Source organism: Heterodontus francisci, chromosome 1 (assembly GCF_036365525.1).
Source record: "Heterodontus francisci isolate sHetFra1 chromosome 1, sHetFra1.hap1, whole genome shotgun sequence".
NCBI lineage: Eukaryota > Metazoa > Chordata > Chondrichthyes > Heterodontiformes > Heterodontidae > Heterodontus > Heterodontus francisci.
The window spans coordinates 244965006-245109184 of NC_090371.1; the positions used below are offsets into that span (position 1 = coordinate 244965006).

General features: G+C 43.8%; 2 protein-coding genes across 2 annotated transcripts; one reads left to right on the forward strand and one right to left on the reverse strand.

Moving 5' to 3' along the window:
• Positions 1 to 22510: 22510 nt before the first annotated feature.
• Positions 22511 to 75294, reverse strand: cetn4 (centrin 4). Its single transcript, XM_068042588.1, has 5 exons — positions 75135 to 75294; positions 45290 to 45445; positions 42422 to 42550; positions 42173 to 42310; positions 22511 to 23519 (listed from the first exon to the last, which is right to left on the reverse strand). Exons 1-5 carry the CDS (start codon positions 75135 to 75137, stop codon positions 23430 to 23432), a joined length of 516 nt encoding a protein of 171 aa, XP_067898689.1. The 5' UTR covers positions 75138 to 75294; the 3' UTR covers positions 22511 to 23429.
• Positions 75295 to 75491: 197 nt separating this feature from the next.
• Positions 75492 to 102773, forward strand: bbs12 (Bardet-Biedl syndrome 12). The gene is made up of 2 exons (XM_068042574.1): positions 75492 to 75738; positions 99082 to 102773. Exons 1-2 carry the CDS (start codon positions 75712 to 75714, stop codon positions 101206 to 101208), a joined length of 2154 nt encoding a protein of 717 aa, XP_067898675.1. The 5' UTR covers positions 75492 to 75711; the 3' UTR covers positions 101209 to 102773.
• Positions 102774 to 144179: the final 41406 nt, after the last annotated feature.

Consider the following 144179-nt stretch of genomic DNA (forward strand, 5'->3'; position numbering starts at 1 on the left):
CCTGGTTCAATGAAGCGTGCAGGAGAGCATGCCAGGAGCAGCACCAGGCATACATCAAAATGAGGTGTCAACCTGGTGAAGCTACAACCCAGGACTACTTGCATGCCAAACTGCATAAGCAGCATGCGATAGACAGAGCTAAACAATCCCATAACCAATGGATCAGATCTAAGCTCTGCAGTCCTGCCACATCCAGCCGTGAATGGTGGTGGACAATTAAACAACTAACTGGAGGAGATGGCTCCACAAATATCCCCATCCGCAATGGTGGGGAAGCTGCTGGGCGGCACATCAGTGCGAAAGATAAGGCTGAAGCATTTGCAACAATCTTCAGCCAGAAATGCCGAGTTGATGATCTATCTTGGCCTCCTCCTGAAGTCCCCAGCATCACAGATGCCAGATTTCAGCCAATTCGATTCACTCCGCGTGATATCAAGAAATGGCTGAAGGCACTGGATACTGCAAAGGCTATGGGCCCTGACAATATTCCAGCAATAGTACTGAAGACCTGTGCTCCAGAACTTGCCGCGCCCCTAGCCAAGCTGTTCCTGTACAGCTGCAACACTGGCATCTATCCGGCAATGTGGAAATTTGCCCAGCTATGTCCTGTCCACAAAAAGCAGGACAAGTCCAACTCGGCCAATTACCGCCCCATCAGCCTACTCTCAATCATCAGTAAAGTGATGGAAGGTGTCATCAATAGTGCCATCAGCAGCACTTGCTTCACAATAACCTGCTCAGTGATGCTCAGTTTGGTTTCCGCCAGGGCCACTCAGCTCCTGACCTCATTACAGCCTTGGTTCAAAAATGGACAAAAGAGCTGAACTCAAGAGGTGAGGTGAGAGTGACTGCCCTTGATATCAAGGCAGCATTTGACCTAGTATGGCATCAAGAAGCCCTAGCAAAACTGGTCAATGGGAATCAGGGGGAAAACTCTCCGCTGGTCAGTCATACCTAGTGCAAAGGAAAATGGGTGTGGTTGTTGGAGGTCAATCATCCAGGACATCACTGCAGAGTTCCTCAGAGTTGTGTCCTAGGCCCAACCATCTTCAGCTGCTTCATCAATGCTTCAATCATAAGGTCAGAAGTGGGGATGTTTGCTGATGATTGCACAATGTTCAGCACCATTCATGACTCCTCAGATACTGAAGCAGTCCGAGTAAAAATGCAGCAAGACCTGGACAATATCCAGACTTGGGCTGATAAGTGGCAAGTAACATTCGCGCCACACAAGTGCCAGGCAATGAACATCTCCAACAAGAGAGAACCTAACCATCTCCCCTTGACATTCAATGGCATTACCATCACTGAATCCCCCACTATCAACATCCTAGGGGCTACCATTGACCAGAAACTGAACTGGACCAGCCATATAAATACCGTGGCTACAAGAGCAGGTCAGAAGCTAGGAATCCTTAGGCGAGTAACTCACCTCCTGACTCCCCAAAGCCTGTCCACCATCTACAAGACACAAGTCAGGAGTGTGATGGAATACTCTCCACTTGCCTGGATGGGTGCAGCTCCAACAACACTCAAGATGCTCGACACCATCAAGGCCAAAGCAGCCCTCTTGATTGGCACTCCATCCACAAACATTCACTCCCTTTACCACTGACGCACAGTGGCAGCAGTGTTTACCATCTACAAGGTGCACTGCAGCAACTCACCAAGGCTCCTTAGACAGCACCTTCCAAACACACGACCTCTACCAACTAGAAGGACAAGGGCAGCAAATACATGGGAACACCACCACCTGCAAGCTCCCCTCCAAGTCACACTTGGAGCGATATCGCCGTTCCTTCACTGTCGCTGGGTCAAAATCCTGGAACTCCCTTCCTAACAGCACTGTGAGTGTACTTACCTCACATGGACTGCAGCGGTTCAAAAAGGCAGCTCACCACCACCTTCTGAAGGGCAATTAGGGATGGACAATAAATGCTGTCCTAGTCAGTGATGCCCACATCCCATGAATGAATTAAAAAAAAAATAAGATATTGCTGTTAAGTGACTGCAATGACAGTAAGCTTAGGCTATAAGTGTGAATTACGTAAATGAAAGACATTTTAGGATAATGCATTTTTCTTTAAAACTGTATTGCTGTCAATGCCACAGAGGAATTAATAGATGGTCAGTCTCAATCATACTGCTGTTCCTTTGTGGTTCAGAATAGAGGAGATTAATCTTAAAAAGATAGAGGTTTGACTTGCATTAGAAAAGGAAAAAAAAATGACACTAGTAACTATATGCAATCTTTTAAAAAGTATTTTCAGACCACAGAGGATGATGTAAGAAGCAACTACTCTAAATACTGATAAGTCTGGACCACCCTATTCTCTCTAATGAAGAAAACAGCAGGTGGCTAAAGATGCAGAGGAAGAAGCAAGGATACAAATAGCAATTCGAAGTAATTGCTTCTTTCATCATTAAACTTTTTCTGTGGTCCGAAAAAAGTTTTAACAAGTTTAATACAGATACTAACCCCATCTGAATTTGCCTTTCCAAGATGCAAATCAAACCTCTCCAGCTTAGAAAGATTACTCAGAAACAGAAAAACTGCACTAGATGCAGTGTAATTCATAGAGGAATGTAGCTATTTACAGACTTAAATTGTGGAGGAAGGTTGTTCAGTCTCTCTCCCATCAGTAATGAAAATAAAAATAAATTCAATCTAAGGGCAGTTATTTCGGTTCTCAGCTTGCAAAGAAAACTGGAGAAAATAAGAGCACAAGTCATTAGAGGTGTTCCACCACAGTCTAACATGGTTTTAAAAGGTCTTTTGAGTTGATGCGAGGGAGCACATCATCTGGCCAACCTCTCACGCAGTGAAGGTTTAAAGTGGAGGATGTGGTGCCAATCAAGCGGGCTGCTTTGTCCTGGATAGTGTTGAGCTTCTTGAGTGTTGTGAAACTGCAATCATCCAGGCAGGTGGAGAGTATTCCATCACACTCCTGACTTGTGTCTTGCAGATGGTGGAAAGGCTTTGCGGAGTCAGGATGTGAGTCATTCACTGCAGAATACCAAGCCTCTGACTTGCTCTTGCAACCACAGTTTTAATGTGGCTGCTCCAGTTTAGTTTCTGGTCAATGGTGACTTTCAGGATGTTGACCGTGGGGAATGCGATGATGGTAATGTCAATGATGGCCAGGAGTGTTTAGTCTATCTCTTGTTGGAGATATTACATGGCACCTGTGTGGTCTGAATGTTACATGCCACTTAGCCCACACCCCTTTTGTTGAGTTGACTTCTTACACTTTGGAGGTTTCTTCAACACCTTGGAGGTTTATTCTATCATGTCAGGCAGAGTGCTGCTTATGCTTAGATTGGACCTCAGATGAGGAGTGACATGACCAGCAGCCTGCTGGTCACACATATGTAGCTGCATAACACAGAGGGCAACAGCAGAAAGGGAACCAGCTAAGAGGTGCAGCTCCCAGGAAGCTGGGATTGTGAAACAGAGTGTTAGAGCAGTGTCTCAGGAGGCACTGGTTTGTGGATATCTGCACCCTCTTGAAAGAAGAACTGCTCCCTGTTAGGCCTGGTGACCACACATTGCCAGTAGCTGCCAAAGTCATCACCGTCCTCAACATTTTTGCTTCCGGATCCTACCAGGGCTCCGCCACAAACATGTCCAGGATCTTCCAGATGGCAGTCTACATGTGCGTAAGACAAGTGATTGACAGCTTCCTTGCCAGGGCCAGCAATTATCTTAACTCTGCCTGAGATGATGCTGATCAGAATGAGCGGGCACTCAGGTTTGTGACTTTGCCTGGCCTCCCACTGGTGCAGTGGAGTGTTTGTTAATCACAAGGGCTTCCACTCCATTAATGTGCAGCTGCTGTGCAACCACAAAAATATTTTTATGCAGATATGTGCAAGATTCCCAGGCAGCTGTCATGATGCTTTCTTCCTGAAGCAGTCCAAGCTCCCTTTGGAAACTTATCAAGACAACATTTTAGGGAGACCCATGTGCATATCCTTGTGCAATTACAAAGCCTTACTCTTCCTTTTCCTGCTACTCCTACATGGTTCCCCTGTATAGAAGTAGAAGCTAGCTACTCAGATTCCTGCTTTCACTGCTGAGATGCTCTCGGTCGACATCCTCTGAGTTTTGGAGCTCGTGAGAGCCCTGTCAAAGACTCCTCCACCTGTGCAGGAGCAGAACTGGCCACCGGGATATGGGACAGCATGTGAGCTATAGACTAAGACAGCTGTAACAGGTGTGAAGTGGAAGAACTTTGAGTAGAATTCCCACCTCCATGCCCCCTTTTGCCATCCTTCCAACCATGGCCCTGCTGTACTTCACTGCTACCACTGAGTTGGAGAACTCTTTGGTGCCGATTAGTGCAGCTCTGTCATCCACCTATTTATAGTTACCGACATGTTAGCTTCCAGATTGGTCAAGGATTCATTTGATTAGAGAATCTGGTGTTCCACGGTGCTGGCCATTCTATCTATGGAACAGCACATCATCTCATTGGACTGAGACACCAAACAGCTCATAGTTGAGGCTGACTCCTCATTCTCTCTCCACAATCATGCTGAGTCTGCTTTGAAAGCCTGTCATTGCATCACACTTTGTCTGCTGCTGCTCAATAGTTCTTTTTATTGACAGCCCCTAGGGTAAAGCATGTGTGTCCAGCTGAGCAGAACACAGACAGGACTGCACACTCTGAGCCAGACTCTCCACTGCTGTCTCTGTCACACCAACTGCACTTGATCATTGTGAAATGTGAGTCACCAGCTGAAAACTCAACTATTTGCCTTACTGGTCCCACCAAAGTGCAAGAAACTGAGCTAGTGCATGGTCTTGCATGAGTCCTGTGACTGTGCACCCGCAAAAGGACTCAGCTCCTCTGAGAATTTGTCATTGGCCACCTTCACCTGTGAAGGCCCTGTTGGAGATTAAAATTGTGAATTAGTCCAGCTAAGAATATGTTGCAAGTTATCATTATGAAGATGATTATATTCCACTCGCTGTTGAAACCAAGTCAACATGACTGAGTGCTGTATAACATGTGGATGGTTTCTATTTAATTGTGTTACCAGACAGTTTGGAGTTCCTCGTCTTTGACAGCCAAGGACTCCGAATCTCCGGTTATTTCTTTTGCCTCCTCCTCTTCAGTTGTCAATCGGGAAATCTGTGGAAAGTCACCTCTGGTTCTCTCCTACTCTCTGATGTCTGTACTCCCTTCGCCCACAAGGAGGATAAGAACAGACCTATGAGTGAGTGTAATGGCCTGTGTTCAGCTGACGGATGGAGTCTATTTGATGAGGGTGACTCGGAAGGAGAGGCATGAAATTGCATAAGGATGAGGGTGAGAGTGATAGATAGATGGGCATGTGACGAAGTTCACAGAAAAAGGATGGATGCACTTGCAAGGTAAGTGGATGTGAGTAATAATGCAATGAAGTAGGTTTGAGAAGGGGGGTGTTGGTGGTGATGCACACAGGAGGATGTGGGTGAATGTGCCACTGTCCTTATCTTTCCTGACCTGCTTAAGTCAATAAACCACTTCCCACACTGGATCCAGGAGCGTGGCACTACACTCCTGCTGTAGAGCACCTCTATCACCTCCAGCCATGCCTTAATGGTTTCACATGCAGGCTTTTTCCTCTCGTTGCTGGGGAAGAGTATCTCTTCCCTACTCGTCACAGCCTCCAGCAGCACATCAAGGGAGACATCAGTAAATCAGGGCTTTGAGCATCCAGAGACTTCCTCTTTTCTTCCTGCCAACTACATCTTGCAGCTTTGAATTGTCCCTTTTAATACTAGAGTTGAGAGATCACATTATGCAGGTCCACATCACACCCAATGCCACTGATTAGATGGGAAACTGGAAATGAAATAACAATGTGGTAGTTTCATCAAAAAGCCACTGACATTCTAAAATTACTTCCAGGTTCCCTGCATGATATGGAATCCCGTCACCACCCCCGTCCCAAATGGCCCCCGACCCCACCAACCCTGTGTGCATCTTCCAATTAATAGCAGAGATATTTTTTCCTTCCTTGTGTTTTTGATCATAGAATCATAGAAAGTTTACAGCACAGAAAGAGGCCACTTGGCGCATCGTGTCTGCACCAGCCAAAAAACGAACACCCAGTCTAATCCCACCTTCCAGCATTTGGGCCGATAGAATCATAGAAAGTTTGTGATGCATACACAAAACTACATTTCAATTCTTCCATGGTCTCCTATGGCCACACAGTAACAGCTCACGATCTATTTCCTGAGCTCCTGAACTGCTAGAATTGTGGAAATACCACAATGGATGCAAAATCATGGATTGGGAGTGTGCAAGTCTTTGATATGCATTTCTGGCATATGTCGGAATAACTCTGTAGAATTTCTATTCCATAATGCTCCCTAACTGGACAACTTTCGAGTTTTTGTCCTCCCTGCTTTAATTTTGTATTCAGGTTAGGAAAAGTGATGGTCATGATGAACTGTGGTGAAGATCACTAAATGAAATTTAGGTAGTGCAAAACCACAATTTTAACACTAGCCATCTAATAAATTTATATTGTGGGGTTGTATATACCTTAAATTTTAAAGTCTGCAATTGTCAGTCATTCCTAACTGGGAAAAGGACAGCTCATATACCATAAAGGCCTGAAAGTTTCCAGAATGGTGCATCATACTGGACTTTTAACCTCACCCTTCCGATCACACTATGGGCTGAATTTTCCAGCCGGACCTTGCATGGGTCGCAAACCTGATGTCCGAGTCCCGCTCGCCTGCATTATTCCCAGAAATAGGCAATTAACAGGCCACCTCTGTGAACCCTATTCAATTAGGGTTGGCGGATGGGCTACACAGGTGTGAGTCAAATCGGAGAGCCTGAGGCTGTGGGCGGTCAGAAGCCCCACCAGGAGAGGTTGAAGCTGCCAAAGTAGGGGACCGCAACGGTGCGTCTGAAGACTTGTAAATTGTTTTTAGATGTGGTCACAGTTGCCTAGGCATCGTTGTGGAGGGGGAGCCACTCTACAGGATGGCTTGCAGCCATGGCTGTGCCCACTGATCCCCACGTTTCTGGGAGGCTGTGGATTTAAGAGGCATCAATGGTTCCTGGCCTGAGGCTGGGAGGCTGCCTCCAGAGAGCTTATGGGGTCTGCACAGGGCAGGGGGCCATTCCGACATTGAAAAGAGCCCTACTTCATCAGAAAATGGCCCCTAATTGGGCCCTTAAATGGCATAATTGGCTGCCCACCTCATTGGCGTGGGTTGTCAACTTCCCCACCCATCCCTGGGAAGTTCCTCTGGAGGCGGGAATGCATTGGGAAGTTGTCTCGATGCAGCCCCTCACCCCATCCACCATTTTCCCAGCCTCAAAACCACCTCCAACCCCATCTCCACAGGGCCGGGAAAATTCAGCCCTATATTTATGCCACTAAATGCTTGATATGTGAATCAAAAAAATGGTTCAATGGTAAAATGGTACAACGTTGCATCTGGGAATTTGTGAAAATTGTACCAAATGCTCTAGTTCCTTAACAAATTAAAGAAAGGATAGAGATCAAAACAGTGCAAACAACTGAGAAGGAAATAGGGTAAATTAGAATCGAACTAAAGTCAGAAAGAGAAATAGAGGGAAAGGGAGTGGATGAAGAGAGTGAGAAAAAGAGAGACAGACAGAAAGATCAAGTCAAAAAAATTAAAAACAAGCTCAAGCATTGTAATCCATGTGGGTTTGAGAATTGTTTTATTGGCCCATGATAAGTTGTAAGTGAGTGGCCAGGTAGGTGTGAAAAATGTACAAACACTCTTGAGCCATGCAATGTTGAATCTGCATGATCAGAAAAAGCAAAACTGCACTTATAGGGCCATAGGAATAATTATACACTAATTGTACTATCAATTTTCAACAGATCCACAAGAGTTTAGGAAAATTCCAGTTGTGGTGAACATTGAGAACTAACAGTCCAGAGGACAAGGGTGATGTCGGGAGTGGGGGGAGGGGGAGGGGGGTGTTCAGATGAAGGGACATTTAGAGAAAAGCTGAGGCAATAGAGCATTGTAGCAATTTGGGTAAAGACAAGCAGAGTGGGACAGGAAGGGACAGAGAGTTTAACGGTAAAAGTGCAGCAGCGAATAAGGTCCATAAAAAGTAGTAAAAAAAAAATTAAAGGCTCGTTATCTGAATGTGTGAACCAATCTTAATTAGATGAACTAGCGACACAAAAAGCGATAAATGGTTGAGTTTAATTGCGATTATAGATTCATAATTACAAGGTGACAAAGGTTGGGAAATAAATACTCCAGGGTACACAACATTTCGAAAAGATAGGCAGGAGGAAAAGGAGAAGTAGTCCTAATAGTAAAGGATAACATAAGTACAGTAGTGAGAAAGGATCTTGGCTCAGAAAATCAGGAAGTAGAATCAGTATGGACGGATGTTAGGAATAACAAAGGTCAGAAAACGCTGAGGGGAGTAGTTTATAGGCCCCCTAACAGTAGTTAAACCATTGGACAGAGCAGTAAGCAAGAAATAATTTGAGCTTCTAACAAAGGCAATGTAATAATTGTGTGGGGCTTTAATATACACTAGGCTATTCATATATACTGGACAAATCAAATTGGCAAAAGTATACTGGAAGATTAGTTTTAGAATGATTTTGCAACAATTTGCTGGTATAACTTGGGGTATAGCTATTTTAGATCTAGTATTGAGTAATGAAACAGGTTTAATTAGCAATCACATAGTAAAATATCCTCTGGGAAGAAGTAATCATAATACAATTGAATTCCATATTAAGTTTGAGAGCGACATACTCCTGTCCCAGACAAGAATCTTAAACTTAAACAAAGCCAATTATATGTGTATGAGATGAGAGTAAACTGAGGTTGATTGGGTAAATGGACTAAAAGGTATGGCGGTAAACAAAGTGGGCAACATTTAAAGAAATGGTTTGAAATGTTCAACAAAAATACATTCCATTAAAAAACAAAAACTCAGTGAGAAACGTCCATCTGTGGATTACTAGGGAAGTTAAGGAGAGTACTGAATTAAAAAGTGAGGCTTTTTTTAATGCTTTCATGGGATTTGGGTGTCGCTGGCAAGGCCAACATTTGTTGACCATCCCTAATTGCCCTTGAAAAGCTGAGTGGCTTGCTAGGCCATTTCAGAGGGCAGTTAAGAGACTGAAACACATGTAGGCCTGACTAGGTAAGGATGGCAGATTTCCTTCCCATAAGGACATCAGTGAACCAGATGGGGTTTTACAACATTTGATGATAGTGTCATGGTACCATTACTGATATGAGTTTTTAATTCCAGATTTTTTATTAATTAATTGAATTTAAATTCCACCAGCTGCCATCATAAGATGTGAACCCATGTCCCCATGGCATTAGTCTAGACTGCTAGCTCAGTGATATTACCACTACACCACCACCTCCCCAAATGCTACAAAGCAAGCCTGAGGATGAGACAGTTTTGGAAACCAGCAAAGGGCAACCAAAAAGTTAATAAAAAAGGGAAAATATACAATATGAGAGTAAAGTAGCCAGGAATACAAAAAGAGATTGTAAGAGTTTTTAACAGTATATAAAAAGGAGAGTCGCCAAAATAAACATCAGTCCCTTAGAGGCAGAGACAGAGAAATTATCATGGTGAATAAGGAAATGGCAGAGACATTGAACAAATATTTTGTGTCTGTCTTCATAATAGAAGACAGACCAGAAACAGGGGGTAACCAAGGGGCTAATAAGAGCAAGGAACGTAAGATAATTAATATCAGCAGAGAAAAAACAATTGAAGAAACTATAGGAACTAAAAGCCGACAAATCTTAGGACCTGACGACCTACACCTAGGGTTCTAAAAGAGACAGCTGCAGAGAAGTGGGCACACTGGTTATGATTTTCCAAAAACTTTTACATTTAGAACCGTACTAGCAGATTGGACGTCAGTAAGTATAACACTGCTATTCAAGTGAGGAGGGATAGAGAGAACAGGGATCTACAGGCCAATTATATTGACATTAGTCATAGGGAAAATGCGGGAATATATATATTTTATTATTCATTCATGGGATGTGGGCATCGCAGGCTAGGCCAGCATTTATTGCCCATCACTAATTGCCCTTGAGAAGGTGGTGATAAGCTGCTTTCTTGAACTGCTGCAGTCCATGTGAGGTAGGTACACCCACAGTGCTGTTAGGCAGTTCCAGGACTTTGACCCAGCGACAGTGAAGGAACGGCGATATCGTTCCAAGTCAGGCTAGCGTGTGACTTGGAGGGGAACTTGCAGGTGGTGGCGTTCCCATGCATTTGCTGCCCTTGTCCTTCTAGTTGGTAGATGTCGTGGGTTTGGAAGGTGCTGTCTAAGGAGCCTTGGTGCGTTGCTGCAGTGCATCTTGTCCATGGTACACACTGCTGCCACTGTACGTTGGTGGTGGAGGAAGTGAATGTTTGTGGATAGGGTGCCAATCAAGCGGGCTGCTTTGTCCTGGATGGTGTCGAGCTTCTTGAGTGTTGTTGGAGCTGCACCCATCCAGGCAAGTGGAGAGTATTCCATCACACTCCTGACTTGTGCCATATAGATGGTGGACAGGCTTTGGGGAGTCAGTTGAGTTACTCGCCTCAGGATTCCTAGCCTCTGACCTACTCTTGTAGCCACGGTATTTACATGGTTACTCCAGTTCAGTTTCTGGTCAATGATAGCCCCTAGGATGTTGATAGTGGGGTATTCAGCGATGGTAATGCCATTGAATGTCAAGGGGAGATGGTTAGATCCTCTCTTGTTGGAGATGGTGAATGCCTGGCACTTGTGTGGCGCCCATGTTACCTGTCACTTATCAGCCCAAGCCTGGATATTGTCCAAGTCTTGCTGCATTTCTACACGGACTGCTTCAGTATCTGAGGAATCATGAATGATGCTGAAAATTGTTCATTCATCAGCAAACGTTCCCACTTCTGACTTTATGATTGAAGAAAGGTTATTGATGAAGCAGCTGAAGATAGTTGGATTTGGTCATTGCCTGGCACTTGGGTGGCACGAATGTTACTAAGGTATGTCATGGCAGGAGAGCCGCAAGAAACTCCAGGATGGAATGTTGCCTCCCTGGTTCTAGGGTCAAGGATGTCTCTGAGTGGCTGCAGGGCATTCCGAGGAGGGAGAGCGAGCAGCCAGTTGTCGTGGTACATATCGGTACCAACGACATAGGTAAACAAAGGGATGAGGTCCTACAAGCTGAATATAGGGAGTTAGGACAAAAAGTAAAAAGTAGAACCTCAAACATAGTAACCTCAGGATCACTACCAGTGCCACGTGCTAGCGAGAGCAGAAATAGCAGGATATATCAGATCAATACATGGCTGGAGAAATGGTGTAGGGGGGAAGGATTCAGATTCCTGGGACATTGGGATTGGTTCTGGGGAAGGTGGGACCAGTACAAGCTGGACGAGTTGCATCTGGGCAGGACCAATTTCCTCGGGGGGGTGTTTGCTCGTGCTATCGGGTGGGGGAGGGGGTGGTTAAACTAGAATGGCAGGGGGATGGGAATCTGAGCAGCGAGACAGAGGAGAGGGAAACAAGGATAGAAGTGGAAGACAGAAAGTAAAAAGCAAAAGTGGAAGGCAGAGAAAACAAGGGCAAGAAACAAATGGGACCACAGTGCAAAATAAAGCTAAGATGACTAACAATGTTAAAAAGACAAGCATTGTGTCTTAATGCGTGGAGCATTTGCAATAAGGTAGTTGAATTAACAGCGCAAATAAACTGTTATGATATAGTAGCGATTACGGAGACATGGCTGCAAGGTGACCAAGGATGGGAACTGAACGTGCAGGGGTATTCAATATTTAGGAAGGACAGGCAAAAAGAGAAAGGAGGGGTAGCGTTGTTAGTATGGGAGAAAGTCAATGCAATAGTGAGGAAGGATATTGGCTCAGAAAATCATGATGTGGAATCTGTATGGGTGGAGCTAAGAAACACCAAGGGGCAAAAAACTATAGGCCCCCAAAAAGTAGTGGAGATGTAAGGATGGCATTAAATAGGAAATTAGAGACGCACGCAATAAGGGTACCACTGTATTTATGGGTGACTTTAGTCTACATATAGATTGGTCAAACCAAACTAGCAATAATACTGTGGAGGAGGATTTCCTGGAGTGTGTAGGTGATGGTTTTTTAGACAAATACATTGAGGAACCAACTAGAGAATAGGCTATCCTAGACTGGGTATTGTGCAATGAGAAAGGATTAATTAACAATCTTGTTGTGTGGGGTCCCTTGGGGAGGAGCGACCATACATGATAGAGTTCTTCATTAAGATGGAGAGTGAAGTAGTTAAATCCGAAACTAGAGTCCTGAATCTAAATAAAGGAAACTACGACGGTATGAGGCATGAGTTGGCTATAGTAGATTGGGGAACTTTACAAAAAGGGTTGACGGTGGATAGGCAATGGATAATATTTAAAGAACGTGTGCATGAATTACAACAATTATTAATTCCTGTCTGGCACAAAAATAAAACCAGAAAGGTGGCTCAACTGTGGCCTACAAAAGAAATTAGGGATAGTATTAGATCCAAAGAGGAGGCATATAAAATTGCCAGAAAAAGCAGCAAGTCTGAGGATCGGGAGCAGTTTAGAATTTAGCAAATGAGGACAAAGAGGTTGATTAAGCGGGGGAAAATAGTGAATGAGAGTAAACTTGTGGGGAACATAAAAACTGACTGTAAAAGCTTCTATAAATATGTGAAGAAAAAAAGATTAGTGAAGACAAATGTAGGTCCCTTACAGTCAGAAACGGGGGAAATTATAATTGGGAACAAAGAAATGGCAGAACAATTAAACACATACTTTGGTTCTGTCTTCACAAAGGAGGACACAAATAACCTCCCAGAAAGGTTAGGGAACCAAGGGTCTAATGAGAGGGAGGAACTGAAGGAAATCAGCATTAGTAAAAAAAAGAGTGCTAAGGAAATTAATGGGACTAAAGACTGACAAATCCCCAGGGCCTGATAATCTACATCCCAGATTACTAAAGGAAGTGGCCCTGGAAATAGTGGATGCATTGGTGGTCATCTTCCAAAATTCTAGAGCCTCTGGAGCAGTTCCTACAGATTGGAGAGTGGCAAATGTAACCCCACTTTTTAAAAAAGGAGGGAGAGAAAAAGCAGAGAACTACAGACCAGTTAGCCTTACATCAGTAGTGGGGAAAATGATCGAGTCTATTATAAAGGATGTGATAGCAGAACACCTGGAAAGCATAAACGGGATTGGGCAAAGTCTGCATGAGTTTGCAAAAGGGAAATCATGCTTAAGAAATCTACTAGAGTTTTTTGAGGATGTAACTAGTAGAATAGATAAGGGAGAACCAGTGGATGTGGTGTATTTGTATTTTCAGAAAGCTTTTGATAAGGTCCCACATAAGAGGTTAGTGTGCAAAATTAAAGCACATGGGATTGGGGGTAATATACTGGCATGGATTGAGAATTGGTTGACAGACAGTAATCAGAGAGTAGGAATAAACGGGTCCTTTTCCAAGTGGCAGGCAGTGACTAGTGGGGTACTGCAGGGATCAGTGTTGGGCCCCAGCTATTCATAATATATATTAATGACTTGGGTGAGGGAACTAAATGTAACATTTCCAAGTTTGCAGATGACACAAAGCTGGGGGGCATGTGAGCTGTGAGGAGGATGCAAAGAGGCTCCAATGTGAATTGGACAAGTTGGGTGAGTGGGAAAATGCATGGTAGATGCAGTATAACGTGGATAAATGTGAAGTTATCCACTTTGGTTGTAAAAACAGAAAGGTAGATTATTATCTGAATGGTGATAGATTGGGAAAGGGGGAGGTGCAACGAGACCTAGGTGTCCTTGTACACCAGTCGCTGAAAGCAAGCATTCAGGTGCAACAAGCAATTAGGAAGGCAAAAGGTATGTTGGCCTTCATTGCAAGACAATTTGGGTACAGGAGCAAGGATTTCTTACTGCAGTTATACAGGGCCTTGGTGAGACCACATCTGGAGTATTGTGCGCAGTTTTGGTCTCCTTATCTGAGGAAGGATGTTCTTGCCGTGGAGGGAGTGCAAAGAAGATTTACTAGGCTGATTCCTGAGATGGCAGGATTGATGTATGAGGAGAGATTGGGTCGACTAGGCTTATATGCACTAGAGTTTAGAAGAACAAGAGGGGATCTCACAGAAACCTATAAAATTCTAACAGGACTAGACAGGTTAGATGCAGGGAGGATGTTCCCGATGGCTGGGGAGTCCAGAATCCCGGGTCACAGTCTCAGGATATGGGGTATGCCATTTAGAACCAAGATGAGGAGAAATTTCTTCACTGAGAGGGTGGCGAACCTGTGGAATTCTTGACCGCAGAAGGCAGTGGAGGCCAAATCATTAAATATATTCAAGAAAGAGATAGATATATTTCTTAAAGCCAAAGGGATCAAGGGATATGAGGAGAAAGCGGGAACAGGGTACTGAATTAGACAATCAGCTATGATCTTTTTTGAATGGCCTACTTCTGCTCCTATTTTCTGTTTCTATGCCACTTATCAGCCCAAGCCTGGATACTGTCCCGGTCTCGCTGCATTTCTACTCAGACTGCTTCAGTATCTGAGGAGTCGTGAATGGTGCTGAACATTGTGCAATCATCAGCGAACATCCCCACTTCTGACCTCATGATTGAAGGAAGGTTATTGATGAAACAGCTGAAGGTGGTTGGGTCTAGGACACTACCCTGAAGAACTCCTGCAGCGATGTCCTGCAGCTCAGATGATTGACCTCCAACTTCCTTTGCACTAGGTATGATTCCAACCAGCAGAGAGTTTCCCCCGATTCCCATTGACTTCAGTTTTGCTGGGGCTCCTTGATGCCATACGTAGTCAAATGCTGCCTTGATGTCAAAGGCAGTCACTCTCACCTCACCTCTTTAGTTCAGCTCTTTTGTCCATGTTTGAACCAAGGCTGTAATGAGGTCAGGCGCTGATTGGTCCTGGCGGAACCCAAACCGAGCGTCAGAGCAGGTTATTGCTAAACAAGTGCCACTTTATGGTACTGTTGGTGACACCTTCCATCGCTTTACTGATGATTGAGAGTAGACTAATGGGGGAGTAATTGGCCGGGTTGGACTTGTCCTTCTTTTTGTGTACAGGACATACCTGGGCAATTTTCCACAAAGGTGGATAGATGCCAGTGTTATAGCTGTACTAGAACAGCTTGCGACAAGTTCTGGAGCACAGGTCTTCAGTACTATTGCTGGAATATTGTCAAGGCCCATTGCTTTTGCAGTATCCAGTGCCTTCAGTCATTTCTTGATATCACGCGGAGTGAATTGAATTAGCTAAAGTCTGGCATCTGTGATGCTGGGGGCTTCGGGTAGCGGCCGAGATGGATCATCAACTCGGCACTTCTGGCTGAATATTGTTGCAAATGCTTCAGCCTTATCTCTCGCAATGATGTACTGGGCTCCTCCTTCTTTGAGGATGGGGATATTTGTGGAGCCACCTCCTCCAGTTAGTTGTTTAATTGTCCACCACCATTCACGGCTGGATGTGGCAGGGCTGCAGAGCTTAGATCTGATCCGTTGGTTATGGGATCGCTTAGCTCTGTCCATCGCATGCTGCTTACGCAGTTTGGCATGCAAGTAGTCCTGTGTTGCAGCTTCACCAGGTTGTCACCTCATTTTGCTGTATGCCTGGTGCTGCTCCTGGCATGCTCTCCTGCACTCTTCATTGAACCAGGATTGGTCTCCTGGCTTGATGGTAATGGTAGAGTGGGGGATATGCCGGGCCATGAGGTTACAGATTGTGGTTGAGTACAATTCTGCTGCTGCTGATGGCCCACAGCACCTCGTTGATACCCAGTTTTGCATTAAGGTAGTCTTAACAATGCACTTTAAAAAAAATCATAGTATGATCAAACAGAGTCAACATGGTATTATGAAAAGAAAAGCATGTTGGACAAATTTATTAGAGTTTTTTGAGGAAGTAATTATTAGGATAGATAAAGGGGAGCTGGTAGATGTGGTATATTTGGATTTCCAAAAGGCATTTGATAAGGTGCCACACGATAAGTTAATACGCAAGGGCTTACGAAGTTAGGGAATATATTAACATGGATGGAGAGGAGAACTGGTAGATAGACAGTAGGGATAAACAGGACAATTTCAAGTTGGCAGGCTGTAGCTAGTGGAATGCCGCAAGTATCAGTGCTGGGGCCTCAGCTACTTGCAATCTATTTCTATGACAGATGAAGAGACTGAGAGCAATATATCAAGTTTGCTGACAGGACAAAACTAGGTGGGGATGTAAGCTGTGAAGAGGACACAAAGAGGCTACAGAGAGATACAGACAGGTTAACTGAGTGGGCAACAAGATGGCAGATGGAGTATAATGCAGGAAGTATGAGGTTATTCACTTTGGTAGTGAGAATAGAAAAGCAGAATTTTTTAAAAAGGCATGAAACTTCTAATTATTGATGTTCAGAAAGACTTGGGCGTACTTTTTTAAAAATTCGTTCGTGAGATGTGGACGTCGCTGACTAGGCCAGCATTTATTGCCTATCCCTAATTGCCCTTGAGAAGGTACTTGTACAAGGAACACAAAGTTTGCACGCTTTCAGGAAGGCAAATGATATGTTAGCCTTTATTTCAAGGGGATTTGAGTACAAGAATAAGGAAGTCTTGCTACAATTGCTTTGGTGAGACCACAGCTGGAGTACTGTGTGCAGTTTTGGTCTCCTAATCTAAGGAATATACTTGTATTGGAGGCAGGACACTAGATTGGAAGATTCACTTGCATGGTTCGGAGGATGAGCAGGTCTGCAGTGTAGAAGATTGAGAGGTGATCTCATTGAAACATACAAGATTCTGAAGAGACTTGACAAGGTAGACACTGAGAAGTTGTTTCCCCTGGCTAGGGAATCTAGAACACGGGGCACAGTTGCAGGATATGGGGCCGATTATTTAGGAGAGGTGGAAAAATTTCTTCACTCAGAGGGTTGTGAATCTTTGGAATTGACTACCCCAGTGGTTGTTGATGCTCCATCGTTGAATATATTTAAGGCTGAGATAGACAGAGGGCTGAAATTTATGGTCTCACTGCAATGGCAGCTCACCAGCGCGGGCCGCACCTCGTGGAGCCATCACGATATTAAGCACTGCAAAACTTACCTGCCCCCACCTTCCCACCAGTGTTCCACCTTGGTTCCCCGGATGGGGATCCAAAGGCGCGGGAGTGCCAGCCACCAGCACGAAGAACGCACCAGGAGAGATGGCGGGTGCGTAACAATAATTAATTCATCTATTTTAATTAATTTAAATGGGGTGCCCGTCGCCGAGCGGTGGGGGGCTGCCACGAGGCCTCGCTGCCACTGGCAATATCAGGCCGGGCCTTCCCAGTGTCAAGGTGCGTGGCGGGCCTCTCTCAGAGGCATTTTATGGCCTCCCCCACCATGACCCTCAACTTCGTGGGGGGTGGTCTATAAAATTCAGCCCAGACTTTTGTTCTCTCAGAGAATCAAGGAATATGGGAAGTGGGCAGGAAAATGGAGTTGGTGCATGATTGTATTGAGGGGCCATATGACTACTCCTATTCCCATTTCTTATGTTATGTTCAAAGCCACCTTTTTCCTCCCAAGCATGCTACACTTGGGCGGCACAGTGGCGCAGTGGTTAGCACCGCAGCCTCACAGCTCCAGGGACCCGGGTTCGATTCCAGGTACTGCCTGTGTGGAGTTTGCAAGTTCTCCCTGTGTCTGCGTGGGTTTTCTCCGGGTGCTCCGGTTTCCTCCCACAAGCCAAAAGACTTGCAGATTGATAGGTAAATTGGCCATTATAAATTGTCACTAGTGTAGGTAGGTGGTAGGGAAATGTAGGGACAGGTGGGGATGTTTGGTAGGAATATGGGATTAGTGTAGGATTAGTATAAATGGGTGGTTGATGTTCGGCACAGACTCGGTGGGCCGAAGGGCCTGTTTCAGTGCTGTATCTCTAATCTAAAAAACTTACCACGTCAGGTCTCAAATGACTCTTATGTTGTATGTTATTTTCTGAAGAAATTGATCGAAATTGTACTTTGAGCACCAGAACAGCTTTGAATCCTAAAAATCACTGCCTTCTGACACTAAGAATAATATGGATGGCAAGACTGGCACCAAAATAATACCTGGATTGATAAAATGTTTCACTAAACCTTTAGGAACAATATGCAGAAGTGATATTCCAGCGTCATTGTTCCCTTTCTCAAACTCCACGGTTCAATGATGTATCAGGATCATCAATTACAATATCAACAGGGCCCTTACGACATGAAGATTAATTCGCATTGATGGCATAATTAATGACATGCAATTTGTGTCAATGGGGAGACTCATGTTGAGGTTGCAACAACAATTTGTGGAGAATCAGAACTGGTGGCATATCTCTTCTTCGCAACAAATTACTGGAGTTTAAAAAAAACTAATCATAGCGAAAGCCATGAGCTCACCATTTTATTCCCAACAACTTCCAGGCCAATAGATTTTGAAAAGGCTTTAGGTCTTCCTAACAGTCTATTATAAAAATGCTACAAAAATATATTAAAACATATAAAAAGAAAGCAATGGCTAGACAAGTTCAAGCCATGCTTGAGGTGGACATTAACCAGAACTCGCTTGTCGAGTTTATATAATTCATAATTTATATATAATTTTCACAGGTTGTCAGGCGACAACTTACTTTTCCCACATTTTAAAAGGTACAGGCACTACCCTATCATTGTTTAAAACTCACCTTCAGCATAGACTGGTGCTCAGAGCCACACTGTAGAAAGTCCTATTTTAGCAGTGGGTTTCTCAACCTAAAAGCAATTCTGTCCAGGTATCCTAGAACTGGGGCAATCAGCTGGGCAAATTTTATTTTCTGTGATGCAACTTACTTTGCGAAAACTCCGTATCTACAGTTCTTAATAAGACAAAGCATTTCAACTCAAAAAAAACCTGACCACAAAAAATCCCCCAACCATCCACCCACACAAAACTCACTAAGAAGCTGTGAACAGACCGACGGCAGATACTTTTTGTTTTGTGTCATAGATGCAATAAAATGCTTAAATTGTATCAGTCTGCAAATGTCACCATTCTCCCCTTCTCTGTATTTAAAAAAAAATAAATGATTCGTTTGGGTTCAGATCATGGTTAAAAATTGTTACACCAATTTTGCATTGCCATTTTAAAATCCTGAAAATGATTTAAAGAGTTATATTAATCACTTTTTAAGGCCTTCCCTTTAGATGACTTCTATGAGCTATTAACACGAAAGATTACAAAATGTAAAGGTTTTATATCTGCAATAAGAAAACTTCAGAATTTAAGTAACCAGCTTCCTTCTGTCGGCGAACAGTCCAATAGAAACTGTAGCCAGAGTTTTCGGGCCCTGCTGAGGTCGGGAACATTGACGGATGGAGCTCAAAAATACAACCGGGCAGCGCGCTGGTTTCCCGGCACCATTCTCGGCCATTTTGGGGGAAGCAGGTTCGGGGCCTGACAAGGCCACCTGCTCCCATGAGGCAGGCAGGCAATTAGGCTTGTTAAGATCATTCTTAAAAGTAGGTAATGGAGGTCAACTGGGATTTTCCAGTTGGCCTCCAGTTTCCCAATGCGACAGGGGCAGTGCAATTGCCTGGAGGCAGGCACCCAGCAGCAGGACAGGTTGCCAGCACTCCAGGCATGCCCACAGGGCCTCCCTGCCTGCCTGGGTGGGGTTGCAGCCAAACGCCACCCTGTAAAGTGATTTCCCCTGTCACCGCAGCCCCCCCACCCCACCCCACCCGACAGTGGTGGCCTGCCTGCTTCTATTTTTTTTTAATTACATTTTTGAAGAGATCCCGCTCGCCACCCTTAATTGGACAGGGAACCTGTCTCGATGCCAGTAAAGGGGGAAACCCCGATCAAAATCCCAAAGAGTGACTGTTGCCCCCATCAGCAGCAGGTTCGGGACCCGGAAACAGTTGCAGCTCCTGTTTCCCACCCACGAAGCGAAATTTCAGCCCTACGATTTGAAAACCCAAGATACAGAATTTTTTCCCCATCTTTACAAAGTAAAGGAAAGTTCCATTTATACCCTGTTCATGAAATTTGTCATCGCTTCATTAGTAATCCTGTTTTCCCGTTCCTCTGAAGGCACTGACTCGAGGTTGGGTAGATTCTCATGGGTTCCAACAACACCCCATACCTCATCCAAGCAAACAATTTTTTTAAATGTTCAAACTTAAACAAGTGTCAATGATGTACTTGAGCACTGGGGAAGGAGAAACAACACAATCAAGTTAGTCTTATCTTAACCTCATATGTACATACACCTGCACATTCCATCATTAGTCACTGGACCACAATCAGAAGTAGGAAACTTGGGCAATTTCTTTCTTCTTAGCCTAGGGTTGCTGAAGCAAGTTTTAATACCCCTGCCATTAGTTGAGAACAGCTAGCTCAGGGATTGAATTTGATCCATCCTGCTCAATACAACCACTATCTGGACTATCAAGAATGTATTTTTAATTTAAAGAAGGAAACAAAATGCTAGGGGTAGTGATAGAGGGCTACAAATCACAAGATAATTTCTGCAGAACTGGGTGGCACCATGAGTTAGGACATTTTCCTTTCAGCCTTGTGACCTCAGTTTGAATCCTATGTAAAATGAATTGAACGGAGGTCCTAGTGGACATGAGCCCCTTGCATGAAACTAGAGTAAGATATGTGGAACATTCTTTGTGCCAATCCTATTCAGGACCCTCCCTCACCTCTTTTTCCCAGACATTGATGACTGAATTGGTGTTGTTTCCTGCTCTCACCCTGAACTGGAAAATTTAAGCTTTCAATTACTATCCTTTCCTCATCTTCACATCTTCAACTTTTTCCTTCCCTCCCTTGACTTTTCTGTCTCCATTTTTGCAGATAGACAATGTACTAATATTCACTATAAGCCCACTGACTCAGACCTAGACTACACTTCCCCACATCTCCTTTCTTGTAAGGACTCTATTCCATTCTCCCAGTTTCTCTACCACGATAGTATTAATGATACACCCTTCCATACCAGCATTTCCGATATCGACCTTTTTTCTCAACCAAGGAATCCCCCCCAGTGTGGATGACAGGGCCCTCGACCATGTCCACTCCATTTCCTGCTGTCACCCCTGCCCAGAACAACAGGATTCCCCTAGTCCTCATCTTCCACCCCACCAGTCTCCACATTTAACAGATCATCCTCCGCCATTTCTGCCACCACCAATGTGAAGTCACCGCCAAACACATCTTCTGCTCCTCTTTCAGCATTCCGAAGGGACAGTTCCCTCCATGACACTCTGTTCCACTCCTCTATCACTCCTAACACCCCTTCCAGACAAGCTCAGGAGGTACAACACCTGCCCTTTTACCTCTTTCATTCTCACCATCCATATCCTTCCAGGTTCAACAGCAATTTACTTGTACTTTTCAATTTAGTATTCTGTATTCGCTGCGAACGATCCGGTCTCCGCTAAACTGGGGAGAGAGAACAGTGATTGCGTGATCACTCTGCAGGACATTTCCATTCAGTCCGCAAGCATGACCAAGCTTCCCGTTGCTTGTCATTTTAATTAAAAGCAAAATACTGCGGATGCTGAAAATCTGAAACAAAAACAAGAAATGCTGGAATCACTCAGCAGGTCTGGCAGCATCTGTGGAAAGAGAAGCAGAGTTAACGTTTTGAAACTCTGCTTCTCTTTCCACAGATACTGCCAGACCTGCTGAGTGATTCCAGCATTTCTTGTTTTTGTTGTCATTTTAATTCTTTGCTCTACTTCCCCTCTAACCTTCCTGTCCTTGATCCTTTACAATTTTCTAATGAAACTTAATGCAAGCTCAAAAACAGCACCTCATCTTTTGCTGAGGCACTGTACAGCCTTCCAGAATCAAGAGTTCAACAATTTCAGATCATAACCTCTGGGCTTTTTTTTTTAATAACAGCAGCCATTTATTGTGAATCTGCTTTCCCATTTACACCTTCACTAGACACATCTTTTGTTTCTTTACTTGCCCCATTACCATCCCTTTTGTCACTTAATCTCTCCTGCCTTCCATCATGTCACAGACCTTCCCCTTTGTTCTTTCTGCCCTCCCCTGTCTTGCTTAAAAACTGTTACATTTCTAAGCCCTCCCAGGGTCATCGACCAGAAACGTTAATTCTGTTTCTCTCTCCACAGACGCTGCCAGACCTGTTGAATATTTCCAGCAATTTCTGTTTTTATTCTCAGGTTGAAATCTAACCACATCAGCAAGAAGAGGTAAATTTATCTGATCCATGTTATATTTGAGCAAGGAATGATGGTATGGATACTGGATACCTGAAATGGGATGCTTTCCTATTTTCCAGCAACGAGCAACCAAAAACTTGAGCCTGTATACAAAAAAGTTGAATTTCATCTCATCTTCATAATGAGAAATACATAAAACATATTTAAATTCAAAATGATCAAAACCATACTGATGTATCTCACAAAACAAAACCAATAATATCCTTTGAAGTCTTTTCTGATAGATTGAACAAATCATTTTATTAATGTGTGCTACAGTTTCAAGTCACAATTTGACATTTGTGTTATTAAAACTGGGTGACTAATTTTCCCCAAAAATCAACACCAATAAAGGTATATTACTTTTCAGAATTCAAAAGGTAAAAATAAAAACTTTATGAAAAACATGTTTCCACACGTAAAACACTTACTCCAACTGACAGTTCCCCGTTGCCCAGTTATTCCACCTGACACCAAATAAAATATTGAATGTGCGGCTTGTAATCCATTTATAAAAGAAAAATTAGACTAACTGACAAATAGAGTACAAGAAAGATTTTTAAAAAGGCAAGCTGGAGCGATGTGAACGGCACCATTGGAAAGAAGGTCACTTCAAATAGTCACAAACATTTCAATTTAATATTTGACATTTAGAGCACCGCACAGTTTTATCAGAATGTAACACTTATTTTGTGTTTTTTTTAAAATACAGTTATCAGTTGACTGCGTACTGCAATAAATCTTAACTGTGTCACCATCTTTACAGGAATTATACTTCAGTGGCACTGCAAGGCACATGCTCGATAAAGAGAAACTGGAATGTAGTGATCGGGAATGTTGCTGTAAAGTCACTGCTGCTTCAGAATATGAGTGGCTGGAATACTACAGAAACTGAATTACACAACACTGCCGGGGGAAACAGGGAGTTCAAGGATGAGCAGAAATATAATTTATAGATCTCTTCCATGAAAATGAGTAAACTATTAATAGTAGTGAAGCAGAATATGCATCAATTGTTTGGATTTGGATTTTCTGAGTTTATTTTAAATAAGTGATACTGAATTCAGATATACCAAAACACAACATATTTTCTTCATTCTTTATTACTTAAATAAAAACAAGTCACAAATAGTACTACTTAGGGACTGTATAACAACATAGAAATTAATAGAGGCTTGTTTTTTTCATGATCCGCAAAAATTCTTGTTCATTTATCTCACCATCACCATCACGATCAGCTTCATCAATCATTTCCTGTTTATGAATGGAAAATAATCTTTAAACATTATTAGAAGTGGCATTTCTAGCTATATTATCATGAAACTGTAAACCCATAAGAAATATATTTTTTTTTAAATTCTCACTAGAACAGTATGCATACATATACTAACAAATCACCAGTGACTTTGCTTACAGTGAGTGTTTTATGCGAGGTAACACGATGGACAAAATCTTGCTGGAGTGAGGATCTTGTGGTGCATACCATTTAGACTTTTTCCTGCACCTTTCAGCTCAAAACTTTTTTGTGCTGTGACTGTTTGGAAGTGTAAGCTTATAAAGGCGTGGCAAGGGCAACAGGCCATCTGGGACCTGAGTGAATGGTGGGACAATCAGAGTTTCCCCCTAACCAATGAGATTTAAGGATTAAGAAAGAAACACAGGAATGAGGGAGAAGGAGGGTGAATTACAGTGGGTTAGAATCAAGTCAGATACAGAAAGAAAAATAAAGAGGGAAAGAAAGATTGGATTCAGGAAGAGAAGAAGAAAGAAACAAAGGTGAAGTAAGAAAAAGAATGTATACTTTTAAAATCTCTAACAACTGACTACATGCAGGATTTATATTGAACAGTTTAAATTGTTCCCTTTCTGGGTCAGAGAAGTTGATTGGGATTGCATTATCAATCATCACATTGTTAAAAAGGTACTTACACTGTTGAGTTTCATCCCTAACTTTCTGCAGCAAGTTTAATGGAAAATCATTGTACAAATCCAGCAAGGTCTTAAAAACAGGGACGCTAAGGACAAGATTCCATTTGAGTGAAGCAAATTGTGGAATGGTGTTAATCAACCAACAAACTCACTCAAAACCCATCACTTAGAGTTAAAATTGGGCCCACCACTATTAATAAGAGGGGTACAAGATGATGAGAGGCAATAGATAGAGTGGATAGCCAGAGACTTTTTCCCAGGGTGGAAAGGGCCATCACCAGGGGGCATAATTTTAAGGTGATTGGAGGAAGGTTTCGGGGAGATGTCAGAGGTAGGTGCTTTACAAGGAGAGTGGTGGGTGCGTGGAATGCGCTGCCAGCGGTGGTAGTAGAAGCAGTTACATTACGGACATTTAAGCAACTCTTGGATAGGTACATGGATGATAGTAGAATGAAGGGTAGGTAGTTAGTTTGATCTTAGAGTAGGTTAAAGGTTCGGCACAACATCGTGGGCCAAAGGGCCTTTACTGTGCTGTACTGTTCTATGTTCTAAATAAACTAGCAAATTCAGACGATGAAGAGATACACTGTGTGTTGCAAATCTCCAGAGATTGCCCTTAGCCTCCCTGTTTTTAAGACCTTGTTGGATTTGGACAATGATTTCCCATTAAACTTGCTGAAAGTTAGGGATGAACCATAATATAATAGTATGTGAATGATGCGCACCAGGCCCAATTTTAACTCACTCAAAACCACCCATTCACTTACACAGAGTTAAAATTGGGCCCGGTGCACATCATTCACATACTATTATTTTACCAGCAAGATTCAGGCCAATACATCAGGATTTCAATTTTGGGGATTATATTTTTATTACAATATAGTATGTGTAATTATAATAGTAAATTTGAGTACAAATTATGCCATAATGCCCATATTGTAAGTTAGTGCTCATTATTATGTTTACTTATGTACACCATTTTATGTCTCACTGAAAAAAATACCCAAGGCGTTCCAGGTTGTAGGTAGGTGGGTAGATGCGTATCAATACTTGGGAGGGGAGGGGGGGATACAGCAGTATGCTAACAGCAGCAGGGTGATTTCAGGTTTGGGAGCACTGGAATAGCAATGATGGGTGTTAAGAGTATTGAGAATGGGTTTAGCGGGAATGACAATACTAAGAAGGAAGTTCCAGGCAGTGAGAGGGAATCATGGAGACAGAGAGAAGTGGCAATAGTATGTTAGACGTCCGAGAGCAACGCAAGGTAGATGATAAAGTTTGGGAGCATACGGATACTAGTCTCTGGGAATATTGAGGAATGAGGGGTGGAAACCATTGGTATTGGGGTTGAGATTAGTGGAAATTGGAGAATGCAAGTGCAAACACACCAGTAAAGAGAATGAAAGGTTCAGAGATGATGGGCAAGAAAGTTTTGAATTCCAGGAGGACTGCGAGGCGAGCATTTTATGAATTGGGTTGGGGGCGTGTGTTGATGAAGGAGAATTAATGTTCTAAACCTTCACATATTTACTCCTCCCCCCAGAAAATTTAGAACAATGGTTCCCTAGCACTGATCTGGGAATCTTACCTGAGTCATTTGAAGTGCTTACTGAGGATTTAGAATCTTAGGAACATTTTAAAGAGCTTAAAACCAGTTGTCAGGTCACAGCCATCAACATGGTGACAGTTGTTCTGGGCATATGGCAGAGGTCACTTGCATTCAGAGGGAGGAGAGGGGTTGTAGATCCAGGGATGAAAGCAGTGAGACGTGAAAAGATCACTTCCTCACACAGCACCTCAGGAAATGGGAGTGGCATGCGTGTAATGGAGCCTGACTGATTTCTGCCCATTTAAATTAATAGACAGATAATTTGGTGGGCTACATTAAAGGTGTGCAATCCTCTTCCCTTAATTTTCCTCTATGCACCAATGCAGGTGATTCAGACGCAATCTGACTCTACCACCGCTTCATGATTTAACAGGATTTTTTTTTAGTTTCTTTGAGATTTTCTAACAGCTTTCCAAACAAGGTGTAGAATTAATTTTCCATGCAACCGACTGCTTAATTTTTAATTTAGAAAGGCAGCTAGAGATAGAAGAGAAAGACACTGGAGGGAAAGACAAAGAAACAGGGCTGAGAAATAGCGAACACAAACAGACTAAAACCTACAGTGATGCCACTGTTGTGGAATGGGGGAGGGTGGGCTCCCTATTTTTCATGTCACTGGACTGGAAGAGATGCCAGTCAAAGGGGTTGTTGCTTTCTCCCATGGCCCATTGGCCCCCTTTATAAAAAGTGTCTTGTATTAAAAAAAATTGTTCCACAACATAAACTTGTACAAATCCTTTATGTTAGTAATTCATATTGTACATGTTCTGATGTTCCATTGAAAAAAAACCCAAAAGTCCATTTAATATTACCACTATCCCTTCATTCTCCATAAGAAATGCATTTTTTCATCAGTAATCGGGACTATTCTTTAACTACTCTTTCCACATATTATGCATGCTGATAAAATACTTTTGCTCTTTATGTTTCCTACTAGTGTTTCAGCATACTCCTTCTTTCTAAACCATTTTGTTGTTTCCCCCCTATATCTGCTCTAATCGTTTAGATTTTCTCTTTTGCATTATTAGCCCTACATTTGCCACGTCTCTTTTTCAGTTTCATTTAAATTTCTAAATTCATACAAGCTTTTGTTCCATCTCCTTCTTGAGAGAATATATCTAGTTTATACCCTAATCATCTGTTTGAACACTTCCTAATCTCTGCCCATTGTATTATCTGCCAATTTTTCTTTCTAATTTACCTGGTCTAGTTCCCTTTTGTCTTGTTTAAAATGACTTTTATTCAGTTCACGACATTTACCTTCATCTGTTCCCTCTCCTTTTCAATGTGTGCAACAAACCTAATTACACTTCTTCTTCTTTTGGGCCTCCTTATCTCGAGAGACAATGGATACGCGCCTGGAGGTGGTCAGTGGTTTGTGAAGCAGCGCCTGGAGTGGCTATAAAGGCCAATTCTGGACTAACAGGCTCTTCCACAGGTGCTGCAGAGAAATTTGTTTGTTGGGGCTGTTGCACAGTTGGCTCTCCCCTTGCGCCTCTGTCTTTTTTCCTGCCAACTACTAAGTCTCTTCGACTCGCCACAATTTAGCCCTGTCTTTATGGCTGCCCGCCAGCTCTGGCGAATGCTGGCAACTGACTCCCACGACTTGTGATCAATGTCACACGATTTCATGTCGCGTTTGCAGACGTCTTTATAACGGAGACATGGACGGCCGGTGGGTCTGATACCAGTGGCGAGCTCGCTGTACAATGTGTCTTTGGGGATCCTGCCATCTTCCATGCGGCTCACATGGCCAAGCCATCTCAAGCGCCGCTGACTCAGTAGTGTGTATAAGCTGGGGATGTTGGCCGCTTCAAGGACTTCTGTGTTGGAGATATAGTCCTGCCACCTGATTACACTATGGTCACTGTTTCTTATATTTTCTCCTACTTCATTTTTTGATAGGGTGAGATGAAGTAAGGTGGGAAGAGGCTTGTGTGCCGTATAAACACTGGCATAGACTTCTTGTTGGACCAAATGGTCTGTTAACTGCAAAATCTGGTGTGATTATTTACTTGCCCCACTTCATATCCTAGAATTAGATCCAGCTCAGTCTCTTTTGTTGCTAGACTAAAACATACCGATCTATAAAGCAGCCCTGGAAACAAGAGTAAATCTTGTGACGCTTCACTCACAGCAATGAATACTGAAAAATTTCAGTCAGAAGCCCCACCATGGGCCTTGCAAAGTTTAACTGCAAGTAGAAATGTCTCTTTTTTTTTTTCCATTTGTATTACTTTGACCTCAGTCTATCTTTGGATACTTATTAAACCATTTCTGCATTTTTCTCTAATTTATCCATATATTTCTTGCTCCATTTTCTTCACCTGTTCAGTAGTATATAATAAACTACCAATAGAGCAACTGTTTCCATCTTTTTCCTTAACTTTAACCAAACAGATTCAGTCTTTTTCACCATTACCTATAATCTTTACATTCTGGTGCTGTAACGCAATCTTTGATTAATACTGCTTCCCTTCTATTTTTCCCTACTCTATTCCTCTTGAATATTTTGTAACTAGGAACATTCAGTTTTCAGTCCTACCCTATCCTAAGCCATGTCTCAATGTCATTACACCATAACACACACTGAAAGCAATTTGTGCCATTAGCTTAACAATCTAATTTTAAAAACTTTATTACATAGGACTTCCTGCCTCTGTCCATTTGTTAGTTAGTTAGAGATACAGCACTGAAACAGGTCCTTCGGCCCACCGAGTCTGTGCCGACCATCAACCACCCATTTATACTAATCCTACACGAATTCCATATTCCTACCACATCCCCACCTGTCCCTATATTTCCCTACCACCTACCTATACTAGGGGCAATTTATAATGTCCAATTTACCTATCAACCTGCAAGTCTTTTGGCATGTGGGAGGAAACCGGAGCACCCGGAGGAAACCCACGCAGACACAGGGAGAACTTGCAAACTCCACACAGGCAGTCCCCAGAATTGAACCCGGGTCGCTTGAGCTGTGAGGCTGCGGTGCTAACCACTGCGCCACTGTGCCGCCCACTGGCAAACATACTGTCATGAAAACCTCACATGCCCAAATGAGAAATATTAATTTCATCGACTGGAACTTTTGATCCAGAGACAGAGAAGGAAAGGCAATATATTCCCAAGTCAGAATCGCGTGTGGTTTGGATTGGAACTTGCAGATGATGGTGTTCCCATGTTTCTGCTGCTCTTGCCCTTCTAGGTAGAAGAGGTCACAGGTTTGAAAAGTGCTGTCGCAGGAGCTTTGGTGAGTGGCTGCAGTGCATCTTGTACATGGTATACACTGCTACCACTGCATGTCGGCGGTGGCGGAAGTGAATGTTTAAGGCAGTGATGGGGTGCTGATCAACTGGGCTGCTTTGTCCTGGATGGTGTCGAGATTCCCGAGTGTTGTTGGAGCCACATTCATCCAGGTAAGTGCAGAGTATTCCATCACACTCCTGACTTGTGACTTGTAGATGGTGGACAGGCATTAGGCAGTCAGGAGGTGGGTTATTTGCCCCAGAATTCCTAGCCTCTGACCTGCTCTTGTAGCCATGGTATTTATATGGCTGCTCCAGTTCAGTTTCTGGTCAGTAGTAGCCCCCAGAATGTTGATAGTGGGGGATTCAGCAATAGTAATGCCATTGAATGTCAAGGGGAGATGGTTAGATTCTCTCTGTTGGAGATAGTCATTGCCTGGCACTTGTGTGGCACGAATGTTACTTGCCACTGATCAGCCCCAGCCTGAATGTTGTCCAGGTCTCACTGCATATGGACGTGGGCTGCTTCAATATCTGAGTTGCTAATGGTATTAACGTCCTCACTTCTGACCCTGTGGTGGAGGGAACAGCATTGATGAAGCAAACGAATTAGGAGCAGGAGTAGGCCACTCAGCCCTTTGAGCCTGCTCCGCCATTCAATAAATTCATGGCTGAACTGATTACTCCACATTTCCACCTACCCCCGATAACCTTTCACCTCCTTGCTTATCAAGAATCTATCTACCTCTGCCTTAAAAATATTCAAAGACTTTGCATCCACCACCTTTTGAGGAAGAGAATTCCAAAGACTCACGACCCTCAGAGAAAAAATTTCTCCTCATCTCTGTCTTAAATGGGTGACCCTTATTTTTAAACAGTGTCCTCTAGTTCAAGATTCTTCCATAAGGGGAAAAATCCTTTCCACACCCACCCCGTCAAGACCACTCAGGATCTTATATGTTTCAATCAAGTCACCTCTTACTCTTCAAAATTCTAGCGGATACAAGCCTAGCCTGTCCAACCTTTCCTCGTAAGACAGCCTGCCCATTACAGGTATTAGCCTAGTAAACCTTCTCTGTATTGCCTCAAACACATTTACATCCTTCCTTAAATAAGGAGACCAGTACTGTACACAGTACTCCAGACGTGTTCCCACCAATGCCCTGTTCAGCTGAAGCATAACCTCCCTACTTTTGTATTCAATTCCCCTCGCGATAAACAATAACATTCTATTAGCTTTCCTAATTACTTGCTGTACCTGCATACTAACCTTTTGCGATTCATGCACGAGGACATCCAGATCCCTCTGCATCTCAGAGCTCTGCAATCTCTCACTATTTACATAATATGTTTTTTTTATTCTTCCTGCCGAAGTGGACAATTTCCCACTTTCCCACATTTATACTCCATTTGCCAGGTCTTTGCCCACTCACTTAACCTATCTATATCCCTTTGTAGCCCCCTTATGTCCTCTTCACAAGTTACTTTCCTACCTATCTTGATGTCATCAGCAAATTTAACAACCATACCTTCAGTCCCTTCATCTAAGTAATTTATATAAGTTGTAAAAAGTTGAGGCCCCAGAACAGATCCCTGTGGCACACCACCCACTACATCTTGCCAATCAGAAGATGGTTGGGCCCAGGACACTACCCTGAGGAATCATGCAGTAATGTCCTGGGGCTGAGATGACTGACCTCCAACAACCACAACCATTTTCCTTTGTGCTACGTATGACTCCAACCAGTGGAGAGCTCCCCACCCCCACCGATTCCCATTGACTTCAATTTGGTTAGAGTAGAGGTATACCCATGTACTGATGTAAAGGCCTGCCACCCGATGGGTCCCGACGACATGAGTCGGGTTTGGGTTGGGTCAGACTTCCAGGTCCGGAATTCGGGCTCGTGTCGGGTTTCCTTTGCACACGTCTTGGCTTGGGTTCCTTGATGCCACACTCGGTCAAATGCTGCCTTAATATCAAGGGCAATCACTCTTATCTCAAGACCGGAGTTCAGCTCTTTTGTTCATGCTTGGACCAAGGCTGTAATGAGGTCAGGAGCCGAGTGGCCTTGGTGGAATCCAAACTGAGCATCGGTGAGTAGGTTATTGCTGTTTCAGTGGCGCTTGATAGCACTGTCAACACCTTCCATCACTTTGCTGATGATTGAGAGTAGACCGATGGGGCGGTAATTGTCCAGGTTGGATTTGTCCTGCCTTTTGTGGACAGGACATACCTTGGCAATTTTCCATATTGTCGATAGATGCCAGTGTTGTAGCTGTACTGGAACAGCTTGGCTAGGGGAGTAATCCTGAGATTACTAGCCTTGAGGTCCTTTTCTTAATTTATCTCCTAACTCTTGAAACTCTTTTTTTGCAAAACCACAAATTTATTCCTTCCCGACTAGCTCCATTATGAACATGGCTTTCTTGCCATTTTCCCTTCCCACTCCAAAACAGTTTGCATTCCTTAACTGCAACTTAGAGATCAACACACAATATGGGACTCTTCACTGTGGTACAATAATTACTTGCCCATGCTCCACACTATGGAATCCTCTATTGCTAGTGTTTTTGTATTTCTTACCTGCCACCTCCCTCAGCAACCAATTGCTCTGCAGTGCCATGGCATTGTTCATGGTTGGTTTCCTTTGAGTTATTGACATGGCAATTATTCAGGATTGCTTACTTGCTTGTCAGTTCAACATTGCTTCCAGTTTCCACCCTGATGAGAAAGACTCACTTCTCTTCCTCAATAACTCACACTGATTACTTCCTGGATATGTATTACAGGAACCCTTCAGCCTCACATACAAGAAGTTCCCAGTAAACACAAACACCAGGCACAAATGCAGAGGCAGCTGGAGGTGTTTGCGCACAAATCTTTGAAGGTGCCAGGATAGGTTAACAAAGCAGTTAATAAAGCAGATGGGATTCTGGACTTTATAGACAGAGGAAAAGAGTACAAAAGCCAGCAATTAGGTGGATAGATTAGAGAAGCTAAAGTTGTTCTCCTTAGAGCAGAGAAGGCTAACAAGCTATTGTTAGAGGTGTTTAAAATCATTAATGGTCTAGATAGGGCAGATAAAGAGAAACAACTTCCAATGGCTGATAGGTCAACAACCAGAGGACACAGATTTAAGTTAATTGGTAAAAGAACTAGAAGCTATATGAAGAAAAACTTCATTTATGCAATGAGTGGTCAGGATTTGGAATGCACTGTCTGATAGGGTGGGGAACACAGATTCAATAGTAGCCTTCAAAAGGGAATTGGATAAATATTTTCTTCAAATAAATTTGCAGGGATTTGGGGACAAAGCAGGGAAGTGGGATTAACTGGATTGTTCTTCAAAAGAGCCAGCACAGACTTGATGGGCGAAATGGCCTCCTTATGTGCTGTACCAATGAATGATTTTATAAAGATAATAATTTTGAAAAAGTGAATACAAAATACAAAGATGAAGTGGAATCATGGTGCAGTATATTGCTGCACTGTGCATAAAATGATAGGATGTGGGTTACCAACCACAAGTCACCAAATAGTGAACTTTAGCTTACCAGTGGCTAACTAAAACAAATAATGGTTGGGAGTAAGCAAGCAGCAGATGAGTAGTGGGGTGGGGGGGCGTAAACCAAAGAAAGTAAATGTCGCCACCTAATAATAACTCATGCAATTGCAGCAGCTGCAGTGGTGCAGGAGGTGCTCACATGAACAGAAACTCACTGCTTATCTTCTACAATGTAGTCACAGCAGTATACATGAAGAGTGACTGAAAAAAAAAGCGTGAGAGGAGAAACAGCAAAAACGAGAGAGAAAAAGAGTGAGATAAGGAGGGTGTTCTAACCAGGTGAGAAAGAGGTCTAGGGGTCCCCTTCAGTCTTCACCTGGTCTTACTGTATCAGGGTTTAATTTTAAACACACAGTGTTTTTTTAGCACCCCCTTGGGGAATCCTTGTTCACTGCTTTCCAATTATAAGGCAAATAAATCAGCACAAACAGGCTTCCTTAGGTTTAAAGAAGAAAAGTTGAAATTTATTAAACTTAAACCCTAATTCGGTTAAAGCTTACGGATACACGAGGCGCCCATGCTAGCATGCATACGCGATACACACATGCAAATAGAGACAGAGAAGAGCAGAAGAAAAATAAAGTGGAAATGTTTGAGGCAATATCTGAAGACTTCTTACGATTCTTCGAGCTCACTGTAGAGTCCTTGATTGTAGGTAGATTCTGCTTTTCGTTGGGGCCCAGTATTCTTCTTAAACCTTGTTTTATGTAGGAGACTTTTCTCTCTTGGCGTTCATGTATCTTCAGTGTATTGAAAGGTTGTGAGAAAGAGATGGAAGCAGACAGGAGAGAGATCTTCTCAGTCCCAGAGCAAACAGACACTCTGCCTTCAAACTGTGTGGCCAGTTCAAAAGAAAACCCTGGAACAGCCAGGTAGACATGTGACCAGCTGGTCTAACCAGTCCTGGCCCTTGTAGACTGTATTCTCCTTAGCAGGCCCTGGAAAGCACTTCCTCACCTTTGATGTTTGTTAGTATGTAAATATTTTTTTCCAGCCATGGCTGATCTGTTTAATAAATCATTTCCTTGCTCCAACAGTTAAAAATCAATGTTCATGACAAAATTGATGTGCCTCATTCTTGGCAGATGGGGCCGAGCATGACAAGGGTAAGAAAGAGAAACAGAAGGAAAGAGCACATGGAAAAAAGGAAAGAGGGGTGACAAAAAAGGGAGAAAAGACACAGCAAGAGCAAGCAAACCACAACAATGGGAAGAAAGCAAACTGATAAAAAAGAAAAACTGTTAAAGAGAGCAAGAATGTAAGAAAGAGAGGCAAGACAAAGAAAGAGAAAGCAAAAGAATGAATGAGAGAGATACAGAAAGAGGGGAGGAAAGAAAAGTAACAGGCGAGAGATGGGGAAAGAGAAAAGGCAGAGAGAGAGAGAAAAGAGAGAGCGAGAGAGACAAAAATGAAAAAAAAAAGAAACTGAGCAAAGGAATAAAATTGTGGAAAGCATGCAAGGGAGAGAGACGAAGGCCTGCAGCATTCCCGACAGTGGAACCAGAAATTGGCGTAACTTCCGCTAGGATTCCTGTTTTCCACGCGATTGCATATGTTAATGAAATGTGCAACGACGGGCATGGGGACATTCAAGACTCGGTGGCAGGGTTAAGCCTATTATTGGTGAAACCCACCATCACTAGGCTAAACACCAAGATCGCCATGGATATACAACATTCTTTGCTTGCAGCCTCGAGGATCAGAAGCCTTCCTGTCTCACAAGTCTCTGCATAGGAGCCTTTGAACTCAATGCAAAATGTTTTTTCTTCCCTTAATTTTTTGTAGTGCAGCACCGACTTCATATCATCTACTTTACCTCTGTAGCCACACTGAAGAATATGTCAGCCAGCAGGCAGCATCCTGCCCCACGGATAACGGATGCCGCCCTGCAGGTTCTCCTGCAAGCCATCAGGGAAAAGCCAAAGGTTCTCTTCCCTGAAGATGGAGTCAGAAGACCCTCCCGCCTGACCAAAGCAGCCTAGATGGAGATCGCCGAGGAGGTCTTGAACTGTGGTGTGATGTGCAAAACCTGTGTACAGTGTCACAAATGCATCAACAACTTGCTCAGATCGGCGAGGGTAAGTGGTCTTAGAGGCACAGAGTAATAGAGTTATACAGCACAGAAACAGGCCCTTCGTTCCATTGTGTCTGTGCCGGCCATCCAGCACCCAACTACTCTATTCCCATATTCCTGCACTTGGCCCGTAGTCCTGTATGCTATGGAGTTTCAAGTGCTCATCTAAATACTTCTTAAATGTTGTGAGGGTTCCTGCCTCCACTACCTCTTCAGGCAGTGCGTTCCAGATTCCAACCACCCTCTGGTGAAAAAAAGTTTCCTCAAATCCCCCCTAAACCTCTGCCCCGACCCTAAATCTATGCCCCCTGGTTCTTGACCACTCCGCTGAGGGAAAAAGTTTCTTCCTATCTAACCTATCAATGCCCCTCATTATCTTGTACACCTTAATCACGTCCCCCCTCAGCCTTCTCTTCTCCGAGAAAACAACCATAGCCTTTTCAGTCCCTCTTCATAGCTGAAATGCTCCAGCCCAGGCAACATCCTGGTGAATCTCCTCTGCACCCTCTCCAGTGCAATCACATCCTTCCTATAGTGTGGTGCCCAGAACTGTACACAGTACTCCAGCTGTGGCCTAACTAGCATTTAATACAGCTCCATCATAACCTCCCTGCTCTTATATTCTATGCCTCAGCTAATAAAGGCAAGTATCCTATATGCCTTCCTAACCACCTTATCTACCTGTGCTGCTGCCTTCAGTGATTTATGGACAAGTACACCAAGGTCTCTCTGACCTTCTGTACTTCCTAGGGTCCTACCATCCATTATATATTCCCTTGCCTTGTTAGTCCTCCCAAAATGCATTACCTCACACTTCTCAGGATTAAATTCCATTTGCCACTGCTCCGCCCATCTTACCAGCCCATCTACATCGTCCTGTAATCTAAGGCTTTCCTCCTCACAATTTACAACACCACCAATTTTCATGTCATCTGCGAACTTACTTATCATACCTCCTATATTCACGTCTAAATCGTTAATGTATACTACAAACAGGAAGGGTCCCAGCATCGATCCCTGTGGTACACCACTGGTCACAGGCTTCCAATCGCAAAAACAGCCCTCGACAATTACCCTCTGCCTCCTGCCTTAAGCCAATTTTGGATCCAATTTGCCAAATTGCCCTGGATCCCATGGGCTCTTACCTTCTTAACCAATTTCCCATTTGGGAACTTATCAAAAGCCTTACGAAAATCCATGTATACTACATCTACTGCTATACCCTCATCGACACATCTAGTCACCTCCGCGAAAAATTCAGTTAATTAGACACGATCTCCCCCTAACAAAGCCATGCTGACTATCCCTGATTAATCTCTGCCTCTCCAAGTGGAGATTAATCCTGTCCCTCAGAATTTTTTCCAATATTTTCCCAACCACTGATGTTAGACTCAAAGGCCTGGAATAAAAGGGTTTATCCCTACTACCCTTCTTGAATAATGGTCCACATTCGCTGTCCTCCAGTCCTCTGGTACCTCTCCTGTGGCCAGATAGGATTTGAAAATTTGTGTCAAAGCCCCTACTATCTCCTCCCTTGTCTCACATAACAGCATGGGATACATCGCATCTGGGGCTGAGGATTTATTCACTTTTAAGCCCGCTAAAACAGCTAATATTTCCTCCCTTTCAATGCTAATATGTTCAAGTATATCACAATCCCCCTCCCTGATCTCTACACCTGCATCGTCCTTCTCCATAGTGAACACCAATGAAAAGTAATCATTTAAAACCTCACCTATGTCCTCCGGCTCCACACAAAGATTGCCATGTTGGTCCCTAATGGGCCCTACTTTTTCCCAGGTTATCCTCTTACCCTTAATATACTTATAAAACCTTGGGATTTTCCTTTATTTTGCCCGCCAGTGTTTTTTCATGTCCCCTCTTTGCTCTCCTAATTACTTTTTTTTTTTAAGAGTCACCCTACACTTTCTATACTCCTCTCGTGCCTCTGCTGTTTTCAGCACTTGGGATCTGCCGTAAGCCTCCTTTTTTCCCCCTGATCCAATCCTCTATATCCCTTGACATCCAGGGTTCCCTGGGCCTGTTAGTCCTACCCTTCACCTTAACGGGTATATGTTGGCTCTGAACTCTCACAATTTCCTCTTTGAATGACTCGCATTGATGTGATGTAGACTTTCCTACAAGTAGCTGCTCCCAGTCCACTTTGGCTAGATTCTGTTTTATCATATTGAAATCAGCCTTCCCCAAATTCAGTATCTTTATTTCTGGTCCATCTTTGTCCTTTTCCATAACTACCTTAAATCTTACAGTTATCGTCACTTTCCCCGAAATGCTCCCCCACTGACACTTCTACCACTTGACCGGCTTCATTCCCTAGGATTAGGTCCAGTATTGCCCCTTCTCTTGTAGCATTTTCTACATACTGGCTCAAAAAGCTCTCCTGTATGTATTTTAAGAATTCCGCCCCTTTTAAGCCTTTTGGACTAAGACTATCCCAGTTAATATTGGGGAAGTTGAAATTCCCTATTATTACCCTATTATTTTTCACCTCTCAGAGATTTGCCTACATATCTGCTCCTCTATCTCTTGCTGACTGTTTGGAGGCCTGTTGTACACACCCAGCCAAGTGATTGCCCCCTTTTTGTTTTTAAGTTCTACCCAAATGGCCTCATTTGAGGAACCTTCTAAGCTGTCATCCCTTGGCAAAGCTGCTTCATTGTTTGTCACCCTGGCTCCATTTCTTTAAGAAAGAAGGCAAACAAGGCAAGCACTGGATTGCATGAGCAGCCTTGGTGCCATGCACTAAATGATTTTCCGCAAATTTGACAAATGCCATTATTCATGTGCTAGGATGTGTATTGCGAAAGTGATGTTGATACATGTTTACAATGGTTGTGATTCTTAACAAAAGAATTTTCATTCCATTTGTACTGTCTTCTGCAGGACAAACGCACACAATCAGCGCAAGCGAGCCAAGACAGGAGGAGGTGTAGCAGACATTAGAGTGCTGACACCGGCTGAAGAGGAGGCTGCACAAATAGTGAACTGGAGAGAGGCAGCGCCATTATCCGATGGCAAGGCAGGATCCTCAAGGCTTAGGATGAAGTGTCATCTTCATTCTTGCAGACATGTATGCACACCCACTGGAAGTGTCCGAACTCACGCCTCTTCTTCACCTCCACCAGCGCAGATACATCCACATGCTCTGCAGGGGGTTTAAGATTAGCATCTGGGCCACAATCTGGTGATTACAACACAGACATGTCCCAGCAGCGGAGGGAGCATGTGTCAGCTGGGTCCCCCAATAATCGGAGGACAGCTGAAGACCAAGCCCCCGCTCAGCTTTATGCTCTGTACCACAGTGAAGAGTCCCGTTTTTGCTGCTACCTTAAGTCTGCTGGATGTGCAGGAAAGCCATGTGGAACATATGTCAGAGATTCCTGAGGTCATGCGTGTGCTATGGTGGAGTCCATGCAAACTACAACATCTACCATGTCCCAGGCATTTGAACATATGGCTTCCTCAGTTGAGATTTTGGCGAGCTCCATGGCAAGTCTGGTTGAGCACTCGAGCCATATGCGATCTGACCTGCATCCATCACTGTTGCCGTGGGCTCCATGCAGCAGAGTCTAAGCGAGAAGGGGGACGAGGAACCTGAACCTCCCTCCAGGTGTTCTTTCTCCTGAGGGAGATAGGCAGGTGCCATCATGCACCCAGATGGAGGAGGAGCACATGCCAGCTGCCCCGGGGCCATCCTCTCAGGACACTCCCACGGTAAGCGCCGTCTCGTCCTCCTTCCACCACCCCCAGACATTGACCCCATTACCTCCAACAGGCGAGCACATGGGGGATACTCAAGCACCACTGCTACAGACGCCACGTAGGATGGAGCCATCAAGGCCCCGTTCCTCCAGAGGATGCTCGGCACAGTCATCCACAGCAACGGGGCAGTGGACTGAGCAGATTGCCTCCACTTCAGCTGCTAATGTTAGGGTAGAACCTAGACATAGTGGCAGAAAGCAAAAAATGAAACAGTTTTGAGCATGAAGAAATATTGTAAATATTGTGCAACTGGTCAATAAATTTCAATTCATCTTTATTTACTTTAACATTTGAACCACTCTCGCAAATCTTTTGCTTGGTTTTAGATGAGAACAAAGATGTTCATTGGAAGCTTATGGCAGGAAGGCAATAGTACTTGCAAAGCATCTCAGAAAATATCCAGTGACCATTTCTCTTTGATATTTGAGCCTTCAGTCTTCAATGATGGCTGTTTTCCCATTGATAATTATTCACTTTTTCCACGACTGTCATGCCTTACTTTTTTGTTTCTGCGGTCATAACGTAATGCTGCTTGCAGTGGTGTGTAGTTGCATCCATCTTAGCCCATAGAAGATTTCAAATGGCAATCACATGAAAGTGCAGCAATGCTTCATTAAGATTGCAGCGATAACAAAGACCTCAGGCGTATGTGAATTTCTGTGGGGAATTGTTATGTTTCTCCTCCAAACGTTCCTTGATGATGCGGCTCATTGTTGGCTGAAACATGCGTAAATTAGGCTCTCCCTGATGTCCCTTGCATGTCTCTCCATGGCCATATTGATGACGGCATCGTTGTCCTCCTCCTCACCCTCTTTACAGACTTCCTCATCTGAGGAGCCTGCTGTTCCTCCACTGGCAGAAAGTTGCCACGTCTTAACAGCAAAGTTGTGCAAAACACAGCAGACAATGATTATTTGTGACACCTTTTGTGGTGCGTACTGAAGAGCCCCTCCAGACCAGTCAAGGAATCACATTTTCAACATGTCAATGGTGTGTTCAATGATGGCTCTGGTGGATGCGTGAACAGCATCGTACCTCTCTTCAGCGGCGCTTTGGAGATGCCACACTGGTGTCATCCACCATGTACAAAGGGGGTAACCCTCATCACCCAAGATCCAGCCATCCACTTTGGCTGGTTCCTCGAAAACTCCTGGCGGCTGGGAGTTCCTCAAAATGTAGAAGTCAGGATAGCTCCTTGGGAAATGTGCGCAAACATGCATATGTTTTTCCTACGGTCGCAAACCAGTTGTAGTTTAAAGAGTGGAAGCCTTTGCGATTCACCAAGAGAACAGGCTAGTCCCAACGAGCTCTAATGGTCGCATGAGTACATTCAATCACCCCTTGCACTCGAGGAAACCCAGCGACGGCACCGAAGACCACAGACCTTGCTGCCTGGGCTGTCCTCGTCTACAAGTAAGTAGATGAAATCATTGGCACGTCAAAAAAGGGCATTGGTCACCTCTTTGATGCATCTATGGGTCGCAGACTGCAAGATGCCACATGTATCGCCCGTGGATCCCTGGAAGGACACATTAACAAAAAAAAACCTGAGTGCAGCAGTCACCATGAGGGCAACTGGCATGGGATTCCCACCAAACCCAAGCGGTTGCAGGTCATGCTGCAGGATCCTACAAATTTCTGCAACCATTTCACATGACATCTTTAGACATCTCTGGCAATGCCTCTTTGACATTTGAAGGGAATACGTTCTTGTCCTGAGGAAGCGATGACGTACCAGTGCAGAGTAAGGCCATTCCTGTAAGTTATCATTCGGATCATCCTCATCTTCCTGTTCGGCTTGTTGCTTGCATTCAGGCATCATGAGTTGAGGGAAAAGAGCCCTCCTTAGCCTCTTCCTTTGCTCTTCTTCCCATAGTATTAGACAAATTGGGTGTATGAGACCCATGTTGCTGTGGCATTTCTAAACAATAAATAAGCAGAGCGTGATGATTCAGCCCTCTGTTGCCAGTGAGGTAAAACATCGAGGCAATGAGCCGTTCCCTTATATATGCCTTCAAATTGATGGCAGGTAGAAGACACACCCACTATTGTTTGTCTCCTCCACTCTCCTTGCACTCTTTGAGTAGCCACATGGTTTCCATTATCATTGGAGAAAATGGTGTGCATAGAATTCAGGGCAAGTCTCCCCACCTTCCAACCTCCTCCTGCAATCTTCCAGCCTGAACCAATCACTCTTGACCCACCCAATGTTACCTTTAACCTTCCCTCTGTAACCATTCAGCCTCCCCCCATTACCATGCACAGTATAATCATCAATGTATTCATGCCATCCCTACCCTCCCTTCCTACTCCCGTTACTCTCGACATGCTGACTCTTGATCCTCCTCAAATCGACCTGACTATTGTTGCCAAATCCCGTTCCCCTCCATATGAAGCTGTCGAATACCCACCCATTCGTCTTGATCTTCCCTCCTACAGAATCCATTGGCCCCCATTGACTGTGACTATTCCCTCTGCTAGCCAGTACCCTCAATTTGCCCCAGATTCCTGATGTTGACAGCACTCACTTTAGGCCATTGCCAAAAATCTTTAGACTGTTATTCTCAAATCCACCCACCACCCTGCAGCCGACAACATGCAGCTTCAGTTTCAACAGCAACCATTCCGGGATGCTCCACTCCACTCTCCCCTGTTCCTCTATGCACCCAATCAACCCCACCTTTTCCTTCCCTTCCTGAGTACCCACCCCTGCTCCTCCATGCACCCAATCAACCCCACCATTCCCTTGCCAAGTACCCTCCCTTGCTCCTCCGTGCACCCGATCAACCCCACCCTTCACTTCCCTTCCCAAGTATCCTGCCCTGCTCTGCTCCTCCATGTAGACCCCCGTCATGCCTTCGCCGCCAGCCCCTGAGAAGAATCACCCTTGCTGGTGCCGAGCCTAGAGACAAACATCCATTCCAATGGGGACCTGGAGCTCAACGTCCATTCCAATGCTGTGTTAGTTTTGCAAATGAGTTTAAGGGAGAACAGCACAGACCTGAGACTCAAGTGCACAAATCCGACGGCTGCATGCCACAGTGAAACAATCGTGAACTGGGTGACACGGGAGTAGCGCTCATCATTCACTTAATCTGGAAGGTAGGTCTGAATTGTAACTATGCATAGGGTAATGAGTAAATATGTTATTTAAATGAATGCAAAGCTGTAATCGCCCATTGTGTAGGTGGAAACCTGGAAAGGCGCAAGCACGCCCGCCCCCTTAATTTCTCTAAAATATCCTGCTGTCAAGAATCCGAAAAAACTACTCCTAATTAAATCAACTCGCACGCCACCAAATCCGCTCTTGCACATCCCATAAGATTCCACCCCAAGTTAGAGACTGCACAAGGAAGAAACAAACAAAAGCAGAAATTGAAAAAGAGAGAAGGAAAAAGAGAAAAGCAGAGGGAAGAGAGCTTCTAAAAAGGTGGAAGCAATCCAAGAGAAAATTCAGCAAAAGAGAAAAATGTCATACATATTTAGATTCGTGGTTGTGTATATCTTATTATTCACAAGTTAATAGGTCATATAAATGGTAACCATCAGTCAGCATGTCCTGTGCTGCAAATGGAAAAATCTGAAATTAAGTAATTTCAAAAAAACAAGAGTTGCTGGCCTTGATACTATCTTACGTACTGTGACCAAGGAGTTAACACAAGTACAACTTTCCTATCCAGAGAAAAAAAAATAATCACCTGCAATTCTTCATCAGTTAGATTTTCACCCAGTTCTTTAGCAACTCTTTTAAGGTTCTTGAATGATATCTTGCCTGTGCCATCATCATCAAACAACCGAAAGGCTTTCAAAATTTCTTCCTTGGAGTCTTTCTCACTCTGGGATAAACGAAGTGGTACACTGGTTTTATCAAATCCTTGATTAACTTTTCGTTAACACTAATATCTCAAAAACAATTCTTAGTTTTATGTACATATATGACGTCTCACCATTTTCTGAGTCATCATAGCTAGAAAGTCATTGAAATCAATGCTACCAGATCCTTCCTTGTCAATGTCTGAAATCATCTTTCTTATTTCTTCTTTTTTAGGTTCAAACCCCAATGCACGCATGGCAACCTAAAAGAAAGTGTTAACATGTCGTTCATTCAGCTTTATAATATGGATCAAATTGACCAGCCCTGCTGGCCCAAATTAGTGGACTTTTGATAAAGGTAGACAGAAGTATAATTCTAAAAGAAGGACAGTAGGAACATACGCATTTTATGCCTCCACTTTCAACATAGAGCCAATTTGGTTGATATCTAGTACAAAAACATCAGAGTAATCTTATACATCTGCACACTTTAGTTTTGGATGCTGAACAGGAGGGGCAGAAGGTAGCAAATGTCAATAAATAAAAGCAAAATACTGCAGATGCTGGAAATCTGAAATAAAAACAGAAAGTGCTGGAAATACTCAGCAGGCCAGACAGCATCTTGTGGAGAGAGAAGCAGAGTTAACATTTCGGGTCTGTGATTCAAAGTGTGATGAAAGATCACAGACTTTAAATGTTAACTCTCCTTCTCTCTCCACAAGATGCTGTCTGGCCTGCTGAATATTTCCAGCACATTCTGTAGTAAATGTCAATCTTGTCTGAGTAACCAGTGTTGAGTTTACCCAGTTTGGACACCTGCCTTTACTATCCAGACTATCAAAAGACAGAAAGAATGAACGTGCATTTATATAATGCCTTTCACAATCTTAGGATGTCCCAAAGCATTTTATACCCAATGATGTACTTTTGAAGTGTAGTAACCATTGTGATGTAGGGAAAGATGATCAATCTTCAGTCCGAGTGAACAGCAGTCAAAATACGTAGATGCAGAGAGAGATTTTTAAGCTTCCGCTATTGAGAAGATGCGCTGAGTACCTTACATTGCAAGTACCATCCTGCATACTACTGTCCTTTTCTTTAAAAAATGGTAATGTAAGTAATCACATTCCAAGTCTGTTTTGTGTTAAATTTAGCAAAGTGATTCCTGTCAACGTACCGGCCCGCTGTCGTCAAAGTGCGCCAGGCCAGGACTTAGTGGCGCAAGCGCAGGATGACATCATCACGCAGCACCAACGTCATCGCGTATCTGTGCCAGATCCATCTTCACGCATGAACGATAAAGCGTCATTGGGTATCCAACCTCCCACTCGGCTGGAGGAAGCGGCAGAATGGGAGACTTTGAGGCTGGAGCTTGATCCCCGCCCCACTGGTCACTCTCCCCCCTCGGCAAGTTGCTCCGGGCCTCGACACTTCTTCCCTTCAGCTGTTCGCTCCAGACCCTGTTGCTTCCCCCCACTCCGCTGGCCGATTGATCCTCACTTCGCGCCAGCCCGCTCTCGGACTGCTCACTCCCCGCTTCCCTCCTCTCGGCCACTCGCTCCTACGATGTCCCTTGCTTCTTCGGGCTGTGCGTGGAGAATGATGAAACATGGGAGCAAGTGGCCAAGAAGAGTGAAGCGGTGTGGCTGGGGGGGAATGGTGAAGTGGGGAGCGAGTGGCCGGAGAGCGCGGTTGTGCGAGCGGGGAACAAATCGGCCAGGGAAGTGGGGGGGGGAGCAGCGAGGTCTGGAGCGAGTGGCTACAGGGGTGGGGGGAGTAGCCAGTAGGGAGGAGGGGGAGAAAGAGAGTTGTCAAGGGGCCAGTGGGGCGGAGCTAGTAGCTGCGCTCAGGTGAAATCAGTCCTGGTCAGTCATATAAACGAATCATGATAACTAATTGGTAGCACATTTTATACTCTGCCCGATTTTCTTTTCCATTGATCGGGGTGCCAAGTCACTATCTTCCAATGGAAAATCAATCATAAACTTCCTTTTGTATTCAATAGGATTACTGGAATATTAAATGGATCTGAGGATTACAGTTAGTATCCAAGAACTACATAGTATATTACTGGGCTTCCATCCAACTTAATGCAAGGTTAGTTTGCTGGAATGATCTAGCCATAAGCATTTCCTGTGATAAATTGAGCAGCGCCATCTTTAATCCTGGCAGCTGCCTGAACGTCGCAGACACTGACGTTCCAGTTGAAGAGCCTGCATTTGTGCATGTGCAAGTACTGTGCCACCTTGTGGTTGTGTTGTCAGCAAAGAGTCTAAATTTAGAGTGCAGTGTTTAATTAGCTCCATTTCTAGCATCTGACCATGAGGATCATCAAGCAAGTGTGAATATTTAGTTTTAATTCTTGTATATTGTTTTAAAACTTTAAAAAAATTAATGTATCTGAATTGTTTGATTTAAAAAGTATTATAATCCATATACAGGTATTAGAAACCATACTATAATGCACCATTTTACTCTTTAGCATATCAGTGTGGCTCAGGCAGGTTATAGGTCCAAGACTAACTCTTGGAACTGAGCATATAATCTCAATTGACACTGTAGTACATACAATATTGTGAGGCTGTATAAGTGAAATGGTGTCCTTTGTTTAAAAGAATAGTGGATCTTAAAAATCCCAGCGGACTATTTCACAAGCAGCAGGATGTTCTTCTGTTGTTGTCGACAACATTCTCCTCTTTATTACCACCATAAAAACACTGATCATTGATCCCAATGCTGTTTGTGGCATCTAGTCACAAAATGGCTGCAACATTTGCCTACTATTAATTTATTTACTGCAAATCACTTTGAGATGCAGCAAGACACATAACAAGCGCAACTTTTTTTAATACAAACTTAAGTTTTAGATTGTTGCTTGAATGCTTTTCCCCACCGAGAACTGCAAATACTTTTTCTAATGCTACCCCTAAGAGTTTAAATTTTAAAACATTTGAAAGCATACAATGTAGCATAACATTAACGTAGGTATTATTTAAAAGCACCTTGATTTCCTTTACATCAATAGTTCCAGAACCATCAGTATCAAACAAATCAAAAGCCTCCCGGATTTCTTGCTTTTGTTCCTCTGTTAGATCTGGTTTTGGCCCAGTTTTTTTGCGTTGTGAAGATCCAACAGCACTTTTCCGAAAGCCTGATGCCTAAAGAAGAATTTTAAAAACTCAATAATTGACAAATAGTTTTAAATGGTTAAAGTATTTGCACAAACAGCACTTACCTCCAACCACCCTGCTTAATAGAACCACACAGATTTATAGCACAGGAGGCCATTCAGTCCATTGCGTCGCTGAAGGCTCTATGCTAGAGCAATCCAAAATTAATCATACTGCCCTGTTCTCTCCCTAAAACTTCTCATCTTTCTTGATTCTAAAAATGTATCCGCTCTTCCATTTCTTCTAACCTCTCTCCTTACTCTCTTACTTTTAAGTTGATGAACCTGCATCATAGACTTCTCAAACAGAGGAAATAATCTTTCACTATTCATTCCATCTAAATTCTTCATAATTTTAAAATAACATATTAAATCTTCCCTTAGCTTTCTCTGCTGCAGGTGAAACAGTCCCAATATCTCAAGTCTCTGATAACAACTATAGTTTGCCATCTCTGCCATGCTCATCATGTACTGTATTCTTTAATTCAAATTCTAGATTGGTTCCCCCATCATAATGCTGTATTTAAATGGAAAATATCAATTTTACTTCAAAAGCAATCTGGAATAAACTCTTATACTGTATTAACTGAAACAAGCAGATGGCACAAAATACACAAATGAGTCCTTGTTTGTGTTCTCCAGTAGATTAGATCTGAGCCACAGGTCACTAATAAGATGTGCAAAATAGCATTTATGATTAGTACTTAAGAACTAAGAAATAGATACGGTCATTGGGTAATGACCTCAAAGTGCATTTGGACAGCATAAGCTTATATTTTAATAGCAAGACAAAATGTGTGGGCATGTTTTTTGATTGGTGTATGTGTTTTACTAACTTGAGAACTGTCTATTGGTTATCCGTTAAAATGGTACATAAGTGAAGACACCAGACCTCAGCACCATGCAGCACCAGCTCAACCAATTGCAATAAACAGCCCCAGGCCAGGAGAAAGGAGGCCCAACCAATAATGAGCAGCTTCAACAGGGTACATCTTGACAAAGGGCAAGGAGTATCTAACCAGGTCCTGGATGGAGAACCGGGGTGGATCTAGCATGTCTTGTTGTGAGAGACAACATTGTCAGCTATCACTTCAATGAAGTCAACTGACCACTCACAGCTGCTGGACAAAAACCTAAAAGCTGCATTAACGTGTTATGAATGATAAATTCATGCCAGAATTCCAAACTTTGGTCAAAGAGAAAGGGTTGGATTTTACTGATGTCGGGAGGGGCTGCCACTGCTTGGGGAGACTGCCAGGCAAACCCTGATGGCCTTCCAGGTGTTTCCGGGGAGGGGGTTCTCCATAATGGCCACTTCACAGTCTACAGAAGGCCCCTCCCCCCACTCCACGCGGCAGAAATGGCCACCCCGCGGCTAAACCACGCCTCTGGAATATGCCCATCCCCCGTCTTCGAGGGTACCTCAGCATGGAGGCGCCCTCTTCCTCATCCTGCAGCCTTAACAGTGGCCAACACTAGCGGTGGCACTGCCGAGCTGCTGGCCCTCGGATTGGGGTGGAAGCTCTAGGAGGCAGGCCACCGTCCTCAATTGGATAGCAGTTCCAACTGCGGCCTGTTAATTGGCTGCCACCGGCAAAGTGTCGCCACCCTCCCCCTCCCACTGCCTAGCACGGGGATGGCTCCCACTTTCGGTCCTGGCACTGGGACTTCTTCTATGGTGATAAAATTCAGGTCAAAGAGTACGAAGTTCTATACTGAATGCTGATAGATGTTTGTTCAGTAAATATACACATGCAATACATTTTACATACTTGCATTGCGTGCAAGACGATTTTGACTAAAACTACTGCATGTGGTTACAATTGTGTTGCCTTAACCACAACTGTTGCTAGTCAGCAATTTCTGTTGGGCAACACTGTTGTATATTAATGCTGTAAAGTACATGTGGTAGACTTGTATAAATCCGAGTCTAAGCTACAAATAAATTTAATTAACACTAACCTTATCCAAATTGAATAGATCTATGGTGTAAACAGCTTATTATTTCCACTTACATAAAAGCATCCTCAATCAGGACTCAGAAACTAGTATTTTGATATCAAACACTGGAGGTTTACAGTTACTCTAACTTTGTTACCTCATGGTTAATATGCACTATGCAAAATGAAAACTTCCCCAAGTTGGAGCACAAACACAATGCCGATCACAGCCATGTTACTTTGCATTTGAACCATTTACTGGCTGAATGGACAGGTGCACGGTCAGGGATTCAATTTCACTAGCTAAGTCTTCTAAACGAGTGGAGGAAATAGCCCGAGGTAATTATTTTCTCTCATAACTGGAGAGGCTCCTGAACTGTAACCTGAATTTTTCCATTGGGAAGTTTAAAATCTGATAATGTTCATTCAAACTTATACCCTAGCTGAAGAACAACCATGCCATTCATACAATCCATGCTGCCCCTGGTCAGGTAAAAAGTGGAGGTGATGAGCAGACACAAATTAAGGGAGAGATCCAGTACTGTCACCAATGGAGATACAGCATGGGAAATAAATAAGGAGTCACTCTCTCTTGTGCTTCTCTTGGTAGCCAGTTACACATCAAGTTGTCTGCTCTACATTTCAGCTGGTTGAGAAAATATATTGCATACCCTGGGCTCACAGGATTAAGTAACCATGATAGGTAACTGTCAAGTTTTACACAAATGTTAACGGCACTTTGTTAAACAGTAATCCAGACCTTCCTCCTGACTGGCACCCAGATTACTTTAAACCTCTTAAAAGGTTGCAGAAATTTGGATGTAAATGAGTTATGTTCTGAATTACAATTCGCCCAAGTATCCTTGATTTTATGTGTATTCGTTGAATGCCGCATTCAAAATGAGTCGCAGCCCACAAAACCGGCCACACCATCAGCACTGAAGCACAAGCTTCCTCCAATTACACTTGTTTGGTAGAGGGGTTTGTTGCATTGCATCCAGGCACCGAAACATCACATGAATCCAGCACAAATCAGCTGACCAGCAGTGAATTGAAGCTTCAAGCCTGTCCTGCTGCTGCATAAATCATACTTTTTGAAAAAAGACCTGAAGGATGATTCATTTTCTGGCTATACTACGCTCTAACACTGGAAGAAGGAGGAGAGAGAAATTCCAGAGACTCAAGGCCTAAAGAGTTAAGCAGCATAGAAAAAGACTGCATCCCATTCAAAGGGGCTCTTCCACAGATTGTACAGACTTCAAAGGAGTTATGAGGAGATGTCTAAGGAACTGGCTGTGTCTAACCAACAATTTACTCAGGGTGCTATTGGTCTACTGTGAATTGCTGGAAAATAATCTTTATAAATCATTAGGCCTTAGCTGGAGTATGGCATCCAACTTTGGGCACCATACTTTAGACAGGATATCAAGATACAGACATTTATGAGAATCATACCAGTTCTGTGGAGAGACTAGAGAAGCTGAGATTGTTCTCCTGAGCAGAGAAGGCAAACTGTTGATGTTCTGCCACAATGTCACATGTCATAACTACCGAAAGAGAATTTAAACAGTGTTTATAAACATGGTTGTAATGCAGCAAAACACTGCAGCCAGAAGGGACCAGATAATTTGTATTTAGTGATGTTGACGGATTAATGTTGGCCAAGATACTGGGAGAACTCCCAAGGCTCTTCAAAAAGTTCCATGGGATCTTTTACGTCCACCTAAAGTAAGCCATTTGGCTCACTGAATCTGTGCTGTATTTTTACCCACCAGCCACACAGTTTACATCGAATTACATCAAGTCTACAGCAAGAAGCAGGACATTTGGTCTATGCTGGCGTTTATGTTCTACACAAATCTATTCCTGGCACTCTTAAGAATATAAGAAATAGGGGAATGAGTAGGACATATGGCCCATTGAGCCTGCTCCACCATTCAATAAAATCACAGCTGATCCTGGACCTCAATTCCACTTTCCTGCCGGATCTCAATATCACTTCATTCCCCTGGATTCCAAAAATCTATCAATCCCAGACTTGAATATTCTCAGTGACTGAGCATCCACAGCCCTCGGAGGTAGGGAATTCTGAAGATTCACAACCCTTTGCGTAACAAAATTTCTCCTGATCTTCCTCTTAAATGATCAAACCCCTTTTCCTGATATTATGACCCCCAGTTCTAGATTCTTCAGTCACAGGAAACAGCATCTGAGCATCTTCCCTGGACAAGCCCCCTCAAGATCTTATACGCTTCAATGAGAACACCTCTCATTCTTCCAAAATCATACGAACATACTAATTAGGAGCAGGAGTAGGCCACTCAGCCCCTCGCACCTGCTCTGCCATTCAATAATATCATGACTGATCTGATTGCAACCTCGACTCCCACCTATCTGATAACCTTTCACCCCCTTGCTTATCAAGAATCTATCTACCTCTGCCTTTAAAATATTTAAAGACTCTGCTTGCATTGCCTTTTGAGGAAGAGAATTCCAAAGACTCACGACCCTCTGAGAGAAAAAAAAATTCTCCTCAGCTCTGTCTTAAATGGGCAACCCTTTATTTTTAAACAGTGACCCCTGGTCCTAGATTCTCACACCAGGGGAAACATCCTTTCCACATCCACCCTGTCAAGACCCCTCAGGATCTTATATGCATCAATCAGGTTACCTCTTACTCTTCTAAACTCCAGCAGATACAAGCCTAGCCTGTCCAACCTTTCCTCGTAAGACAACCTGCCCATACCAGGTATTAGCCTAGTAAACCTTCTCTGAACTGCCTCTAACGCATTTACATTCTTCCTTAAATAAAAAGACCAATACTGTACACAGTACTCCAGACGTGGTCTCACCAATGCCCTGTATAGCTGAAGCATAACCTCCCTACTTTTGTATTCAATTCCCCTGGCAATAAACGATAACATTCAATTAGCTTTCCTAATTACTTGCTGAACCTACATACTCACCTTTTGCGATTCAGGCACTAGAACACCCAGATCCCTCTGCATTTCAGAGCTCTGCAATCTCTCTCCATTTACATAATATGCTTTTTTATTCTTCCTGCCAAAATGGACAATTTCTCATTTTCCCACATTATATTCTATTTGCCAAATCTTTGCCCACTGACTTAACCTGTCTATATTTCTTTGTAGCCTCCTATGTCCTCTTCACAGCTTACTCTGTGTCATCAACAAATTTAGCAACAATTTCTTTTTTCATAGAAATATAGAACGGCTATAGCACAGAAGTAGGCCATTTGGCCAGTCATGTCCATGCTGGATCTCTGCAAGAGCAACACACCTAGTCCCACTCCCCCGCCTTTTCCCTGTAGCCTTGCAATTTTTTCTCTTCAGATAACTATCCAGTTCTCTTTTGAATGCCTCAATTGAATCTGCCTCCACCACTCAGGCAGTGCAATCCAGACCTTAACCATGCGAAAAAAAATTTTCCCTCATGTACCTATTGCTTCTTTTGCCAATCACCATAAATCGGTGTTCTCTTGTTCTGGATCCTTTCTCCCCATCTACTCTGTCCAGACCCCTCATGATTTTGAACACTTTGATCAAATCTCCTCTTAATCTTCTCTTCTCCAAGGAGAATAGACGCAGCTTCTCCAACCTATCCACATAACTGAAGTTCCTTATCCTTGGAACGACTTTCATGAATCTTTTCTGCACCGTCTCTAATGCCTTCACTTCCTTCCGAAAGCGTGGTGCCCAGAATTGGAAATATACCAGTTGAGGCCAAACCAACTTTTTATACAGGTTTATCATTACTGCCTTGCTTTTGTCCCTTCATCCAAGTCATTTATATAAGATGTAAAATGTTGAGACCCCTGCACCAACCCCTGTGGCACACCACTCGTTACATCTTGCCAACCAGAAAATGATCCATTTATGCCTACCTCTCTGTTGCCTGTTAGCTAGCCAATCTTTTATCTATGCCAATATGTTACCACCCCACACCATGAGCTTTTATTTTCTACAATAACCTTTGATCTGGTATCTTTTCAAATGCCTTCTGGAAATTTAAGTACAATACATCCACCAGTTCCCCTTTATCCACAACAAATGTTACTTTTTCAAACAACTCCAATAAATTGTTTAAACATGATTTCCCTTTCGTAAAACCATGTTTGACTCTGCCTGATTACCTAGATTTTTTCTAACTGCCTTCCTGTAACGTCTTTAATAATAGCTTCTAACATTTTCCCTAAGATCAATGTTAAGCTAACTGGCCTGTAGTTTCCTCCTTTCTGTTTCCCTCCCTTTTTGAATAAAGGAGTTACATTGGCTATTTTCCAATCTCATGGAACATTCCTCAAATGAATTTTGGGTTTAGTTAAGATAGTTTTAACAATTTTGTACCCAGCCCTGAATTACGCTCCTCCATATTGGCCATGCTTTCACTGCGGTTACTCTGTCGCCCCCTTGTTAACTCAAGGCGCTCTTTCTTGACATTCTTTCTGTAAGATTCTTTCCCTCCTGCCTCTCTTTGTCTTCACGTTCCTTCTGGACGCTGTTTCTTTCTCCCTCTCTTCTAATTCAAGTTTCCTTTGTTCCAATTGTATCTTTTCTAGCAATAGCCTGTCGGAGTCTACTTCTAACCCTGTTTCTGCTTCTTCAGATTCAAGAGAAAAATGGTTGGCCACTAGTCTTAGGAGTTCAGAATTCCTAGCCTTGCCACGTACAGTGATCCCACACTGCTCAGCCATTTTCCACAACTCCTCGATAGGCAGTGCTTTTAACTTATCCCGTTACTTCACCCCGGCTTGGGGAGCTACTAGCTTCAGTCGCAGACATGTTAGTATTCTAGCATACAACCACAAGAAAACCTGTATTGAAATATTGCTCTTTTTGACGGGAAGCCACATTGTTCCCAACTTCCAATCTCTCTTGTTTGTCTGTGGGTAAAATCCAGGACGGTAGCCGCCAAGTTTCTGTTACAACCAGGTGAAAAGGGGGTCTAGGGTTCCTCTCAGCCTTCACCTGGTCTTACCGTAACAGCGTTTAATTCTAAAACACTATGTTTTTAACTCTCCCTTGGTGAATTGTTGTTCACTGCTTTCCAATTGTAAGGCAAAGGAACCAGCCAAACAGGTTTTCTCAGGTTTAAAGAAGAAAGGTTAAACTTTATTAAACTTAACTCTAATTCAGTTAACGCCTTAGGATACACGACGCGCCCACCCTAGCATGCATATGCGATACACACATGTAGAGTCCTTGATTGTAGGTAGATCTTGCTTTTCGTTGGGACCCGGTATTCTTCTTAAACCTTGTTCGATGTAGGAGACTTTTCTCTCTTGGGGTTCACGTGACCTCAGTGGGTCCAGAGGCTTTTTAGATTTATTTAGATTTTTTTAGATTTAGAGATACAGCACTGAAACAGGCCCTTCGGCCCACCGAGTCTGTGCCGACCATTAACCACCCATTTATACTAATCCTACACTAATCCCATATTCCAACCACATCCTCACCTGTCCCTATATTCCCCTACCACCTACCTATACTAGTGACAATTTATAATGGCCAATTCACCTATCAACCTGCAAGTCTTTTGTGGGAGGAAACCGGAGCACCAGGAGGAAACCCACGCAGACACAGGGAAAACTTGCAAACTCCACACATGCAGTACCCAGAATTGAACCCGGGTCGCTGGAGCTGTGAGACGGCGGTGCTAGCCACTGCGTCACTGTGCCGCCCCTGTGAGAAAGAGATAGGAACAGACAGAAAAGGTCTTCTCAGTCCAGGAGCAAACAGTCTCTCAGTTCAAAAACTGTCTGTATAATTCAAAAAAACCTCAGGTTGCCCAACAGGTTAGTAATGTGACAAGCTGGTTTGACCACGTCGGTTTGTGGATTCTGCCATCTTAGCAGTCATCCTGGAATGTGAGCTTCCTCACCATCAATGTCAGGTGATCAAAGGCCATTGTGGGTTGAATGTGTCAGGGAATGGTCCTTTGTCTCCACAAGCACTGTCTGTTAGTATATAAATGTTTTTTTCAGTCATGGCTGATCTGTTTAACAAATCATTTCCTCGCTCCAGCAACAGTTTAAAATCAATGTTCATATGACATAATTAATATGCCTCATTCTTGGCAGGTGGGGGTCTGCATGACATATCTTTCTCTATTCAACGTTGCTTGATGATGTGGCTTATTGTTGGCTGAAACACGCATAAATTGGGTTCTTTCTAATGTCCCTTGCATGTCTCTCCATGGCCCTGACAGCATCGTTGGCATTGCAATCCTCCTCCTCACCCTCTTCGCCACCATTCTCATCTGAGGAAGACTGGTGTTCCTCCTGTTCTTCTGCCGGCAGAATGTTGCCGTGTCCAATTGCAAGGTTGTGCAAAGCACAGCAGACAACGATTATTCGTGACACCCTCTGTGGTGCATGCTGAAGAGCCCTTCCAGACTGATCGAGGCAGCAGAATCATGCCAATGGTATGTTCAATAATGGCTCTGGTGGATGCATGAGTGACATTGTACCTCTCCAGCAACACTTTGGGGATAATGTACTGGTGTCATCAACTATGTACATAGGGGGTAACCCTCATCACCCAGTATCCAGCTGTCCACTTCAGTCGGTTCCTCAAAAACTGCTGGCAGCTGGGAGTTCCTCAAAATGTATGAGTCATGACAGCTCCCTGGGAAACATGCATGATTCTTATCCTGTGGTTGCAAACCAGCTGTATGATTTACAAACACCGCAGGCTGGTCCCAGGGAGCCCGAATGGCCACAAGTACAGTCGATCACCCCTTGCACTATAGGGAAGCCAGTGATGACGCCGAAGGCCACAGACCTCTTTGAGGCACCTGTGGGTCATAAGCTGCAAGATGCCACATATGTTGCCCGTGGAACCCTGGAAGGAGCTACTGGACAAAAAATTGAGTGCATCAGTCACCTTGAGGGTAACTGGCACGTGATTCCCACTGAAGCCAAGCAGCTGCAGGCTATGATGCAGAATCCTACAAATTTATGTGATCATTTCGCGTGACATCCTTAGGCATCTCTGGCATTGCCTCTCTAACATACGAGGTTACTTGTCCTTGTCCTGAGGATGCAATGACATACCTGTGCCCATCTTCAATAAGGCCATTCCTTGATGTTGTCATTCGGGACATCCTCACCTTCCCGTTTTGCTTGATGCTGGCGTTCAGGCATCATGAGTGGAAGGAAAGAGTCCTCCTTAGTCTCTCTCTTTGTTCTTCTTCGCTTAGTACGAGACAAATTGAGTGTGTGAGACCCTTGTCACTGTGGCTTTTCTCAAAAATAAGTAAGCAGAGCATGGCGATTCAGCCCTCTGCTGCTGGTGAGCTGAAACATCGAGGCAATTAACAGCTCCCTTACATCTGCCTTCAAATTGCAGCCAGGTAGAATACACACCCTCTGTTGTTTGACTCCTCCCATTCTCCTTGCAATCCTCGAGTGTCCACGTGGTTTCCATTATCATTGGAGAAGATGGTGCATGTGGAATTCAGGGCAAGTCTCCCTACCTTCCAAACTCCTCCTGCAACTTTCCAGCTTGATCCAACCACCCTTGACTTACTCAATGCTACCGTTATCCTTCCCTCCGTTATCATTGAGCTTCCCCCCTTTACCATGCACAGTGTAATCAACTATGTATTCATGCCATCCCTCCCCTGTTCCTACTCCCGTACTATGGACATGCCGACTCTTATCCTTGAACCACCTCACATCGAACTGACCACTGTTGCCGAGTCCCGATCCGCTCCACATGATGCTGTTGAATACCCACCCATTAATCTTGACCTTCCCCCCTACCGAATCCATTTGCCCCCATTGACTGTGACCGTTTCTTCTGCTAGTCAGTACCCTCAATTTGCCCTGTGGCTCCCCAAAGTCACCAGCACTCATCCCTCCCTTTAAGCCCTTGCAAATACCTTCACACAGTACTGATCTAATCTACCCACCACCCCTGCAGCCAGCAAAATGCATCTTCACCATCAACATCAACCATTCAACAAACTGGATGCTCCACTCCACCCTGCTCTGCTCCTCGATGCACCCCATCAACCCCACCCTTCCCTCCCCAACTACCCTGCCCTGCTTCTCCATGTAGCCCCTGTCCATGCCATCACTGCCATTCCTTGAAATGAATCACCCTTGCTGCTGCCGAGCCTGGAGACAAACATCCATTCCAATGCTGGCGTGGAGGTAACATCCATTCTAACGCGGGTGTTAGTTTAGCAGCTGAGTGAAAGATAGCAAGCACAGTCCTGAGATTCAACTGCACAAATCCGACTGTGGCACGCTATGTTGAAATATTCGTGAACTGGATGGCACGGGAATATCGCTCACTGTTCACTTAATCAGGACTAAATCGTAACTGCGCGTAGGGTAATGAGTATTCATGTTATTTAAACGAATGCAAAGCTGCAATCCTCCACAGCGCTGGGGGAACCCCGTAATGCCACAAACCCGCCACCGTCTTAATTTCTCTCAAATATCCCGCTGTCGGGAATCACCTGGCATGCCACCAAATCCACTCTTGCACAACCCATAAAATTTCACCCAATGGAAAGTGAACCACCCTCATCTCCTCGGAATGAGGCCATCATCCAAGCCATTATACAACCCAGCTAGGACTGAAACCTGAAGCCACATGGGCAAAACCAACCCTTGTAAAATTCACCTTAAAAGATAATCGTTTGAGGAACAAAGGGGGAGTCTTTTCAGGACCTGGGATCCTGATGTTGTGGCCATTTCAGAGACATGGGTAGAGCAGGGGCAGGAATGGATGTTGCAGGTTCCGGGATTTAGATGTTTCAGTAAGAACAGAGGAGAGGGTAAAAGAGGGGGGGGGTGTGGCATTGTTAATCAAGGAAAGTATTACAGCGGCAGAAAGGACGTTTGAGGACTCGTCCACTGAGGTAGTATGGGCCGAGGTTAGAAACAGGAGAGGAGAGGTCACCCTGTTAGGAGTTTTCTATCGACCTCCGAATAGTTCCAGAGATGTAGAGGAAAGGAGAGCGAAGATGATTCTCGACAGGAGCGAGAGTAACAGGGTAGTGGTTATGGGGGACTTTAACTTTCCAAATATTGACTGGAAATACTATAGTTCGAGTACTTTAGATGGGTCTGTTTTTGTCCAGTGTGTGCAGGAGGGTTTTCTGACACAGTATGTGGACAGGCCAACCAGGGGCGATGCCACATTGGATTTGGTACTGGGTAATGAACCCGGCCAGGTGTTCAATTTAGATGTAGGTGAGCAATTTGGCGATAGTGATCACAATTCGGTTAGGTTGACCTTAGCGATGGGCAGGGACAGGTATATACCGCAGGGCAAGAATTATAGCTGGGGGAAAGGAAATTATGACGCGATTAGGCAAGATTTAGGATGTGTAGGATGGGGAAGGAAACTGCAGGGGATGGGCACAAACGAAATGTGGAGCTTATTCAAGGAGCAGCTAATGCGTGTCCTTGATAAGTATGTACCTGTCAGGCAGGGAGGAAGTTGTCGAGCGAGGGAGCCGTGGTTTACTCAAGAAGTTGAAGCGCTTGTCAAGAGGAAGAGGGCGGCTTATGTTAGGATGAGACGTGAAGGCTCAGTTAGGGTGCTTGAGAGTTACAAGCTAGCCAGGAAGGATCTAAAGGGAGGGCTAAGAACAGCAAGGAGAGGACACGAGAAGTCATTGGCGGATAGGATCAAAGAAAACCCTAAGGCTTTCTATAGGTATATCAGGAATAAAAGAATGATAAGAGCTAGAACGGGGCCAATCAAGGATAGTAGTGGGAAGTTGTGTGCGGAATCAGAGGAGATAGGGGAAGCGTTAAATGAATATTTTTCGTCAGTATTTACAGTAGAAAAAGAAAATGTTGCCGAGGAGATTACTGAGATACAGCCTACTAGGCTAGATGGGATTGAGATTCACAAGGAGGAGGTGTTAGCAATTTTGGAAAGAGTGAAAATAGATAAGTCCCCTGGGCCAGATGGGATTTATCCTAGGATTCTCTGGGAAGCCAGGGAGGAGATTGCAGAGCCGTTGTTGTTGATCTTTATGTCGTCATTGTCGACAGGAGTAGTGCCGGAGGACTGGAGGATAGAAAATGTTATCCCCTTGTTCAAGAAGGGGAGTAGAGACAGTCCTGGTAATTATAGACCTGTGAGCCTTACTTCGGTTGTGGGTAAAATGTTGGAAAAGGTTATAAGAGATAGGATTTATAATCATCTTGAAAAGAATAAGTTCATTTGCGATAGTCAGCACGGTTTTGTGAAAGGTAGGTCGTGCCTCACAAACCTTATTGAGTTTTTCGAGAAGGTGACCAAACAGGTGGATGAGGGTAAAGCCGTGGATGTGGTGTATATGGATTTCAGTAAGGCGTTTGATAAGGTTCCCCACGGTAGGCTATTGCAGAAAATACGGAAGTATGGGGTTGAAGGTGATTTAGAGCTTTGGATCAGAAATTGGCTAGCTGAAAGAAGACAGAGGGTGGTGGTTGATGGCAAATGTTCATCCTGGAGTTTAGTTACTAGTGGTGTACCGCAAGGTTCTGTTTTGGGGCCACTGCTGTTTGTCATTTTTATAAATGACCTGGATGAGGGTGTAGAAGGGTGGGTTAGTAAATTTGCGGATGACACGAAGGTCGGTGGAGTTGTGGATAGTGTCGAAGGGTGTTGTAGGGTACAGAGGGACACAGATAGGCTGCAGAGCTGGGCTGAGAGATGGCAAATGGAGTTTAATGCGGAGAAGTGTGAGGTGATTCACTTTGGAAGGAGTAACAGCAATGCAGAGTACTGGGCTAATGGGAAGATTCTTGGTAGTGTAGATGAGCAGAGAGATCTTGGTGTCCAGGTACATAAATCCCTGAAAGTTGCTACCCAGGTTAATAGGGCTGTTAAGAAGGCATATGGTGTGTTAGCTTTTATTAGTAGGGGGATCGAGTTTCGGAGCCACGAGGTCATGATGCAGCTGTACAAAACTCTGGTGAGGCCGCACCTTGAGTATTGCGTGCAGTTCTGGTCACCGCATTATAGGAAGGATGTGGAAGCTTTGGAAAGGGTGCAGAGGAGATTTACTAGGATGTTGCCTGGTATGGAAGGAAGGTCTTACGAGGAAAGGCTGAGGGACTTGGGGTTGTTTTCGTTAGAGAGAAGGAGGAGGAGAGGTGACTTAATAGAGACATACAAGATAATCAGAGGGTTAGATAGGGTGGATAGTGAGAGTCTTTTTCCTCGGATGATGATGGCAAACACGAGGGGACATCGCTTTAAGTTGAGGGGTGAAAGATATAGGACAGATGTCAGAGGTAGTTTCTTTACGCAGAGAGTAGTAGGGGCGTGGAACGCCCTGCCTGCAACAGTAGTAGACTCGCCAACTTTAAGGGCATTTAAGTGGTCATTGGATAGACATATGGATGAAAATGGAATAGTGTAGGTCAGATGGTCGGCGCAACATCGAGGGCCGAAGGGCCTGTACTGCGCTGTAATGTTCTAATGTTCTAATGACAGGACTAGAGATAACATCAGTATGGTCTGTTCTCAGCCACACAGTACAACAACAACAATGCAATCTTGAATTCCAGCAAGGCTGAGAGATAGAGATTGGTTCCAGTCAATACAGTTGAACCTTGCTGAGACAAGTTGGAAGCTGGCTACAGCAGAGACAAGAAAGTGCCTTCGTAAAAACGACTTTTCGACTGTTGAGAATTGACCTAAGACATCAGCACTGTCTCCATCCCAACGTGAACTACCAGGAGACTGTAACAGCCCAACAATTACCAGACAATCAGCAAACAGGCCTGGAACTTTAAAATATACCTTCTGAGGGGATCCCACAGGCTATCCCTGAAACAACAGACTTTTACAACCAGAACTCTGAACACTTCTTACCCTGTATTTATCTATCTATCTTCTCTTGAAAGTGCATTTGCGTGTGAATGTGTGCGTGAGTGGTGTTGCGAACATTTTTGGGGAATGAGTATCGCTTTCATAAATATTTCATCCTTTGTTTTAAAGCTACAAGAAAACCTGTCACTGTCTGTTTATTTAGCAAATAAAACACAAGGGGTTAAAACACTAATAAAAACACTTGCTGTGGTCATATGGGAGGTGAACAGTGGAAACCAGCCACACCATCACCCACCTGCCATAATAAAGGATAAAGAAGTCTTGCTACAATAGTACAGGGCTTTGATGATACCACACCTGGAATACTGTGTGTTTTGGTCTCCATATTTAAGGAAGGACATATCTGCATTCGAGACAGTACAGTGAAGGTTCACGAGATTGGTCCCTGGGATGAGAGGGTTGTCCTATGGTAAGAGGCTGACTAAATTGAACCTATATTCTCTGGAGTTTAGAAGAATGAGAGATGATCTCATTGAAACATACAAGATTCTGCAGGGGCTTGACAGGGTAGTCACAGAGATTGTTTCTGCTGGCTGGGGAATCTAGAACATGTGAACACAGTCTCAGGATAAGAAGTTGATCATTTCGGATTGAGATGAGGAGAAACCTCTTCAAAAGATTATTAATCTTTGGAATTCTCTATCCTAGAGGGTAGTGGATGCACCATCGTTGAATATATATAAGACTGGATAGACAGATTTTTGGTGTCTCAGGAAATCAAGGGATATGGGGAGCAGGTGGGAGAATGGAGTTGAAGTCCAAGTTCAGCTATGATTATACTGAATGGTGAAACAGGCTCGACGGGCCGTAAGGTCTACTCCTGCTCCTATGTCTTATGTTCTTAAAGTTCTTCCCAATATTCCACTGTGCCCAAGGTCAAGTTTAGTATTACCTCCTTGCTTTTATATTCTGTGCCTATAAATACAAAATCAAAGATTCCATTTGCCTTTTTATTGGCCTTATTTATTTGCACTACCACCTTTAATAACCTATGTACTTCCACAACAAGATCCCCATGCACCACTATTCCATTTTAAATCTCATTGGTTAAGATGCATTTCTGTTTCCTATTCTTGCTTCCAAAATATATTTCTTTTCATCTTTCTACAAACTCTTAAGACCTTGAGCCTACTTGGGCCCATTGCTGGGAGACACCAATAGAGTCATACAGCAGAGAAACAGGCCCTTCGGCCCACCACGTCCATGCCGACCATAATGCCTATCTATACTAATCCCACCTGCCTGCATTAATTCCATATCCTTCTATGCCTTGCTCATTCAAGTACCTGTCCAGATGCCTCTTAAATGTCGCTACTATTCCTGCCTCCACCACCTCCTCAGGCAGCTCATTCCAGATACCCACTATTCTTTGTGACAGAGTTAAACTGATGTCTAGACCTCCAGCAGATTACAGCTTTCTTTCCAGTGACTATTTAACTTTAAAAAAAACACACCAGAACTACAAAAAAAATTAACACTTAAAAAACACTGTAGTTTATTCAGTGCAACTGCAGACCAGGTTGCACACAAAATCCACGTCAACTGCAATACCCTCATCATTGCTACCTACAATGTCCCAAAAGATCTCTCCAAGCAGGACCTATGTTATTCCAGTAAATTAAATACCAATAGTTAAACCACCTTTTTGGCAAAGATTTCAGAAAAACATCACAAGCTTCATGAACTAAAGACTCTTTATTGAGGTAGCAAAGCAATATTTTGCCAGGCTGAGTTATTAAGTGAGTACTTTGCATCTGTCTTTACCAAAGAAGAGGATGCTGCCAAAGTCATTATGAAAGGGGAGACAATTTAGATGCTGGATGGGCAAAAAGCTGGATAAAGAAGTCATTAGAAAGGCTGTCTATACCTAAAAGTTAATAAGTCATCAGAACTGGATCAGATGCATGAGGATGCTAGGCCCCCACCTGCCAAGAACAAGGTACATTAATTTTGTCATGAACACTGATCTTAAACTGTTACTGGAGTTAAGAAAGGACTTGTTAAACAGATCAGCCGTGGCTGGAAAAGACATTTGCATATGAACAGACAGTTTGGAAGGACAAAGCAGCCATTCCCTGACATTCAACCCACAATGGACTTTTGATCACCAGATGCTGAAGGTGGGGGAACTTGCATTCCAGGTTGACTGCTAAGATGGCCAAATACACAAAGAGACATGGTCAAATCAGCTAGTCACACAACTAACCTGTTGGGCAACCTGAGTTTTTTGAATTTGTGCGAACAGTTTGGGCAGAAAGCTGTTTGCTCCTGGACTGAGAAGATCTGTCTCCTGTCTGCTCCCATCTCTTACCACAAGCCTCTGAATCCACTGAAGACACATGAACCCCAAGAGAGAAAAGTCTCCTACAGCGAACAAGGTTTAAGAAGAATATTGGGCCCCAATGAAAAGCAAGATCTACCTACAATCAAGGACTCTACAGTGAGCTCGAAGAACTGTAACAATTCTTCAGATATAGCCTCAAACCTTTCCACTTTGTTTTTCTTCTGCTCTTTTCTGTCAGTATTTGCATGCGTGTATCGCGTATGCATGCTAGCCTGGGGTGTGGCGTGCATCCATAGGCGTTAATCGAATTAGAGTTTAAGTTTAATATCAACTTTTCTTCTTTAAGCCTAAGAAAGCCTGTTTGTGCTGTTTTCTTTGCCTTATAATTGGAAAGCGGTGAACAAGGATTCACCAAGAGGGAGCTAAAAACACAGTGTGTTTAAAATTAAACCCTGTTACAGTAAGACCAGGTGAAGGCTGAAAGGGAACCCTAAACCTCTTTCTCACCTGGTCGTTACAGAAATTTGGGTGCTTGCGCCCAGAATTGACCCACAGACAAACAAGAGAAATTGGAAATGGGAAGCCAAATTGTTCCCAATCTAAAAAGAGCGAGATTTAAATGCAGGTGTTTTTGTGGTTGTGTGTGCTCGAATACTAACATGTCTGCAACTGAAGCCAATAGCTTCCCAAGCCGGGGTGAAGTAACTTGGGATGTTAAAAGCATTATCTATGGAGTAGTTGAGAAAAATGGCTGAGAGGTGTGGGATCACTGTACATGGCAAGGTTAGGAAGTCTGAACTCCGAAGACTAGTGGCCAACTATTTTTCCCTTGAACCTGAAGCAGCAGAAACAGGGTTAGAAGCAGACTCCGACGGGCTACCGTTAGCAAATATACAATTGGAACAGAGGAAACTTGAATTTGAGGCAAGGGAGAAAGAAAGAGCCTTTCAGAAGAAACATGAAGAGAGAGAAAGACAGGAGAAAGAACAAGAGAGGAGAGAGAGAGAGACAGAAAGAACATTCTGGAAAGAATGCCAAGAGAGGTGAAGTGCCTTGAGTTAACTAGAGGGCAACAGAGTAACCCCAGTGAAAGCATGGCCAATATGGAGGAGCAGAATTCAGGGCTGGGTACAACTAGCTCAACTAATCCCAAAATTCAATGAGGAACATGTGGAAACGTTTTTTGTTTCCTTTGAGAAACTGGCAAGGCAGCTAAAATGGCCAGCTGCGATCTGGTCTCTTTTACTACAAAGCAAGCTAACTGGAAAAGCCAATGAGGTTTATTTCCTGCTGCCAGATAGGAGTTCATCAAGTTATGAACTGACAAAAAATGCTATCCTGGGGCATATGAATTAGTACCCGAAGCCTATCGCCAAAAGTTTAGAACCCCCAAGAAGCAAGCTAATCAAACTTATCTGGAGTTTGAAAGAAGTAAGCAGCTGGCTTTTGACCAGTGGCTAAGGGGTCTTAAAGTCCTGCTCAGGGAAGTGGTTCTGTTAGACGATATTAAACACTCTCTCCGACGCTCCATAAAGACCCACGTAGATGCAGTGTGCTCAGAGAGCTTGGCAAGCGGCCGTTCTGGCTGATGAGTTTGCTTTAATTTATAAGTCGGTGCAGGAAAATTTAATAGGATTCCTGAGGGTTATCAAGGTTTTGTGTCTGAAGGGAAAGTAACCCCATATCCCTCGAGTGGGGCAAGCAAGCCCACAGTAATTCTCAGGGACACAGGAGCCACTAGATCCCTTTTACTGGGAAAAGGACTGACCTTTCCCCCAGAGAGTGCAGTGAACACCAGAATGGTGGCGAATGGTACTGGATGGCAGTGTATGTCTGTACCTGAACAGCGGGTGCACCTGGAGTGTGACCTAGTTTCGGGACTGGTGACAGTAGGGATTGTCCCTAGTTTGCTGTGGACGGGGTTGACCTGCTCCTAGGTAATGATCTGGCGGGGGTGAAGGTGGTAGCCCTCCAGTAGTGAAAGAAAGACTACAGGAGGGCAGAGAGACAGGGTAGTGGTGGGAGACGGATCCCTGCAGTTTCCCTGAATGTGTAGTGGATCAGGCCATGATCAAATCAGCTCCCCCAGAGAAGACTACATTGGTACTGCAGGCAGATGACCATGAGGTCTGCCTGTCCGAGACTTTCTTTCGCAAGTTAGCAGACCCAGCAAATTAATTAAATGGATTTTCCCTCGCTGAGGCTCAGCGAGCCAACCCAGTGTGGCAAGAGTTAGCACAGGCTGCCCAGTCTGAAAGTGAACTAGAGGGAGTCCCTGATTGCTACTATTTAAAGAATGAGGTACTAATGAGGAAGTGAAGTTCTCCTCACAGACCTGAGAGCAAGGAGTGGGCAGTAGTGCACCAGTTAGTGGTGCCACAGAGGTACCGGCGAGAAATATTAAGAAGGACCCATAAAACTATAGCGGTTGTACATGCTGGTATACGAAAGCCCAAAGTCTGCATAAGACAGCAGTTTGACTGGCCAAAACTCCACAAAGATCTGGTGGAGTACTACAGGAGTTGCCACATCGGAACATAGGAGCAGGATGAGGCCATTCAGCCCAGCGAGCCTGCCCCACCATTCAATATGATCATGGCTGATCATCCACTTCAATGCCTTTTTCTCCAAACTATCCTCATATCTTCTCATGTCATTTGTATTTAGAAATCTATCAATCTCTGCTTTAAACAGACTCAATGACTGAGCTTCCAGAGCCCTCTGGGTAAAGAATTCCATCCCGGGAACAAGTCTGGTGAACTTTCGCTGCACGTCCTCTATGTCAATAATATCCTTCCTAAGGTAAGGGGACCAAAACTGCACACAGTACTCCAAGTGCGATCGAGCCAAGGTTCTATACAATTGAAGTAAGACTTCACTACTCCTGTACTCAAATCGTCTTGCGATAAAGGCTAACATACCATTAGCCTTCCTAATTGCTCGCTGCACCTGCATGTTAGCTTTCAGTGACCCATTGACAAGGACACCCAGATCCCTTTGTACATCTACACTTTCTAATCTCTTACCATTTAAGAAATACTCAGCACATCTGTTCCTCCTACCAAAGTGGATAACCTTACATTTTTCCACATTATACTCCATCTGTCACATTCTTTCCCACTCACTAAATCTTTCCAAATCCTTGAAGCCGCTTTGCATCTTCCTCACAACACATTCCTACCTAGTTTTGTGTGATCCGCGAACTTGTAAATACTAAATTTGGTCCCCACATCCAAATTATTGATATATACTGTGAACAGCTGGAGCCCAAGCACTGATCCCTGCGGTACCCCACTAATCACAACCTGCCAATGCAAGAATGACCCATTTATTCCTACTCTCTGTTTTCTGCCTGTTAACCAATCCTTAATCCAGTACATTACCTCCCATCCCAAGTGCTTTAATTTTGTGAACCAACCTCCTGTGGGGGACTTTATCAAAAGCCTTCTGAAAATCCAAGTATACCACATCCACCGACTCCCCTTTATCAATTGTTAGTAACATCCTCAAAAATCTCCAACAGGTTCGTCAAACATGATTTCCCATTCATAAATCCATGTTGACTATGCCCAAACAGATCATTATTATCCAAATGTCCATTTATCACATCCTTTAGAATAGATTCTAGCATTTTCCCAATGACTGATGTAAGGCTAACAGGTCTATAATTCCCGGTTTTCTATCACCCTACCTTCTTAAATAGTGGAGTGACATTTGCGACCTTCCTATCTGCAGGAATTGCTCCAGAATCTATAGAATTTTGGAAGATGATCACCAATGCGTCCAATAGCTCCATAGCTCTTTCAACACTCTGGGATGTAGAATATCAGGTCCTGGGGACTTATCAATCTTCAGCCCCAATACAACCTTCTTACTAATACTAATTTCCTTCAAGTCGTCATTTTCCCTAATCCCTTGGATCTCTAATTCTGGGAGATTTCTTGAATCTTCATGTGCCAGGTTGAGGGGAAACCCCAACCTACAGCGAAACCTGCACCCCTAAGTCCTGTACCGGTGTTAGGAGGACCCTCCAGCAGAGGGTTGGTCAACTGTAAGGGACCCCCGCCGAAAACAAAAAGGGACAGGCAGGCACAAGGCTGGCAAAAGGTTAGACAGAGAAGGGGAAAAAGCGATCAAGAGGGCAGGTTAAAGGAAGATCGGGAGGAATCCCGGATGAAAACCCCTACTGTCTGGTCAGCCAACCCGTAAAATATGAAAAGTTAGACCCCACATCCTCCTACGTAAATGCAGACACTAGGAGCACCACACCAGAGTTGCTAAAAGTATTTACAGGAACCTGCAGAGACAAAGAAAGACCTGTAGGGGGCAGAGAAACTGTGAGGGCGATGTCTCACAGTCGAAGTATCAGCGGGGAGTGCAGTAGAGTCTGCACAAATACCTGCATGCAGGCATGTCCTCTGGGACAAAGGGGAGATGAGCAAGAATCCTCCCCCAAAGTCAGAAAAAAGTGAACCACCCATCCCCTGAAATCAAAAACCTTTGCATGACTCTGCAAAGCATTGGAAGAGAGTTCATGATAGACCCGCCTACTACTGACTCTTTTTAAAAAACAATTATCTCAATAGGAACAAAGACCCTAGACAGCCATGGAAATGGGCAAACGGAAGAGAAACTTCCCCAAAAAAGAACCACATGTTTGCTGGAACGCCAAAAAGGGGGCAGTTTTAATAAGTTTTAGGATTTATGAATGAATGGAAATGAATGAGAGAGAATCATGTTTTTTTTTCTGTTACTTACATTTTTCTCTCGACCCATTTAATGATATGCACTTTTCTCAAATTGCATTTCATTCCACTGGATGTGGAGGAATCATGCCAAGCCCCCACCTGCCAAGAACGAGGTACATTTATTTTGTCATGAACATTGATCTTAAACTGTTTCTGGAGTTAAGAAAGGACTTGTTAAACAGATCAGCCATGGCTGAAAAAGGCATTTGCATATTAACAGACAGTGTTTGGAAGGACAAAGCAGCCATTCCCTGACATTCAACCTATAATGGATTTATGATCACCAGACGTTGAAGGTGGGGGAACTCACATTCCAGGTTGACTGTTAAGACGGCCAAATACACATGGTCAAACCAGCTAGTCACGTGTATAACCTGCTGGGCTACCTGAGTTTTTTGAATTTGTACAAACAGTTTGGGCAGAAAGCTGTTTGCTCCGGGAATGAGAAGATCTCTCTCCTGACTGCTCCCATCTCTTTCTCACAAGCCTCTGAATCCACTGAAGACACATGAATCCCAAAAGAGAAAAGTCTCCTACAGCGAACAAGGTTTAAGAAGAATACTGGGCCCCAACGAAAAGCAAGATCTACCTACAATCAAGAACTTTACAGTGAGCTCGAAGAACTGTAACAACAACTCTTCAGATATTGCTTCAAACTTTCCCACTTTATTGTTCTTCTGCTCTTTTGTGTCACTATTTGCACGTGTGTATCGTGTATGCATGTTGGCATGGCGTGCGGCGTGCATCCATAGGCATTAACCGAATTAGAGTTTAAGTTTAATAAATTTCAACTTTTCTTCTTTAAACCTATTTGCACTGGTTTCTTTGCCTTATAATTGGAAAGCAGTGAACAAGGATTCGCTAAGGGGGAGCTACAAAGATGGTGCGTTTGAAATTAAACCTTGTACAGTAAGATCAGGTGAAGGCTGAAAAGGAACCCTAGACCTCTTTCTCACCTGGTCGTAACAGTGGAAATTGTGAAGGCACTGGCCATAATCTTCTAATCCTCCTTAGATACAGAAGTGGTGCCAGAGGCCTGGAGAAATGCAAATGTTACACCCTTGTTCAAAGAAGGGTTCAAAGATATACCTAGCAACTACAGGCCAGTCAGTTCAAACTCAGTGGTGGGAAAGCTTTCAGAAATGAGTGTGAATGAATTAAGGAAAGCTGGCACGCATATGTTAAAGACAAATCATGTTTAACTAACTTGATTTAAGTTTTTTGATTAGGTAACCAATGAGGGTAATGCAGTTGATATGGTTTACACGGACTTCCAAAAGATGTATGATGAAGTGCCACATAATAGGTTTGCCTACAAATGTGAAGTGCATGAAATATAAGGGACAGTGGCAATATAGGATACGAAGTTAGCTGAGTGACAGGAAGCAGAAGAGTGGTGAATGCTTGTTTTTCAATCTGGAGGAAGGCATACAGTGGAGTTCCCTAGGGGTCAATAATAGCACCACTGCTTTTCTTGATATATATTAATGACCTAGACTTGGGTGTACAGGGCACAATTTCAAAAGATGCAAAAATATACAAACCCTGGGAATATTGTGAACTGTGAGGATAGTGATAGACTTCAAGAGGACCTAGAGTGGCTGGAGGAATGAGTGGGCACATGGCAGATTAAATTTAATGCAGAAATGTGTGAAGTGGTACATTTTGATCGGAAGAACGAGGAGAGGCAATATAAAATAAAAGGTACCATTCTAAAGGGGGTGCAACGACAGAGACCGAGGGATACATGGGCAGAAATCACTGAAGGTGGCAGGGCAGGTCGAGAAAGTGGTTAAAAAGGCATATAGGATCCTGTGCTTTATCAAAAGAGGCTTAAGAGTACAAAAGCAAGGAGGTTATGATGAACCTTTATAAAACACTGGTTTTGTGTCCATTTCTGGGCACCACGCTTCAGGAAGGATGAGAAGGCTTTAGAGGGTGCAGAAAAGAATTACCAGAATGGTTCCAGGGATGAGGACTTCGGTTTCAGGGATAGACTAGAGAGGTCGGGGTTATTCCCACTAGAGGAGAAGGTTGAAAGGGGATTTGATGGAGGTGTTCAAAATCATGAGGAGTCTAGACAGAGAAGATAAAGAGAAACTGCTTCCATTGGTGGAAGGGGCAAAAACCAGAGGACACAGATTTAAGGTGATTGGCAAAAGAACCAATGATGACATGTGGGAAAACTTTATTTACACAGTGAGGAGTTAGGATCTGGAATGCACTGCTTGAGAGTGTGGAGGAGGCAGTTTCAATTGTGGCTTTCAAAAGAGAATTGGATAAGCACTTGGAGATAAAATGCACAGGCCTACAGAGAAAGGGCGGGGGAGTGGGACTAGCTATATAGTTCTAGCAGTGATCCAGCACAGACATGACAGGCCGAATGGCCTCCTGTGCTGTAACCATTCTAAGATTTTATAGCTAGCTAACTGTCAATCTGTAAACTGAAGTGGAGCATGGTTAAAAAGGAAGAAATATTGGTAGAAAAGCCAGATTATCACTACACTCACTTAACTCTAGGTCTCAGGGAAGGAGGAAAAGCTTGTGCAAAGGATAACTATTACAGGACTGAAAGTGTGGTCTGACCAAAGCACTGTACAGTTTGAGCATAGTTTCCTTTAACTTGTAACTTCTTGTTTCAGTTAAAGAGTTCAGCACTGATTTTTTTTTTAAAGTTCTTTGTTGCTCTGTAGTGATCAGAATAATGTCCCTCAATTTTAATACTCCGCAGGCAGGAGCAGGTTAAAATGGTGAGGGCTTAAAATATCAGAATCAAGAACCCAATCCCATTCCCACCCTTTTACATTTTAACGTACAGAAATCAGGTTATTAACGACGCTCTCCAAAGGTCAGGGGGCCTAATTAACATTTCAAAGTTGCTGATTACATCATCAACACAACTCAAATTTAACTGGAAGTAAGCAGGGGGCCAGAGTGCTCAGCTACCCAGCAGCAGCTAATCCTGGGCAAGAGTGGCCAACTCCTGAAGGTGTGCGCTAAATATCTGGTCTTTTAGAACTCCTGGTGGGTCAAAAGTAGCAGGAGTGCTCATCAAAAGCTTCTCAGAACATTCCACATGTGCTCAGCTGCCAGGGAGGGGGTGGGTGGTAGTCCAACAATATTCTAATGAGGTCCAGCCATTAAGATCAGCGAGGTCTCCATGTCCCCAGCTTCTTTGGCCAATTACAGGCTCCCCCCACACCCTTTCTGACTCCCTGCTAATATCGGGGCAACGAGTAACCTGTTTACCAAAACTCCTAGATCCCTTCCTTACAGCTAGTTCAAGATCATTCATGGACTTCTTATTTTTTCTTACATGCACTTTATACTTGTCTGTATTAAAATCCATCTGCCACTGTTTCAGATTTTACCCAACTCATTTTGCAGTTGCTGAGCTGCTCCCTCAGTTTCATTTGGCCCTTATAGTTTGGCATCATCTATAAAAGTTGACCAATTTACATTGATCTGTTGAATTAAGGTCATTAATGTGAACTAGAAGCAGAAGAGGCCACAAAACTAGTTCCAGAAACACAGCACCCAGCAATCCCTGCATAAAAAATCCTTGCCTGTTAAGAAATACAAAGAAAGTATTAAGAGATGCAAAAAAGGAACTGTGAAAAAGACTTGAAAGGGATATCAAAGATAACAATAAATTTTTTAATCCATATATTGAGAGAAAAGATGGCAAAGGGGAATGTGGGCCCATTAAACAGAGACATAGGTTATACTGTAATTGTCAATAAGGAACAACAGACTTGCTAAATTAGTCTTCACAGCAGAGGAAGAAAAGATACTGGTCGTACAAGGAAAACTAAAATTAAATCAAGGGGAGGAACAAACTGGATTTAATTGGGCAAATGCTTGACAAGCCTCCAGGACCTGATGGTTTCCACCCCATGCTATTAAAAGAAATAGGTGAGGAAATTGCAAATGCAATGCCATAAATTTTCCAAAGATCACTCCATTCAAGAATTGAGATGTTGGATTGGAATACTGCAAATGTCCTTCACTATTTATGACAGGAGCGAGAGAAAAAACAGTTAAGTATAGTCAGTCATGGGCGGGGCGCGGTTACTGGAATCTGTCATCAGGAGAGAGCGACTCAGCACTTCGACAAGTTTGAGCTGATCAGAGAGTCAGCCTAATTTGAAAGGTTAAATCATATCTGGCTAATCCAGTTGAATTTTTTGGGGCTACTGACATGGTGGATATGGACTCCAGAAGCATTTGATAATGTTCCACACAAAATGACCTTGTGACGTGGATTGAAAATTGGTTGGGAGATAGAAGAGAATAGGCTTAAAGGGTACATAGTCTAATTAGTGAGATTTGATAATTGGTGTTCGCCTGGGATCAATATTAGAGCTTCAGCTTTTCACCACTTGGATCAGACAATAGAGAGTTGTATAGCCAAGTTTGCAAATAGCACTAAGTTAGGCAGAAGAATACGTTCTGTCAATGGGAGCAGGAAGTTACAAAGGGACAGAGACAGAGTGGGCAAAACTGTGGCAAATGCGGCTCAGTGTGGGAAAGTGTATATCCACTTTGGATCCAAGAAAGACAATTTTTTTTTAATGATGAGAAACTAGGAACTGTGCATCAAAGAGATTTGAGTGGCGATGTAAAAAGATCATAAACGTTAGTGGACAGGCAACTTGTCTTTGAAAGTGGGAATGGCTTACAAACAGTCATTCTAGAGTGAAAGGAGAACATTGGAAAATATGTCAATCCAGAATTAACCCTTCAGTTTCAGTAGACTTGACCATCGAATTGAGTTGTACTACTGACTTAAGGTTGTGTGCATCACTCTCTGTAACCTGGTGTGTTTTAATGTCAATGAAACCAATTGTTAGAAAAGTTTAAAGTCTTGATATATTTTACCTCCAATTACCCTAGAGGAAAGAGAGCTAAAAAAAACTACAGCTTCTTTATAAAGATAGTAGAAATTTTGAACTCTATTCTCCAAAAGGCTGCGAATGCTGCAACAATTGAAATTTTCAAGTTTTTTTAATCGTTCTTGAGATGTGGGCATCACTGGCAAGGCTGGCATTTATTGACCATTCATATGTATGAGTATGTACGAGTATGTTCAAGACAGAGATCGATAGATTTCTAGATATTAAAGATATCAAGGGATATGGGGATAGAGCGGGAAAAAGGCACTGAGATAGAAGATTAGCTGTGATCTAGTTGAACAGCACAGCAGGCTCAAGGGGCCGAAGGATCTACTCCTGCTCCTATTTCCTATGTTCCCTTGAGAGGCTGCTGGTGGGCCTTCTTAAATCAATGCAGTCCTTGCAGTAAAGTTGCTCCTGCAATACTGTTGTTAGGTAGACAGTTATAGGATAATAATAAAAAGTGCTGGAAATACTCAGCAGGTCTGGCAGCATCTGTGGAGAGAGAAGCAAAGTCAACGTTTCAGGTCTGTGACCTTTAATCAGAACTGGCAAAGGTTAGAAAAGAATTAGGTTTTAAGCAAGTGAAGGGGAGGGGGTAGGAAGAGAACAAAGGGGAAGGTGTTTGATAAGGCAGAGGGCAGCATCTGCAGTATTTTGCTTTTATTATAGAGATTTCTAGGATTTTGACGCAACAACAATGAAGTATGGTTAAAAAAAAAGTCCAAGCCAGGGTGCTGTGATTTAGAGGTGATGGTGCTCCCGTGCATTTACTGCCCGTGGCCTTCTGAGTGATTGAGTTTGTGGGTTTGGGATATGCTGCTGAAGAAGCCTTGGCGAGTAAGTTAATTAATGGTATATCAACAGTCAGTGTTTACACTGATGAAGTGTTGATCAAGCAGATTGTTTTGTTCTAGATGATGCAGAGATTCTGAAGTGTTTCAGTTCCAAAATCCAGAGAAGTGGAGAGTATTCTATCACACACCTAACTTCTGCCTTGTAGGTAGAAGTTAGTCCAGTTCAGTTTCTGGGCAAAATGGTGACTGCATCCCCCCCCACCCAACCCATCCACCCCGACGCCAAATCGCTGATGGTGGGAGATTTGCAATGGTAATAAAAATGGATGTCACAGGAAGGCGGTTAGGCTTTTTCTTGTTGGAGATGATCATTGCCTGCACTTGTGTAGCATGAATGTTCCTGGCCACTTATGCGCAAGCCTGGATATTGGCATGCAAGAATGGACTACTTCATTATCTGAAGTGGTGAATAGAGCATCACCAGTCCCACTTCTGACTTTATGTTGGGGGACAGTCATCAAAATATCTGAAGATAGTTAGGCCAAGGACATTAGCCTGAGGAACTCTTTCAGAAGTGTCCTGGAGCTGCAATAATTGGCTTCCACAATCACAACCATCTTCTTTTGTAATAGGTTCCTAAGTCATGTGGAGTGAATCAAATTGGCTGAAGATTAGTATTCAAGATGGTGGGGCTGTCAACAAGAAGCTGAGGAGGATTGCCCACTTGCACTTCCAAGTGGTGTTCAGCATGCAGGAGTCCCGATTCATCAGCTGTGGGAAGGCAGTAGATGCTAATCAACAAAAAGTTTCCTTGTCCATTTTTGACTTGAGGCCATAAGGCCAGATGGGGTCTGGAGTCAATATTGAGGATTCCCAGGGCTACGAGCTACCCCCCATCCCCCAACAGTATACTACTGTACGCCTGTTTCTGGTGGGTCAACATGGCCAGAGATTGTGATGGAGGAGCCCGAGACAGTGGCTGCTCTGTGAGAAGGACTATGTCAAGTTGTTGTTAGACTAGTCTCTGGAACAGCTCTCCCAACTTTGGCACCAATCCCCGATGCTATGTGAGGAGAAATTTTCAGGGTTAACTGGGCTGGGTATGCCTTTGTAGAGTTCTGAATTGATGCTGAGGTTCCAGCCAAATGATCTCTCTGGTTTCATTCTTGTTTTGCCTTCTAGTGGTTTGATACAACTTGCTTGCTAGGACACTTCAGAGGGCAATTAGGAGAGACATATAGGCCAAACCAGGAAAGGACGGGTTTCCTTCCCAAAACGGTATTCGTCGACAGCTTCAAGGTCCTTTTATTTATTTCAGTTTTTAAAAAGAATTAACCTTGAATTTTCAATCTTCAACATTCTCTGGATTATTATACCAATAAAATATAACCACATAAGAGATTAGCATGTAAAATTAAAGCGCATGGGATTGGGGGTACTGTATTGCGATGGATAGACAATTGGTTGGCGGACAGGAAACAAAGAGGAGGGATAAATGGGTCTTTTTCCAAATGGCAGGCCGCAGGGATCGGTGCTAGGACCCCAGCTATTCATAATATACATTAATGATTTAGATAAGGGAACTAAATGTAATATATCCAAATTTGCAGATGACACAAAACTGCGTGGGAGGGTGAGTAGTGAGGAGGATGCAGAGCGGCTTCGGGGTGATTTGGACAAGTTGAGTGAGTGGGCTAATGCATGGCAGATGCAGTATAATGTGGATAAATGGGAGGTTATCCACTTTGGTAGCAAAAACAGGAAGGCAGATTATCTGAACAGCTATAAACTGAGAGGGGAATATGCAGCAAGACCTGGGTGTTTTCGTACACCAGTCACTGAAGATAAGCATGCAGGTGCAACAGGCGGTAAAAAAGGCAAATGGTATGTTGGCCTTCATAGCGAGAGGATTAGAGTACAGAAGCAGGCATGTCTTGCTGCAATTATACAGGGCCTTGGTGAGGCCACACCTGGAATATTGTGTGCAGTTTTGGTCTCCTTATCTGAGGAAGGATGTTCTTGCTCTAGATGGAGTGCAGTGAAGGTTTACCAGACTGATACATGGGATGGCGGGACTGACATATGAGGAGAGACTGTGTCAATTAGGATTATATTCGCTGGAGTTCAGAAGAGTGAGGGGGGATCTCATAGAAACCTATAAAATTCTAACAGGACTTGACAGGGTAGATGCAGGAAGGATGTTCCCGATGGGGTCATGGTCTAAGGATACAGGGTAACACTTTCAGGACTGAGATGAGGAGAAATTTCTTCACCCAGACAGCGGTGAGCCTGTGGAATTCACTACCACAGAAAGAGTTGAGGCCAAAACATTGTATGTTTTCAAAAAGGAGTTAGATATAGCTCTTGGGTCTAAAGGGAGCAAAGGGTATGGGGCGAAAGCCAAACAGGCTACTGAGTTGGATGATCAGCCATGATCATAATGAATGGCGGAGCAGGCTCGAAGGACCAAATGGCCTACTCCTGCTCCTATTTTCTATGTTAAAATGATTATAATCTGTTAAATGAATAATTGGCAGAATTAATCAATTGTCTGCAAAAAAACTATAACAGCTTATTTTCTGTAGTCAAAAGAGAGAAGCATAATGCACAATGACAATGTACACATTAGAACATTTGAGTTTTGGAGCTGAGATTCATAGCTCATGGTTGGAGTGGCCTCAACTTGCTAAAAAGCCAGGTAGTATTCGAGAGAGGCTGGTATTTAATATGTCTATTTGATCTGGGTTGGGTCGGGGCAAACTGGATCATAGTCAATAACTAAGATGTTATTAATATTTTAACTGACAGTATGATTTATTTCCCTTTACAATAAAATTCAGATTTTAAAGCCAAATTTTGACTTTGAATCTGTTTGACCTAAACTTGCAGCTGCAAATTTAAAAGATGAGTTACATTGAGAATAAACAGAGGGGCCACATATTGGAGTCAAGACAGCCTTCCTGAAAGACAATATTTGACAGAGCTGGGGGGCGCTCAGCGGGCACATCACACACACGATATATTTTATAAATGTGAGATATTAAAGTGGAGGACTGCGAAAACCAATCATTAAATGAATTACTCAATAAATAATCACTCAAATAACGGCTCAAATGAATCTATTTAAAAAAACATTCTTACCATTGTCCAAAGGTAAGTACTTAAAATTGTATAAAACAAACTGCTACGCTGAAGTCTCCCACTAACTGTTTTATTTTTCGAACGTAAACAAACTCTCGAACACCTCACTTAGTTTTCCAGGCAAACACACTCACTCGTCAACCACCTGGGCGGGCGTACGACGTCATTTTAACTGACACTTCGGTTGGCCATTCACAAACAGGTATCTGCGCTGACACGACGATGACGCGCCATCATTAACCAATTAGGTCCGAGAGTGGGCGTGACTCATGACATCAGGTTTGGTTGCGCAGAAGCCGCGCGCTTGGTAACGCAGCAACCTGATACAGGCCGCAGGCGCAGACTCACAAGTTTAAAAAAAATACTGGGCCTACAAATTAAACACCAAAAACTATAAGATTTATCTTCTGGTATTTCATGATTTAATATTTTTACAAATACTTTGGCCACTAACTGGAAGCTTAAAAAAAGCGTATATGCGTCATTTCCGTTCTTTAGAAGCGGCAATCGAGAATAAAAGGCGGTTTATGTCCTAGTAACTACCTGAGTTTAGGAGGTGCTTGTGGTAGTACCATAAATGGAGCAGGCGGCTGGCTATCCCCAGGTAATGTCGGGGGCTCGGTTACTGAAGGCGCGGGTTCCGCTTAGGGTGCCTATTTTAGCCGACCAATGAGAGTGACTCAGTGTCGTCCACAGGACAACCGGTCTACACACGGCTTTCTCAAGAGGAGATACCATTAACATAATCCCAATATATAAACCTAATTGAGACAAAAGAAAAGTTTATAGGCCTAAGTCATTAACTCATGCTGTTAAGGGATGAGGCCCTGCGGGCAGCGTTTAAGGAGTTAGGAAAGACATTTAAAAAGCAGGAGTTTAAAGATATTAGTTGGATTACTCCCAGTGCACGCATCAGTGAGCAGATGAATGCGTGGCTGGAAAGATAGTGCAGGAGGAAGGCCTTTAGATTCCTGGGGCATTGGGAGTAGATCTGGGGGAGGTGGGACCTGTACGAGCTGGACAGTTTGCACCTCAACAGGGTTGGGCCCAATTTTTTAATAGGGAGGTTTGCTAGCAATGCTGGGCAGTGTTTGAACTAGTTTGGCAGGGGGAATGGCAACCTGAAGGTGAAGTCAGATGGGGCAAAATCAAAAATAGAAGGCAGAAGATTAGTGAGTGGGTCTGGAAGGCAGAGGAAACAAAGTTTAGAAATAATAGAGTTTGGTAGTGCTCCAGGATATTTACTTCAATGCAAGGAGTATCGCAAATAAAGCAGATAATCTGAGGGCATAGATAGAAACATGGCAGTATGATATGTTTATTACAGAAACATGGGTTAAAGAGGGACAGGAATGGCAGCTCAACATTTTTGGTTACAGGGTTTTCAAAAGGAGGGGGTGGCAATTTTGGTTGAAGAAATAATTACAGCTGTGAGGAGGGATGATATGTTCGAAGGATCATCAAATGAGGCCATATGGGTTGTGCTAAGGAACAAAAAAGGGACAGTCATACTACTGGGAGTGTACCATAGACCCCTAAACAGTCAGAGGGAGATAGAAGAGCAAATAGGTAGACACATATTCTACGTCCCTGGGACCTGATATTCTACATCCAAAAGTGTTCAAAGAGGTAGCTTATGGAGACAGTGGATGCATTGGTGATCATCTTCCAAAATTCTGTAGATTCTGGAACTGTACCTGCAGATTGGAAGGTAGTAAATGTCACCCCACTATTTAAGAAGGTAGGGAGAGAGAAAGCAGGGAACTAAAGACCTGTTAGCCTTACATCAGTAGTAGGGAAAATGTTAGTATCTATTCTAAAAGATGTGATAAATGGATACTTGGATAATAATGATCAGATTGGGCATAGTCAACACGGATTTATGAATGGGAAATCATGTTTGATGAACCTGTTGGAGATTTTTGAGGATGTTACTAACAGCATTGATAAAAGGGAGTCAGTGGATGTTGGTATACAAAATTGAAGGGCATAAATAGGGTAAATAGGAAGAAACTTCCTCCCTTAGCGGAGGTGTCAATAACCAGGGGGCATAGATTTAAGGTAAGAGGCAGGAGTTTTAGAGGGGATTTGAGGGGAAAAAAATTTCACCCAGAGGGTGGTTGGAATTTGGAACACACTGTCTGAAAGGGTGGTAGAGGCAGGAACCCTCACAACATTTAAGTATTTAGATGAGCACTTGAAACGCCATGGCATACAAAGCTAAGGGCCCAGTGCTGAAAAATGGGATTAGAATAGATAGGTGCTTGACGACTGGCATGGACACGATGGGCCAAAGGGCCTGTTTCTGTGCTGTACAACTCTAACTCTATACTTGGATCTTCAGAAGGCTTTTGATAAAGTTCCCCACAGGAGATTGGTTAGCAAAATTAAAGTGCATGGGATAGGAGGTAATATACTGGCATGGATTAAGGATTGGTTAAGGGGCAGAAAACAGAGTAGGAATAAATGGGTCATTCTCACATTGGCAGGCTGACTAGTGTGGTACCACAAGGATCAGTACTTGGGCTGCATCTGTTCACAATATACATGAATGATTTGGATGTGGGAACCAAATGTAATATTTCCAAGTTCACAGATGACCCTAAACTAGGTGGGAATGTGCTGTGAGGAAGATGCAAAGTGCCTTCAAGGAGATTTGGGTAGACTTAGTGGGCAAGACCATGGCAGATGGAATATAATGTGGAAAAATGTGAGGTTATCCATTTTGGTAGGAACAGATGTACAGAGTATTTCTTAAATGGTTACAGATTAGCAAGTGTAGATGTACAAAGGGACTTGGGTGTCCTCGTCAATAAATCACTGAAAGCTAACATGCAGGTGCAGCGAGCAATTAAGAAGGCTAATGGTATATGTTAGCTTTTTATTGCAAAAGGATTTGAGTACAGGAGTAGTGAAGTCTTTTTTTCAGTTGTAAGGAACCTTGGTTAGACTGCAGTTAGAGTACTGTGTGCAGTTTTGGTCCCCTTACTTTAGGAAGTATATTATTGTCCTAGAGGGAGTGCAATGAAGGTTCACCAGACTTGTTCCCGGGATGGCGGGACTTTCCTATAAAGAGAGATTGGGGAAATGGGACCTGTATTCTCTAGAGTTTCGAAGATGAGAGATGATCTCATTGAAATCTACAAAATACCTAAAGGGATAGACAGAGTAGATGCAGCTAAGATATTTCCCCTGGTTGGAGATTCTAGAACCAGGGGTCACAATTTCAAAATAAGGGGGAAGCCACTTAGGACAGAGATGAGGAGAAATTTCTTTACTCTGAGGGTTGCGAATCTTTGGAATTCTGTACTCCAGAGGGCTGTGGAAGCTCCTTCATTGAGTACGTATAAAGTAGAGGTTGACAGATTTCTAAATACCAATGACATAAAAGGATATGGGATAGTGTGGGGGGAAAAAAGCATTGAAGTGGATGATCAGCCATGCTTGTATTGAATGGCGGAGCATGCTCGCTGGGCTGAATGGCCTACTCCTGTTCCTATGTTCCTACCTCTGAGAAGTGCAAACACAACAGGGCAGTAATAGTAGAGGATTTTGACTACTTCAATATTAACTGTGATAGCTTTAGTGTGAACAAAATGGAGGGAACAGAATTCTTGAAGTGAATTCCACAGCCCTCTGAGGTACGGAATAGAAAAGGACAAAGATAGAACAGGAGTTAAAGTTCTAAATTAGGGTAAGGCCATTTTTACTCAGCTGAGGAGTGATTTAGCAAAAGTGGACTGGAAACAAGCTACTTGAAGGTAAATCAGTGGGGGGGGATTCAAGGGGTTCAGAGTAAACATTTTCCCACAAAGTCAAAGGGTGGGACGGCCAAATCTAGAGCCCCCTGGATGTCCAGGAGCTTACAGGATATGATAAGGCAGAAAAGGAAAGCTTACGTCAAACGTCGAGAACTCAATACTGCAGAAAGCTGAGAGAAGTATAGAAAGTGCAAGAGTGAAATTAGGAAAGCAAAGAGGGCATGAAAGAATATTGGCAAGTAAAATCAAAGAGAACCAAAAGGTATTTTATCAATACCTTAAGAATAAGAGGATAACTAAGGAAAGAGTAGGGTCCATAAAAGACTGAAAAGGCAACCTATGTATAGAGGTAGAAGATGTGATTATGGTTCTTAATGAATTCTGTGTCTTCACAAAAAATGCAGACATTGTAGTTAAGAAGGAGGAATCTGAAATATTGGATGTGATAAACATAGGGAGAGAGGAATTATTAAGGGGTTTAGCATCCTTGAATGTAGACACACCACCAGAGCCAAATGAAATGTACCCCAGGCTGCAAAAACAAGCCAGGGAGGAAATAGTGGATGCTCTGACCATCATTTTCCAATCCTCGCTGGATGCAGGTGTGGTGCCAAAGGATTGGAGGACTGCAAATGTTTTACTTTTTTGTATAAAAAGGAAGTGAGGGATGGACCAAATAACTGCAGGTCAGTCAATCTAACCTCAGTAATGAGCAAATTATTGGAATCAATTGAGACAGGACAAACTGTCACTTAGAATGGCACGGAGTAATCAAGGACAGTCAGCATAGATTTGTTAAGGGAAGAGCGTGTCTGACCAGCTTACTTGAATTTTTGAGGAAGTAACATGGAGGATTTCTGAGGGTAGTGCAGTTGATAGGGTTTCCATGGATTTTAGCAAGGCTTTTGTCAAGGTCCCACATGTCAGACTGGTTAAACAAAAAATCAAAACCCAAGGGATCCAGTGGCATGTAGCAACTGGATATAAAATTGGCTCAGTGGCAGGAAACAAAAGGTAATTGTTGATGGGTGTTTTTGCAAGTGGAAGGCTGTTTCCAGTGGGGTTTCGCAGGGCTCAGTACTGGGTCTCCTGCTTTTTGTGGCACAGGATTATAAGATTAAATGGACGGATCCTGAGAGGTGTAGAGGAAGTGAGGGAATTGGAGTGCAGATTTCTGAAGATAGCAGGACAAGTCGATAAGGTTCAGAAGGTATATGGAACACTTTCCTTTCTTTGCCGAGGCATTGAATATCAGATCAGGGAGGTTATGCTGGAACTATATAAAACATGAGTTCGACCACACTTTGAGTATTGCGTGCACTTTTGGTCACCTCATTACAGAAAGGATGTAATTGCTCTAGAGAGGGTACAGAGGAGATTTGAGGATGCTGCCAAGACTGGAAAATTGCAGCTATAACGAAAGATTGGATAGGCTGGGGTTGTTTTCCTTGGAACAGAGGAGGCTGAAGGAAGATTTGATCTGAGGTGTACAAAATTGTGAATGGCCTGGATAGAGTGGATGGGAAGGACCTGTTTCCCTTAGCAGGGGGGTCAGTGACTAGGGGGCATAGATTTAAAGTGATAGAATGATTAGAGGGGTGATGAGGAAACACTTTTTTTCACCCAGGGGGTGGTAGGGTTCTGGAACTCACTGCCTGAAAGGGTGATAGAGGCAGAAACGCTCAGCTCATTTAAAAGGTCTCTGGATATGCACATGAAGTGCTGTAGCCTCCAGGGATACAGACCAAATGCTGGAAAATGGGATTAGGCTGGGTCGTTAATTTTTTTTGGTAGGCGAAGGCATGATGGGCAACATGGCCTCCTGTGCTGTAAATTTTTCTACATTTTCTAAATATCTGAAGAGGAGGAATATGCAAGGATGTTGAGAGGGCAAGGGAATGGCAGTGTGTGAATTGCTGCTTAGGAGGGCCAGCGTGGACATGATGGGTCAAATGGCCGCCTTCTGTGCTGTAATAATTCTATGTTTAACAAAACGTCATTGACCTGAAACGTTAACTCTGTTTCTCCCTCCACAGATGCTACCTGACCTGAGTATTTCCAGCATTTTCTGATTGTTTCATTTTATTTGTCTACCTATTCCTTGCCCTGTTCACTAGTCAAGAAAGGCTCCAAGTGTACTAGTGCATTCTGCAAGCTCCCTCTGCAGGGTCACTTGGGCACAGACAAGTTTGCGGAAGAGAGGCAGGCAGAGCAACCCTCCTTGTGTACTATGCTCATCCTGGACCTTTGGCTCTCCTTGTAGTCCTGAGCCTGGCAGAAAGGCCTTCCCTGTCCCCTCTGCACTAGATGACCAATGATCAGCAGTGTGGTGCTAAAATATAAATTGTTTCGTATCTCCCTTAAATAAATAACTGGATGATGTGATATGCAGGCAAGTAAGTGGGCTTTTCTTTAGATTGATGACCTATGATGGGCTGTTACCACCCTCCTCCTGGCCTTTCCATCTTGTAATGATGATGGAAGCCCATGAAAGCTGTTGCTGTAGAATGTTGTGCTTCAAACCTTTTTACTTTGTAATTTTCAAAATGAGAAACCTATCAGATCACATATCTTAGTATAACAGTGAAATATAAATCCTAAAATCACCTTTGAAAAAAAGAAAGACTTGTATTTATATAGTACCTTTCACGACCACTGGATGTCTCTCAAGGTCATAGGAATCAGATCTAAGCTGTGCAGTCCTGCTGCGTCCAGTCATGAATGGTGGACAAGTAAACAACTAACTGGAGGGGGTGACTCCACAAATATCCTCACCCTCAATGATGGGGTGCCCAGCACATCAGTGCAAAAGATAAGGCTGAAGCATTTTGCAACAATTTTCAAGCAGAGGTGCCGAATGGATGATCCATCTCTGCGTCCTCCCTGAAGTCCCCAGCATCTCAGGTGCTAGTCTTCAGCCAATTCAATTCACTCCATGTGATGTCAAGGAATGACTGAAGGCTAGGCAACCTTCTGGCAATACTACTGAAGACCTGTGCTCCGGAACTTGCCGCGTCCCTAGCCAAGCTGTTCCAGTACACCTACAACACTGGCGTCTGCCTGGCAATATGGAAAATTGCCCAGTATGTCCTGTACACAAAAGGCAGGTCAAATCCAACCCAACCAATTACTGTCCCATCAGTCTACTCCTACATAAGTAAAGTGATGGAAGGTGTCGTCGACAGTGCTATTGAGCGGCATTTGCTTAACAATAACCTGCCCAGTGACGCTCAATTTGGGTTTGCCAGGCCACTCAGGTCCTCCCCTCATTGCAGCCTTGGTCCAAACATTGACAAAAGAGCTGAACTCAAGAGATGGAGTGAGAGTGACTACCCTTGACATCAAGGCAGCATTTGAGTGTGGCATCAAGGAGCCCTAACAAAACTGGAGTCAATGGGAATTGAGGGGAAAAACTCTGCTGGTTAGAGTCGTACCTAGCACAAAGGAAGATGGTTCTCGTTGTTGGAGGACAATCATCTCAGCTCCAGGACATTACTGCAGGAGTTCCTCAGGGTAGTGTCCTAGGTCCAACCATCTTCAGCTGCTTCATCTTCCTTCAATCATAAGGTCAGAAGTGGGGATGTTCACTGATGATTGCACAATGTTCAGCACCACTTGTGACTCTTCACATACTGAAGCAGTCCATGCAGAAATGTAGCAAGACCTGGCTAGGGCTGAGAAGTGGCAAGTAACATTTGTGCCACACACAAGTGCCAGGCAATGACTATCTCAGACAAGATAGAATCTAACCATCTCCCTTTGACATTCAATGGCACTACCATCGCTGTATCTGCCACTATCAACATCCTGAAAGTTACCATTGACCAGAAACTGAACTGGAGTAGCCATATAAATACCGTGGCTATAAGAGCAGGTCAGAGGCTAGAAATGCTGTGGAGAGTAACTCTCCTCCTGACTCCAAAGCCTGTCCACCATCTACAAGGCACAAGTCAGGAGTGTGATGGAATAATCTCCACTTGCCTAGATGAGTGCAGCTTCAACAACACTCCAGAAGCTCGACACCATCCAGGACAAAGCAGCCCACTTGATTGGCACCCCCATCCACAGACATTCACTCCCTCCACCACCGACTCACTGAGGCAACTGTGTACCATCTACAAGATGCACCGCAGCAATGCACCAAGGATCCTTAGACAGCACCTTCCAAACCTGTGACCTCTACCACTGAGAAGGACAAGGGAGGCAGATGCATAGGAACAGCACCACCTGCAAGTTCCCCTCCAAGCTGCACACCATCCTGACTTGGAACTATATCGCCGTTCCTTCACTGTTGCTGGGTCAAAATCCTGGAAATTCCTTCCTAACAGCACTGTGGGTGTGCCTACCACACATGGACTGCAGCGGTTCGAGGCGGTGGCACACCAGCACCTTCTCGAGGGCAAATAGGATGGGCAATAAATGCTGGCCTAGCCAGCAACGCCCACATTCCATAAATGAATTTTTTAAAAAAGGAGCAGAATAGTCTGTTTGGCCCCTCAAACCTCAAAGTGCTTTCCAGCAATGAAGTACTTTTTGAAGTGAGGTCACTGTTGTAATGCAGGAAACACAGCAGCCAGTCTGTGTTTGTACAAGGAAAGCAGAAAATTAACAGGCAGGTACAGCAAGCAATTAGGAAGGCAAATGGCATGTTGGCTTTTATTGCAAGGGATTGGAGTACAGGAATAAGGAAATATTGCTACAGTTGTACAGGGTTTTGGTGAGACCATATCTGTTGTGCAGTTTTGGTCTCCACATTTGAGAGGATATAGTTGCACTGGAGGCAGTACAGCGACGGTTCAGTAGATTGGTCCCTGGGATGCGGGTGTTATCCTATGATAGGCTAAGTACATTAGGCCTGTACTCTCTGGAGTTTAGAAGAATGAGGGGTGATCTCATTGAAATGTATAAGATTCTGAAGGGGTTGGAAAGAGTAGACACCAAGAGATTATTTCCACTGGTTGGGGAATCTAAAACATGGGGGCACAGTCTCCATATAAGGGGCTGATCATTTTGGACTGAGATGAGAAGAAATTACTTCACTCCAAAGGGTTGTGAATCTTTGGAATTCTCTACCCCAGAGGGTTGTGGATGCTCCATTGATGACTGAATATATTTAAGGCTGGGATAGACAGATTTTTTTTTTTGTCTCAGGGAATTGAGGGATATGGCAAGTGGGTCAGAAAGTGGAGTTGTATCCTAAAATCAGCCATGATTATTTTGAATGGCGGAGCAGACTTGATAGGCCATATGGTCTACTCTATTTCTTGTGTATGTGCACAGCAAACTCCCACAAACAGCAATGTGATAATGACCAGATAACCTGTTTTTTGTGATGTTGATTGAGGGATAAAATTGGCCAGGTCACCGGAGATAACTCCACTTTTCTTTGAAATAGTGGCATCGGATCTTTTACATCCACCAGAGCAAGAGTTTCCACAGGTATTTTAGAAAGGAAAAGAGTAAGTAAAGCGAATGTTGGTCCTCTAGAGAGAGAATGGGGAGTTAATAGATAATAAGGAAATAGCAGATGAAATGAACAAATATTTTGCTTCTGTCTTCACTATGGAAGATACTAAAAAAAAATTCCTGTAATAGCTGTAAATGAGGTGGAAGAGAGGAACTTGGTGAAATTACAATCACCAGGGAAGCGGTACTGTCCAAACTAATGGAGCTGCTGGCTGACAAGTCCCCGGATCCTGATGGGCTTCATCCCAGGGTGGCTAATAAGGTAATAGATGCGTTGGTGGTGATGTTTCAAAATTCGCTAGATTCTGGAAAGTAGCAAATATAACCCCTGTATTCAAGGAGTGGGGGGCGGGTGGGGGCGTGGTGGGGGAGGGAGACAGAAAACAAGTAACTAACTATAGGCTAGTTAGCTTGATGTCTGTCATGGGGAAGGTGTTGGAATCTATCATTTAAGGAGGCTGTAGCTGGGCACTTAGAAAAACTCAAGGTAATCGAGAATAGTCAGTATGGTTTTGTGAAAAGGAAATAATGTTTCACCAATTTATTGGAGTTCTTTGAAAGAGTAACATGAACTGTGGATAAAGGGGAGCCCATTGATGTACTGTACTTAGATTTCCAGAAAGCGTTTGACAAGGTGCCGCATAAAAGGTCATTGCACCAAGTATGAGCTCATGGTATAGGGGGTAACATATTAGCATGGAAAGAAGATTGGCAGGCTGGCAGAAAACAGTATGCATAAATGGGTTCTTTTCTGATTGGCAGGATGTGACAAGTGGAGTCCTGCAGGGGTCTGTGCTAGGGCCCAAATTTTTACAATTTATATCAATGACTTAGATAAGGAGAGCAATGGCATGGTAGCTAAATTTGCAGATGACACAAAGATAGATAGGGAAAGTATGTTGTGAAGAGGACATAAGGAGCTTGCAGACTGATATAGATAGGTTGAGTGAGTGGGCAAAAATCTGACAGATGGAATATAATATGGGAAAATGTGAAGTTGTTCACTTTGGCAGGAAGAATAAAAAAGCAGAGTATTTCTTAAATGGGGAACGACTGCAGAATTCCGAGGTGCAGAGGATCTAGGTGTTCTAGTGCATGAGTCACAAATGGTTAGTATGCAGGTACAGCAAGTAATGAAGGCAAATGGAATGCTATCCTTTATTCTGAGAGGAATTGAAAATAAAAGTAAAGATGTTATACAGGGCATTGGTGAGACCACATCTCGGCTACTGTGTGCAGTTTTGGTCTCCTTCTTTAAGGAAGGATGTGAATGCGTTGGAGGCAATTCAGAATGATACCTGGAATGAGCAGGTTGTCTTATGAGAAAAGGTTGGACAGACTGGGCTTGTTTTCACTGGAGTTTAGAAGAGTGAGGTGAGACTTGATTGAAGTATATAAGATTCTGAATGGTCTTGACAGTGTGAATGTAGAGGGGATGTTTCCTCTTGTGGGTGAGTCCAGGACTAGGGGACACTGTTTGAAAATTAGGGTCTGTTCTTTTAGGACAGAGACGAGGAGAAATTTTTTGAGGGTTGTGCGATTTTGGAATTCTCTGCCTCAGAACGTGGTGGAGGCGGGGTCATTGAATATATTTTTAAGGCGGAGGTAGATAGATTCTTGGGCAAGGGCATCAAAGATTATTGGGGGTAGATGGCAGTGTGGAATTTGAGCCACAGATCAGCCATGATCTTATTAAATGGCGGAGCAGGCTTGATGGGCTGAATGGCTACTTTTGCTCCTAATTCGTATGGTCGTATGGGGCCTTGGTTCAACCTCTGATCTGAAGAACAGCACCTCCGACAATGCCGTATTCCATCAGTACTGAAGTGGAGTAACGGCCTTGATTTTTGTGCTCAATCCCTGGAGTGGGACTTGAACCTGAAGCCTTGTAACTCAGCAACAGGAGTGCTACCAACTGAGCCATTAGTATTGAAATAAATGTAAAAATGTAACTTCTTCATTTAATACCAATCATCTCTAATAAATGCTGGTCTTGCCAGTGATGCCCACATTCTGTGAATGAATAAAAAAATCTCTACAGGATTTATTTTGAACTAAGATTTGACCAGCTAGTTATCTTGTGACTTCTTCACTTGAGTTGCTAGGCAAGATAACAATGCTAGAATACATGACATTTGGCTCTTGCCCACCACCATAATTATACTTTTTCCAGAAATGCTGACTGGTTTTGCAGTATAAATATTAATGGCAAGAAAATATGGGATTTTGATATCTAGTTGTATTCTCCTCCCTGACTAGATTTGCAACAGTTTAGTAATAAGAATTCAGCTGGAAAACATAAGTTAGTAAAAGGTTTCCACTCATTCAGTTGTCACTCTGATTTCAGTAAAGCATAATGATTTGTGAAGCTTACATGCCTGCTCAGCTGTGGCTCAGTGGGTAGGATGCTTATTTCTTAGAAGGTTGTGAATTCAAGTCCCACTCCAGAGATTTGAGTACCAAAAATTTAGGCTGTTCTCAAAGGCAGTACTGAGGGTCTGGTACTGTGAGGTGCTGTCTTTTGGATGAGATGTTAAACCGAGACTTCGTTTGCCCTCTCGGATGAATATAAAATATCCCATGGCATTATTTCACAGTGCAGGGGAATTAACCCTGGTGCCCTGGCCAATATTTATTTATCTCCTCTCTCCTCACTATCCCAGGCCCCAAACACTCCTTTCAGGTGAAGCAGCGATTTACTTGTACTTCTTTCATTGTAGTATACTGTATTCGCTGCTCACAATGTGGTCTCCTCTACATTGGGGAGACCAAACGCAGACTGGATGATCGCTTTGCGGAACACCTCCGCTCAGTCCGCAAGCAGGACCCTGAGCTTCCAGTTGCTTGCCATTTCAACACTTCCCGCCCCCCTTGCTCTCTGCTCTCATGCTCACATCTCTGTCCTGGGATTGCTGCAGTGTTCCAGTGAACATCAACGCAAGCTCGAGGAACAGCATATCATCTACTGATTAGGCACACTACAGCCTGCCGGACTGAACATTGAGTTCAATAATTTCAGAGCATGACAGCCCCTCATTTTACTTTCATTTTTAGTTTTTTCTTTTTTACATTTTTTACAATCTTTTTTTTTTTGCATTTATTTCATTTCATAGTTTGTTCAGTTTGCTTACCCACGGTTTTCTCTTTCATGTTTGCACTTGCTGCTGTTCAATATTCAGTCCGTTAACACCTTATCTGTACTACTGCTTTGTCTTTCAACACACCATTAACATTGTTTGCCTTTTCTCCATGACCTTTAGGCCAGCTATGTGGCCTTGTCCAATCTACACCTTCTCCTTTTGTTATCTCTTGCCCCACCCCCACCTCACCTGCTTATAACCTGTGACATTTCTAATATTTGTCAGTTCCGAGGAAGGGTCACTGACCCGAAACGTTAACTCTGCTTCTCTTTCCACAGATACTGCCAGACCTGCTGAGTGGTTCCAGCATTTCTTGTTTTTATTTCAGATTTCCAGCATCCGCACTATTTTGCTTTTATTACAATATTTATTTATCCCTTCGTCACAATCACTAAAAACATTATCGCATTGCTGTTTGGAATTGCTTTGTGTAATTTTGCTGCCATGTTTCCTACATTTATCAGACTAAATTCAAAAGTGTATTATTGGTTGTAAATCACTAGGATGTCCTGAGGCTTTGAAAGGAACTATATAAATGCAAGTCTTTTCTTATGCGAACTATACAAACAATAACAACGCAATTGCAGTCTTTATCCTTTCACACGTTGAGTTGTGGCTGGACAGAGTATAGAATTACTGAACATTTACAGCACAATTACCCAGCTGATCTATGCCATTGTTTTTATGCCCCACACAAGCCTACTTCATTAACCCTATTCATTTCTGTCTCATCTACTGAACTAGTTTTCCCTCAATGCATCTATCTGCCTCAATTCCTCCCTGTGGTAGTGAGTTCCACATTCTAACCATTCTTTGGGTAAATACATTTTTCCTGAATTCCCTATTTGATTTTATTGGTGACTATTTTATATTTTTGACCTTAATTTTTGTCTCCCCACTAGTGTACACATCACCTTGACATCTACCCTCTCGAACCCCTTCATAATTTTGCAGCCCACTCTTAAGTCACCCCTCAGCCTGCTGCTTTCTACAGGAAAGCGTTCCAGCCTGTTCAGTTTGTCCTGATGGTTATAATTTCTCAGTTCCAGTATCATCCTTGTAAATCTTTTCGAACCTTCTCCCATGCCTCTTGTAATACGGAGGCCAGAACTGTGCACTATACTTCAAGTGTAACATAACTTCAGAAAATACTGGAAATACTCAGGTCTGACAGCATCTGTAGAGAGAGAAACCAGGTTAATGTTTCAGGTTGATGACTCAGCAGATAGGTGCTTTGAGATGTAGCAGTTTTTAAGTAAGGCAGGGAGAGGATGGGAGGAGGGGGAAAAGAACAAACAAGGAGGATAGACATGGGTTAGAAGAAAGGAGAGATGAAGTGACCAAAGGGATGATAGTGCACGGCAAAAATAGACAGCGATGGGACAAGTAAAGAAACAAAAGATGTGTCCAGAGAAGGAGTAAACATGAAAAGCAGGATCATCACCAACTGTCACTGTCCAAAAAAACGGTTGGGAGCAGAGGTTATGATCTGAAATTGTTGCTCTCTACGTTGAGTCCAGAGGCTGCAAAATACCAAGTGGAAAGATGTATAGTTCCTCGAGCTTAGTTCAGCTTCATTGAAACGGTGTAGGAAGCCAAGAACAAAAAGGTCAGACTAGGAGTGGAGCAAAGAATTAAAATGACAGGCACCCAGAAGCTCGGGGGCATGTTTGCAGACTGAAAGGGGGTGTTCTGCAAAGCGATCCTCCAATCTGCGTTTGGTACAGGAGTCTGCATTGTAAGCATTTAAGTAAGTACAAGTAAATTGCTGTTTCATCTGGAAGGAGTGTTTGGGGCCTTGGACAGTGAAAAGGATGAGGTGAATAGGCAGTTGGTGCATGTCTTGTGCTTGCATGGAAAGCTGCCTTGGGAAGGGGAGAGGGTGATTGAGAAGTGAAACAGGGTGTCCAGGAGGGAACGGTCCCTTCGAAACGCTGGAAGGGGAAAGGATGTGTTTGATGATGGCATCACGTTGAAGGTGATGGAAATGGAGAAGGATGATCCGTTGAATGTAGAGGTTTGTGTGGTGGAAGGTGATGACAAGAAAACCCTATTGTGGTTCTGGGGGGATGAGGACGAGGGGTGAGAGCAGAAGTGCAGGAAATGGAATGGACTCTGTCAACTGTGGTAGGGGGAAATCCTCACTTGTGGAAAAATAAGATATATTGGAAGTGCTGTTATGGAAGGTTGCATCAGAAGACGTGAGATGGAAAAACTGGAAGATGAAATAAAAGTGTAGCCAAGGTAGCTGTCAGTCAGTGAACTTAGTGAATATTGATTAATAGCCTATCCCCAGAAATGGAGACAGAAGTCGCAAAAGCGAAGAGTCAGATGGATCATGTCTAGGCAAGGATGAAAATTAGAAGTAAAGTTGATGAAACGTTCCAGTTCAAGATGAGAGCAGGAAATGACACTAATGCAGTGATCAATGTGCTGGAGAAAGAGGTAAGGGAGCGGACCTGGGAAGGACTAGAACACAGAATGTTCCACATATCCTGCAAATGGCAAAATAGCTAAGATCCCATAGCAACATTTCTTTGGAAGTGAGTGGAGTTAAAGGAGGTATTCATGCAGACACGTTCAGCCCAGGCAGAGGAGGGTGGTGGTAGATGGGGAGTGGTTGGACCTCTCTCTTCAAAGAAGAAGCCGAGATCCCTCAGATCATACTGGTGTAGAGATTGGATGTCCTTGGTGAAAAGGAGACCATTAGGACCTGGAAACTGTTAACGTATCAGAAGAGTCATGGATGTAGGTGGATAAAGACTAGGCAGGGGGAGAAAGATATATAAAGAAATCAGTTCAGTGAGGCAAGGACATGCTGAAATGGTGGGTCTACAAGGGCAGTCCTCTTTGTTGATTTTGGGAAGGAAGTAAAAGTAGGATGTTCAGGGCTGGGGGACTAAAGTTGGAGACTGTGGAAGGAAGATCTCCAGAGGAGATATGATCAGTAACAGTCCCCTTGTTTCTGATTCCCTGTGATTCTAATTCTCTGCTCCGTCCCCACTGACCTTTCTATCCTCAGCCTCCTACACTGTTCCAATGAAGCTCCACATAAGGTCGAAGAACAGCAACATCTTTCAACTAGGCACTTTATAGCCTTCCGGACTGAACAATGAGTCCAACAATTTCAGATCATAACCTGTTTTTCCCCCCCCCCCCCCCCCCCCCCAGTATTACTTTTCAATGGCTATTGTTGATTCTGCTTTTCATATTTACACCTCCTCTGGTCACATCTTTTGTTTCTTTACTTGTCCCACTACCATCTCTTTTTGCCTTGCACTATCATCCCTTTTGTCATTTGATCTCTCTATTACCTTGGTCCCCACCTGTGGGATTTTCTGCTGTTTGTTGGATTTGTCTGTTTCCATATCTATTACTGCCTGTCTATCTCTGACCTCCCGCCTTAACTCGTGCAATTGTTTGCTCATTTCTCTTACAAATTCCCGCACCTTTCCATTAAGGGGTCCCACATCCCCTCCACCTGATACGACCCCTTCAGGCTATTGCATGGCTCTACTGGTAATTAGCTCGAATGGGGTGAATCCAGTAGTCCTATTTGGGGTCGCCCTGTGACTCATCAGGATGCTGGGCAGAACCTGTTCCCAGCCATTCCCAGTTTCCAGGATTGCTTTCGCCAGGGAGGTCTTTAAGGTTCTATTCATTCTTTCCACCATTCCTGAACTTTGGGGCTGGTAAGGGATATGGAACTTCTGCTTGATCCCCATAAGTCTGCACATCTCCTTTTACTATCCTTCCTGTAAAATGGGTGCCTTGATCAGAGTCCATTTGGGTGGTTACCCCCCACCTAGGTATTACTTCCTCTGCTAAGATCCTGGCTACTGTCGTGAATGAACAGTCTCTGATGGGAAATGCACAATGTCTTCCCTAATCAGTACTGCCACCCCACCTCCCTTTTTTCCTTCGCTATCTTTTCTGAACAGTTTTTAATCCTTGAATATTAAGCGCCACTCCACTATTTTTAAGCCATGTTGCCATTATTGCCACTACATATTCCCACACAGCTATTTGTGCTTGTAGCTCACCAATCTTATTCACACACTTTGTGCATTTACATATATGCATTGTAAACCTGTCTTTGCATTTCTCATAATCCTTCTTAATCTTTTCCTATTTAATATGGTACTACTTCCTTCTCTAGTACTATCCAACACTCTCACTTCTTTATGTAACTTATTCCTCTTTTCTACTTCTAGATGCTGGTGCCCATTCCCCTGCCAATTTAGTTTAAACCCTCCCCAACCACACTAGTAAACCTCCCCACAAGGACATTGGCCCCAGTCCTGTTGAGGTGCAACCCATCTTTTTGAATAGGTGCCTCCCACAGCAGAACTGGTCCCAACAATCTGAAGCCCTTCTGCGCCATGCCTCAAGCTACACGTTGATCTTCCCTATCTTCCTGTTTCTAGGAAGAGACAAAGAGAGTATACGAAGAGACTGGCAGCCAGCATAAAAGGGAATCCAAAAGTCTTCTATGGCCATATTTATTTTTTAAAAAGTGGCAAATGGAGGAGTAGAGCCAATTAGGGACCAAAATGGTGATTTACACATGAGGGCATATCTAAGGCGCTAAATGAGCACTTTGCATCTATTTTTACCAAAATCATAGTGAAAGAGGAGGTAGGTGAGACTCTGGATGGGCTAAAACTTGGATAAAAAGGAAGTATTAGAAAGGCTGGTTATACTTAAAGTTGATAAGTCATCAGGACCAGATCAGCTGCAGCTGAGGGAAGTAAGAGTGGGAACTGTGGAGGTACTGGCCATACTCGTCCAGTTCTCCATTGAGAGATACAGCACTGAAACTGGCCCTTCTGCCCACCGAGTCTGTGCCGACCAACAACCACCCATTTATACTAATCCTACATTAATCCCATATTCCATACCATGTCCCCACCATTCTCCTACCTACACTAGGGGCAATTTATAATGGCCAATTTACCTATCAATCTGCAAGTCTTTTGGCTGTGGGAGGAAACCGGAGCACCCGGCTGAAACCCATGCGGTCACAGGGAGAACTTGCAAACTCCGCACAGGCAGTACCCAGAACCGAACCCGGGTCGCTGGAGCTGAGAGGCTGCAGTGCTAACCACTGTGCCGCACTTGGATACAGGAGTGGTGCTAAAGGACTAGAATTGCAAATGTTACACCCTTGTTCAAAAAAGGGTTTAAGGATAAACCCAGCAACTAAAGGCCTGTCAGTTTAACATTGGTGGTGGGAAAGCTTTTAGAAACGATATCCAGAACAAAATTAACAGTCACTTAGACAAATGGGGATTAGTTAAGGAAAGCCAGTGCATATTTGTTAAAAGATTCTTGTGTTTAACTAATTTGAGTTTTTTGATGAGGTAACAGAAAGGACTGATGAGGGTAATGTGGTTGATGTGAGATATATGGACTTCCAAAAGGCATTTTATAAAGTTCCACATAATGGCAGCAAAGCTGAAGCCCATGGAATAAAAAGGCGCAGGGGCAGCATAAGTACATAGTTGGCTGAGTGACAGGAAACAGAGAGTAATGGTGAACATTGTTTTTTGAACTGGAGGAAGGTATATGGTGTGGTTCCACAGCAGTCAGTATTAGGACCACTGCTTTTCTTGATATATGCTAATGACATAGACTGGTGCATAGCACAATTTCAAAATTTGCAGAATACCGAAAAATTGGACGTATTGTGAACTGTGAGGACGATGGAGATAGACTTCAATAGGACGTAGACAGGCTGGTGGACTAGGCAGACACGTGGCAGACGAAATTGAATACAGAAGTGTGAAGGATACATTTTTGTAGGAAGAATGAGGAAAGACAATATAAAATAAAGGATATAATTTTAAATGGGGTGCAGGAGCAAAGGGACCTGGGGGTATATGTGCACAAATCATTGAAGGTGGCAGGGCAGGTTGAGAAATAAGGTTAATAAGGCATGTAGGATCCTGTGTTCTATAAATAGAGGCATTGAGTACAAAAGCAAGGAAGTTATGGCGAACCTTTATAAAACACTGTTCGACCTCAACTGGAGTATGGTGTCCAATTTCAGGCAGCACACATTAGGAAGGATGTGAAGGCATTGGAGAGGGTGCAGAATGGTTAAAAATGGTTCCAGGGAGGAGAGATTCATAGAATCTTAGCCCATCATGACTGCACCAGCTTTAAAAAAAACAGCCACCCAGCCTAATCCCACCATCCGGCAGGTTACGGCACTTAAGGTGCACATCCAGGCACCTTTTAAATGAGATGAGGTATACTGCCACTATCACCCTTTCAGGCAATGAGTTCCAGACCCCTACCACCCTCTGGGTGAAAATTGTTTTCCTCATCTCCCCTCTAATCCTTTTACCAATCACTTTAAATCTATGCCCCCCCCTAGTCACTGATCTCTCTGCTAAGGTAAATAAACCCTTCCCAACCACTCTATCCTGGCCCCTCACAATTGTGTACATCTCAATCAAATCTCCCCTCAGCCTCCTCTGTTCCAAGGAGAACAACTCCACCCTATCCAATCTTTCCTAATAGCTGCAATGTTCCAGTCCTGGCAGCATCCTCATAAATCTCCTCTGTACCCTCGCTAGTGCAATTACATCCTTTCTGTAATGAGAAGACCAGAACTATGCACAGTACTCAAGTTGTGGCCTAACTAATGTTTTATATAGTTCAAGCCTAACCTCCCTACTTTTATATTCTGTGCCTTGGCTAATAAAAGAAAGGATTCCATATACCTTCTTAACCACCTTATCAACCTGTCCTGATACCTTCAGGGATCTGTGGACATATATTCCAAGGTCCCTCACTTCCTCTACACCTCTTGGTATTCTCCCATTTATTGTGTATTTCTTTTCCTTGTTTGACCTCCCCAAATGCATTACATCACACTTCTCTGGGTTAAATTCCATTTACCACTTTTTTGCCTACCTGACCAATCCATTGATCTCTTCCTGCAGTCTACAGCTCTCCTCCTCGCTATCAACCGCACGGCCAATTTTTGTGTCGTCTGCAAACTTCCTGATCATTCCCCCTATATTTACGTCCAAATCGTTAATATACACCACAAAAAGCAGGGACCTCGTACTGAGCCCCGCGGAACGCCACTGGAAACAGTCTTTCGGTCGCAAAAGCACCCGTCAACAATTACCCGTTGTTTCGTGCAACTGAGCCAATTTTGTATTCAGCTTTCTACATTCCCCTGGATCCCATGGGCTTTTATTTTTTTTTAAACTAGTCTGTCATGTGGGACCTTGTAAAAAAGCCTTGCTAAAATCCCTGAATCCATTATTAAGGAGGTTGTAGCAGGTCATTTAGAAAATCTCAATGCAGTCAGGCAGAGTCAACATGGTTTTGTGAAAGGGATATCATGTTTGACTAATTTATTAGAGTTCTTTGAGGAAGTAACATGGATAAAGGGGAACCTGTGGGTGTGGTGTACTTGGATTTCCAGAAGGCATTTGACAAAGTCACACATCCAACGTTACTGAACAAAATAAGAGCCCACGGTATAGGGGGTAACATATTAGCATGGATAGAGGATTTGCTAGCTAACAGGAAATAAAGAGTAGGCATAAATGTGTTTTTTTTTTTCAAGTTGGAAAGCTGTAATTAGTGGAATGCCACAAGGATCAGTGCTGGGGCCTCAACTATTTACAATCTATATCAATGACTTGGATGAAGGGACAGAATGTATGGTTGCTAAATTTGCTGATGACACAAAGATTGTGAAGAGGACATAAGGAGTCTGCAAAGGGATATTGATCGGTTAAGTGAGTGGGCAGAGATTTGGCAGATGGAGTATAATGTGGGAAAGTGTGAACTTGTCCATTTTGGCTGGAAAAATAGAAAAGCAATGTATTATTTAAATAGAGAGACTGCAGAACTCTCAGACGCAGAGGGATCTGGGTGTCCTAGTACACGGAACACAAAAAAATTAGTATGCAGGTAAAGCAAGTGATTAAGAAGGCAAATGCAATGTTGTCATTTATTGCAAGGGGAATGGAATATGAGAGAAAAGCAAAATACTGCAGATGCTGAAAATCTGAAATAAAAAATTCTGGAAATGCTCAGCAAGTCTAGCAACATCTGTGGAGAAAGAAGCAGAGTTAATGTTTCAGGTCAGTTCTGAAGAAGGGTCACTGACCTGAAACATTAACTCTGCTTCTCTCTCCTCAGATGCTGCCAGACCTGTGAGCATTTCCAGAATTTCTTGTTATTATAAAAGTAGAGATGTTTTGCTGCAGTTGTACAAGCCATTAATGGGACCACATCTGGCGTATTGTGTACAGTTTTGGTCTCCTTGCTTAAGAAAGGATATAATTACATTGGAAGCAGTTCGGAGAAGGTTCACTCGACTGATTCCTGGGATGAGCGTGTTTTATTTTATAAGGAAAGGTTGGACAGGTTGGGTTTGTATTCATTGTAAATTAGAAGGATGAGGTGATTTTATTGAAACCTATCAGATCCTGAGGGGACTTGACAGGGTGGATGTTGAAAGGATGTTTCCCCTTGTGGGAGAGACTAAAACTAGGGGGCACAGTTTAAAACTAAGGGGTCTCCCATTTAAGACAGATGAGAAGTTTTTTTTCTCGGAGGTTCTTGAGTCTGTGAGTTTGACAGATTCTTGGCAAACAAGGGAGTTAGAGTATCGGGGGTAGGCAGGAAATTGGAGTAGAGTCCACAAACAGAACATGATCTTATAGAATGGCGGAGCAGGCTCAAGGGGCCAAAACGCTTACTCCTGCACCTAGTTCGAATGTTGGTATGTATATGCATACGTAGACCACATCAACTGCACCACCCTCATCAATCCCCCTTGTTAGTTCCACAAAAAATTCAATCAAGTTGGGCATCATGACTTTCCCTTAACAAATCCGTGCTCATTATCCTTGATTAATCCGTGCCTTTCTAAGTGACATTTTGTCCTGTCTCTCAGAATTGATTCTAATAATGTGCCCTCTACAGCTACATTAGCCTGTAATTATTCAGTCTATCCCTCACTCCCTTTTTAAACAAAAATACAATGTCAGCAGACCTCCAATACACTGGCACCACACCTGTATCCAATGAGGATTGGAAAATGATGGTCAGACCTTTCACTGTTTCCTCCCTGGCTTCTTTTAACAGCCTGGAGTACATTTCATATGGCCCTGCTGATTTATACACTTTCAAGGATGCTAATCCCTTTAATACTTCCTCTCTCCCTATATTTATCACATCCAATGCATCACACTCCTCCTCGACTACAATGTCTGCATCGTCTCCTTCTTTTGTGAAGACAGACGCAAAGTATTCATTAAGAACTATACCCACATCCTCCGCCTCCACACATAGGTTACCTTTTTGGTCTTTTATGCAACCCTACTCTTTCCTTAGTTATCCTCTTACTCTTAATGTCTTCATAAAACATCTCTGGGTTCTTTTTGATTTTACTTTCATGCCCTCTCTTTGCTTTCCTAATTTCTTTTTAATTTCACCCCTCCACTTATATTCCTCGGCTTTCTGCAGTATTGAATTCTCGGTGTTTGACATAAGCTTTCCTTTTCTGCCTTATTATACCTTGCAAGCTCCTTGACATCCAGGGGACTCTAGATTTGGCTGTCCTACCCTTTTTTCTTTGTGGCAACATGTTTACTCTGAACCCCTTGAATCTCCCCTTTTGAATGCCTCCCACTGCTCTGACACTGATTTACCTTCAAGTACCTGTTTCCAATCCACTTTTGCTAAATAAGTTCTCTGCTTACTAAAATTGGCCTTACCCCAATTCAGAACTTTAACTCCTGTTCTATCTCTCCCTTTCCATAATTATGTTAAAACTAACTGAATTATGATCACTACCACCAAAATGCTTACTCACTGCCACTCCTTCCACCTGCCCAGCTTCATTACTTAAAACCAAGTCCAGAACTGTGCTGTCTTTTGTTGGACTTGCCACATACTGGCCAAAAAGGTTCTCCTGAATGCACCTTAAGAATTCTGTTCCCTCCATTCCTTTCACACCAAAACTATCCCAGTTAATATTGGAGTAGTTAAAATCCCCTACTATTACTGCCCTATTGTCTTTGCACTTCTCAGAGATTTGCCTACCTATTTGCTCTTCTATCTCCCTCTAACTATTCAGGGGTCCATAGTACACTTGCAGTAATGTGCAGCCCTTTTTTTTTGTTCCTAAGATCAATCCATATGGCTTCAATTGATGATCTTTATAACATATCATCCCTCCTCACAGCTGTAATTGCTTCTCTAACCAAAATTGCCAACCCTTCTTCCCCCCCCCCCCCCAACTCTTTTTTTTTATCCCCCTCCATCTCATGTGAAAACCCTGTAACCTGCAACGTTGAACTGCCATTCCTGTTCCTCTTTAAGCCATGTTTCTGTAATAGCTATGATATACTGCCACATTTCTATCTGTGCCCTCAGCTCATCTGCTTTATTTGCTATATTCCTTGCATTGAAGTATATACCCTAGAGCACTGCCAAACTTTTTTTTTAAATTTTCTGTCCTTTGTTACCTCTGCCTTCCAGACTCACTCACTAATTTTCTGCCTTCCATTTCCATTTCTGATGTTGCCCCATCTGTTACATGGATAAAGCGGTGAAATTGGGGCTGTTCACCTTAGGGAAGAGAATATTGAGATGAGATTTGATAGAGGTGCTCAAAATTATGAGGGGTCTGGACAGAGTAGATAGGGAGAAACTGTTCCCATTGGCAGAAGGGTCAAGAACCAGAGCACACTGATTTAAGGTGATTGGCAAAAGAACCAGCAGCTCCATTAGGAAAAACCTCTTACGCAGCGAGTGGTTAGTATCTCCAATGCAGTGCTTGAGAGTGTGCTGGAGGCAGATTCAGTCCTGACTTTCAAAAGAGAATCGGATCATTATTCAAAGAGAAAACCTTGGCAGGGAAAAAGCGAGGGAGTGTGACTAGCTGAGTAGCTCTTAGAGAGCCGGCACAGACACAGCAGGCTGAGTTCTGTGCTGTAACCATTCTGTGATTCTACTCTTATGATCCCTTCTCATCCTATATCTCAATTCATATAGATTTTGTTTCTGTCTTGATAGTTTTGTCCATTTCTTTTCTACCATTTTTCTCTTATTTACAGCTACTCCACCCCACCTTTCTATCCTTTCTAAAGATGTTATATCTTGCAATATTTAACTGTCAGTCCTATTCTTTATGTAGCCATGTTTCAATTATCCCTACTACATCTGGTTCCTTGCTAAGAATTGTTGCTTCCAGTACCTCTATTTTGTTTTGGATGCTGTGTACATTTCTGCACAGGCAATTTAATTTGTTTTTATTAATCATTCCTCTCACTTTAAACCTACAGGACGATGTACTAGGATGGTTAAGACCATCACAGATGGTGGAAGCAATTTCAGATTACTAATTAAAAGTATTACATAGTAGTAAAGTGAATTGGCTTAAGTCCCAATTTTTCCTACAGCATATTGATAACACTACAACGAATCTACTTATGATACAGGTTTCTACCATTGCATAAAACAGTGAGGACAAGGGTTAAATTTACAAAATTATGACAAATGTTTAATAGTATTTTTGACTTTCTCTTCTCTTTGCAGTCGGTTGGAATACAGTACAGGTTATTAAACCAGAAAGCCCACCTAGGCCTGGAGCAGATCTCTGCAGTGGCTGCATCAGGCAAATCATTGCTTGGCTCAAAAAAGTGCTACAAGTTCATTGTGGATGACAACACAGGTGAAACAGTTGTGATTTGCTCTGCATTCAGACTTCTAGAGAATCTGCAGTTGGATTGTCCAGTAGGACAGTTGTTGAATGAAGCAGTACAGGCACACTACAAGCAATACAAATCTGGAACATCCACTCTCCTTTTCCTTACTGGAGCATGGAGTAAAGCTGTTTTAAATTGTATAAAGCAAGAGATTCCCATTCCTACTATAGTGTCTGTGATGTATGAAGGATTGGAACATTGCTTTGAGGTACTAAAACCACATCAGATAATCATTGATAGCATTCTGAAAAACTCACAATGTAAGCAAAATCCACAAACAATTAAACATGAAAGATTATCATGTCCTTTAACTAGCCCTCCTAGCCATTTGATTGCAAAGGAACACACTCGATTTCAGTCAAGTATATCAACAAAAGGGAATTGTGCAAGCAACTGCAATGCTAACAATGAGAATGGCACCTTCATGTGGTCTTTTTCAAGTAATATAATGACTCATGCCTCTTCTGACCAAGGTCAACCATACAACCGAGCAAAACTAAAAGTAAATCTGAGCCGACACTTCAGGAATCCTGACAGAAACAGACAAGAAGCAGCTTCGCCAGATTTGTCAAATAGTTTTCCATGCGGTTCCTTTGCCCCTGCAGCTGATTATGCCAGCTTCACAGCACTGGCTTTGTCACTGAGCCATGGAAACCAGAGGATGATGAAGTTAGTAGTAGAGGCTTACAAAATTCAGACTCTGAATTTTTTGGCAGAAAATGATAATAGCAAAACTCTCCCAGAATTTGACATTGGTAATTTGGTTACTTATTTCCTGACAGGAGCACCTGAGCATGAGTCCTGTGTTAGTCCTGGTTTCATCACATTAATCTCAGGAGAGCAGTCTATGATTGTCAAGCATTTAGTAACTTTGCCACTTCATACTATATTTATAAATGGAGATTTGACTGATAAGTACCATCATCCAGGGTTCAACAGAATTCCAAATATTAAAATGGTTGCTCACACTGTTGAGGGCATTTCTAAAAGTTTAGAAGAAGAGTGGTTATATACAACAATGGATATACTTCATAAATTTCACATTAATTTAATTCTAGTAAAGGGAATAGCATCTCCACGTTTAATGAATGTGTGTGTGCAACAAAATATTTTAGTAATTCAAGAAGTGAAAGACCCTGTGTTTCAAAGGTTTGCAGAGGCTATGGGAGGTATCATTGTAACTTACATTACACAAGTAAAAGAGAATTGTGTGGGAACTGGAGCACATCTGTGTTTCTGGAAAACAGGAACTGGAGATACACCAAACTTAGGAGAAAGGATTGTTGTGCAGATAAATACCTTTAAAACTGCTGTAATCACAGTAGTGCTTTGTAGCCCCTTAAGTTGCAAGCTGCAAACATTGGCAGACCAGTTCTGGACTTGTGCATATCGTCTAAAACATGCCCTGAGTGAGAGACGAATCTTACCTGGTGCAGGAGCCACTGAACTTGTCTGCCTCTGCTATCTAAAACAGTTAATATTAGAAAAATATCCTTCTAAGCCAGGAATTGATGCAACAAGTTGTATTGGTGCCCATCGCTCTTCATGGTTTGCAGACACTGCAGCATTGTACAAATCACAAGTCTTGCAGGCCTTGGCTGATGGCTTAGCAGAGTACCTTGCAACTGCCATGTTTAATACTGGCCTGTATAGAACACCACTCGATACTTTGTCAGAAGTGCAGAAGTGCCTTCACAAAAGTGCTGGTGTATTTCCTATCATTTCAGAGAAATATGTGGAAGTTGGGGTACCATACAGGCCTTCCTGTAGAGGTCTAGGTGAAGACTGCTTTGACTATGAAGTCTATGATAATGTAACAGTCAAGCTAGAAGCTTGGCGAAGGGCTTTGAATCTAGTGTTACTGGTACTCCGGGCAGATGCTGAAATCATCACTGGCTTCAGAGCTAAAACATGTACAGCTGCTGAAAACCAGTTAAGGGAAGGAACATTTCTGTAGCTTGAATAATATCAGAAAATGTGCAGTTAGCCAATATGCAAGGTAGGTAGTGTGAACAAACAGATTGAAAGCTTAGCCCAGTCATGAAGGTGGACAGCAAATATTGATAACAGGTGTTTACCTTTGCCACCAAAAGATATTCAGCCCACTCCAGGTGAGTTTTGGTGCCTCCAAACCCACTGTAACTGCTTTGGTCATTGGGTTGCCACTACCTCTGCATTTGTAGTTATAGAACACTGATTAGCAAATGGATATAGTAAAAATATTGACAGCTGGAATTCAATTTGCAAAGTATGCTTTACTGCATACTATTATTCTCCAGTACGTGTACACGTCGGCTGGATTCTTCCTGCCCTTTGGAGGTAGGGGGTGGGAAATTTAGGTAGTTGCATGTCAGGTCGGCTCTCTGACACGTTCCATGCACTTCTGCTGGAGGCAGGCTCCCCCGTGACAGGGTGATTACAAGGGTAGTTATCCTGTATTTATCCATACAATGAGATCTTACGAAGAGCGCACGGGCCTCCTTCTCCCCTGCATGTGAGAGGAGGCGGCTTCACAGCAGGAGGTCAGAATATAAAACTTCTAAGGTTGTTGAAGAGCTCGTCAGCAGCAATTGGTGAGGCTGCTGTCTGCCCATACCACAGCCTTGGCGTTGAGCGATAAAATAGTGGAGAAGATGTCTCCGATGGCCATATGCTTTGAACCTTTCGTCCACTCCACGGGCACGATTGGCAGTTGCCGTGTCTCCCTGCTGCTCTATATTAGTCCGGCCCTCTGCAGCATTCCCACTGGTCTCACAGTGGGGGCTGCCAGATTCCATCGTAGTGGACAGCAATGTCCTGTGCTTCAGCCTCAAGAACCTGCCCACCGTCCTTAATTGGACAGCGAACGTGGAGGCGGCCTCTTAATTGGCCACCTCCTGGAAGATTCCCCATTTCGGTGCACCTCTGACCCGTGTGGGATTCCGACCCTCGATTATTTTTTATGTCCAGAAGTTTCCGGCCCAAAAATCTAATATTCCCTTTGATGATGTTTCCTTAAAGGAGGCAGATACTTGCAACAGTGAGTGACTTGCTTCACTGTGTAGAAGTTTCAAGAACCACAAGAAGCTGAACCCTGTAAGATTTTTTGCTACTGATACATTTTTTAAATAAAAAGAACAGTTCAATAAACTTACCAAACTTGTTTTAATTGGGAAATTAATTTACCAGTATGCTGGCAACAAACTGACACTTTATTTTTCCTTTTAAAAGTAACTATCTCCCCTCCTTACTTCTAAATGGAACCGTTGTTTTGGATGAGAAACTGATTTTGTGTCTACGAAAGGCCACGTTTCCACAGATATACTTGCTGTGTATGTGGTTGGAAGGTGATGATAACATGCAAAAGAATATAAAGCTTCTGTATTGATGGTTGCAGGTATGATTCTTAATACCAAATAGTGATAGGCAAGGAATTGGTTATTGATTCCAGTGATTAGTAAGTATAATAACATCATTGAACTGAGAAGTTTTTCTTGTTTCCTGTAAAAGCACAAAATACTCATTAAAATGTTCACAATGCTAGTTATAAATGTATCTGATCAACAAATATAAGACACTCTTTACAACAACAATTTCCATTTATATAGTACTTTTAAAGGACATAAGTTGGAGCAGGAATAGGGCCATACGGCTCCTTGAGCCTGCTCTGCCATTTTATACATAAGAACATAAATAGGAGCAGGAATACGCCATTTGATCCCTCCAATCTGCTCCACCATTCAATAAGATCATGGCTGATCTGATTGTGGCCTCAACTCCACTTTCTTGCTGGTTCCCCATAATCCTTGACTCCCTTGTAGATCAAAAATCTGTCTAACTCAGTCTTCAATATATTCAATGACCCAGCCTCCACTGTTCTCTGGGTTACAGATTCACGACCCTCTGAGAGAAGAAATTCCTCTTTGTTTCTGATTAAATGGGAGAACCCTGTAAGAAATGGGACCGCTTAATAAATGATACCTCTCGAGTAATGTAGAATTCTTGTAGAAACAGTAGACATAGTATGAAACACCCACAGAAAGGCTAAAATAAAAGCAAAATACTGCGGATGCTGGAAATCTGAAATGAAAACAGAAAGTGCTGGAAATATTCAGCAGGTCTGGCAGCATCTGTGGAGAGAGAAGCAGAGTTAACGTTTCAGGTCAGTGACCTTTCATCGGAACTGGCAAAATTTAGAAATTTGATCAGTTTTAAGCAAATTAAGGGGGGGTGGGGGAAAAGAGAACAAAAGGGAAGGTGTGTGATAGGTCAGAGAGCCGGAGAGATTAACTGACAAGGAGGTCTTGGCGCAAAGGCAAAGAGAGTGTGTTAATGGTGTGGTGAAAGTCAAAGCATTAGTGCAGAGGGAGCATTAATGACAGAATAATGAGCAGCCCTAGCCAAAAGCACATACATGAAAAAACCAGTAGGCAGGCACATGGCAAAAAAACAAAAAAAAAGTTAGAACAAAATGAAATAAAATAAAAATTTTGAAAAGGGCCAGTCATGCTCTGAACTTATTGAACTCAATGTTCAGTCCGGTAGCAGTAGCGTGCCCAATCAGAAAATGAGTGCTGTTCCCCAAGCTTGCTTTGATGTTTACTGGAACACTGCAGCAGTCCCAGGCATGATGTGGGCATGAGAGCAGGGAAGGTGTGTTGAAAGGGTCCGGAAGTTCGGGGTCATATTTTTGGGCTGAGTGGAGGTGTTCCGCAAAGTGGTCACCCAATCTGCGTTTGGTCTCCCCAATGTAGAGGGACCGCATTGTGAGCAGCGAGTACAGTATACTAAATTGAAAGAAGTACAAGTAAATCGCTGCTTCACTTGAAAGGCGTGTTTGGGGCCTTGGACAGTGAGAAGAAAGGAGGTAAAAGGACAGGTATTACACCTCCTGCGATTGCATGGGAAGGTGCTGTGGAAAGGGGAAGAGGTGTCGGGGGTGATGGAGGAGTGGACCAGGGTGTCGCGGAGGGAATGATCCCTTCAGAAGGCTGACAGGGGAGGGGAAAATGCGTTTGGTGGTGGCGGAAATGGCGGAGGATGATCCTTTGGATGTGTAGGCTGGTGGGGTAGAAAATGAGGTCAAGGGGAACCCTGTTGCGGTTCTGGGAGGGAGGGGAAGGGGTGAGGGAAGATGTGTGGGAAATTAGTCAACACAGTTGAGGCCCTGTCAACCACAGTGAGGGGAATCCTCGGTTGAGGAAAAAGGAAGACATATCAGAAGCGCTGTTGTGGAAGGTTGCATCATCAGAGCAGATGTGTCGGAGATGGAGAAATTGCGCTAGTATTTCCAGCACTTTCTGTTTTTATCCCACAGAAAGGCTGTTTTTCTCTCTCTCTCTTTCAAAAGGGATAGAGAAGCTGTTCTTAGTAGCCGGGGTCATCACTGGTGTAAACAAGATAGAGGGAGAGGAGTATGACATTCCCGAGGAAGTCATATAAAAGCCACTGGACACCATAGACATTCCTAAGCTGATAGAGTCTTCTAACGCCTTGTGCATCCTCTTATTCGTACAAGTGTCGAGTGAAAGCTAACAAATGGCTCCCAGCCTGAGGTAAACTGAACGATGATCTCAAGTTAAAGTAATGGACAAGGGGGAGGTGACCATCTCAACCCTTTGGGTACTTGTCCTGTAGTGAATGGTTAGAAGTGTTCAAACAAATGATTGTCATAGGGTGAACAACCAGCCCCCAAAAATAATGGACATCAATGGATGCTCGGAGCTGCAGAGAGCAACCCTCACCTGGCAGAAGACAGAGCGTTTCCTAACACCTCAGTCAACCGGAAGAGAGAGATAGAGAAAGCAAGAAGATGGCTGTCAGCAAACAGACAGGAGGCTGCTGCTTCCAGCAGAGGTCAGCTCACTCGTTCTCTGGAATTGGTAAACTGTTCTCATCAATCACAGGTTGTATACTTTTCCTGTCTATTTAGCTTATGCATCTATTTAAATCTGTTGCTTCTTAATTAACCTTAATAAACCACTTTAAAATTTCTTGTGAGTTCTCACCTGCCTATTTTGGGTAATGTGTGACTCCCGAATATAAAGCTTACACCCCTTATTCTGAAACTGTACCCCCCTAGTTCTAGATTTTCCCACAAGGGGAAACATTCTCACAGCATCTACCCTGTCAAGTCCCCTCAGAATCTTAAATGTTTCAATAAGATCACCTCTCATTCTTCTAAACTCCAATGAGTATAGGCCCAACCTGCTCAACTTTCCTCATAAATCAATCCCTTCATCCTAGGAATCAACCTAGTAAACCTTCTCTGAACTGCCTCCAATGCAAGTATATCCCTCCTTAAATAAGGAGAGCAAAACTGTGCACAGTACTCTAGATGTGGTCTCATCAATACCCTGTACAGTTCTAGCAAGACTTCCCTACTTTTATACTCTATCCGTTCCGAAGAAGGATCACTGACCCAAAACATTAACTCTGCTTCTCTTTCCACAGATGCTGCCAGACCTGCTGAGTGTTTCCAGCATTTATTGTTTTTATTTCAGATTTCCAGCATCCGCAGTATTTTGCTTTTATTTATACTCTATCCCCCTTGCAATAAAGGCCAACATTCCATTTGTCTTCCTAATACTTGCTGTACCTGCATGCTGTTTGTATTTCATGTACAAGGACACCCAGATCCCTCTGTAACACAGCATTCTGTGCTCTCTCCATTTAACTAATATTTTGCTTTTCTATTCTTCCTAACAAAGTGGACAACCTCATATTTTCCAACATTATACTCCGTTTGGCAAATTTTTGCCTACTCAGTTAACTTATCTACATCACTTTGCAGAGTGTGTCCTCCTCACAACTTGCTTTCTCACCTATCTTTGATTCATCAGCAAATTTGGCGACAATACACTCTGTCCCTTCATCCAAGTCATTCATATAGATTGTAAATAGCTGAGGCCCCAGCACTGACCCCTGTGGCACTTCACGAGCTAGCTTGGCAACCTGAAAAGTGACCCATTTATCCTGACTCTCTGTTTCATGTTAGTTAGCCAATCCTCTATCCATGCTAATATTATTACCCCAAACACCATGGGCTGGATTTTATGTGGCTGCCGCCAAGTACGTATAGACAATATCAGTACTGTACTGTACTGTATGTATGTAGACTAGAGTCCTGACAGTGATCATTATATATTTTTTATATAAATACCGTATATTTTATAATAATCACTCAGGACCTTCCTGGTCGCTGCATCTCAGCTGCTCACTGGATAAACTTGCAGCAAGTATTTCAACCTGTAAAGCAGGAGTCGAGGTAATGTATAATGATATTTTCTGAGCCTTCGGGCAATTGCTGTGTTTATTTTAAGCAATACAGATACAGTGTGGCACAACCTGTCTGGGCACAACTCCATGGGTTTCTGTTTAACTCGTGACCAAACAATCACTGACTTCGTGGCTCCAATCTTCATCTTTTTAAACAAACTTTCAAGCGTGTCCAATCCAGACCCATCCCGACCCGACCCGAGCCCAAAAGCCGGACCCGGAAGAGCGACTCGACCCAACCCAAACCCGACACATGTCATCGGGTCCTGTTGGGTTCAGGTCAGGTAGCAGGCCTTTAATGTGGTATACTTGGATTTTCGGAATGCTATTGATAAAATCCCCCACAGGAGATTGGTTAGCAAAATTAAAGCACATGGGATAGGAGGTAATATAGTGGCATGGATTAAGGATTGGTTATCAGGCAGAAAGTTGGAATAAATGGGTCATTCTTGCGTTAGCAGGCTGTGACTAATGGGGTACCACGGGGACCAGTGCTTGGGCCCCAGCTGCTCACAATATATATCAATGATTTGGATGTGGGGACCAAATGTAGTATTTCCACATTCGCGGATGACACAAAACTAAGTGGGAATGTATGTTTTGAGCAAGATGCAAAGCGGCTTCAAGGGGATTTAGACAGACTTAATGAGTGGGAAAGAATGTGGCAAATGGAATATAATGTGGAAAAATGTAATGTTATCCACTTTGGTAGGAGGAATAGTAATGTGCAGAGTATTTCTTAAATGGTAAGAGAGTAGAAAGTGTAGATGTACAAAGGGACCTGGGTGTCCTTGTCAATAAGTCACTAAAAGCTAACATGCAGGTGCAGCAATCAATTAGGATGGCTAATGGTATGTTAGCCTTTATCGCAAGAGGATTTGAGTGCAGGAGTAGTGAAGTGTATAGAACCATAGTTAAACCGCACTTTGAGTACTGTGTGCAGTTTTAATCCCCTTACCTTAGGAAGGATATTATTGCCATAGAGGAAGTGCAATGAAGGCTCACCAGACTTGTTCCCGGGATGGCGGCATTGTCCTATGAAGAGAAATTGGGAAAACGGGGCATGTATTCTCTAACGTTTCAAAGTATGAGAGGTGATCTCATTGAAACCTACAAAATACTTAAAGGGATAGACAGGGTAGATGCAGCTAAGATGTTTCCCATGACTGGGGAGTCTAGAACCAGGGGACACAATTTCAAAATAAGGGGGAAGCCATTTAAGACCAAGATAAGGAGAAATTTCTTTACTCAGAGGGTTGTGAATCTTTGGAATTCTCGACCCCAGAGGGCTGTGGAAGCTCAGTCATTGAGTATGTTTAAAGCAGAGATTGACAGATTTCTAAATACAAATTATATAAGGGGATAGAGTGGGAAAAAGACATTAAAGTGGATGATCAGCCATGATCATATGGAATGGCGGGGCAGGCTCAATGAGCTGAATGACCTACTCCTGCTCCTATGTTCCTATGATCTGAGACCTAACTCCATATACCTGCCTTTGCCCCATATCCCTTAATATCTTTGGACAACATAAATCTATCAATTTCAGTTTGAAAATTAACAATTGATCTGGCGTCAATTGCTATTTGCAGAAGAGAATTCCAAATTTTGACTACCTTTTGCATAAAGAAGTGTTCCCTAATTTCACTCCCGAAAGGCCGAGCTCTAACTTTTAGACTATGCCCCCTAGTCATAGACTCCCCAACTAGTGGAAATATTTTCTGTCAATCTACCCTATTTTTTCCCCTTAATATCTTGAAAATGTCAATCATATCACTCCTTAGCCTTCTAAATTCCAGGGAATACAACCCTAAGTTATTTAATCTCTCCTCATAGCTTAACCCTTGAAGTCCTGGTATCATTCTAGTAAATCTACGCTTCACTCTCACCAAGGCCTGCATATTCTTCCTAAGGTGTGGTGCTCAGAACTGCTCACAGTACTCCACATGTAGTCTAACCAGGGCTTTGTGTAGCTGAAACATGACCTCTACCCATTTGTATTCTATTTCTCTGGATATAAAGGCCAGCATTCCATTAGCCTTCTTGATTATTTTCTGTCCCTGTTGTTATGAACGCTGGACTTCATAGTATGAATATGTTTTTAAAACTATGACCTTTAATGCAGCAACCTCACACCAAGTCCATGCAGAAACAAGCCAGTAGTCTTGGTTACCATGACTACAAGGAACACAGATCAAAGACCCTTTTGAAAGCAAACTATGAAACTGAAACACCTTACAGACAATGAGTTTTCCTGTCCCTGACTCTCAGATTGTAAACAGGGAACCAGGGGCTCAAAATGAAAATTTGAGCTGCAATTTTTAACACCTGGAAACAAAGGAAAGCCCAGGTGGTTTTGATATGGCCAGATTTATGGACTGTGAATATTGTAAAAGGAAAACAACTATTGATTTTGGATTCTGGATAAATTCAACAGACTTTCCTAAAGTCTGTAGGCTGTAAGGAAGAAAGGAAGGCAGAAAGAAACCAGTAGGAACTGCACAACCTCAGGAGAGAGAGAGAGAAGTGAACAACTGCTCTCAGAACACTGAAACAGTGAATGGCTGCTAAGATTTGAACCCAGTTTGAAGGCTCGTGTTTTGCCGAGGAGAAAAGACCAAGAGGGTCGCCAGAGATTGCCTTATTAACAGAAGACCAGCCGAATGTGCTCAGAAGATGTGAGTGAAAAGGACATTGCCTTTGTTAAGGACACTGGAAGATCCGATCCATTGCGACTGGGAGGCATTTGGGACTTTTAACTGCAAGGATACATTTTGCTGAGAACATTTTGTAACGTATAACTGTTTGGGGTAATCAAGTATGTTAATAAGTTAATGGGAAATACCTTTCTCTGTAATTTAGTGTATTAGCTACCTACTAAATACTTTTTAGTTCATGTTGATTTTAGTTCAGTTGTTATAGTGAAAGTCTTCAAATGTGAAATTTTATCGGGTAATTCCTTAATTGATCGGGAGAGTTCATATCTCTTGTTTTAAAGTTAATGGTCTCTACTGAGACATAACACTGTTTATTACATTTTAATTATCTGTGTACCTGGACCCCCAATTCTCTTTGGACCTCCACAGTTTCTAGCTTTTCACCATTTTTAAAGTACCCAGTTCTACTCTTTTTAGGTCCAAAGTTGGTCCACGTTGGTACCAATGACATAGGTAGAAAGAGGGATGAGATCCTGTAAAAAGAATTTAGGGAGCTAGGTAGCAGATTAAAACGTAGGACCTCAAAGGTTGTAATCTCTGGGTTTCTTCCGGTGCCACGGGCTAGTGAGTATATTAATAGGAGGTTAGAGCAGATGAATGCATGGTTGAGGAGCTGGTGCAGCAGGGAGGGCTTTAGTTTCCTGGATCACTGGGCCTGTTTCTGGCAAAGGCGGGATCTGTATAAGTTGGACGGGTTGCACCTGAACCTGAATGGGGCCAACATCCTTGCTGGGAGGTATGCTAGTGCTGTTGGGGCGGGGAGGGGGGTTTAAACTAATTTGGCAGGGGAATGGGATACAGAGTGGAAGCACAGTTGTACAATCAAATATAAATGAGAAGCTAAGTCAGTCCGGAGGACAGAGTAAATGTAGACCTGTTAAGGCTCAAGCAACTAATGCAAGGCTGGATTGTATCTATTTTAATGCAAGGAGTCTTAATAGGAAGGCAGATGAATTGAGGGCATTGATTAACACATGGGAATATGATATTATTGCTATCACTGAGACATAGTTGAGGGAAGGGCAGGACTGGCAGCTTAATATCCCAGGGTATAGAATCTTCAGATGTGATAGGGGAGGGGGTAAAAGAGGAGATGGCATTGCACTGTTGATTAAAGAGTCAATTACTGCAGTAAGGAGGGATGATATCTTAGAAGGTTCCTCTAATGAGGCCATATGGGTAGAACTTAAAAACAAAAAGGGGGCTATCACTTGGCTGGGAGTGTACTACAGGCCTCCAAACAGTCAGGCAATCAAAGAGGAGCAGATATGTAGGCAAATCTCAGAGAGGTGCAAAAATAATAGGGTAGTAATAGTAGGGGATTTCAACTTCCCCTATATTAGAGGGGATAGTATTATTAAAGGGGGTGGAATTCTTCAAGTGCATTCAGGACAGCTTTTTGAGCCAGTACGTAGAGAGTCCTGCAAGAGGAGGAACAGTACTGGACTTAATCGTAGGGAATGAAGCTGGACAAGTGGTAGAAGTGGCAGTGGGGGAGCATTTCGGGGATAGTGACCATAACTCTGTAAGATTTAAGGTTGTTATGGAAAAGGACATAGAAGGACCGGAAATAAGAGTACTGAATTGGGGGAAGGCAGAATTCAAAATGATAAAACAGCCAAAGTGAACTGGGAGCAGCTTCTTATAGGAAGGTCTACATCAGACCAGTGGGAGTCATTTAGAAGGGAAATTGTGAGGGTTTAGGTGCAGCATGTTCCCGTAACAATGAAGAGTAGGACCAACAGGTCCAGGGAACCCTGGATGTCAAGGGATATAGAGGATTGGATAAGGAAAAAAAAGGAGGCTTATGGCAGATTCAGAGTGTTGAAAACAGTGGAGGCCTGAGAGGAATATAGAAAGTGTAGGGGAGTACTTAAAAAAGTAAATGGGAGAGCGAAGAGGGGGCATGAAAAATCACAGGCAGACAAGATAAAGGAAAATCCCAAGGCATTTTATAAGTATTTTAAGGGCAAGAGGAAAAAGTGGGGCCCATTAGGGATCTAAGAGGCAATCTGTGTATGGAGCCGGAGGACATAGGTGAGGTTTTGAACAATTACTTTTCATCTGTGTTCACTATGTAGGATGATGTAGGTGCAGAGATCAGGGAGGGGGATTGTGATATACTTGCTCAAATTAGCATTGAAAAGGAGGAAGTATTAGTTGTGTTAGTGGACTTAAAGGTGGATAAATCCCCAGGCCCAGATGAGATGTATCCCAGGCTGCTATGTGAGGCAAGGGAGGAGATAGCGGGGGCTCTGACACAAATTTTCAGATCCTCTCTGGCCACAGGAGAGGTGCCAGAAGACTGGAGGAGAGTGAATGTGGTACCATTATTCAAGAAGGGTAGCAAGGATAAACCAGGTAATTATAGGCCTGTGAGTCTAATGTCAGTGGTAGGGAAATTATTGGAAAAAATTCTGAGAGACAGGATTAATCTCCACTTGGAGGGGCAGGGATTGATCAGAGATAGTCAGCATGGCCTCGTCAGGGGGAGATGTTGTCAAACAAATTTGATTGAATTTTTCGAGGAGGTGACTAGAGGTGTAGATGAGGGTAAAGCAGTTGATGTTGTCTACATGGACTTCAGTAAGGGTTTTAATAAGGTCCCGCATGGGAGATTGGTTAAGAATGTAAGAGCCCATGGTATCCAGGGTAATTTGGCAAATTGGATTCAAAATTGGCTTAGTGGAAGGAGGCAGAGGGTGATGGTAGAGGGTTGTTTTTGCGAATGGAGGCTTGTGACCAGTGGGGTGCCACAGGGATAGGTGCTGGGACCCTTACTGTTTGTAGTGTACATGAATGATTTAGACGTGAATATAGGAGGTATGATCAGTAAGTTCACAGACGACACAAAAATTGGTGGTGTCATAAATAGTGAGGAGGAAAGCCATAGATTAGAGGACGATATAGATGGGCGGAGCTGTGGCAAATGGAGTTTAATCCTGAGAAGTGTGAGGTGATGCACTTTGGGAGGACTAACAAGGCAAGGGAATATACAATGGATGGTAGGACCCTAGGGAGTACAGAGGGTCAGAAGGACCTGGGGTACTTGTCCATAGATCACTGAAGGCAGCAGCACAGGTAGATAAGGTGGTTAGGAAGGCATATGGGATACTTACCTTTATCAGCCGAGGCATAGACTGTAAGAGCAGGAAGGTTATAAAACGCTGGTTAGGCTGCAGCTGGAGTACTATGTACAGTTCTAGTCACCACACTATAGGAAAGATGTGATTGCATTGGAGAAAGTGTAGAGGAGATTCACCAGGATGTTGCCTGGGATGGAACATTTCAGTTATGAAGACAGACAGGATAGGCTGGGGTTGTTTTCCTTCGAGCAGAGAAGGCTGAGAGCGGACCTGATTGAGGTATACAAAATTATGAGGGGCATTGATAGGATAGATAGCAAGAAACATTTTCCCTTAGTGGAGAGGTCAATAACTAGGGGGCATAGATTTAAGGTAAGGGGCAGGAGTTTTAGAGGGGAGTTGAGGAAAAAATTTTCACCCAGAGGGTGGTTGGAATCTGGAACACACTGCCTGAAGGGGTGGTAAAGCAGGAACACTTACAACATTTAAGAAGTATTTAGATGAGCACTTAAAATGCCATAACATAGAAGGCTATGGGCCAAGTGCAGGGAGATGGGAATAGTTTTGGATGGGTGCTTGATGGTCTGCACAGGTGCATTGGGCCGAAGGGCCTGTTTCTGTGCTGTAAAACTCTATGACTCTATGACTCTAAAGTGGATGACCTCACATTTGCCCGCATTGAAATCCAGTTTTGCTCATTCACTTAATCTATTAATATCTCTTTGTAATTTTACATTTCCATCTACACTGCTTACAGTACTGAATAAATAGGGTGATAACGCGGAGACAGTGGGTGGATCAAGAGATTAGTGATGAGACAGACCTGGGTGTCATCAGATTACATGTGTCATATGATGTCAATGTCTCCTAATGATATTGCTGAGGGGCAGCATGTCAACGAGGAATAGGAGGTGGCCAATGAGCTCTAGAGGCAATGGTGCTTGGTGCAAACCATCATTGCTTTGCACATGATTCTCTGGTTGTGAGTGGGTAGGTAAGCATGGAACCAAGCAGTCCCACTCAGCTGGAAAATTGAGGAGATGTGTTAAAGTTAGATATCCATGGTCAACTGTAGCAAAGGCAAGGCGAGAAGAACATGGAAGGATATTGTACAATGTGACAATCACAGAAGATGTAATTTGTGACAATGATTTTGGCTGTGGCGGGGACAGGATATCTGATTGGAGAAGTTCAAACATGGAATCGCAGGAAAGGTGGGCACAATTTTGGGAGTTGAAAATACATTGGTAACTTTGGAGAGAAAAGATAGGATGGATATGGAGCAGCTGTCTGCAAGCACCAAAGGGGCAAGGTTATTTTTTTGAGGAGTATGGTGATGGGGAAGTTTTTCAAGGGGGGGGGACGCAGGAGGCAGTATCTGAGGGAGCAAACAACTTGCAATATCTGTGACCATGGGGCCAGGAAGGGAAGTTGGGTGTTCAGTAGGTTCATGGGAAGAGCGTTGAAAATGCAAGATGAACTCAGAGATGGCTTGAGCACACCATTGGACTGCTCAAACAATGTTCACTATCTGGTCAGGTATGGGGATTTTCTGCACTACAGCCCATGGAAAATCTCTCACCGTTTGGTTGTGTGCATTATGCAAAACTTTTCTGACAGGGATTATACATGGAGCAAGATGACCTCCATTTCTGACGACAAAGACCCAGACAACGGCAAGGATGGAGCAGAAGCAGGAGGTCATCATGTGTTGCATAAATGGAACCACTTTCTCGTTAGAATTGGCCATTTCTTCTTGAAACTGGCAACTGTTTGACCACAATGGGACCCTCCACTTAGAATGTGCCAGGTGCTATACAGTGAACAAAAGCCCATTGACAAGAAAATATTGATAATGAGACAACTCCCCCATCCTAACCTAGTTAGATTATTGAAGCAGTTGGTGGATTTGAACAATTGTAGGGGAGTAAACTTGCAAGAGATAAACAAAACTAAACCAATAAGCCAGCAAACCACACCTTACTTAGAGAAGATTGGGTAACTTTAATAATGCAGTTGCATTGCAGGATGTAGCTGTCAATTAGAATGGGATATAAACAAAGCCTGAAGTAGACTAGGCTGATGAACCTTAGGGGTTCATGACTCTTGTGCTACTAATGACCTTGGGACGATGATCTGCAGCTGCCTGGTGAACTGATATATTTTTGGCTATATTGTTGTGCATAAACTATTCTGTTATGCCTCTATCTTTGCTGAACAAAGTCACCTGAAATGAGACTGTTGTATGTGGAGATACTTGATGTTAAATAAGCAATTATTTCTTTAGACTAATTTATTTATTAGTTTGGTTAACCGCACGCGAGCCGAAGTCATGACTCCCTTCTCCCTGGCTAATAAATCACAGTTTGGTCTGCCAGATAGTGGTCAGTATAGCGGTACTTGAGACAGAGGTTCTCAGGTCCTGATCCTATCTGTCGTGACAATCAGCACCAGCTTATCTGAACCATCTCATGTTTGCTTCACTGCATACAAATATAACAAACATAAATAAATTTATTTTTATTTACAATTCGATAACCGTGACGAGGTCCTTCTGAACAGAATTATGTGTACCAGGCATGGCATCTGAAATTGGGTTTTACGAGGTTGAACTATGTAAGTGACTGTTCTATGTCTGGGTGCAAATTGTTCTAGGCACAAATCAATGACATATTTAAAGCCCAGATGTCAAACCTTAAATCAAGCTAACTCAATTGATTTTTTTTTAAAATCCATTTTAAATTATCACAGAAGTATGCAAGATCTGGTGTTTATTTGACAAGTCAGGTTTTGATTTTAATGAAGGGAAAAATAAATGAGTAGGATTTTAAGAACCCACCGCCGATCTCGACACCGAGCTTAAAAAATGGCAGCCTGCACGCCAAAGAGCCGCTGCAATCTCAAGCGCAGCGGCTCATTTAAATAGCCAGGGCAGCCTGCACCCACCCCCCACCCCCCAATCTCATGGAGGGGGCAGGCTGTTCGTCCTGGCAATGACTTTAGCTGTCTGTGCACAGTCGCTGGCACCCTATTTAAAAGGTAGCCGGCCCTGCAGGATCAATTAAAATTTTTAAACACATACCTCCCAAAATTAAATAAATGTCTTATGTCCCTTTCCCATCCCCCCAATAACAATTACATTAACTATTTGCCTTTCCCCCAACACCCCAAAAACACTTACCATTTACATCTGACCTTTCCCCTCCCCAGTCTGGTGCAATGAAAAGTGCAGGAGGGCATGCCAGGAGCAGCACCAGGCATACCTAAAAATGTGGTGTCAGCCTGGTGAAGCTACAACACAGCACTACTTGCATGCCAAACAGTGGAAGCAGCATGCAATACACAACCAACGGATCAGATCAAAACTCTGCAGTCCATCCATATCCAGCCATGAATGGTGGTGGACAATTAAACAACTCCACAAACATTACCATCCTCAATGATGGGGGAGCCCAAATTACGAAGGGCATAGATAGGGTAGATAGGAAGAAACTTTTTCCCTTAGAGGAGGTGTCAATAACTAGGGGGCATAGATTTAAGGTAAGGGGAAGGAGGTTTAGAGGGGATTTGAAGAAAAAAAATTTCACCCAAAGTGTGGTCGGAATCTGGAACACACTGCCTGAAGGGGTGGTAGAGACAGGAACCCTCACAACATTTAAGAAGTATTTAGATGAGCGCTTGAAACGCTACAGTGCTGGAAAATGGGATTAGAATACTTAGGTGCTTGATGGCCAGCATGGACATGATGGGCCGAAGGGCCTGTTTCTGTGCTGTATAACTTTGACTCTGTGACTGTATGATCAGTGCAAAAGACAAGGCTGAAGCATTTGCGTCTATCTTCAGCCAGAAGTGCCGAGTGGATGACCCATCTTGGCCTCATCCTGAGGTCCCCAGCATCACAGATGGCAGTCTTCAGCCAATCCGATTCACTCCACATGATATCAAGAAACAGCTGAAGGCACTGGATACTGCAAGGGCTATGGGCCCTGACAACATTCCAGCAATAGTACTGAAGACTTGTGCTCCAGGACTAGCCGCACCCCTAGCCAAGCTGTTCCAGCACAGCTACAACACTGGCATCTACCTGGCAATATGGAAAATTGCCCAGGTATGTCCTGTCCACAAAAAGCAGGACAAATCCAACCTGGCCAATTTCTGCCCTATCAGTCTACTCCCGATCATCAGTAAAGTGATGGAAGGGGTCGTTGACAGTGCTATCAAGTGGCATTTGTTCAGCAATAATCTGCTCAGTGCCGCTCAGTTTAGGTTCCGCCAGGGCCACTCAGCTCCTGACCCCATTACAGCGTTGGTCCAAACATGGACTAAAGAGCTGAACTCCAGACGTGAGGTGAGAGTGACTGCCCTTGACACCAAGGCAGCATTTGACTGTGTATGGCATCAAGAAGCCCTAGCAGAAATGAAGTCAATGGGAATCAGGGGGAAAACACTCCACTGGTTGAAGTCATACCTAGCACAAAGGAAGATGGTTGTGGTTGTTGGAGGTCAGTCATCTCAGTCCAACAATATTACTGCAGGAGTTCCTCAGGGTAGTGTCCTAGGCCCAACCATCTTCAGCTGCTTCATCAATGATCTTCCCTCCATCATAAGGTCAAAAGTGGGGATGTTCGCTGATGATTGCCCAATGTTCAGCTATTTGCAACTCCTCAGATAATGAAGCAGCCCTTGTCCAAATACAGCAAGCCCTGGACAACATTCAGGCTTGGGCTGATAAGTGACAAGTAATATTCACGCCACACAAGTGCCGGGCAATGACCATCTCAAACAAAAGAGAATCTAACTATCTCCCCTTGACATTCAATGCCATTACCATCACTGAATCCCCCAATAACAACATCCTGGGGATCACCATTGACCAGAAACTGAACTGGAGCAGCCACATAAATACTGTGGCTACAAGAACAGGTCAAAGGCTGAGAATTCTGCGGTGAGTAACTCACCTCCTGACCCCAATGCCTGTCCACCATCTACAAGGCACAAGTCAGGAGTGTGATGGAATAGTTTCCACTTGCCTGGATGGGTGCAGCTCCAACAACACTCAAGAAGCTCAACACCATCCAGAATAAAGCAGCCCGCTTGATTGGTATCCCATGCACCATCTTCATCATTCACACCCTCCACCACCAAAGCACAGTGGCAGCAGTGTGTACCATCTACAAGATGCACTGCAGCAACTCACCAAGGCTCCTTAGACAGTACCTTCCAAACCCACAAACTCTACCACCGAGAAGGACAAGGGCAGCTGATGCATGGAAACACCACCACTTGCAAGTGCCCCTCCAAGCCACACCCCATCCTGACTTATTTTATTTTATTTATTTTTTTATTTAGAGATACAGCACTGAAACAGGCCCTTCGGCCCACCGAGTCTGTACCGACCATCAACCACCCATTTATATTAACCCTACACTAATTCCATACACCTACCACATCCCCACCTGTCCCTATAATTCCCTACCACCTACCTATACTAGGGGCAATTTATAATGGCCAATTTACCTATCAACCTGCAAGTCTTTTGGCATGTGGGAGGAAACCGGAGCACCCGGAGGAAACCCACGCAGACACAGGGAGAACTTGCAAACTCCACACAGGCAGTACCCAGAATTGAACCTGGGTCACTGGAGCTGTGAGGCTGCGGTGCTAACCACTGCGCCACTGTGCCGCCCTATATTGCCGTTCCTTCACTGTCGCTGGGTCAAAATCCTGGAACTTCCTTCCTAACAGCACTGTGGGTATACCTACACCCCAAGGACTGCAGCAGTTCAAGAAGGCAGCTCACCACCACCTTCTTGAGGGCAATTAGGGATGGGCAATAAATGCTGGCATAGCCATCGATGCCCACATTCCCGAATAAAAAAAACTGCACAAACTTTGAAGCTCAACCCTTCCCGCCATCCCCTACACCCATTACATGCATTAGACCCTATTCCCCCCCAACCCCAGCACTGAAAATCTTACCTCCTCCCCCTTCTCCACCAGTGTCACGCCGGCTTTCCCCCAATGGGGAATTGAAAGCGCAGGAGTGGCAGCCGCCACTCTGAAGATCGTGGCGGGCCCGTAAGGTCCCAGGTAAGTGGATTAATTTTATTCATTTAAATATTTAAATCCAGGTCCCATCTGCCTGCAGCGGGGCGGGGGGCCACCACGGAGCCTTGCCGCCACCGGGAGGATCGGGGCAGGCCCTCCCTGTGTTGAGGTCCATGGTGAGCTCTTCCAGTCCCATCTTCAGGCTTCCCCCCACCTCACGATGGATCACGATGTTGAGGGCTTGGTAAAATCCAGCCCAATATGTGGTGTGGGGAGAAGTCAATGAAGTTTAAATTCAAAACAATTTTACCACACTTACTTGGACAAGGAATTCCATAAAAAGTTTTTTTAAGAAGAATGGAGAGTTTTCTTCAACTTTTGTTTGAGGTGATGTTTAGTATTTCTATGTATTGATGGTAATTAAAATAAATGTATACATTTCACTTCTTTAAAACAATCGTGCTTGTCTTTTAATACTACATTTTGGCCAGAAGGAAGAGCTGTGAGTGAAGGATAACTTCAATTAGGATCAATCTTGCAGGGTATCACCATGTTTGGCTACATAAAATTTCATTTGAGCAGATATGCCACATTTGTTTGGAGTTATTTATTACATCACATGTGCTGAAACATGTACTTAATTTATAACTGCTGTAAGACTATTTCAAGCTTTAAACGAAAACATGTAAGTCAAAAAATATCCGCTGTACCTGCTTATGATGCATACTCATGGGAATACAGAGAATAATGGGTACCTGGGACTGACTGTAGGCAGTTATTTCATAGTGAGGTTTAAATGATATTGTAAACTCTTGAAATGTATGACTGTTTTCTGAGCCCAAGATGAGATTAATTTGAACAGTTAATATCATGGAAATATTATTCGTAAAATATGTGATTAGGAGAGTGTTGATAGATAACAAATCCATTTAAAAATGTGAAACTTTTAATTTTAGGAGATACATCAAAATAATTTACATTTTAAAGCAAAATGAGTACGTTTCACATTTGTCTTATTAGAATTGGATTCACGCCTTGAAATTTCTGCATTGTCTCTGATTTTTATAAAGTATATACTGCAGAGTTTGGGATTAGTTTTATTCCCACTGGGTGCCTTTCTCCCCCATTGGTACATACTATGCGAGGCATCAAGCAGGATATTTTCATGTTGTTGAAATATGAAGAGGTACACAGTGGCAGATGAACAGTTGTTATTTGATGAACTTATGCTGTAATTACAGATGGGAATGAATGCAGTCGGTATATACTGTGGTATTTATTTTCACTGATATTTCGCCACATGAATGTTTTACATAACGCATGAGTGTCACTATATGCTGATGAGCCAGATCCTGCTGGAATAATAATAGCAGTGGCGCAGTGGTTAGCACCGCAGCGTCACAGCTCCAGTGACCTGGGTTTGGTTCTGGGTACTGCCTGTGTGGAGATTGCAAGGTCTCCCTGTGACTGTGTGGGTTTCCGCCGGGTGCTCCAGTTTCCTTCCACAGCCAAAGACTTGCAGGTTAATAGGTAAATTGGCCATTGTAAATTGCCCCTAGTATAGATAGGTGGTAGGAGAATGGTGGGGATGTGGTAGGGAATGTAGGATTAGTATAAATGGGTGGTTGTTGGTCAGCACAGACTTGGTGGGCCAAAGGGCCTGTTTCAGTGCTGTATCACTCTGTGACTCTAGCATGATAACAACACACACCATAAGCTGCAAATCTTCAGAGTGGTATCTCGCCCTTAGCCTACTTGTTACTGTTAAGACCTTGCTGGATTTGTACATTAATTGCCCATTAAACTCACTATAAGAAGTCAGGCCTGGAACTTAACAGTATAAGTATGGCTGAGATTTCACAAGGAGGCAGTGGCCCCGCCCACAGGATCAAAAGTTGAAGCTGAGCTCACCTCCGCCGGGTCTGGAAGTCATGCTATTATTTTGTGGGACCCAGACTCTCAACAGGAAGAATTCAGGGTTTATGCCCCTCTGAGGCAGGAAGTGGGGTTTGGGCCTCACCAGGGACAATCGGCTAGGCCCTAGAAAGGGGGGTTGGGTCAGACAGCAAGACAGGGGAGTAGTTTTAACGGGGGCAGCCCGTGTTGCTGGGGGGCTCTCGGTGGGGTAGAGGGTGTCCGATTAGGAGTAGCCCACCCCTGCCATCCCACAAGGAGGCAGCCAAGTATTATTGGGCAGCCTCCTCAGGTGCTGAAGTGGCTGGGAAGAAGCCTTTGAGTGATCATTAATTGGACACTTAAGGGCCTCAATTGACCTAAGGGCGGGACGGACTGCTTGCCACCTCCAATGCCATTGGTGAAATAGCAGCGGGGGTGGGTAGGCGACAGGCACAGCACCCCCCGCCTCCCACTCAATTTTACAGCCCCCCACTTCCTAGCCCATTCCCCAGAGGGCCGTAAAACCCTGGCCTTATTTTCAACTATGTGATATTGTTAATGCATTTCTAAGCAACCTCTCTGGCTGAGAAAGGGAACAATTTAAACTGTTCAATCTCATTGCTCCATATTATCAATTGTTGTTAGAGATTTAAAAAATGTAGCAGTTTCCTTTCTGTCTCATTTTTTCTGTATCACACACAATCTAATTTCCTTTCCCTCTATTTCTCTTTCTGTACTTGATTTGACCCTTAATTCACCCAATCTGAATTTTTTTTATTCATTCATGAGGTGTGGGCATCGCTGGCAGACCAGCATTTATTGCCCATTGCTTTGACTGCCTTCTTGAACTACTGCTAATTGTGGTGTGGGTACACCCACTGTGCTGTTAGGGAGAGAATTCCAGGATTTTGACCCAGTGATAATGAAGGAATGGCCACATATTTCCAAGTCAGAATGGTATGTGACTTGTAGGAAAGCTTGGAGGTGGTGGTGTTCCCAAGCGCCTGCTGCCCTTGTTCTTCTAGGTGGTAGAGGTTGCGGGTTTGGAAGATGCTGTCGAAGGAGCCTTGGCAAATTACTGCGATGCATCTTGTAGATGATACATACTGCTGCCACTGTGCGCCAGTGGTGGGGGGACTCAGTGTTTAAGGTGATGGATGGAGTGTCGATCAAGCAGGCTGCTTTGTCTTGGATGGTATCGTGGCTTTTATACAAAATACTTTGAATGTATGATGGATTTAAGAAAGAAAGCACTATTATATAGCACCTTATGTCCTTCGAACATCTCAAAGCACTTCACAAGCAATAAATTACTTTTGAAGTGTGGTCACTGTTGCAATGTATGCAAACACAGCAGTCAGTTGTGCACAGCAAGATCCCACAAACAGCAAATGGGTTGAATGAGCAGTTAATTTCTGTTTTCTGTGGTGTTATTTGAGAGATGAAGTTTGAGCATGACACCAGGAAAACTCTACTTCTAGTGGTGTATGGGATCTTTTACATCTACCTGAACATGTAGACAGGGCCTCAGATAAATATCTAATTCAAAGAACAGCATCTCTGACATTGCAGCATTCTTTCAGTACTGCACTGAAGTTGATGTGCTCGAGGCCTAAAACAGTGTTCAAACCTATGATCTTTCAACTTAGAAGCAAGCTATCAATTGAGCCAAAGTCATCAAATGACTGGAAAATTGGGAGTGATACAAATGGTATAGCGTGGAGTCCTATATTTACAAAAACAGCTACCCTGAGTTGCTTTTGCATACCTCCAAGGTGGCACTGACAGAGGCCTAGGAACAAGTTTCCAGCTGTACTCTCTGCTGGGGAAAACACGACATGCAGAGGAGAGAATACACAAAGTGAAAAGGGGATTTAATTACTAAATTGAAAACTAGGCAACCTCCTAATTTTAAAGTAGTACTTTTACCTTTACATCATGTTTTTGGAATCTTTATTTGATAATACCAAGAATAGAGTGGAAGAAACCTATGTGATTATTTATGGAGCATTCTAGAATGGGTCAAATTTTTCTGTGAAAATAATGGTGAGGATAGCAATGCTCACCATTATTCATGTGCAAATCAGACAGAGACTTCTGATGAGTGGACATGCGGATTAACGCAAAAATCTAGAAGTTGCTGCCCAAGATACACTGCTCTTCCATAAATAAGTTGTGCAAAAATGGCATCTCACTGACTGGCTCCACTTTCAACTGTATTGAATGGCATGAAACTCCAGTGGTGCATCGTAGCTACAGTCTAAACTCATCTCAATAGGTTATGGCTTTTCATTCCAGTCTGATTACCCTTTTGATGGTGTGATAAGCCTTAATTACTGCCAAATAACCACTCTGGCACTGAAAATTAACTTTTACAAGTATGGAGTCTCATTCCTTCAGCTTTTAATCATTGTTAGCGATTTTTTAAAAAACTTTTTTTCTTTCTATCTCTTTCACCTCTCTTTTAATCCAATCTTTCTATTCCTCTTTGTTTCACTTTCTATACCTGATTTAACATTGAATTCACTATTCTAATTTACACTTCCTCGTTCTGATTCTGCACTGTTCTTTAGCCAGTTTGCAAGCAGATTGGTGGAAGAGATGCACAGTTGCTTGCCCTGTTCATACAGGCCTCAAATGCCCTCTAAAGGCTGTTGCACTGTTTGGATTTTTGACTGATAGCAACTTGCTATGCAAAACTCCATATTATATCTAGGGGCAACTGTAAGTCTGACAAGTCTGAAAGATAAGTTTATAGAATGCTTTTGTGACAGTTTCCTCTAACAATACATTGTGGAATCAACTAGGGACAAAACTATTCAGGTCGAGTGTAATGAGGCATAGTTAATTAGTAATCTCATAATAAAAGATATTCTGGGTAAAAGTGACCATAATGTTCCATATTATGTTTGAGAGTGCCATACTCAAGTCCAAAACAAGAATCAATACCTGAAGCAAAGCTAATTACATACAAATGAGTGGAGAGTAAACTGAGATTGATTGGGTAAGTAGCCTAAGAGGTATTGCAGCAAATGAAAAAGTGTAAAACATTTAAAGAAATGATTCAAAGTTTTCAACAAAAATACATTCCATTAAAAAACAAAATCTCAGTAAGAAAAATCCATCTGTGGCTTACTACAGAAGTATTAGTTTAAAAGAATATGCATATAATGTTACAAAGAATAGTAGTAAGCCTGAAGGTCGGGAGAGTTTTAGAAACCAGCAAAGGGTGTCCAAAAAGTTGACAAAAAGGGAAAAAATAGAATGTGAGTAAAACAGATTGTAAGAGCTTTTACAACTATATAATGAGGGCAGTAGCTAAGGTAAAACGTTGGTCCCTCAGAGGCAGAGACAGGAGACAATATCATGGGCAATGAGGAAATGGAGAGACGTTGAACAAATATTTTGTGTCTGGCTTCACAGTCAAAGAAACAAATGGCATGCAAGAAATAGAGGGTAAGCAAGCGGCTAATAAGAGTGAGGAACTTAAAGTAATTAAAATCAGCAGAGAAAAATTATTAAAGAAACTTAAGGGACTAAAAGCCTTCATCCTATGGCTCGTGAAGAGGTAGCTGCAGACATACTGGATGCACTGGTCATGATTTTCCAAAATTCCCGAGATTCTAGAATGGTCCCAGTGGATTGGAAGTCAGCAAATGTAATACCACTATTCAAGAAAGGAGGGAGAGAGAAAACAGAGAACTACAGGCCAGTTAGCCTGACATCAGTCATTGGGAAAATGCTGGTATTAAGGAAGTCTTAACAATGCACTTAGAAAATCATAGCAACATCAAACAGAGTCAACATGGCTTTACAAAAGGGAAATTGTATTTGACAAAAGGGAAGTTATTAGTGTTTTTTAATGATGTAACTAATAGGGTAGATAAAGGGGAGCCAGTAGAGGTAATATACTTATTATGGACAGAGAGCAGAGAGTAGGCTGTAACTAGTAGAGTTCCGCAAAGATCAGTGCTGTAGCCTCAGCTATTTATCATCTATTTTAGTGACTTAAACAGAGACCAAGAGTACTGTATCCAAGTTTGCTGAGGATACAAAGCTAGGTGGGAATGTAAGCTGTGAGGACTACACAAAGAGACTGCAAAGAGAGATAGAGAGGTTAAGTGAGTGTTACATGCAGTCTAATATTCACTTTGGTAGTAAGAATAGAAAAGCAGATTTTTTTTTAAAGGCATGAAACTTTTAAATGTTAATGTTCAGAGAGACTTCAGTGTACTTGTACAAGGAACACAGAAAAATAGCATGCATGTACAGCAAGCAATTAGGAAGGCAAATGGCATGTTCGCCTCGATTGCAAGGGGACTGGAGTACAAGAACAAGGAAGTCTTGCTACAATTGTATAGGGCTTTGTTGAGAGCATACCTGGACTGCTATGTGTAGTTTTGGTCTCCATAATCTAAGGAAGGATATACTCGCTTGGAGGTGGCAGAGCAAAGGTTCACTAGATTGAATCCTGGGGTGAGAGGGTTGTCTTATGAAGAGAGGTTGAGTAAATTGGGTCTATATTCTCTGGAGTTTAGAAGAATGAGAGGTGATCTCATTGAAGCACACAAAGTTCTGAGGGGGCTTTCAAGGAGAGTTTGTTTCCCCTGGCTGGGGAATCCAGAACAGAGGGGAACAGCCTCAGGATCCTTTAGGACTGAGATGAGGAGAAATGTCCATCACTCAGAGGGTTGTGAATTTTCGGAATTCTCTACCCCAGAGGTTGTGGGTGTTCCATCCTCGAGCACACGAGGCCTTTACTTACCTGGGAGCTGAGCAGCGACTGGCGGACCTGCAAGAAAGCTGATCTGGAGCGGCGGTTATAAATAAAGAACGAGGCTCGAGGCCCTTACTTACCTGGGAGCGGAGCGGCGACTGGTGGACCTGCGAGGAAGCTGAACCGGAGCAGCGGCAGGCTCCCTGTCTCTCTCTGTGCCGGCGCACGCTGAGACTCGAAACAGGAGAAAAAAAGACTTACAGTGACATTACGGGAAATCTGCAAGGTGATTGGCTGGGTAAGTAACAGCTGTTAGTCAATTTAAATAGCTTAAAAAAAAGGGGAAAGTAGTTTTTTTGTTTGATAAAAGACTTCAAGTGATAAAGTGAGTACTACTAGTGTTTTTTTTTAATATTAGTGTAATTTAGATTGTTGTGGGTAGTATTTGGAGTAGAACAAGGCCCCTAGTGTAATTATTATTTTTAAAGGGAGTAACTAAATAATCTAAAGGTAAGTATGGCAGGAGAGCTTGCACCCGTGATATGCTCCTCCTGCGCTATGTAGGAAATCAGGGATGCTTCCAGTGTCCCTGACGACCATGTGTGCAGGAAGTGTATCCAGCTGCAGCTACTGGCTACCCACATTATGGAGCTGGAGCTGCGGGTGGATTCACTGTGGAGCATCCGCGATGCTGAGGACAGCGTGGATAGCACATTTAGCGAGGTGGTCACACCGCAGGTAATGGCTGCAAAGGCAGAAAAGGGATGGGTGACCACCAGGCAGAGTAGTAGCCACAGGCAGGTAGTGCAGGAGGCGCCTGTGGCCATCCCCCTCTCAAACAGATATACAGTTTTGAATACTGTTTGGGGGATGGCCCCCCAAGGGAAAGCAGCAACAGCCAGGTTCATGGCACCATGGATGGCTCTGCTGCACAGCAGGGGAGGAAAAGGAGTGGCAGAACTATAGTGATAGGGAATTCTATCGTAAGGGGTACAGTTAGGCATTCCTGTGGCCACAAACGTGACTCCAGGATGGTATGTTGCCTCCCTGGTGCTAGGGTCAAGGATGTCACGGAGCGGCTGCAGGACATTCTGAAGGAGGGTGAACAGTCAGAGGTCGTGGTACACATTGGTACCAATGACACAGGTGAAAAGAGAGATGAGGTCTTGAAATAAGAATTTAGGGAGCTAGGTAGCAGATTAAAAAGCAGGACCTCAAAGATTGTAATCTCTGGATTATTCCCGGTGCCACATCCTAGTGAGTATAGGAATAGGAGGACAGAGCAGATGAATGCGTGGCTGAGGAGATGGTGTAGGAGGGAGGGCGTTAGTTTCCTGGATCACTGGGTCTGTTTCTGGCAAAGATGGGACCTGTACAAGTTGGACAGGTTGCACCTGAACGAGAACAGGACCAACATCCTTGCTGGGAGGTTTGATAGTGCTGTTGGTGGGGTTTAAACTAATTTGGCAGGGGAATGGGATACAGAGTGGAGGTACAGTAGGGGGTGAGGCTCAGTCAAATATAGAAGAGAAACTGAGTCAGTCTGGAAGGCAGAGCAAATATAGACCTGTTAAGGCACAAGTGAAAATGCAAGGCTGGATTGCATCTATTTTGATGCAAGAAGTCTTACTTGTAAGACAGATGAATTGAGGGCGTTGATTAGCACATGGAATTATGATATTGTTGCTATCACAGAGACATGGTTGAGGGAGGGGCAGGACTGGCAACTCAATATTCCAGGGTATAGACAGGGGAGGGGATAAAAGAGGAGGTGGCATTGCACTGTTGATCAAGGAGTCAATTACTGCAGTAAGGAGGGATGATATCTTAGAAGTAAAAACAAGAAATGCTGGAACCACTCAGCAGGTCTGGCAGCATCTGTGGAAAGAGAAGCAGAGTTAACGTTTTGGGTCACCGACTCTTCAGGGTCTGGGAGCAGCTACTTGTAGGAAAGTCGACATCAGACCAGTGGGAGTCATTCAAAGAGGAAATAGTGAGGGGAGGACCAACAAGTCTGGGGAACCCTGGATGTCAAGGGTTATAGAGGATTGGATCAGGAAAAAAAAGGAGGCTTATGGCAGATTCGGAGTGCTGAAAACAGCGGTGGCACTAGAGGAGTATAGAAAGTGTAGGGGGGCTACTAAAAAAAGTAATTCGGAGAGCGAAGAGGGGACATGAAAAAACACTGGTGGCCAAGATAAAGGAAAATCCTAAGGAGTATTATTAAGGGAAGAGGATAACCAGGGAAAGAGTGGGGCCCATTAGGGACCAAAGTGGCAATCTGTGTGTGGAGCCAGAGGACATAGGTGAGGTTTTAAATGATTTCTTTGCATCTGTGTTCACTACGGAGAAGGACGATGTAGGTGCAGAGATCAGGGAGGGGGATTGTGATATACTTGAACATACTAGCATTGAAAGGGAACAAGTATTATCTGTTTTAGCGGGCTTAAAAGTGGATAAATCCCCAGGCCCAGATGAGATGTATCCCAGGCTGTTATGTGAGGCAAAGGAGGAGACAGGGGTTCTGACACAAATTTTCAAATCCTCTCTGGCCACAGGAGAGGTGCCAGAGTACTGGAGGACTGTGAATGTGGTGCCATTATACAAGAAGGGCAGCAGGGATAAACTAGGTAATTACAGGCTGGTGAGTCTAACATCAGTGGTAGGGAAAATATTGGAAAAAATTCTGCGAGATAGGATTGGAGAGGCTGGGATTAATCAGGGATGGTCAGCATGGCTTTGTCAGGGGGAGATCGTGTCTAACGAACTTGATTGAATTTTTCAAGGAGGTGACCAGATGTGTAGATGAGGGTCTACATGGACTTCAGTAAGGCTTTTGATAAGGTTCTGCATGGGAGATTGATTCAGAAGGTAAGAGCCCATGGGATCCAGGGCAATTTGGCAACGTGGATCCAAAATTGGCTTAGTGGCAAGAGGCAGAGGGTGATGGTCTAGGGTTGTTTTTGCCAGTGGAAGCCTGTGACCAGTGGTGTACCGCAGGGGTCGGTGCTGGGACCCTTATTGTTTATAGTGTACATTAATGATTTAAATGTGAATATAGGAGGCATGATAAGTAAGTTCGCAGATGACACGAAAATTGGTGTTGTCGTAAATAGTGAGGAGGAAGGCCTTAGATTACAGGACGATATAAATGGGCTGGTAAGATGGGCGGAGCAGTGGCAAATGGAATGTAATCCTGAGAAGTGTGAGGTGATGCATTTTGGGAGGACTAACAAGTCAAGGGAATATACAATGGATGGTAGAACCCTAGGAAGTACAGAAGGTCAGAGGGACCTTGGTGTACTTGTCCATATATCACTGAACGCAGCAGCACAGGTAGATAAGGTGCTTAGGAAGGCAAATGGGATACTTGCCTTTATTAGCAGGGACATAGACTATAAGAGCAGGGAGGTTATGATGGAGCTGTATTAAATGCTAGTTAGGCCACAGCTGGAGTACTGTGTACAGTTCTGGGCACCACACTATAGGAAGGATGTGATTGCACAGGAGAGGATGCAGAGGAGATTCACCAGGATGTTGCCTGGGCTGGAGCATTTCAGCTCTGAAGAGAGACTGGAAAGGCTAGGTTTGCTTTCCTTAGAGCAGAGAAGGCTGAGGGGGGACATGATTGAAGTATACAAAATTATGAGGGGCATTGATAGGGTAGATAGGAAGAAACTTTTTCCCTTAGCGGAGGGGTCAATAACCGGGGGCACAGATTTAAAGTAAGGGGAAGGAGGTTTAGAGGGGATTTGAGGAAAAAATTTTCACCCAAAGGGTGGTTGGAATCTGGAACACTCTGTCTGAAGTGGTGGTAGAGGCAGGAACCCTCACAACATTTAAGAAGTATTTAGATGAGCACTTGAAACGCCATAGCATACAAGGCTTGATGGCAAGCACAGCCACGATGGGCTGAAGGGCCTGTTTCTGTGCTTGATAACTCAATGACTTTATGACTCTATATTAAATGCTGCGGTCGATGTTTGATCTCTCAGGGAATCCTGGTATATGGGGAGTGAGTAGGAAAGTACTGAACAGTACAGCAGTCTTGAGAGGCCATATGGCCTGCTTCTGCTTCGATTTCTTATCTTCTTATGAACAGTGGGTGCCATTCATCACTCACAGCAAAATCTGGCCTATTGTATTCAAGCCATGGCACAACTCTAAATCGAATAGAATACCTTTCCTTACCTTTTTGGCCTCCTTGTCTCGAGAGACAATGTTAAGCGCCTAGAGGTGGTCCGTGGTTTGTGGAGCAGCGCCTTGAGTGGCTATAAAGGCCAATTCTAGAGTGACAGACTCTTCCACTGGCGCTGCAGGTAAGGTTGGTTGTCGGGCCTGTTACACAGTTGGCTCTCTCCTTACACTGCTGTCTCTTTTCCTGCCAACTGCTGAGTCTCTTCGACTCGCCTCTCTTCAGCCCCGCCTTTATAGCGGTCCGCCAGCTCTGGTGATCGCTGGCAACTGCCTCCCACAACTTGTGGTCAATGTCGCAAGACGTCATGTCGTGTCTGCAAATGTCTTTAAAGCGGAATCATGGACGACCGGTGGGTCTGATACCAATGACAAGCTCACTGTACAATACGTCTTTGGGGATCCTGCCATCTTCCATGTGGCTCACATAGCCAAGCCATCTCAAGCGCTGCTGGCTCAGTAGGATGTACATGCTGGAGATGTTGGCTGCCTCAAGGACTTCTGCTTTGGAGATACGGTCCTGCCACCTGATGCCAAGGATCCTCCGCAGACAGCGAAGATGGAATGCGTTGAGACGTCGCTCTTGGCTGACATACGTTGTCCAGGACTTGCTGCCGTAGAGTAAGGTATTGGGGATACAGGCTTGAAACCCTCGGACTTTTGTGATCCGTGTCAGTGCACCATTTTCCCACACCCTCTTGGCCAGTCTGGACATAGCAGCAGACACCTTTCCCATTCGCTTGTTGATTTCTGCATTGAGAAACAGGTTACTGGTAATGGTTGAACCCAGGTGGGTGAACTCTTGAACCACTTCCAGAGCGTGGTCGCCGATATTGATGGATGGAGCATTTCTGACGTCCTGTCCCATGATGTTCGTTTTCTTGAGGCTGATGGTTAGGCCAAATTCGTTGCAGGCAGCCGCAAACCTGTCTATGAGTCTCTGCAGACACTCTTCTGTGTAGGACGTTAATGCAGCATCATCAGCAAAGAGGGGTTGCCCGATGAGGACTTTCCGTACTTTGGTCTTTGCTCTAAGAATAGGATAACAGAATGGTTATAGTGGTCTGTCCTGTCCATGTCAGCTCTCTGTAAGAGCAACTCAGTTAGTCCCACTGACCCTCTCTTTCCCAGTAGCCCTGCAAATGTTTTCTCTTCAGATAATTATCCAATTCTCTTTTGAAAGCCACACTTGAATCTGCCTCCACCACACTCTCAGGCAGTACATTCTAAATCCTAACCACTCACTGCATAAAAAAGTTTTTCCTCATGTTGCCTCTGGTATTTTTGAAAACCAGCTTAAATTAATGTCCTCTGGTTCTCAACCCTTCTGCCAATGGGAATGGCTTCTCCCTATCTATTCTGCCTAGAGCCCTCATGATTTACTTAGAACCAGAATTTTCAAACAATAAGTCTTCTGTATATTGTGAGGCGTTGAGTTGTGAAACAGACCATTTTTCCCAACAGGTCTATACTAGTGTTTATGCTCCATACAAGTCTTAGAGTCACAGAGTCATAGATTCATACAGCATAGAAACAGGCTCTTCGGCCCACCGCGTCCATGCCGACCATAATGCCTATCTATACTAATCCCACCTGCCTGCATTAATTTCATATCCCTCTATGCCTTGCTCATTCAAGTACCTGTCCAGATGCCTCTTAAATGTTGCTACTGTCCCTGCCTCCACTACCTCCTCTGGCAGCTCATTCCAGATACCCACTATTCTTTGTGTGAAAAATTTACCCCTTTGATCTCCTTTAAACCTCCTCCCTCTCACCTTAAATCTATGCCCTCTAGTTTTAGTCACCCCTACCATGGGAAACAGACTCTGTCTATCAACCCTATCTATGCCTTTCATAATTTTATATAACTCTATCATGTCCCCTCTCAGCTTCCTTCGCTCCAGGGTAAACAGACCCGGCCTATCCAATCTCTCTTCATAATTCAAGCCCTCCAAACCAGGCAACATCCTTGTGAATCTTTTCTGTACCCTCTCTAGCTTAATCACATCTTTCCTGTAGTGCAGCAACCAGAACTGCACACAGTACTCCAAATGCGGCTTAACCAACTTTATGTACAACTGTAACATGGCGTCCCAACTCTTGTACTCAATGCCTCAGCTGATGAAGGCAAGCATGCCATACGCCTTCTTCACCACCCTGTCTACCTGTGTTGCCACTTTCAGGGAACTATGTACTTGTACCCCAAGGTCTTTCTGCTCAACAACACTCCCCAGGGCCCTGCCATTCACTGGTTTAACTTCCCAAAATGTATCACTTCACACTTGTCTGCGTTAAATTCCATTTGCCAATCCCTTGCCCACTTTCCCAGTTTATCTACATCCTGTTGTAACCTTAGACAACCTTCTTCACTGTCCACTATACCACCAATTCACCGGCCTCCAATCTGAAAAAGTAGGGCCATTCACATACTGCTTCAGAAAACTATCCTGGACACATGTAACAAATTCTTCCCCATCTGATCCCTTAGCACTAAGGCAGTCCCAGTCAATATTAGGGAAGTTAAAATCACCTAATATTACAACCCTATAATTCCTACACCTATCTGTGATTTCCCTACATATCTGCTCCTCTAATTCCCTCTGACTATTGGGGGGCCAATAGTATAATCCCATCAAAGTGATCACCCCTTTCTTATTTCTAAAGTTCTACCCATATGGCCTCGCTGGACGTTCCCCCTGGGATATCCTCTCTAAGTACTGCCGTGATGTCCTCCCTAATCAATAGTGCAACTCCCCCTCCTCTCTTACCTCCACCTCTGTCACGCAGGAAGCATCGGTACCCCAGAACATTGAGCTGCCAGTCCTGCCCATCCCTCAACCACGTTTCCGTAATAGCTATAATATCGCAATCTCATGTACCGATCCATGCTCTGAGTTCATCTGCCTTACCTGGCTTCTTGCATTAAAGTAAATGCAGTTTAGCCTACCAGGCAGTCCACGCTCCCTGTCCTGCCCCTGCCCGGCCTGCCTACTGGACTTGCTTGCTTTAACCTCTACATTTGCCTCAACTATCTCATTGGAGAGACTACTACTTTGGGTCTCACCTCCCCTGCAAGACTAGTTTAAATCCTCCTGAGTAGTACTAACAAACCTCCCTGCAAGGATATTGGTCCCCTTCCAGTTCAGAGGCAATCCGTCCCTCTTGTACAGGTCACCTCTGCACCAGAAGAGATCCCAATGATCCAAGTAGCTGAAGCCCTCCCGCCTGCACCAGCTCTTCAGCCATGCATTCATTTGCCTTATCCTCCTATTCCTACCCTCACTAGCACGTGGCACAGGGAGTAATCCTGAGATTACGACCCTAGAGGTCCTGCTTTTTAACATTCTGCCTAACTCCCTATATTCACTTTGCAGAACCTCACCTCTCTTCCTGCCTATGTCGTTAGTACCAATATGGACCACGACCTCTGGCTGCTCACCCTTCCCTTTCAGAATGTCCTGCAGCCGCTCCGAGACATCCTTGACCCTAGCACCAGGGAGGCAGCGTACCATCCTGGAGTCTTGTTTACGGCCACAGAAACGCCTATCTGCACCCCTTATGACAGAATCCCCTATCACTATAGCTCTTCCACCCCTTTTCCTTCCCTGCTGTGCAGCAGAGCCCTCCGTGGTGCCATGAACCTGGCTGTTGCTGCTTTCCCCTGGGAGGTCATCCCCCCCCCCAAAAGTATCCAAAGCGATATATCTGTTTGAGAGGGGGATGGCCACAGGGGGCTCCTGCACTACCTGCTTGCGCCTACTACCTTATTTCAACTAACCCTATCAACAGATCTTTTGATTCCTTTCTCACTCATGTATTGATCTAGCTTCTCCTTAAATGCATCAATGCTTTGATAGACCTCATCAGTTTTGCTAATCAGCATTTCTCTGCATCTCTGCTGACTTCATCGTGCTGCTTTGCCATTGTTGTATAACCCAAAAATGAACGGCGACAACTGAACCATCGTTCCTCCTCCCTGGCCAATACCAACTACCTGGAATAGTAAATTCATCTTGGAGAGCAAAAGCAACATCAAAGTCCATCTCCATACTATAAACCACCTCCCAAGACCATTCCCATTTCATCTCCACCTCCTCCATATTGTCACTCAAAATGCGAGTAAGTCAGATTTATTTTTTGTCCAAAATAAAGACCATTCGCATAGTGATCAATGCTACCTCTAACTGCCCCAACCCCATTCCATTGCCCGAAACACCCAGCCCACTCATTTGCCCTTCACCTAATTTGCCCTTCCCATTCTCTGTAGTTCTACCCAACTCCCTCAGTTCAGTTGTCTTGACTGTGAAGCCCAACACCTGCTCACCCAATCCCGTTCCATCCGTGCTCCTCCCTGTACATTGTAATGGGATAATATAATCACTGTGTACGAGTGAGCTTTGATTAAACAATGTCTGGACAGTGTGCATGCCGTTAATATTATCTGAGGAAAGTAGACTTTGGGTCAACGTCACAGGAGTTTATTTACAGGGGTCTTATCTCTAAGGCATCTACATTAACACTGGCAAAACGAGGTGAAGAGGGCAAGTAAAGGGTTAAGATTAGCTAGCTTCATCATTAATTGGGCTGGAGTTGCACAAACACAGATGCCGCTGCCAGCACACAAGGGGAAGATGTGTGCAGGGTGAAGATTTCTGATAAACCACACAGTGCTGCTCACGGTCACAGGAACAAAGGCAATGTGAATTTTTAATACAGAATGTAATAACTATTAATTGCTCGAGGATAACGTGGTCTGCTGACATGTACTTTTGAGCTTCAGTTAAAGGCTGTGCAACTACTGTGGATGTGTCTTTATTGTAATAGGATAATATAATCACTGTGTACGGGTGAGCTTTGATTAAACAATGTCAACTTCATCTCGTGAGTGAGCTTTGATTAAATAATGTCAATTTCATGTCAACCCATGATTGGTGTATGCTAATAATTGGATGTTTCTGAACTGTATAATAATGATGGAATGTAATTGATCAGGGAGCCATATGGGATCAATGGATACATGCGACTCCCTTGCATATGCTTGAATAAACCCGTGGAAATAGACTTGAGTCTCATCTGGTGACTTCGGGTGCGGAGGGCGAGTGAACTCCCATGACAATTGGCGTAGCCAGCAGGATCTGCCCAACTCTCCCTAAGGATGGAACAATGTTTGGTGAGTGTTGTTTGAATTTGAAAAATACTCCAAGACAGAGTTCGCATTGGACTAGAAAGGAGGGTGCATTAGAAGCAGATCTGAACAGGATCAGAGAGACTTAAGTTGGGGGGACACAAAGGGTCCCGAGTGCACGTAAAGAAAGGGAACAGGGTTCCCTGTAAATGGCTGCAGCCAAAAGAAGTGAATTCGAGTTCGTTGAAGAATGGGGAGGGGAAAGGATGATGGCCCTTCACCTCACTTACAAATACAGGAAATTGATAGATAAAATTAACAAAACAAAGATGGCAACTGAGTGACCCATCTCAATGTTCTAATTCATGGTGGGAATCTCAGACAAATGGCAAAAGCGATAAAGCCACAGTAATAATCTTGAGTCCATATCTACAACAAACTAAACTCATATAAAAGGACCTCCGATATCAGTCACATCGGTAGATCACTTCCACTCCGGAAATAATGACTGGGACTTGGATGATGAGGCAGCAAAATACAACCAATGGGAGGGTTGGGAGAGACAGGGTAAACCAACCCCCTATAACAGGCCAACGGCACCTCCAGCCCCGGCTCGAATGGCCCCAATTCAAACAGTAGAGAAACGAAATGCCAATGGGGACGCAGCAAGGGACAGTGTAGTTGTACCATTTACAACCACAGAAAGACAAATGTTACTGAGGGAATTACCCACCCCTAAGAAAAATAATGGAAATACAGATTTCTGGTTAAAATTGGAGGAGTTGAAGGAAGCACACGCGCTGACCCTGGGAGATTGCCATGGTTCAGTGAAGGCTAAAACAGATAGGGGGACTTGGGACAAGATAGCAGAACAAGTTAAGAATGGGACGTACTTAACCGAAATGAGACGGACAGATGAGCAAAAACTACATCTTGCCTTCATCAGTCGGGGCTTAGAGTATAAGAATTGGTAAGTCATGCTGCAGCTGTACAGAACCTTAGTTAGGCCACACTTGGAATGTTGCGTACAATTTTGGTCGCCACACTACCAGAAGGATGTGGAGACTTTGGAGAGGGTACAGAAGAGGTTTACCAAGATGTTGCCTGGTCTGGAGGGTATTAGCTATGAGGAGAGGTTGGATAAACTCGGGTTGTTTTCACTGGAACGACGGAGGTGGAGGGGCGACATGATAGAGGTTTACAAAGTTATGAGTGGCATGGACAGAGTGGACAGTCAGAAGCTTTTTCCCAGGGTGGAACAGTCAGTTACTAGGGGACATAGGTTTAAGGTGTGAGGGGCAAAGTTTAGAGGGGATGTGTGAGGCAAGTTTTTTACACAGAGGGTGGTGAGTGCCTGGAACTTGCTGCTGGGAGAGGTGGTGGAAGCAGGTACGATAGCGACGTTTAAGAAGAATCTTGACAAATACATGAAGAGGATGGGAATAGAGGGATACGGAACCCAGAAGTGCAGAAGGTTTTAGTTTAGACAGGCATCAAGATCGGCGCAGGCTTGGAGGGCCGAATGGCCTGTTCCTGTGCTGTACTGTTCTTTGTTCTTTGTACAGACCCTACGACAGGAAGTCACAGTGACCCTAAGGGGAGGTACGACCCAATTGGGGATTAGTTATGGGAATATGGCAATAGAAAGGCGAATCCCCCTCGGAGAATGGAGGAAGAAAATGGGCGGCGTATAAAGATTATACGGGGGTTGAAAACTCCCAAAAGGTCTTCCTTACTATGATAAAGAAAGGGTTAAGCGAGGACCAAAGGGTCCTCGCAACGGGCTTGGTGTCAGCCCGGGAGTACAATGATATTATGGTCTGGGCTGAGGAATTGGAAAACCAAAAAGCAACAGGTAAAGGAAAAGTAGCAGCAATGACAATTGCGGCGGTCGTTGAATCAGTCTGTTACAGATGTAAACAAACCAGCCATTTCCCCCTGGTTTGTCCAAAGGGGACAAACCCAGGAAAATCAAGATGTGATAATTGTAAGAAAACTGGACACCTTAAAAATGGATTGTTGGGCAAAGGGAGGAGGCAGAGCAGGGACTGATGAACCCGTCACTAAACAGGATTTGGCGAACCTACTGAAACTCATACAACTGAAATAGGTAGCAACGGCCCCCGGGGGAGGGAAGTTGGGGGATCCTAGAATGTTTATTGATGTAGTGTTAGGGAGTCAGCACTGTAGAATGTTAATAGTCACAGGAGCCTCGATATCCCTCACAAATGAAGACATCTCAACAACTGACCAGACAATGACTATCCAAGGAGTAGGAGAGGGAAGAATAGATGCAAAATGGAGTGAATGGGTGCAACTAGAAATGGGAGGAATAGAAATACCCGTTAGATTCTGGGTATGCCCAAATAGTGAAGGGACCATTCTAGGAACAGAAACACTCCGATCATTAAGCGCCATCATTGATCCCCAAGAGAATAACTTAATATGGGGAAAAGGGGGGCAGTCCCATCTGACCTCTAACAGACCCGGAACCGCATCCCACTGGATAGGATCCGTAGAAACAATTGAGGTAGAATGGACAAGGAAGGGAGAGTTTGGAGTTATTTTCCAACTATTCCTGGGAATTTGGGAACAACACATACGGGACTGTGGCTATATGCCAGTAGAACCAATCAAGGCCCGACACACCCACCCAAACGACAATACCCGATCAAATCAGATGCCCGAAAGGCAGTTATAGAAATAATTAAAGGCCTAAAGGGACAGGGAATAGTTATTGAATGACCAACTTTCCCATCTGGCCCGTCAGGAAACCAGACAGATCCCATCGCCTCGCCATAGACTATATGGCCCTAAATTCAGTGACACCCCGGCTACACCCCATTGTCTCTAGCCCAGCCACCATTCTGAACGGGCTATGTTCAAGCGACCAAATATTCACATTTCAAACGGATTTTGGGCCCATCCCCTGCGTGACGAGTCTCAACCAAAGTTTGCCTTTACTGTGGGTGAGACACAAAACACCTGGACACAGATTCCACAGGGATTCCTCAATAGTGCGGGGATATTCCATTGGAAGATGGCCCAAGCCCTCGTGAAAATTGATATATTCCCTACGGGAGGGGTAACACCGCAATGTGGATGACCTCCTTCTGGCATCCACGAGCACCCAAAACCACAAGTTTGAACTCTTACAATTGTTCAAAACCATTAAGACAGCCAGACTAAAAATGAACCCCAAAGCCCAGATCAGGCAAGAATTAGTGATATACCTGGGATGCATGATACGCCTGGGCGGGAAAACACTTCTAACAGAAAGGAAACAGGCTATCCTAACTTTGCCTCACCCGACAACGGTACGAGAAGACAGACAAATATTGGGCTTATTTAATTATTGTAGGAACTTTGTAGACAACTACACCCCCACAGTCCGATTGATTGAGGAATTAACGAAAAGGGGGGTGCCCATCTGCGAAATCACTAGATGTGTCCGAGTGGACCGTGGAATGTGAAGAGGCATTCACACGGATCAAACAGGCGCTGGCTACGGCACCAGCATTGGGGCTCCCTGACTTCAGTCGTCCCTTTTACATCTACTGTAACAACATTGAGGGGTATTGCAATGCCGTAGTGACAACACCATTTCTTTTCTTTTGGGCCTCCTTATCTCGAGAGACAATGGATACGCGCCTGGAGGTGGTCAGTGGTTTGTGAAGCAGCGCCTGGAGTGGCTATAAAGGCCAATTCTGGAGTAACAGGCTCTTCCACAGGTGCTGCAGAGAAATTTGTTTGTTGGGGCTGTTGCACAGTTGGCTCTCCCCTTGCGCCTCTGTCTTTTTTCCTGCCAACTACTAAGTCTCTTCGACTCGCCACAATTTAGCCCTGTCTTTATGGCTGCCCGCCAGCTCTGGCGAATGCTGGCAACTGACTCCCACGACTTGTGATCAATGTCACACGATTTCATGTCGCGTTTGCAGACGTCTTTATAACGGAGACATGGACGGCCGGTGGGTCTGATACCAGTGGCGAGCTCGCTGTACAATGTGTCTTTGGAGATCCTGCCATCTTCCATGCGGCTCACATGGCCAAGCCATCTCAAGCGCCGCTGACTCAGTAGTGTGTATAAGCTGGGGATGTTGGCCGCTTCAAGGACTTCTGTGTTGGAGATATAGTCCTGCCACCTGATGCCAAGTATTCTCCGAAGGCAGCGAAGATGGAATGAATTGAGACGTCGCTCTTGGCTGGCATACGTTGTCCAGGCCTCGCTGCCGTAGAGCAAGGTACTGAGGACACAGGCCTGATACACTCGGACTTTTGTGTTCCGTGTCAGTGCGCCATTTTCCCACACTCTCTTGGCCAGTCTGAACATAGCAGTGGAAGCCTTACCCATGCGCTTGTTGATTTCTGCATCTAGAGACAGGTTACTGGTGATAGTTGAGCCTAGGTAGGTGAACTCTTGAACCACTTCCAGAGCGTGGTCGCCAATATTGATGGATGGAGCATTTCTGACATCCTGCCCCATGATGTTCGTTTTCTTGAGGCTGATGGTTAGGCCAAATTCATTGCAGGCAGACGCAAACCTGTCGATGAGACTCTGCAGGCATTCTTCAGTGTGAGATGTTAAAGCAGCATCGTCAGCAAAGAGGAGTTCTCTGATGAGGACTTTCCGTACTTTGGACTTCGCTCTTAGACGGGCAAGGTTGAACAACCTGCCCCCTGATCTTGTGTGGAGGAAAATTCCTTCTTCAGAGGATTTGAACGCATGTGAAAGCAGCAGGGAGAAGAAAATCCCAAAAAGTGTGGGTGCGAGAACACAGCCCTGTTTCACACCACTCAGGATAGGAAAGGGCTCATGGAGATCATAAAAGACCGCTGGCCTATTACTCTAACAGTCGCTGGTAGTGGCAGGACTGGCCCGATGCGTCCAAGCCTTAGATTGCGCGGCCTGGGCGATGAAAGTTAGTGAGCCTATAATAATGTTGGGGGAGGTAGTGTTGCATAATCCCCATACCCTGGTTCAGATGTTAAACACAGGGTGACTGAAGTCAGTATCCAATGTTAGACGAGCGCAATGGGAAAGCTTCCTACTCCTCAAGAATGGCCGAATTACGATAGTTAGGGATGACGGAAACAACCCCGGGGACTTTAGGAATATCGAAGGGACGCAAAGGGAGGAGAGGAAGAAGTAGATAGAGTTAGGGAAGAGCCCCTACCAGAAGCTGACATGACCCTTTACATGGATGGGTCCCGACGGATAGTGAACGGGAATCCACGGACTGGGTGGGCAGTGGTGGAACAAGGATGAAATGTAGTAGCACAGGGACGATTGCCGGGATACTGGTCAGCACAGGTGGCGGAACTTACAGCCCTAACAGAGGCCTTCAGGCTAACAAAAGCAAATGAGTAAACCTATACACGGACAGCCGACACGCGTTTGGGGTGGCCCACGACTATGCCGGACCATGGAGCAGGAGAGGGTTTATTACATCCAGTGGGAATATCATTCAGCATGAAAAATTAGTAAGAGAATTATTAGATGCGATCCAAGGGCACCAGGAGGTTGCAGTAATTAAAATAAAAGCCCACCGAAGGATAGAGACACCAGAACAATTAGGGAACAGGCAGGTGGATGAGGCCGCAAAAAAATATGACGAGTGGAGGAGATGTAGAACCATAGGCAGCAGTAACTGACCCATGGGGAGGGATTCCCAAAATCAATATCAAGGACCTCCAGGAGGCCACGAGCGAAGAATGGATACAGGGGGGAGAGTGGGGGGCAAGGAAAGAACAGGACGAAGTCTGGAGGAAGGACAGTAGGGTTATAGCTCCCCAGAGTATACAGCGGACCCTGTTAGAAGTCTATCATGGTAGCCAACATATTGGACGGAATAGTATGATAGATTTGATGAATAGATGTTGTTGGTGGTGGAAAGGAATGGGAAGGGAGGTCACCAACTACTGCCAACAGTGCATAATCTGTGCCCAACACAACCCCAGCAAGGCTGTAAAAATTAGGCTCCATTACCAACCACAGACTAAGGGACCGTGGGAGCAGATTCAGATTGACTTTATGGGTCCCCTCCCGGTGTCAAAGGGAAAGCGATACTGCTTGGTAGTCATTGACCAATTCACCTGGTGGGTGGAGGCATTTCCCACCAGAGACTGTTCATTCACGACAGTAGCCAGGATCTTAGCAGAGGAAGTAACACCCATGTGGGGGGTAACCACCCAAATGGACTCTGATCAAGGCACCCATTTTACAGGAAAGATAGTAAAAGAGATGTGCAGACTTATGGGGATCAAGCAGAAGTTCCACATTCCTTACCAGCCCCAAAGTTCAGGAATGGTGGAAAGAATGAATAGAACATAAAGACCTCCCTGGAAAAAGCAATCCAGGAAACTGGGAATGGCTGGGAACAGGTTCTGCCCAGCATCCTGATGAGTCACAGGGCGACCCCAAATAGGACTACCGGATTCACCCTATTCGAGCTAATGAGCAGTAGAGCCGTGCAATTGCCTGAAGGGGGTCGTAGGAGGGGGAGGGGATGTGGGACCCCTGAAAGGAAAGGTGCGAGAATTTGTAAGAGAAATGAGCAAACAATTGCACGAGTTAAGGCGAGAGGTCAGAGATAGACAGGCAGTAATAGATATGGAAACAGAGAAATCCAACAAACAGCAGAAAATCCCACAAGTGGGGACCAAGGTAATGGTGAAAGTCAACCCGGAGTGAGTCAGCTTTGCCCCAAGGTCGCACGGACCATATGAGGTAATTATGACAGGTGATACATGCGTTCTTTTAGATATGAAAGGTGGAAGCAAATGGAAGCACTGTACACAGTTAAAGATGCATGAGAATCCATAAACGGCCACCCGAACAACGGGAGCCAAGATTGATATTTCCGCAGGGTTCTGACTTCAGTACTTGGAGGGGTACTAGCGGCAGCATGGGAGGTCCCAATGGTCACAGTGAACTGCAGCACCTGTCTCCATTCAGTATGTTCAACTGCCAAAGGGAGGAACGGGAGAATGGATCAGAAAGCCAAACATCTGGAGATCCAGCCAGGTGACGTCCACCAGCCATCAAACACAAACAGTGACATTATCAAGATCATCAGGTATCGGGCAGAAAATGAGTAAAGTGGTTCTACAGAAGCCAGGTACCCCCTTGAGGCTTGTGAATCCTGGATGCAGATGGACCGAGGAGTTGGGGCAACGTAGTACTCCAGTTGGGGTACCATTACAACAGGACTTTAACAGAGAGTTTAAATATTGGAACAGACACATAGTGGAATATTGATATTAAAGGTATATATGACGAAATCATGGGCTTGGGAGAGTGGTGGCATATGTGTATTGGTACGAAAAACTGCCTCATGAAAGATGGTGTAAATATCACAGCGGGCTGGACAGACCTACCCCTACTCGTGTGGGAGTCGAGGCTGGATGGCCAGTACCGTCAAGAACGATGTAAGCATGTGATAGACTGATACGGTTGTACTGATGTTAGATGTTATAACTTAAGCACTTGTGGATATCAGAAACCCACCCAATACCCCAGGATAGTAATGTCACCACCAGATGGTATAGTTAGGATCGGGAAAGTAAAACCGTTACTGCATGATGTGACCATGGTCACCCTTGAAGTGACGTATAACGTCTCAGGCTTACTTCGCTGTTGCGCGAACATTGTCTGCGACCACCCGAGCTCAACACAGTGGGCTAGGCGACAGGTGGCAAAGATAGTCCAAGACTATAAGTTTCGGATCGCACCAGGACTGAGGACAAACTGGCGGACATTATATGGAAGGAAAAGAAGCCTATTGGGGGACATGGGAGGATTGTTTGTTGGCACCAATTCCGCACATAACTCTTATAACATAAAGCAAATAAACAGTTACACCTCCTGGGTGGCCACTGAAGCAGCTCGTGGGTTGCGTTTTGTGGCCAGAGGGACGGAGTATGCCCTGGCGGCCATACAGGTACAAGGCGAGGGCCTGTTAGAGACACTTAGGGAAACAACAGAAGGAATTATAAACGCCACCGAGTCTCAGGCCAAAGGGCGGGCATGCGATATGCTGGCCTGGGCTCTCATAAATGGTATAAGAACCGATATTGAGGACATCTGGTTCAGAACAATTCCCGAACACATGTTCGAGTCGGTTTGCTGACTGAACCTCATAAAGCTGCACCCTAAGAGACAGGAACTGGCGGTAACACAACCCCAAGATGGGGGAGATGAAGGTATAATCGAATTCCTGATGATCATCCCGCCAGAGCATCATCCAAATGGAGCCTTCCCCACCAGTTATCTATTTGAACCCTTGGGAGTATATGAGGGGTGGGTGTACCCTGTGGGATCACATGGATACCTCCTATTCTAACGACTCGCTGTTGTTAAGCGCCAGGGACTGTTGTGCCGAATCAAAAGATTACATAGTCTGTTCCTGTCGGACACCGGAAACACTGACAAATAACAGCAGGATCACGCTCTCGGTTCTTTCCAGGTGTCCCTGACCCAATGGTGCCTTATTACCAGCGAGGCTGAGTTTGTCTATGGCGATTTGGTGTGCACAACCTTATGTATATAAAGGGGGCCTGAGGAATAAAGGCCCCCTCGTCATGAAATATAAAGAAGGGGCCTGTGGTATAAAGGCCATCTTAAACAAAAACACCAGCTTTCGTCCGTAAGTAACCGATTCGCTCACGGTAGGAGATTTTCACATCCCAGGCCGGACAATGGGATACATGTTCGGTGCCTGGTGGGACGATACAACTTTCAATGACCAGAACCCAGGCGGAATAGCATGCCTAGCTATGCATAAGGCCATACAGATAGCACAGGACTATGTAGAAACCTCCAGGGAACAGATCACCAAGGAACGCATACAAGTGGACTTAGCCACAAACTCTGCTAAGCAGTTCTGCTACTCAGTCAGCTACAGCAGGGAGTGAGTTACTTGGTGGGGGATCGTAAAGGTAATGACAACAGCGGCATCAGGTATAACATTACTGCAAACGATCTGTCTCTACTGCTATCAAAGACAGATCTTTGAACTGTAACCTTACAGGGATATGCTTCGGTTCTCCTGCAGGGGAACCCACAGATGGCGATAGGGAAAGGTGAACAGATTCCAGGGAGAATATATCATGAGCACAAGGCTGTAGTTTAGGATTCCTCCCTCTTGTCTGGACGACTGACCATCCCAAGGATGAGGAAAAAGGAATTCTCAACTGCTGGTTTGGCCAGCTTTGGCATTTTCCAAGGGCCAAAAGGGGGGATTGAAGAGGGCAAGTAAAGAGTTAAGATTAGCTAGCTTCATCATTAACTGGGCTGAAGTTGCACAAACACAAGGGGAAGATGTGTGCAGGGTGAAGATTTCTGATAAACCACAAGGTTCTGTCTGTTCACGGTCACAGGAACAAAGACAATGTGAATTTTTAATACAGAATGTAATAAGTGTTAATTGCTCGAGGATAACGTGGTCTGCTGACATGTACTTTTGAGCTTCAGTTAAAGGCTGTGCAACTACTGCAGACGTGTCTTCATTGTAATAGGATAATATAATCACTATGTACGGTGAGCTTTGATTAAACAATATCAATTTCATGTCAGCCCGTGATTGGTGTATATTAATAATTGGATGTATCTGAACTGTATAATAATGATGGAACGTAATTGATCAGGGAGCCAAACGGGATCACTGGATACGTGCGACTCCCTTGCATATGCTTGAATAAACTGGTGGAAAAAGACTTGAGTCTCATCTGGTGACTGCGGGTGCGTACGGCGAGTAAACTCCCACGACACAAGGTCCAGAATCGTGACATCACATGCTGTGATGATGCTTAAGGTCTCTACATCATCTACCCAGCAACAGCTTATGTAAAAGCAAAATACTGCGGATGCTGGAAATCTGAAATAAAAAC

What these genes read in the sequence shown, in the direction of transcription:
- cetn4 (XM_068042588.1), bottom strand. An exon ending in CTATGATGACTCAGAAAATG is followed by an intron (nt 42,311 to 42,421) that starts GTGAGACGTCAT and finishes CGTTTATCCCAG; the next exon opens with AGTGAGAAAGACTCCAAGGA. An exon ending in TAACTGATGAAGAATTGCAG is followed by an intron (nt 23,520 to 42,172) that starts GTGATTATTTTT and finishes ATTCATAAACAG; the next exon opens with GAAATGATTGATGAAGCTGA.
- bbs12 (XM_068042574.1), top strand. Translation starts at nt 75,712, where the DNA reads ATGGAGCAGGCGGCTGGCTATCCCCAG. An exon ending in AGGCGGCTGGCTATCCCCAG is followed by an intron (nt 75,739 to 99,081) that starts GTAATGTCGGGG and finishes TTCTCTTTGCAG; the next exon opens with TCGGTTGGAATACAGTACAG.